Source organism: Camellia sinensis, chromosome 10 (assembly GCF_055761805.1).
Source record: "Camellia sinensis isolate YWXY chromosome 10, ASM5576180v1, whole genome shotgun sequence".
In the NCBI taxonomy this organism is placed as follows: Eukaryota; Viridiplantae; Streptophyta; class Magnoliopsida; order Ericales; family Theaceae; genus Camellia; species Camellia sinensis.
The window spans coordinates 159,807,752-159,951,930 of NC_138970.1; the positions used below are offsets into that span (position 1 = coordinate 159,807,752).

The 144,179-nt window shown below is 37.4% G+C and overlaps 6 protein-coding genes, 3 long non-coding RNA genes and 1 pseudogene across 35 annotated transcripts in view; 3 read left to right on the forward strand and 7 right to left on the reverse strand.

Moving 5' to 3' along the window:
- Positions 1–457, reverse strand: part of LOC114298949 (uncharacterized) — a 1,003-nt gene extending 546 nt beyond the window's left edge. Inside the window, exon 1 of the mRNA XM_082890556.1 lies at positions 1–457. This exon is cut by the window's left edge and continues 284 nt beyond it. Coding sequence (XP_082746682.1) covers positions 1–457 — 457 coding nt within the window.
- Positions 458–565: 108 nt separating this feature from the next.
- Positions 566–1,392, reverse strand: LOC145800812 (uncharacterized). Its single transcript, XM_082890557.1, has 2 exons — positions 1,016–1,392; positions 566–935 (listed from the first exon to the last, which is right to left on the reverse strand). Exons 1-2 carry the CDS (start codon positions 1,390–1,392, stop codon positions 566–568), a joined length of 747 nt encoding a protein of 248 aa, XP_082746683.1.
- A 9-nt stretch (positions 1,393–1,401) lies between these two features.
- On the reverse strand, positions 1,402–2,088 carry LOC145800813 (PKS-NRPS hybrid synthetase cheA-like). The gene has a single exon (XM_082890558.1). The coding sequence runs from the start codon at positions 2,086–2,088 to the stop codon at positions 1,402–1,404; it is 687 nt and encodes a 228-aa protein (XP_082746684.1).
- Positions 2,089–28,209: 26,121 nt separating this feature from the next.
- LOC145801767 (uncharacterized) lies at positions 28,210–31,377 on the forward strand. The gene is made up of 3 exons (XR_014343420.1): positions 28,210–30,174; positions 30,804–30,906; positions 31,064–31,377. It is a non-coding gene; the product is annotated as an uncharacterized LOC145801767 (long non-coding RNA).
- A 14,868-nt stretch (positions 31,378–46,245) lies between these two features.
- LOC145801399 (uncharacterized) lies at positions 46,246–48,845 on the reverse strand. Its single transcript, XR_014342812.1, has 3 exons — positions 48,414–48,845; positions 47,378–48,291; positions 46,246–47,213 (listed from the first exon to the last, which is right to left on the reverse strand). It is a non-coding gene; the product is annotated as an uncharacterized LOC145801399 (long non-coding RNA).
- A 6,140-nt stretch (positions 48,846–54,985) lies between these two features.
- Positions 54,986–118,997, reverse strand: LOC114258151 (ARM repeat superfamily protein). 25 transcript variants are annotated; one of them, XM_082892693.1, is made up of 36 exons: positions 118,760–118,988; positions 117,198–117,257; positions 116,897–117,046; positions 98,167–98,227; positions 98,011–98,072; positions 97,727–97,819; positions 95,802–95,973; positions 94,533–94,648; positions 88,154–88,240; positions 87,937–88,053; positions 87,772–87,835; positions 87,505–87,647; positions 83,386–83,433; positions 83,234–83,302; positions 81,004–81,079; positions 79,716–79,846; positions 79,572–79,631; positions 79,309–79,378; positions 79,172–79,236; positions 79,026–79,087; positions 78,823–78,946; positions 78,689–78,746; positions 78,435–78,547; positions 61,207–61,284; positions 61,051–61,113; positions 60,831–60,926; positions 60,587–60,696; positions 59,022–59,211; positions 58,526–58,640; positions 57,112–57,224; positions 56,961–57,038; positions 56,024–56,089; positions 55,809–55,937; positions 55,633–55,689; positions 55,473–55,553; positions 54,986–55,382 (listed from the first exon to the last, which is right to left on the reverse strand). In XM_082892693.1, exons 3-36 carry the CDS (start codon positions 116,978–116,980, stop codon positions 55,332–55,334), a joined length of 3,102 nt encoding a protein of 1,033 aa, XP_082748819.1. In that variant the 5' UTR covers positions 116,981–117,046; positions 117,198–117,257; positions 118,760–118,988; the 3' UTR covers positions 54,986–55,331. The 25 variants fall into 25 exon arrangements, 20 of the variants coding, with proteins under 20 accessions (XP_082748819.1, XP_082748823.1, XP_082748818.1 ...); XM_082892697.1 differs by lacking the exon at positions 98,167–98,227 and adding an exon at positions 105,422–105,563 and having other exon boundaries at positions 79,172–79,260; positions 116,897–117,007; positions 118,760–118,979; XM_082892692.1 differs by having other exon boundaries at positions 79,172–79,260; positions 118,760–118,979.
- On the forward strand, positions 63,690–65,170 carry LOC114274983 (xyloglucan endotransglucosylase protein 1 pseudogene; annotated as a pseudogene). Its single transcript, XR_014342819.1, has one exon. The product of XR_014342819.1 is annotated as a xyloglucan endotransglucosylase protein 1 pseudogene (transcript).
- Positions 75,067–75,387, reverse strand: LOC145801401 (uncharacterized). Its single transcript, XR_014342820.1, has 2 exons — positions 75,248–75,387; positions 75,067–75,205 (listed from the first exon to the last, which is right to left on the reverse strand). It is a non-coding gene; the product is annotated as an uncharacterized LOC145801401 (long non-coding RNA).
- Positions 106,840–109,718, reverse strand: LOC145801400 (uncharacterized). Of its 2 annotated transcripts, none has more exons than XR_014342818.1 (4): positions 108,727–109,353; positions 107,804–108,616; positions 107,587–107,705; positions 106,840–107,494 (listed from the first exon to the last, which is right to left on the reverse strand). XR_014342818.1 is itself a non-coding variant. In XM_082892706.1 (4 exons), the coding sequence occupies exons 2-4, from the start codon at positions 107,877–107,879 to the stop codon at positions 107,030–107,032; spliced, it is 660 nt and encodes a 219-aa protein (XP_082748832.1). In that variant the 5' UTR covers positions 107,880–108,616; positions 108,727–109,718; the 3' UTR covers positions 106,840–107,029. The 2 variants fall into 2 exon arrangements, 1 of the variants encoding a protein (XP_082748832.1); XM_082892706.1 differs by having other exon boundaries at positions 108,727–109,718.
- A 3,699-nt stretch (positions 118,998–122,696) lies between the features above and the next one.
- On the forward strand, positions 122,697–123,524 carry LOC145800814 (uncharacterized). The gene is made up of 3 exons (XM_082890559.1): positions 122,697–122,761; positions 122,987–123,048; positions 123,199–123,524. The coding sequence occupies exons 1-3, from the start codon at positions 122,697–122,699 to the stop codon at positions 123,522–123,524; spliced, it is 453 nt and encodes a 150-aa protein (XP_082746685.1).
- The last annotated feature ends 20,655 nt before the right edge of the window (positions 123,525–144,179 follow it).

Consider the following 144,179-nt stretch of genomic DNA (forward strand, 5'->3'; position numbering starts at 1 on the left):
CACCCAATAGGTCACGCCTAACTTGAGCCCAATCATCTTCTGTATGACCAATTGAAGCAGCTATAGCCCTGAAACCACAATTCCCATCTGCAGCTACATCCTTGACAAACTTAATGTATGGTTTCAACCCAGCAGGGAAAGCATCAACATATGCACCAGGTTTCACTGTTCTAGTAATGTATGCCTTCCCTTTCGGATTCACCTTCTCCTTCCCCTTAACAGGTCGCTTCTTCTTGGTTTGCAGAGTAGAAGCTAATGTAGTGATTTCAGTGTCCCTAGGTGAGAAGGAATCATGTCCAGATTGCACTAACTCAAATGCACACGGGTCACGACGGGTAGAAACATTGATCTTCTTATGATCCCGAGGACGTGTTTTGGGCTTCACCTCCGGCTCAACAAGAAAAGTGCTTCCCGGATAGACAATCTCTTTCAACTTCTTCAAAAGCTCCAACCGCATGGTTCTATCACTTTCATTAAACTTGTTCACAAACAACTCTACTTCTGCATGACAAGTCACCTCCGTTTCCTCTTCTTTCTTACATATGGAGATATGAAGTTGCCTCCACTATGAGTGTATGGTAGCAAGTGGTATAGGACGATCTTGTCTGATGTAGTCAGCAATCTCATGGGCGCAAGGTAAACCATGAGTGTGGCGAAGGACGCATCCACAAGCTTCAACATCAATACCAATGGAATTGGCTCTCTTACTCTCGACATGCAAATACTCCAATGCAGAGATAGACACATTATCCTGTAGCTCCCTGAATTGAGAAGGTTTAAATTGATGTTGCACAATAGTTAGACTTTTCTCAAATGAAGCCTTAATATCAGTGTGTTGCAACTCAAGCAGACTGTATATTTTCTCAAATGATGCTTGAAATGAGACTTGACATGAACCCAATTGTCTTTTAAGTTTTGCATGTGCACTCTCAGCCCTGTTCAATTCAATGTAAGTCAAAGTTAAAATCAAGTACATGGCACTTATTAATAACATATTGAAGAAAAGTAGTCTTACCGGTTCATTGTAACATTGCCACAATGCATACACGTGTCTGTCCATGCCGCCACAAATTTGTCCTTGTAGGGAACCAACCAAGTATCCATGACGTATTTGACTGCATCAGGATAACTACTGAATTCCTTAAGTAATGATTTAAGACGCTCCTCGTATTGAATTTCAGAAGATGAATACACTACAGAGTTCCACTCATGGTTGAACTTCTCCCATTTTTGCTGTGTCTCAAACATTTTCTTGCATTTGGTCAACACATTCTTACTGATATGCCAACGACATAATAAATGTCTGGCACTCGGGAATATCTTTTGTGTGGCATTCATCAAGGCTAGCTCTCTGTCAGTAACAATAACTGTTGGCACAACAAACCCATCCATGACATCACGCTATGTAGCTAACACCCACGTATAGGTATCGACCCTCTCATACTGTAAGTATGCAAAAGCTATAGAGAATGTCATTTCAGTTGATGTCACTCCTACAATTTCAAGAAGAGGAAGCCGATATCTGTTGGTTTTATATGTGCAATCCATAATTAATATACGTGGGAAAGACCGAAATAAGTCCAAACTGATAGGATGTGCCCAAAACAAGTCTGTCACAGTCATCGTGGACTCTTCAGACCGATGGCGCTCAATGTAATTATACTTGGCCAATTCACCCAATAAGTGTTGCATCTGTGATCTTCCAGCTCTCTGTACCACCCTGTTTCGATGGCGTACAATGTAAATGGTTTTAAGTGTGCTTACATTGAAGGCATCTCGCTGTTTCAAGGTTACTAGGATTTCTTTTGGCCTAACCATGCTCTTTGACATATCCATTAACAATGCTTTCTCATCCTTTGATAGCCTCCCCGCATAAGAATGTCCCTCGAGGTGCTCCGCAGGTGGATGATTATGCAATCCGCATACTATGGTCAATGTCCATTCATCATGTGTGGTAAACCTGTGAGCCCTCATATCAAAAGGACAACCACACTTCTTCGTACCGGTTATTCTTGCTGTATTGTTGCCATCATGTTTTAACTTCTTTGTTGCTCTATATTGGCCACTCCTGTCACAAGAAAAATACATCCTGGGTCTTTTTTTCCCTCCACCATAGTCTGATATTTTGATTACAATGACCAAACCATTTCTCTTTCCAACTTCACGTACCCAGTTGAGCAATTCATCCTTACTTTTGAATACCTACAAAGTTAAATAAATATTATCAAACATTTACATTTGGTGAGCAATTCGAAACATAATCGTTATAATTTCGTAGACTAAATCTGTTCAGTTGTGAATTGAGTGGTGTAATCTAACACAAAATCCGCGCAAACCTAACTTCCTTGAGTTGACACATATTCCTGCATGTTTTGTATAACATTACAAATTTTTAATGGCATTATAAAGATTAATTTGCAATTTGAAACTGTAAATTTGGTATGCAGTTTGCAAATTTGGAATATAAAATGGAAAAAAAAAATTACTTCATTCGGAAGTAGTTGTCCGATTTTTTTTTAAAATTTCGGAAGTTGAATGTTGTAAAAGTTACCTTTGTTCGGATAACAACTTCCGAATTTAAATATGTTGTTCGGACAACAACTTCCGAAATTTATTACTTTGTTCGGACATCAACTTCCGAAAATACATAATTATTTCGGTAGTAGATTTCCGAACCAAATAACACAATTCAGCTCTGGTTATCCGAACGACACTGGGAAAAAAAAAATTTTAACTCACATTTCCTTCGCTCTGCTTCACATGAACACTTATTTGTTGATTTTCAGAAGGCAAATCCTCCATAACAATGATGTTTTCCCTACGAATGACGAAGGTTGATGAACTTGGAAATGCCAAAGCCCTTTGGTTTCACTTCTACCTCAATGAACATCATATACAGAAATTGATGGAAGAAGCTATGAATGAGCATCCACAAGCTACACACACGATGCAACAGATGTGAACTCTGAGGTGTGCATTGAGATGTTTTCAATTAACAATGGTGTCTAAAATAGTAATTTCACTTAGGGATAAAATTGTAATAAAATTAAATATCATTAAGTGTGTGTATTGAGGGGATTAGGTGTGTGTATATAGAAGCTCCCATTAGGGATGCTGCTGCACGTCTGCTGCGAGATTAAATGACATCATTTTCTACTGCACTTCTTTCAATTTTATTTCTCAACTCTTTCTACTGAACCTCTCAGTTAGACTAAATAAAGTATAAGTGTAATGTTTAAAAAAAAAAAAATTGTTATATTTTTTATATAATTACATTGACAATTTTTAAGATTTTAATTTACATAACATTTAAGTTATTTTTCATCAATAATTCTTTAATTGTACGAATGAAAAAAAAAATGTTATCATCTCTTATCTACTCAAATATATATTTACTTTTATTCATTTCAATATGTAGACACCATCTATTAAAATATAAAAATTGAGGAAATTTATGTTAGAAGAAATAATATTTCAGTGGGACAATCACAAAGTAATTGTACATGATTTTTTAAATTTTTTGGTGCAAGTTTGGCACATAAAAAATAATTGCACCAAAATATTTAGGGTAAATTACACTAACACCCCCTGAGGTTATTTTTATTACGGTTCCTCTTCTCACATTTGGAAAAATTACACTGACCCCCTTGTCAGTGTAATTATTTGACGGTATTAACTTTTAAGTTAAAATGACATGTTTAACCTTTACATATACTTTAAAGGGTAAATTACATTGACACCTCCTGAGGATTCAATTTAATACAGATCCTCCTCTGATATTTAAAAAAACTAATTTAATAAAAATAAATATAAAGAAATATATTTAATTTGTAAAAAATTATTTCTAACCACTCGAAAGATAAAAGTTATATAAAAATGATAATTATTTTTTATATTTTATTTCTTAACCAAATTAATTTTTAATTTAAAAAAAAATTCTAAAAATCAAACTATATATAGCCTAAAAATCTTTTAATAAGTTATTTCTTACGTTGGTAACTTATTTAATTATTTGTTAATTTTACGACATTTTTACTATCTGAGGCCTGTTTGATAATTATTTCATTTTTCAGTTTTCAATTTATATTTACAAAAATTTTAAAAACTGTCATACAAACTTGTTTGATAATTTTTTGGTTTGTAAATGGTTGTCTCAGTTTGTAAATTTGAGGAAAAAACGTAAATTTAAAAAATAAGTTTGCATTGATTTTTAAATAGAAATTTAAAAATTTGACTAACAATTTTTTTTTCAAATAATTTTTTTCCAATTAATTTTTTTTTGAATTAATTTTTTTTTCAACTAATACTAACCGATGGGGCAAAATGCTACTTTAAACCTTGGGGAGGGGATTGTAATTTCTAAAATATGAGAGCTGTCAATGTAATTTACTTAGTGAGGGTAAAATTGGTATTTAAAAAAATTAAATTGCTGACATTAGCAAAAACTGTTAGTTGACTTAACAGTCAACTAATTGAAGGAGTAATCTGTAATGAAACTTTAAACCTCATGAAGGGAAATGTAATTTCCAAAAGGTGCATGTGATAACCCTGTTCCGTATTATGCTAATTGGTCCCTATTATGAATATGATTATGTGTTTGATATGTTTATGTGTACCATTTATGTGAAAATATGTGGTTTTGAATTTCTATCTGTTCACCGTAGGAATATTTGTTTGATTATCTGCTTTGGGAATTAAATTGAAGGCCCTATCGGTCACGAAACCCGAAATTGACTACGCCATTGTGATTAACGTAATTTTTAGAGCCTACGGTGAAATTTAATTGGAAATTGATTCGGATCAGAATAATTAAATTCAGAACGATTAATTAAGTACCCAATTATTTAATATTGATATTTTTGATTAGTGGGACTTACCTTAAGGGCACTATACATTCAATATCTCTCTTTTATTTCATTTGACTGATTTTGGGCTCCTTAGGGAGTGAGAGAACCGAATTAGAGAGGGAAAGTGTAGGAGATTGAAGATTTCTCAAGAAGCTTGAAGATTTTGGAGTGTAACTCAAGAATTAAGCATAAGTTTGGAAGATTAAAGCTCCTAGGTGAGTAATCAACCCTTAATTCATGAGTTTAATGTTGTGATTTTGTGAATTCAAGTTGGTTGGTGATCAAGAAATGGAATTGTGTTGTATTTGATGAATTTGAAGTCCATGTATGCATGCATGTAGAGAATTGCTATGAAATTACATAATCTAGCATGTAATATGTGAATCGTGAAGAATTGAGCATTGGAGCATACATGCAAGCATGGTTTTGTTAATTTTCATGTTTATGAGCGTCATTGGTGCTATTTGAAATGGAAATGAGGTAAAAAATGGACATGCATGTTGATTTATGGAAGATATGAAGCCTATGTAAAGTTTGAATGCATGAACCTTGAGTTTACATAGAAATGTTGATTAATTTGGAAGAATTGGGCCATGATTTTGAGCAATTGACCTCACCTTGCTTATATACTCATGTTATATAATGTGTTTGCATGCTTTGGAACCAAATTTTTGGGTTTTGAACCTTGGAAGGTCGAAATTGTGCTCAAGAACAATTCTGGGTTTTCCCAGAATTTATGATGTCCGCTCGAGCGTGGCAATCTTCGCTCGAGCGGGGAATACGTGCTCCCAGAACTTTCTGCAGACATGGCATCCGCTCGAGCGAGAGAGTTCATGCTCGAGCGGGGAGCTATGCAGGATAACCTTCCGCTCGAGCGTCCGAGTTCGCGCTCGAGCGTAGAATTGATGTAACCAGGACTTTTTCAGACCTATTGGGTCCGCTCGAGCGGGGAAGTCCACGCTTGAGCGGGGACCCTATTTTCTGAAATTTTGAAAGTGCATTCTATGTTTCGTTTTCCGTTCCCTTTCACTTCTAAGTACTCTTAGGCATGCGCTAAACTTTGTAAATGAGATAAGAAGATAAGAATGAACCTTAAAGAGGAATATGTGAATTAAATAACGGATTGAATCGGTTGTGACCCATATGTGTTATGTGATGTGTAGGGTCAAACTCCAGGGCAAATCAACCAGCCGATCAATGTGAGTAATATCGATATTTGGAAGCTTGTCATTTGTCCAATTACTTATTTTCTTATAAGCCTTATGCCTTATGATTTGCTAGTTTGAATTGTGGACAAATGTCTGATAAGAATGAATGGGCCCGAGGCTGTTTTGACAAGAAAGAATGGATGGACCAAAGGCCGTTTTGACATGAATGGATGGGCCAAAGGCCGTTTTGACAAGAATGAATGAATGGGCCAGAGGCCGTTTTGACATGAATGAATGGGCCAAAGGCCGTTTTGACAAGAATGAATGAATGGGCCAGAGGTCGTTTTGACACGAATGAATGAATGGGCCAGAGGCCGTTTCGACATGAATAAATGAATGGGCCAAAGGCTAGTTTGATACGAATAAATAAATGGGCCAAAGGCCAGTATGTTTGAAACCACAGTCACTTGACTTAAATTGTGTATATAAATGTTAAATAAAAAATGTGAATTGGGGTCCAAGGCCGTTCGGAGTATGTTGTTCTACATAGCTTTTGTATCTTCTTATTTGATATTATTCACTGGGCTATCGCTCACGCTCATTCATGTGTTTGTAGGTGAGCCAAAAGAGGTCCAGACCCAGCCGCAGTGAAGTCTGTGTGGAACAACCGAGTTTTGGAGAGTCAGCCCTAGTGTCTCACGCACGAGACTCGTCTTCGCCTTTCTGCTATGCTATGTTATTTTTGTCATGTTGGCGAGGACTTTGCATATGTTTGTATATAGTTTTCATGGGTTGACTTAGACTTATATGATCCTGTATGTACCGAACCTCGTGTGGTACATATTTTGTTGTGAGTTATTAATATACATATATATGGTTTGTTATGATGTGCCATGTAAGCACAGCTCTATGGACAAAGTTTTAAATTGCTTCCGTTTGGCCCCCATTAACTCTGTTAAAATACGTTGGTTTGGTTCGAGGTAGTAGGTAATCTCATGATTACTGGTCGGTTATGTCCTTAAACCACGGGGGCAGGTTCGGGTCATGACAGAGTGATATCAAAGCACGAGTTCATAACTCACACACTTGTCCAAAAGAGCAACAAGCGTCTAGAAAAGATCTAGGATGCATTCATGTGATAAGTATGAATCTGAAAGCATCAAGAATACGCTTAAATGTTTAATGTGAACGATCATGTGTTATAAGTTTGTGATTCGCTTGCATTACAAATTATTTGAATACGTATGCTCTTTAGTATATACATACCTGTGAATCTTTGTATAAAGTATAATGCAAGCTTAATCAGATGGTGAGAACATGCGATTATATAAGATATGAATTGTTGCACTAATGTGTACAATAAGTTTGTTTTGTTATAATGCACATACATGAACATAGGAATCATGAAAAGTTACATATGTGCATTCGATTTGGAAATGAGTGTTTATGTGGAATATGATTTGAGTATATAAATACTGAGTAAACGTTCAGTATGCGATATCTGATAATTATGCAATCATCTGTTACGTATGTGATTAATTATGCCTGGATGATACGTAAAATGAGAATATAACGACGTGTCTATGTGCGAATGCACCTATGTGTATTTGTGTTTAATTCTGTATTGGGCATTCCTTATTTGGCATGGCTTAATAAGAATTTGTGTAGATCATGGATAAGGTAAGGGCATACGAGTTAGCAGACTCTTCCACAGCCTGACTTGATAGACTGGAAAGAACAGTACAAGAAATGGCAAAGATCTTAAGACAGCAGTATCAGTTGCCGCTACGGCAAGAACCTTTGCCACCACCAGTGCAAGGGCACCAAGTGAATGTGTTGGAAGTCACAAAATATGTTGAGGTGCTAGACCGAACACTAACGACCAAAGCTAATATGAACCGATCTTCTGAGTGGAAAAGCAAGAGACAAGGCTTTTTCTCAAAGAAGAGGTCATTTAAAAAGCAAAATACGGGATCATCGCACACTTCAAACTCTGCAAGGAATACAGCACCGACATGTAATGAATGTGGTAAGAAACTCTAAGGAGTTTGTTATCGAATTTCTGGAGCTTGTTATAGGTGTGGTAAAATGGACCATATGGTAAGGAACTGTCCCCGAACTGAACAAAATGTGGATAAATCTTCTGCCTCAGCTAGATTCGTACCAATGATAGGAATTGCTAACCAGGATAGAGTAATCACACTCATCCCAAAAAGCGCTCAGAATATTGTGACCATTATTCCAGGTATTTATACTTTCTATAAACGAATACTTATGTGTTGATTGATTCTGAATTGGTACATGCGTACATCCTTGCTTGGGATATTATTTGATTCGGGTCGGCACATTCTTTCATATCTGCTACATGTGTGTCTAGATTGGTTAGACCCACAAGATCGAGACCGTATTCATTGAAGGTATATGCTCCATTTGGGAAAATTGTGAAATACGTATGGGGATATTGATTGACTCTGTACATGCACATGTACATCTAAACCTATGCTTAGGGTGATTTGTTATATTATTGCCTTCAAATGAATAAACCACTGGAATTATGACTCTGTGATTGTGTGACTGAGTTGAGCACCCCAAATGATGAACTCTATAATTGTGAGACCATGTATTTTGATTGGCAGAAAATTGACTGGGCTATGTGACTATATTGGGCTTAACTCGTAAACCTGTGGTTTGTGACTAATTTGGAACTTTTGCGTAACAGACCCTATCTGATGTGCAACCAAGGAACTTTCTTTAATGTGTTACTGTGTACCATGTGCTTGCATCTAAGACTTATTTGAGAACTGCTATATTGATTATGATACATACCTCTTGATATGAACAACCACATACATATGCAACTACACCTGAACTTATGTGGGCAATGCCATATTGTGCATGATTTGAAATACTTTGATATGAACGGATGTGATGAATGACTCCGATATGAGGACTGATGAACTTAGAACAGTTGTGAAACTATCAACCATGTACCTAAGCAAACGAAGTATGCCTTACAGAACCAAATGTACTCTATTTGAGAAAATTTCTATCTGATTTGATTCGATAAAACCTTTGCCTGATTTGGCCTGGTAGAACCCTCATTGGATATAATTTGATGGGACCTTCGTTTGACTTAATTTAGCAAGACCTTTGCTTGGATTGATCGATAAAACCCTCTATCTAATCTGATTTTGTAAAAAAGGGATTAAGAATCGTGTATAAATAAATGGCCAGATTATTCTTGGCGGAAAAACTAATCGACCCAAAACTTGAATCCGTTTGGAGTATTTGACTTATTTGAAAGACCTTTGTGGGCTATCAACAAATCGATCTAATCATGAACACTATGAAGAACCGACCTATAGTTGTTGGAGGCATACGTGTTACAAGTGAATGGGATTGAGCAAATCCAGTGATTGGGAGTTTTATGGAACAATGCTTGTGTATTGTCGCATTCTTGTTTGTTTGACGCTATGGGAACCGATGGCGGCAGATTGATTTGACTATAAGCAGTACTGAACATTTATCCTTGACTGATCAGAATATGTCTTGTATGGGAAAGTAGTTGCTTCAGTGTTATCGGATTTTGGGAAATCAGGTTATGGTGAGTGGTATTATGTTTGTTTTGATGACATTCTTGGGGCGTCCTTTCATGCTAGGGGACGTTAAGCCTATGTAGCACCTTTGTTGAGATATCTCTTTTGCCACCGACGGTTTTGTACGGGTGGGTTTGTTTAATCGATCTCGAGTCGGCCACCAACGGTCGTGCACAGGTGTGTTTTGATTTCGAGATGATTCCTTTGTTTTTTCCGGGATGTCATCCTTTGGTATTATGTGGATGTTATTAGCATCAAAGGAGCTTTGAAAAACGCTCTGTGTGAATAACTTCTCAGTGCCATTATATTCTGTAATTGGGGCTCTGGGGATGTGTAAATTGCGCTTAATATGTGATTGACTCCTTTGATATTGTCCTTGACATCATGGGGATTTGTATATGCATTGCCTTATGCTTTTGACGATTATCAGATAATATGGAAAGACTCGATAAAACAGGGGATTGAATGTGGATTGAATTGTAAACCGTAAACTGTTGAATGAATTGAGGACACGTGTATTGTGTTAGAAATTGATTGCTTCGATGCTACATTTGTTGATTCGGGAATCAGTATCTAGATCCACTTCATATTCCTGAAGACTTTTGGTTAACCTTGGATAACTGTGATGAGTCACTAAACTAAGTACTGAATTGGGTTGTGAATTGCGGAATTATTGAGGAATGAATTGAACTTCTGTGACAAAGAAATGGACCAAACTTCTATGGTAAGGTTAGTTGGCATTTGAAACAAATAAGTTGGCGACCTATTGTGAAGAAGGAAATTGTTGAATTTATGTCTGAATGTTTTTGGTGCCAACGAGTCAAAGTTGAATAACAGATATTGGCAGAATTGCTGCAATTTCTCTCTATTTCGAAATGGAAATAGAAATATGTGACTACACAATAACCCAAACGGGACTCATACCTTGGGCGTCCGAGGTAGTCCCACAATGATTTTGGTGCCAACGAGTCAAAGTTGAATAACAGATATTGGTGGAACTGTTGCAATTTCTCTCTATTTCGGAATGGAAATAGAAATATGTGACTACGAATTTCATTGTGGGACTACCTCGGACGCCCAACGTATGAGTCCCGTTTGGGTTATTATGTATGAAGAATTACTAAGTTTGCCCATTTCCTCCCTGTAAAATTTTCGTATGATGTATGCAGACTAGCCACTGTTTACATCAATAAGATAGCTCGTTTGTGTGGGGTCCCAGTATCTATTGTTTTAGACAGGAATCCTAAAATGCGTTTGAATTCTGACAAGCCTTCGAAAGGCAATGGGAACTGAATTGTGAGTCAGCGCTACTTTCCATCTGCAAATTAATGTATAATCAAAAAGAACTTTTGGGAGAAATGCTCCAAATATATGCAGTAGATTTTTTTCAGGAAATTTGGAAGATCTATCCATTGTTGGCAGACCTTGCTTACGACCACAGCTTACACTCTAGTTTTGGTGCGACACCAAACAAGCCTTATATGGAGGAAAAGGTAAGTTTGTGGTTGATTAAGAACAGAGTGTTGCTTTGTTTTGAAACTAAGTAAACGACTATCAAGCAGGATTGGAACCGTTGAATGAAAAATGTTCCGAATTGTGTTCGGCTAAAGGTGAAATAAGTTTGGAGGACCAAACTTCCTAAATGGGGGAAGACTGTGATAACCATGTTCCGTATTATACTAATTGGTCCCTATTACGAATATGATTATGTGTTTGATATGTTTATGTGTATCATTTATGTGAAAATATGTGGTTTTGAATTTCTATCTGTTCACCGTAGGAATATTTATTTGATTATCTACTTTGGGAATTAAATTGAAGGCCTTATCGGCTACGAAACTCGAAATTGACTACGACATTGTGATTAGTGTAATTTTTAGAGCCTACGATGAAATTTAATTGAAAATTGATTCGGATCAGAATAATTAGATTCAGAACGACTAATTAAGTGCCCAATTATTTAATATTGATATTTTTGATTAGTGGGACTTACCTTAAGGGCACTATACACTCAATATCTCTCTTTTATTTCATTTGACTGATTTTGGGCTCCTTAGGGAGTGAGAGAACCGAATTAGAGAGGGAGAGTGTAGGAGATTGAAGATTTCTCAAGAAGCTTGAAGATTTTGGAGTGTAACTCAAGAATTAAGCATAAGTTTGGAAGATTAAAGCTCCTAGGTGAGTAATCAACCCTTAATTCATGAGTTTAATGTTGTGATTTTGTGAATTCAAGTTGGTTGGTGATCAAGAAATGGAATTGTGTTGTATTTGATGAATTTGAAGTCCATGTATGCATGCATGTAGAGAATTGCTATGAAATTACATAATCTAGCATGTAATATGTGAATCGTGAAGAATTGAGCATTGGAGCATACATGCAAGCATGGTTTTGTTAATTTTCATGTTTATGAGCGTCATTGGTGCTATTTGAAATGGAAATGAGGTAAAAAATGGACATGCATGTTGATTTATGGAAGATATGAAGCCTATGTAAAGTTTGAATGCATGAACCTTGAGTTTACATAGAAATGTTGATTAATTTGGAAGAATTGGGCCATGATTTTGAGCAACTGACCTCACCTTGCTTATATACTCATGTTATATAATGTGTTTGCATGCTTTGGAACCAAACTTTTGGGTTTTGAACCTTGGAAGGTCGAAATTGTGCTCAAGAACAATTTTGGGTTTTTCCAGAATTTATGATGTCCGCTCGAGCGTGGGAATCTTCGCTCGAGCGAGGAATACGTGCTCCCAGAACTTTCCGCAGACATGGCGTCCACTCGAGTGGGAGAGTTTACGCTCGAGCGGGGAGCTATGTAGGATGACCTTTCGCTCGAGCGTCTGAGTTCGCGCTCGAGCATAGAATTGATATAACCAGGACTTTTTCAGACCTATTGGGTCCGCTCGAGCGTGGACCCTGTTTTCTGAAATTTTAAAATTACATTCTGTGTTTCGTTTTCCGTTCCCTTTCACTTCTAAGTACTCTTAGGCATGCGTTAAAATTTGTAAATGAGATAAGAAGATAAGAATGAAGTCTAAAGAGGAATATGTGAATTAAAGAACGGATTGAATCGGTTGTGACCCATATATGTTATGTGATGTGCAGGGTTAAACTCCAGGACAAATCAACCAGCCGATCACTGTGAGTAATATCGATATTTGGAAGCTTGTCATTTGTCCAATTACTTATTTTCTTATAAGCCTTATGCCTTATGATTTGCTAGTTTGAATTGTGGACAAATGTCTAATAAGAATGAATGGGCTCGAGGCCGTTTTGACAAGAAAGAATGGATGGGCCAAAGACCGTTTTGACATGAATGGATGGGCCAAAGGCCGTTTTGACAAGAATGAATGAATGGGCCAAAGGCCGTTTTGACAAGAATGAATGAATGGGCCAGAGGCCGTTTTGACACGAATGAATGACTGGGCCAGAGGCCGTTTCGACACGAATGAATGAATGGGCCAGAGGCCGTTTCGACATAAATAAATGAATGGGCCAAAGGCCAATTTGATACGAATAAATAAATAGACCAAAGGCCAGTATGTTTGAAACCACAGTAACTTGACTTAAATTGTGTATGTAAATGTTAAATAAAAAATGTGAATTGGGCCCAAGGCCGTTCGAAGTATGTTGTTCTACATAACGTTTGTATCTTCTTATTTGATATTATTCACTGGGTTATCGCTCACGCTCATTCATGTGTTTGTAGGTGAGCCAAGAAAGGTCCAGACCTAGCCCCAGTGAAGTCTGTGTGGAACAACCGAGTTTTGGAGAGTCAGCCCAGTGTCTCACGCACGAGACTCGTCATCGCCTTTCTGCTATGCTGTGTTATTTTTGTCATGTTGGCGAGGACTTTGCATATGTTTGTATATAGTTTTTATGGGTTGACTTAGACTTATATGATCCTGTATGTACCGAACCTTGTGTGGTACATATTTTGCTGTGAGTTATTAATATGCATATATATGGTTTGTTATGATGTGCCATGTAAGCACAGTTCTATGAACAAAGTTTTAAATTGCTTCCGTTTGGCCCCCATTAACTCTGTTAAAATACGTTGGTTTGGTTCGAGGCCGTAGGTAATCTTATGATTACTGGCCGGTTATGTCCTTAACCCACGGGGGTGGGTTCGGGTCATGACAGTGAAGGAGAAATTGTAATAAATATAAATCTCATGAGGTGTCAATATAATTTATCCAAATATTTATAAAAAAAAAAAAATTACACCGTACACGTAGGACTTGCATCCTGTAAAAATGATGAGATTATTTTTCTGTTGTGCAACTAAAATGAAAATGTTCCTTTATGTTATGCATTTTTAAAAAGACATTTTGTACTGTTAATTATGTCACCTTATAATAAAAGTTATGCCGGAGTGAATTTGAAGTGTGCACGTGAATTGAAAGTTACGAACCATTGTTTTCGTGTTATGAATTGTGTAGCCTACATTTTAGGAAGGGTAAATTACACTGACACCCAGCGATTTATATTTATTATAATTTCTTTTTTATTTTTTAAAAATTACATCTCTCTCTTGAGGTTTAAAGTTTTATTACAGATTTTCTTTTTCAATAATTTAATTTTTTTTAAATACCAATTTTTTTCTCATTGAGTAAATTACATTGACACTCCTCACATTTTAGAAATTACAATCCCCTCCCTAAGATTTAAAGTAACATTACCAATTGTCCCCTTGGTTAGTATTAGTTGGAAAAAAATTCATTAAAAAAAAAAATTGGAAAAATTTTTTTTTGAAAAAAAAAATCAATTGAAAAAAAAAATATTTGAAAAAAAAATTAAGTGAAAAAAAAAATTGTTAGTAAAATTTTTAAATTTTTGTTTAAAAACCAGTGTAAACTCATTTTTTGAATTTACGTTTTTTCCTCAAATTTACAAATTAAGACAACCATTTATTACCTAAAAAAATTATCAAATACGTTTTTATGACAGTTTTTAAAATTTTTATAAATATAAATTGAAAACTGAAAATGAAATGGTTACCAAATAGACCTCAGATGGTAAAAATGTCGTAAAATTAACAAATAATTAAATAAGTTACCAATGTAAAAAATGACTTATCAAAAGATTCTTAGGCTATGTATGGTTCGATTTTAAATTTTTTTTTTAAAATTAAAAATTAATTTGGGTAAGAAATAAAAAATAAAAAATAATTATCATTTAAGGATAAAAAACAACTATCATTTTAACTTTTGGACTGGTTATATACATACATATGGTTGTTTTAATTTAATTTGTAAAAAATTATTTCTAACCACTCAAAAGATAAAAATTATATAAAAATGATAATTATTATTTATTTTTTATTTCTTAACCAGATTAATTTTTAATTTTTTTTAAAAAAAATTCTAAAATCAAACCATACATAGCCTAAGAATCTTTTGATAAGTCATTTTTTACGTTGGTAACTTATTTAATTATTTGTTAATTTTACGACATTTTTACCACCTCAAACCTGTTTGGTAAACATTTCGTTTTCAGTTTTCAATTTATATTTATAAAAATTTTAAAAACTGTCATAAAAACTTGTTTGATAATTTTTTTGGTTTATAAATGGTCGTCTCAGTTTATAAATTTGAGAAAAAAACGTAAATTTAAAAAATGAGCTTATGTTGGTTTTTAAACAGAAATTTAAAAATTTTACTAACAAATTTTTTTTTCAATTTATTTTTTTTTTCAATGAATTTTTTTTTTCCAAATAATACTAACCGAGGGGGCAATTGGTAATGCTACTTTAAACCTTAGGGAGGGAGTTGTAATTTCTAAAATGCGAGAGGTGTCAATGTAATTTACCCGTTGAGGGTAAAATTGGTATTTAAAAAAATTAAATTGCTGAGGGAGAATCCGTAATGAAACTTTAAACCTCAGAGGGAGAGATGTAATTTTCAAAAGGTGAGGGGGGAAATGTAATAAATATAAACCTCAGGAAGTGTCAGTGTAATTTACCCTTTTAGAAATAACATAAGAAATTAAAAATTTCAAAAAAAAAAAAACCATGTGAAATATTTGAGAATCATTTTGGCGAAAATATAGTTGATCACATATTTTTGACATAATTAAATTAACATTCATTTTAGTAAGATTAGTGCGACTAAAACTAATGTAAATGATGTGTAAGCATTAAAATAAATAAAAATAAATATATATTTTAGAATAAAAGAGACAACAATATCATTTCATTTAGGGAAAATTATGTAAATAGTCTATGTACTTTACATGATGTGTCAATTTGATCCTTATAATTTCAATTTGCTTGATTTTGCCCCTTAATTTAACGGATGTGTCATTTTAGTCCAATAAATAACAGTTGTCAAGTTAATTTAACGGAAAGTCAAACAATGTGTCAATTTGGTCTCTGTATTTTTCACAATATGTCAATTTAGTCCCTGTCAAAATCGAGAAAATTGAAACTACAGGGACCAAATTGATACATCGTGTAAAGTACAAGGACCAAATTGACACATTATTTAACCTTTCGCTAAATTAATTTAACAACCGTTATTTATTAAACTAAAATGATACAATCTGTTAAATTCAGGGGCAATTTCGAGCAAATTGAAACTATAAGGACTAAATTGACACATCATGTAAAGTACAGGGGCTATTTGCATAATTTACCGTTTCTTTTACTAATAAATTATTGTTTAAAAATATCTTAACTATTATATAAGTTAAAATTTCAAAAGAAATCAATATAATTACTTTAAAAATGTAAAATTAATGACATTTTTTAAAATTTTAAAGGAGGTAAGTATAATTTACCATATTTTCTTTAGTCTAGCAAAGAGAGTTGAGAAAGTTGGGAGATTTTGACAAAGAAAGTAGTAATATGTAAGGTAAGAATATATTGCTCAAAACAACCAAAACGACATCATTTAATCACACAGCAGTTGTTGCTACGCATGGAGCTTAGCAATATCGTCGTATCCCTTTTGAAGTACCACTTCATAAATTCGTTTGCATTGCTTTATTGACTTGCACAATCTAACTAAAGTCATAAAACTTAAGTCAAAATAACAGACACTATAAGAAAAATAGGATACTATCACATTTTTTTCTGGCAGTTTTCAAAAACGTTGTGAAATCTCCTATGATTTTTCACCTTCTAAGCAAATTTAATTATCCCATCTCGTTTTGTACGCCGTTATTAGAAAACAGTGAAATAACATTTATTTGTGATTGAAGAGGCATGACTTTTCTAATCAAAAGAAGAGGCGTGACTTTGGAGAATAGAGACGTGACTTTTGAGAGAAAAAGAGGCAGAGAGAGAAATCGAGCCTTGGATCTTCGATCTCCATCGATTCTTTAGTTATATGATCTGGAAATTCTTGTTCTACACTTGATTTGAGCATATGTCTGTAATATCGTTTGGATCCCTCTTATCTAAGTCGATCTAGGACTCAAGGTTAGAGTTTTCTGATATGGATTTGCTACATTCACACAAGATCTGTAAACTTTCATGGCTTAAACTAACGATTTATAGTTGATTTCCAGTTTTTTTTTCCTTCTATTTTGTATTTTCTCTTTCGAATCGATTTATCTAGGTTTTGAGTGTCATGTTAATGTCTCTAATCACGTACAAGATAAGGAAGCAGCGTTGGATCTGGATCGATGGCAACAGTGAGTAGAAGCAAGCTCTACGATGTAGAGATGTAGATCTTATTCTCATATCTGCTCTCTCTCTCCGATCAGATCTGCTCTCTCTCTCTCTGATCTACTATTATGGTAATATCAAATCTGCTCTCTCAATCTCTCCGATCGAATTTCACGTATTCTCTTCATTGCTCCATGAGATTTGGACCCCTCTCTTTGTTTTTGATTGAATCTCATTATCTTTGTCACTCTATCACATTTTCCTTATAGAAAATGTCAAAATAGTTTCTAAAATTGGTGCTGGTAACTACCTCGTTGGTGCTCTCCTGTGCATATTAATGATGACCGATTTGTAGTTAAGGCTAATATTCCCTGATGCTGTGATTCTTATCCTACTGACATACATTTTTTTTATGGATTTTTTTGTTGGAATAGCTTGTTGATATTGTGATTCTTATTATACCATTTTTCTTGCATGTCAAATGTTCAATAAAATGTGTTAATGGAAAACTTTCGTTATTTTTATTTTATCTTTTAATTTTTAGCCAAACACCGGAAAATAAAAATGATGAAGAAACTTTTACTGTAAAATGGTTTTACATATTTTTCAAAGTAAAACATTTAACGTCGAAACAAACAGAATCATAGAAGCAAATCACTTTCTTTGTAAACCCCTTTTTTTTTCTCTCTTTCTTTTGGCCCTAGTTTTAGTGTATATTATATGCATCATTACACTTTCTGATTATCTATATGTTGTTTCCCTTGGATTCATGATAATCTATGTGACAAATTATAGAGGCTATGTTTCATCTACTAGGCAAGTTTTAATTTTTATATGTTGTGCTTAGTGTCTGAAATCATTGTCTTTGTCAAATACCACAAGAGTACGAATTGCTTTAGTTTATATAGAGACCATTCATGTTTTTTAACTGGAACACATTTGAGATGGCAAAAGATCAACAAGGTTTTATATAATTTTGAACTTCTTAGTTTTTTTTTTTTTTTTTTAATCAGCAAAAGAAAAGATTTATTGATGATAAAAACAAAACATGCAAAATTAAATCAACAAATTAGGGAAGTGCACAAAGTATCATAGCTATCCTCCACAATGCCAGCTAGGTTGGCACCGCAAAGGGAGCACAATCATCTACTAGCACTTGATCCAAGATTGGTGAGACACCAATCAAAAGGAACCAAAAGCAGAAAAAACAAAAGCACAAAGCAAGGAAGAAATATTTGCTTAGCCAACATCCTTGAAGCCTCTCAGCAACAACAGGGCACACCAAAGCAAAACGCACTCTAGAATCAACCACAACAGCAGAGTAAAACTAATCACAGAACAAAACAAATGCATACTTTAACCTGCAGTAGATTAACTACAAGCAGTGATGAGTCCATAATGCCTACTTTAACCTGCTGCAGATTATACACCATGCCATTAACTGAGTAACTAGAAGGAATTCCCCTAAATCTGCATTAACTTCAGATTTAATTCCATAATGAATTCCATTATGCATACTCCATAATAAATTTTGTGGGGATATATTTTCTGAGTACCAACACGTGGCAAGGTGACGCCGACGTGTCAGCCGAGGTGCCACGTGTCCTGATCTTAACGCCGAGGTGATCTCGACAAGGCCGAGGTTATCTCCGAAGATATCGGAATCCGAGATAAAGCGAATAAAGGACAAGAGTCCTAAGACGAAGAGGGGACTTAACCAAGATAAGGATAAAGCTCTTAGGGAGTTCATCTTTATCTCTTAAAGAGTCCAAAGAAAGCACTAAATTGGGGTTCATAGAAGTCATACTTCTAGTAGGACTTGGATTGAGTATATTATAAAAGAGAGGCACCCCCGTGGGTCTATGGTATGCAATTTATGTTTTGAGTATTAAGTTTTGCACTTGATTATCTTTGAGAGATATACTGACTTGATCGTCGGAGTGCCCCCGGGTGGAAGAACCACCGCCGGAGCCTTTTCTTTCTGTTTCAGGTTGCTGAAGCCATCTATTCTGCCTGTGCTCTCCAGTTGATCACTAAGCAGGCAGTGTGGTCAGATTTTCACCCACACAATTTGGCGCCGTCTATGGGAACGAAGGAAGAATAGATGGCCAGTAACGGACAACAGGAAAATATTGGGGATGACGCTCCCGCTGGGAGTGGCAGACCAATTGACCTTGACATTGAAGGAGACAACCACAATACAGAAGCCCGTGACCAGGGTCACAGAGAGAAAGACGACATCCAAGAGGGCGACACGTCAAAAAGGACAGACCAAGGAAAGTACTACAATGAAGATAACCTCCAGGTATGGAGGGACGGATGCCTACGGAGGGATGAGGAAGTAAAAGAATTGGCGAACAAGTTGGCAGACCTTCAGTCAGTCGTCAACTTCATGATGCAGAATAATGTTATGCAGCCACCATACCCGCTGCAAGATACGCCGATGCCAGCAACCAACGCCCAGAAGGGCGGAAGAAAAACAATCCCCGACGTCCCTCAGCATACCAGGAGTGGAAGGCATTCTCACCGGCCTTCCAGGGAAGTCGGACGAGAAGAGCCGAGGCAAGAGGAGTCCCGAAGGACGCACCACATGAAGAATCCAGAGCCCAAAGAACATCGGCATGTTCAGAGGCAAGCACTCTGCTTTGACACAACCCATGGAGAAAGATCCAAACGGGCCCACCATGAGGCCGAAAGCAGCGTACCAAAAAGACTAAAATCCATAGACAGCCGAGCTCTAGGGAGGAGTAAAGAAGACCTGAGGGACTACCTAAAAAGGAGGCAGCAGAATGTTGAAGCCGAGGTAAACTCCCCAGTAAAACTGAAGACAGCCTTCTCGGTGGAACTGGACAAATTCGAACCACCAAAGAGATTCAGTATGCTGAGGTTTCAAATTTATGATGGTAAGTTAGACCCAAACTTTCATGTTGGACTATACCTGAATTCAATGGCGTTATATAGCGGGAACGAGCCGTTGCTCTGCAAAGTATTCCCCTCATCCTTTGGGGAAATTGCATTTGATTGGTTCCATAAATTACCAAAGGGAAGCATAAAGACATGGGAAGGCCTGGCCGAGATGTTTGTGGCCAGGTTCGTGACCAACAAGCTGCAACCCCTGAGGGTTGATGCTTTGATGGCTCTAAGAATCACCAAGGAAGAAGGCCTTAGGGCCTATGCGAAAAGGTACTACGAGGTGTTCAACCGAATACCCGAATGCAACCAAGAGGTAGCGGTCGTGTCTTTCAAGAACGGCCTGAAAAATGACTGCCCGCTACGGAAGTCTCTGGCAAAAACATTGCCAAAAAACATGGAAGAACTCATGGCAAGAATTGAGAAGTATGCCAGAGCCAAAGAAGATACATCGGGAAACAAAGAGATAAAGCAAGAAAAGGGAAACGGCTCGCCGAAGCGAAGCCGAGGCAACAATGGGCCGACCAAACAAGAAACAGAGCTGAGAAATAAACAGGCGGTAACGACGGTATTCCGGATCCCAATCCATAAAGTCTTAGATCAGATTCGAAATCAACCTTATTTCAGGGCTCCGGCAAGAACACCAGGGGAATTCATGGGAAGGAACGTTGGTAGACGTTGTGCCTACCACAATGAAGAAGGGCACCCAACTCAAGGTTACAGAGCCTTGAAAGCACACTTGGAGGACCTGGTAAGACAAGGCCTTCTGAGGGACCTGGTCGATGAGGCCAGGACAAGGGAAGAACAGGCAAGGTTGCCTCAAGCACCAGCAGCACCACCTCCCCCAGCACAACTACCACAAGCAGGAGGACCAAGGGTAGTTAATGTGATCCACTCAAGGGTCAACGAAAACGAAGTCAGAGGAGAGACCCAGAGGGTAAGACATTTACAACATATCCACCAAGTCGGGGAGAAGAGACATCGGCCAGAAGAATGCCAAGGGCCGATGATAGCCTTTACTGAAGCCGACCTGGAATTGGTCCAACATCCGCATAATGATGCCTTGGTAGTATCCCTCCAGGTCGGGGAGTGCCAAGTGAAACGCATCCTAATAGATCAAGGCAGCTCCTGTGACATCATGTATGTCAGATGTTACAAGGAGCTGGGCCTTCACCCTGATGACTTAGAACAATCCAGCGGCCCGATGGTCGGCTTTAATGGAACGCCGACATGGCCACTGGGCGCAACAAGCTTGGAGGTACAAGCCGGCACTAAGAAGATCCAGACGGAATTTCTGGTAATTGACACGCCCTCACCATACAACATTATCTTGGAAAGGCCGTGGTTGCATGCAATGGGGGCAGTTCCCTCAACGTTGCATCAACTATTGCGGTTCCCAACAGAGCATGGGATTGAAGAAGTCAGAGGGGATCAACTGCAAGCAAAAAATTGCTCCATGACAGCAATGAAATCCACCTGTAGTATACGGGAGCCAAGGAAAGCAGAAGTTGAAGATGAGGACGTGGAGGTCCTAGAAGACGTCGGGAAGGAACCAACCGAAAAGAGCGAAGAAGCGCTAAAAAAAGTTTTCGTCCAAGAGGACGACGAAGAGCGTTTCTTTCTTCTCGGCTCAGGCTTAGCTAAAGAAGAAGAGAAAGAACTGGAAGATTTTTTAAGGGCAAACATAGAGGTGTTCGCCTGGACACCTTATGAAATGCCAGGCATTGACCCCGAGGTCACTTGCCACAAACTGAATGTCGACAGATCGGCAAAACCTGTGATTCAACGAGCCAGAAGACTGACGTTGATGCACGTCGAAGCAGTAGAAGAAGAGGTAGATAGACTCCTGGAGGCCAGGGCCATCCAAGAAGTTCAGTACCCAACATGGCTGTCCAACACAGTAGTAGTAAAAAAGAAGAATGGCAAATGGAGGGTTTGTGTAGACTTTACCAGCCTCAACAAAGCTTGCCCCAAAGACAGCTTTCCTCTGCCCAAAATCGACCAACTGGTAGACGCCACTTCAGGACATGAAAGGATGAGTTTTTTGGATGCATACAGAGGGTACTACCAGATTGCCATGTACCCTCCAGACGAGGAGAAGACCGCGTTCATCACCCCTAAAGACCTGTACTGTTACAAGGTAATGCCTTTTGGGTTGAAAAACGCAGGAGCAACCTATCAGAGGTTAGTAACAAAGATGTTTAAATACCTGATTGGCAAAACAGTAGAAGTCTACATCAACGATATGGTCGTGAAGACAAGGGAATCAAAGGGTCATCTTGCCGACCTAAAAGAGGTCTTTGACATACTCAAAAGATATCGGCTCCGACTCAACGCCTCAAAGTGCACCTTTGGAGTTGGATCAGGTAAATTTTTAGGATATCTGGTAACAAGAAAGGGCATTGAGGCCAGCCCAGACCAAATCAAGGCCATCCTGGACTTACAGAGCCCGACATCGGCAAAGCAAGTTCAAGTGCTTACTGGAAGGGCCGCAGCCCTAAACAGATTCATCAGCAGAAGCTCAGATAAGTGCAGACCCTTCTTCAACCTGGTGAAAAAAGCCACGGACTTCCTATGGACAGAAGAATGTGAAGCCGCCTTAACCGACCTAAAAAAGTACTTGACCACAACTCCGGTTCTTTCCAACCCAGTACCAGGGGAGGAACTGTTTTTATACTTAGCAGTCTCAGAACACGCAGTCAGTGCAGTACTAATCCGAGAGGAAAAAGGAGAACAAAAGGTTGTTTATTATGTAAGTAAAACTTTAGCCGACGCAGAAACAAGATACCTACCACTGGAAAAATTAATGCTGGCCTTAATAATGGCTTCAAAGAAGTTGAGCCATTACTTTCAGGCACACAAGATTGTAGTCCTAACACAGCACCCACTGAAGTCCTTGTTGCAATAAGGAGACTTAACAGGAAGGATAGCAAAATGGGCAATAACCCTGGGCCAGTTTGACCTGGAGTTTAGGCCGAGAACAGTAATAAAGGGCCAAGTTTTAGCCGACTTCGTCGCAGAACTCACACCTGAAGCCATCACACATCGGGTTCCGTCGAGCCAAGATGACCATTATCCCAACAAGCAAAAAAAATCCCAGCCAAAGACAAAAAAGCAAGAGAAAGAGAAGCTCAGACCCTGCAGCATTTACATCGGCGATTCATTCAGACTATTCGTCGATGGAAGTTCAAACCGCCAGGGAGCAGGGGCAGGAGTACTGTTGATATCTCCAGATGGAGAAATAGTAGAACAGTCCATCCGTTTGGGGTTCAAAGCCTCCAACAATGAAGCAGAATATGAAGCATTAATTGCAGGGCTAAAACTGGCAGCAGCAGCAGAGGCAGACGAGGTAATTGTTTTTTGTGATTCACAACTCATTGTTAACCAGGCAACAGGAGAATTTGCAGCCAGAGACAAAAAAATGTCGGCATATGCAAAGGAAGTCATCAGACTGGCAACCCTATTTCAGAACTGCAGATTACTCCAAGTTAGCCGAGATGACAACACCCACGCCGACGCGTTGGCTAACCTGGCCAGTTCAATTCAAATTGGAAGAACAAGGACAATTATGATCGACTACATGTTGGCCTCGAGCATAGATAAACAGAGCACCGAACAAGAAGCAATGTGCGTAGACTTGGGACCAAGCTGGATGGATGCAATCATTGCATTCCTAAAAGAGGGGAAGCTGCCAGAAAACCATAAGGAAGCACATAAAATCAGACTGAAGTCGGCCAGATTCAGTCTAACAGCAGAAGGCCATCTCTACAGAAGGTCCTTCACTGGGCCGCTTTTAAGGTGCGTACACCCTTTACAGGTTGAAGATTTTCTTTACGAAATTCATGAAGGAATTTGTGGAAGCCATGCTGGGGGCAGATCATTAGCCCACAGGGCCATTACCCAGGGGTATTGGTGGCCCTACATGCAAAAGGATGCCGAAGCCTATGTGAAGAAGAGTGAACAATGCCAAAGGTTTGCACCTTTGATACATCAGCCAGCTGCTAACCTGAACCCAGTATCCAGCCCTTGGCCGTTTGCCCAATGGGGAATGGATCTGGTTGGACAACTTCCCCAGGTAACTGGACAGAGAAAATACTTGCTAGTAGCAACAGACTACTTTACAAAATGGATAGAGGCAGAATCTCTTGCCAAAATCTGAGATGTGGACGTCAAGAATTTCATATGGAGAAACATCATCACCAGATTTGGGATTCCAAGAGAAATAATTGCCGACAACGGAACACAGTTTGACAGCAAACTCATCAAGAACTTTTGTGCAAAATTCAAAATCAAGAATTATTTCTCAACACCAAGTTTTCCTCAAAGCAATGGGCAAGCAGAGGCATCCAACAAAATAATACTGGATGGAATAAAGAAGAGGCTGCAGGCAGCAAAAGGAAAGTGGGTAGACGAGTTGCCCAACGTACTTTGGGCATATCGGACTACGCCGAGAAGATCAACAGGAGAATCCCCCTTTGCCATGGCTTATAGCACAAAAGCAGTCATCCCATTAGAGATCGGCATCCCAGGGATCAGAACCCAGGGAGTAGAGAATGGCACCAATGACGTACTCTTAGCCCGAGATCTGGATTTGTTGGAAGAACGAAGAGAGAAAGCTGCAATTCAGCTTGCAGTATACCAGCAACAGCTTGCCAGAGCTTACAACAAGAAGGTCAATCTAAGAGATTTTCAAGTCGGCGACCTAGTCCTGAGAAAAGTCGTCGGGAACAAGAAGGATCCCAGGGAAGGCAAGCTTGGCCCAAACTGGGAAGGACCCTATAGAATCACTTCAGTATTAGGCAATGGAGCTTATCGGCTTGAGGACAATGAGGGCAAAGCCTTACCCAGACCTTGGAATACTTGTAATTTGAAATTTTTCTATCATTAGATGTACATCATATTTTGGCCGATATCATCAATAAAGTCTTTTAAGAATTCTTTCAACACATATGAAAGTTATGCATGTTTATTGAAGACATAATTAATGTGAACCCAAGTCAAACTCAGGTTCACATTAGGGACAAAGAAAAGGCAGAGATTATTCCTTAATTCACTTGTTGAAATTTGTAGCAATTTACAAGTTGGAATTAAGCTGATTCCTTATCTTCACTTGTTGAAATTTGTAGCAATTTACAAGTTGAAGTTAAGCCGAGATTATTCCTTAATTCACTTGTTGAAATTTGTAGCAATTTACAAGTTGGAATTAAGCTGATTCCTTATCTTCACTTGTTGAAATTTGTAGCAATTTACAAGTTGAAGTTAAGCCAAGATTATTCCTTAATTCACTTGTTGAAATTTGTAGCAATTTACAAATTGGAATTAAGCTGATTGCTTATCTTCATTTGTTGAAATTTGTAGCAATTTACAAGTTGAAGTTAAGCCGAGATTATTCCTTAATTCACTTGTTGAAATTTGTAGCAATTTACAAGTTGGAATTAAGCTGATTCTTTATCTTCATTTGTTGAAATTTGTAGCAATTTACAAGTTGAAGTTAAGCCGAGGTTATTGCTTAAGTTCTCATTGCAATATATGGGTTGTTTAAACCCTAAGGAAGATGCTTAACACTTGTTGAAATTTGTAGCAATTTACAAGTTTATATTATGCCGACATATGGTCACCAGCTGAGGTATACAGAAACTTACAAGTTGAAGTAAAGGCTAAGTATATTGTTTAAACACTTGTTGAAATTTATTTAACACTTAGAAAAGTTTACAGCATATGTTAACACTTGTTGAAATTTGTAACAATTTACAAGTAAGTCAGACCGAAGTCCCTACTTAATACTTGTTGAAACTTGAGAAGAAGCCTGCAAAGTTTACATTGAGTTGTATATGTTTTATACTTGTTAAAATTTATGCAAGGTTTGCAGGTCAGTATCTTGCCGAAGTAAAAGTTTTGCAGTTATACCCGAGGTATGTAACCCCGAGAAGATTGCACAAAGGAAAATTTCTAAGTATAGAACCATGACAGAAACAATCAACAGAACATCACAAGATTAAAAACATCTGTAAAAAGAACAGTTGCAGTTACATATTGAAAAGGCTACGTCGGCCATAAGAAGGAGTTTTACATTGTCTAGAAATTAAAAGAAAGTACAAAGTACAAAGTGCAGAAAAAGAAGAAAAAAGTACAAAAAACGTTATCAAGACTCTTCAGTACTAGCAGCTGCAGGGATTGGGACCTCGGACGATTCTGGAAGAACCTCCTCGGCCACTTTTTCCGCTTGTATCTCGGCATCAATCTCTGCTAATGTTTTCTCAACACTTTTTTCTACCAAAAGAAGATCGGACGATTGCGGCTCAACAACAATTTCCTTGGCTGCCTCCTCAACCTCATCACCCTCCTCATCCAAGGTTAAGTCCGTAACTTGTTCGGGTGGAGGAGGGGACTTGGCTTCGACGGCATCCTTGGATTTTCTCACCAAGGCTTCTTCATTGATCTCCTTATCTTCATCCTCGGCATCAGCCTCAGACTCTGATTCGCCTTCAGGTGGAGGTGGAGGAAATGGTAAAGGAATAGGTATTTACCCTATGCCTCCACATACCCATTACGTCGGTCTAAACAAAAGGAGTGTGTTTCGGAAGATGGGCGTTTTAGAAGGTTTGCAAAAACCTCGCCAAAGGCCTAGGAAAGGACTGATAAGGCTTGTTTTGGTTTTTCCTAAAAATTTGAAGGTTCTACGCACAAATCCCAAACCTAAGAACTATAAAGATCAAGATCGAAGGCACAGATCTGGGACATATACAAAAAAGAGAAAACAAAGACGAAGTTTCAGATTCAAGAACAAAGATGGACTATCAGAAACACGAAGAATACAAAGGGATAAAGGTCAAGAATTATGGCAAGAAAAATGTTGAAACAGTGCAAATGTTCAAAATATGGGAAAAATCGAGCAACAAAGCAGTAATGGTAAAAGCACATAAAGAGAATTAAGAATGAAAGGGAAAAATCTTACCAGAACAAATGAAGCCGGGGCAATAGTCGCCGAGCTCAGAAATCGGTGGTGACGGCAGAGAAAGCTTCGCAAAAATGGAAGATTAAAGACAGTTGCAAAAGAAAGATTGAAGCAATGGCAGATTCAAAGAAAAAAGGGCTTTCGGAGAAAGAAAGAGTAAAAAGTCAGGATGAAAAAGTGAAAAAGGAGAGGGGCAAAAAAAAAAGTTTTTGTCAAAAACTTAAAACGGCGGCAAAACAGGGCATTTATTACGCCTAGAGCAACGCACGCGTCAGACGGCGCAGACTGATGAAAAGACAGCCTTAGGGCGCGTCGCAGGAACGGACCAATAAAAACAAAGCACGTGAAAAGAACGGTTAGATATGCATGATAGCTCATGCGCGTGGAAGAGTACGTTCGAAACCTTGTTCTCCGAAGAGAACACATCGGCTGGAAGCGGATTATCTCGGCTAAAATAGTTTCTTGGCCACAATGCAGAAAGAAATATCAATATAGGTTCCATCACCTCAGAATGCCGAGGTAATAGAACCTAGGGGGCAGTTGTGAGGATATATTTTCTGAGTACCAACACGTGGCAAGGTGACGCCGACGTGTCAGCCGAGGTGCCACGTGTCCTGATCTTAACGCCGAGGTGATCTCGACAAGGCCGAGGTTATCTCCGAAGATATCGGAATCCGAGATAAAGCGAATAAAGGACAAGAGTCCTAAGACGAAGAGGGGACTTAACCAAGATAAGGATAAAGCTCTTAGGGAGTTCATCTTTATCTCTTAAAGAGTCCAAAGAAAGCACTAAATTGGGGTTCATAGAAGTCATACTACTAGTAGGACTTGGATTGAGTATATTATAAAAGAGAGGCACCCCCGTGGGTCTAAGGTATGCAATTTATGTTTTGAGTATTAAGTTTTGCACTTGATTATCTTTGAGAGATATACTGACTTGATCGTCGGAGTGCCCCCGGGTGGAAGAACCACCGCCGGAGCCTTTTCTTTCTGTTTCAGGTTGCTGAAGCCATCTATTCTGCCTGTGCTCTCCAGTTGATCACTAAGCAGGCAGTGTGGTCAGATTTTCACCCACACAAATTCCATCTTAATTTATCTAACAGACCTTCTAGAGCAAGAGACAGAAAACAGTCACCAACTTCCTCTCACCTGCTTGCAGCCAACTTCTTTCCAAACCACAAAACAGCATAGCAGCAAAAATCACCAAGACTAAGCAGACACAAAACTATAATTGAACATAGCAACAAAGCAACATAGCCAAAAACTCAACCACCAAGACTATGCAGCCACAAACTCAACCACTATTCCAGAAACACAAGATCAGCAGGCCTCACTTCCTAATGTAAACCAGAACCCTCTACAACAGAGGACTATTAGCAACAGACCAGAACCCTCTACAGCAACCATAGACCAGAGACACACCTCACCAGCCATGAACACCACCTCACCAGCACTTTCCAACAGTAAACAAATAGACAATCAAACAGACAGCTGTTGCAGGACACCTGACATAATCCAAATCATTCAACCTCCATTTTTGATACAAAACTGCACCTGTTGCAAATTAAATACCAGGTCATATATAGAGTACTCCACCTGAAGTGATGAAGCTCTGAGACACATAGCTACTCTAACCTTCACTAATTCACACAAATCTTCCAAATTGGGGTGAGAGCCATTGAAAACACACTTGTTTCGATGCTTCCATGTAGACCAGAGAATAGCCAAAGGTAAAACCTTCCAAATTTTCTTCTCCAGCTTTATCATTTTACAACCAGACCACCAGTGCAGCAAACCATTCACTGAACTTGTTAACACCCACTGCATACCCCACCATCGAATAATTTTGGAACAAAGCAACCAAACACAGAATGTGATCCACAATTTCGACCTTAGCGTGACAGAACACACAATCAAGGTTTGCGCTCCCTGCAAGTATTCCAATTCTATGGAGGAAACTAGAGGTTTTTATCTTACCAAGCCAAGCTAGCCACCCAAAGAATTGCACTTTAGGATAAGCAAAATTGTTCCAAATTAAGGTAGTCACTGGAACTATAGGACCCAGAAGTGATTCACACCAATCATAGGCAGATGAAACAGTAAAAATAGTAGATGGGGCTGCATCCCACTTGAGCTCATCAGATCTGGTAGTACACACTAGTAGGGCATTGTTCAGCAGATTTAAAAGTCTAGTAACTTCTTCCTTCTCCCAGACCAGCAAAGGTCTTCTGAAGCCCAAATTCCAGCCACCATCCGTTGCCCTTCTTTCAAAGAATGCACTCACAACACCATGTTTATCAGTAGATAAGGAAAAGAGCCTTGGGAATTACTGTTTAAACTTCTTAGTATTTACTGTTTATGTCATCTACTCTTTAAAAGAAACATCAATCTGATTGAAAGTAGCTTTTATACTAATTTACTGAATTCTATTCATTGCAATGGACATTATTTTCTTGGAAATGTGTTCAATACAATAGTGTCCACAATTACTTTACTAATTTTCTGACCTACCTGTTTTCTTCTTCTTATCTTCTTGGCTTGCCAAAATACTAATTTTTTATTGCTTACAATGGGAATCTTGTAAAGTTGTCATGGATAGTTAGAAAATTTCAATTTCATGTTTTTTTATTTATTTATTTGGTAGGTAGATAATTTTGTGACGTTGTATTGCAATTTATTTTTTAATGCATTTTCAGATGTTAACTACTTCTCCTTATCTAAATTCTTCAGACTTTCCAAAATTTTTAGATCACAACGAAGGGAGCCTTTGAATCTTTGAGTTATAAAATCCCATTTTATTCTCAACTTCTATCCTTGAAACCTTATCTAACAAACCCATTTCTATGCATATCTAACAAACCAAATGATTTTAAAATGTGATATGCATACTAGATTTATGATTTTATTATTTTTGTGCCATGGAACTCTAATGATGGTCCTTATCAGTTAGTATTGATCTTTTATCCTTTTCTTGTTCCAATCATCAACTTCAAGTAGTTTGAGAAGACATGTTGCAATGTCATTGATTCAAACCATCTCCCAGTTGAAAGAAATGACCATGCACTACAGCTCGTGTGGCCTACAAGTTATAGTAGCTCAATGGAGGTAATACGCTATTCATTTTTGTAAATAATCTCATATCTTTTCTAATAAAACGCATCGTTTTTAATGAAACATATCTATTTTAAAAATCTATCATTAATAACTATATGAATTATTGGCTGCTCAAGGATCTCTTGCTTGCCCTCTAATTCCATTCCTTTTATATGTTGCAAAATGCTGAGAATTTATTTTATTAGTTTGCTAAATACATTATCAGGCTTTTCTAATTATATAGTTGCATTGTTAGTGCCTCTGAAAGAATGTTGATCAACTTAGGACAACGTTTTGAAAATAGTCTTAAGATATAGGTTGAACACGCTGGTTTAAAGATGAATTGATCAAGCTTTACATAACCAAAACTATCTCTCTTTCCAACGCATCAAATCCCCTTTAGACCATTTCAATTCCCTTTTTCAATAGAAAATTAATTTTTTACTCTTTAATTTATTTGAATCAAAATTGCAAATTAAACAAGGTTTAGTTATGGATAAGAAGGCTGGAATTGATCTTCACAAGTAATAATGAATAGTTTGTCGGTAGTGAAATAACTACTTTATTTTATTATTTATTGTTTCTACATAATTAATGTGTTCTTGCATTAATAACATTTTTTTACCTTTTAACAAGTTCAGGTGGTGCTTTCCATACTCGAGCTGTCAGTAATCTCTCTTATGAGTATATATTTATGTGATGAACGTGAAGTTTTTTGAATGTGGGTGCTTGCAGGTGGTGAAGGTGAGAGTTTTGAACCTGGATTGCGATTGATGTACTAACTTTTTACTAACTTTATTATTGGCAATGATTATAATTTGCTAACTTTTTATTTCTATTTTTTTTTTTTTTGGTTGGTTTCTCTATTTTTTTATAACTAATTACAGTGTTTTTTTTGTAGGAGCATTGGCTAGCTTGTTCCTTGAAATAAGCATTGGCCCATAAATGAGTTATCCAATATTTTGATGGTTTTATTAACATTTTTTTTGGGGGGAGGGGGGGAGGGGGGGGATTTGTATGGTTTAAACAAGTAGGAAATGTTACAATTTTTCTTCTATTGTTTGTCAAATGTAAAATTGTAGCTATCTGGAAGAGGAATTAAACTTGTTTGGTTTATTTTTGGCTTATGTGCTTTTTGTATAGAATCCTTGGCTTTCATATTTGACCTTATTTAGCTAATAGTGCAATTTGACAATTGAATCCTTATTTTGTTCATTTTTTTTTTTAGAAGCATTATTTTGCAGATTTAGTGCAAATGAAAGTTATTTATATTTTTTCTTTCTATAAATAGCGGTGCTATTTTTTTTTTTTTTAAAAAAAAGGCAGAAAAAAATGTCGTCATATGACATCAGCATTTAATTGTGACGATTTTCACATAACGGATGTATGAGAATCTACGGTGTTTTAAAAAGCGCCGGGTAAAGTCATTAGTGACGTTTTATAAGCGTCGTGTACCTAAGATGACAGCCCTATCTGCGATGAAAGTTATAAACGTGACTTTAGCCTTTTAACAGAGTTTTTAAGGCTTATAGTGGCGTTTTTTAAACATCACTAATTCCGAAAATTCCTGCAGTGAGATCAGTAGAAGTTTTAAAAATAAACTATAAATTAATAAAAAAATATTAATAATAATAATAATTAAATTTTTTTTTTATATATTTGTAATATTTTTTTGAAAGTATGATTGGATGATAATTCCCTCTAGAATTTGTTAGATGTTCTTAAAGTAATCTGTTAAATTATTTATATGTACGTATTTTTATTCTTTACCTTCCAACTTTTTGATGATGTCCTCAAATTTTTTACTACTTCATTAGTTTAAACCATCACATGAACTATTTATATAAACAAAAATTTTATTATATTTTTGGATAAATTACCCTCACCTATTTTAAAGTCTAAAGAAAATATAATCCGACATGGGAAGGCCCACAAAGGCTATAGTCCACTATGAACAACCCAAGCCTACTACTTATGGCCCAATACATAATTCAATTAATGAAGCCCAGCACTGCTGAAGCCCCACACAGCAATAAGAGCCAATGGCATCAAGACACATGGCAAGAAAAGGGCAAGCCACATCAGTAGACAAAGATTTGCAAATTGCCACGGCACATCCCCAGTAATGAGGCCCCTTACAGCATTTATTGCAATAACCCCTCTCCGTTGGGACGGCACGCCCTCACCCTGAACAAGGTAAGCTACAGCATAGACTTTCGGCCAAGGTGACAGGTCAAAAGGGACAACGAAATGATTACCAGAGGATATAAGCAGACGTCGAAGACAGAAAGAAGGTTAAGCTTTTCTATCTCTACTCCATCTCTACACTCTATTTCTCTCTCTCTAACTTGCTCGTCGGAGGGTTCGCTGGGAGACTCCCCGTTTCCCGTTGAACTCTTGTGCAGGTCGTCAGGTGGGCTTGGTCATTCAGACATAGGCTTAAGGAGCGTGGATCAGTCCGACCCATTCTACTGTCATGAACTGTATTATCAGTTAAACTGTATCATCAGTTGGCGCTGTCTGGGAACAGCTCTTCTACTTTGCGTTTAAACATCTTCCAGCCGCTGTCCCAGTACTCAGCCATCTCGTGCTTGTAGAAGTCGACCGCTGGAAGCTCTAGATCACTTCATCTTCACTCCTGCCCCCAACGATCGCTCCCGACGGGCCAGCCCCCCCCAGCCCCCTCTCTCGCCAAGTTGCTGGCGACCGCGACATCGATTGAGATTTGGAAGTCAGCAGACCTCTTGAACTGCTCCACTGCTGCGACGTACAGGTCGGGGTATGCTGCCCTTTCAGAGGCTACTTTGGTTTTTTCTTCCTCCAACTCCTTCTCCAACCTCGCCTTCTCCTCTACTACTCGTAAGAGGCGATCTGCAGCGGCCCTGGCCTCTACTCCTACTCCTCCCAGCACCCCAGACATGGCTGGGACATGGTATAAAGCGGTCTTCAACCTAGCCTCCTCTCCCTCTCCTTGGGGCACCTCAGGGCCAGCTGACCCACTCTCTACTTGCATCTTGGGGCCTATGGCAATCATGTGCTTTTCTCCCTCTTGGGCCCCTCCACCTTTGTCCCCCTGAACCTCTAGGACAACCACTCCTTCTGGAGTCGCCCCCACTCCCCTTTCCTCTGCCTCCTTCGCTATGGGGGTCTCCTCTGTCGTCACCTCCTTCCTCCTCTTCAAGGCAGGCTCCTCCTCATTTCTCCTCACTCTCTTTTTCTTCACCACACCCCCATCTCCTTGTAGGTCCTCTCCTTCAAGGGATCAATTGGGGGCGGTCATGGCTCAAATCTACCCAAGTCCTTCTCCCCCAGAGGTTTGGGGCGTGGTCGGATCCTCTCTCTCTCGCACTCGGTTTTAGCGGTCGGTCTGCCTGTGACTCTTTGAATTTACTGGCCTTGGCAAGAATGGTCCTATCCTCCGCCTCTTGTGCCTCCTTTCTCGCCTTTAATTCCGCCGGTTCGAGGTCTCTACCGATCAGCTGAGGACCCAATCCTGCAACAAACAAGGCCAACGGTTGAACGAGCTCGTCCCATCTAGCGCCCTCATTCTCCCTCTATTCTTTCACTTTCTTCACTCTCTCCTCAGCTGTTACCCCCAATTTTGGCTCCACAGACTTAGTGGGCACTTTCAATACTATGCGCACTCCAACCCCTCTGTTGGCTGACACATAGAACCACCGCGGCCTCTACTCCTTTATCGATGACGGCAACCCCACCACCAGCTCTTTCCCTGCCACCGCCTGCAAAGTGACCCAAGTCGCTTGCTGCCCCGACCCCTTGTAGCACGCAAAAAACTCGTCCACCGTCATGGCCGCCCCCTCGTTCTCCCTTGGCCACGCGCTCGCACAAGCCAGTACAATCTTTCACGCGTTGGGCATTAGTTGACCCGGCGCCACTTCCAACCGGTTTAGGACACCCACTACTACCTTCGGAATCGACAACCTCAACCCTCCCTTCAACGCCTCCTCGTAGAGGGCAAACTCCTCCGGTCGGGCGTCGAATAACCTCTCCTTCGTGGACGGCAGCTTCAACTCTGTTTCTGCAGGAATCTGGTACCTCTCGCGTATACTCACCAACTCCTTTGCGGTGACAGTCGACTTGTCGGCTTTCGTATGCCAGTGATCTGGCTCAACCTGGCTGATTGGCTGTACAGCCACTATCACCATGGACGAACGAGGTCGACCAACCGGCTCCCCCTCGCTTCCCACTTGCCGCTCCGTCCGGTATTGTTCTGCTAAATCCACAGCATCGTCGTCTCCTAATGGATCAACCCTCGCGGCTGTTCCTTCTTCTTGGGCCATCCCTCTTGTATGCCGGCGAGTAGCTTCAGATGCTGGTGTGAGATAGTCTACAAAATGTTGCAAGGGTTTATCACTAGCAACGAAGGAGTTAACACTTTGAACGTTTTGATTTTTTGCAAAAAGGTAGGTAAAACGGATAATACCAAAAACCCAAGGCTTACCCGTATTCCAAGGGTCACAATTAATTTCTGCCAGTTTGAAAAATTTTCAACAATCCGCCAAAACTGTCTTTTTAACACCCTAAAATGCCCTATCGTTTCACTTATTACCTAACGCCTAACCTCCCTCACTACGAGATTCTGCCACGTGTACGACCACGATACACTGCTCCCTTCCCATTCCCCTTCCCTGTTTATTCCGCTTCACTTCAACACGTACCACGCCGCCTCTTGAGCCCCGCGCCGCTTCACCACCTTCGCGGTCGGCCCTCTTCATGGTCGGTCCCTCCATTCGGCCACCCTTCGCCGTCGGCCCTCCTCATGGTCGGTCCCTCCACACGACCACCCTTCATGGTCGGTCACTCCACTCGGCCACCCTTCGCGATCGGCCCTCCTCATGGTCGGTCCCTCCACTCGGCCACCCTTCGCGGACGGTCCTCCTCATGGTCGGTCCCTCCACTCAGCCACCCTTTGAGGTCGACCCTTCTTATGGCCGGTCCTTCCACTTGGCCGCCTTGCGCGGTCAGCCCTCCTCATGGTTGGTCACCCCTCTTACAACCCTCATTTTCTTCATTATTCCCTTCGTTGGATTAAAGCTGCACTTGGGAATGGGGGACTACTGACATAGGTAGGCCCACAAAGGCTATAGCCCACTATGAACAACCCAAGCCTACCACTTAGGGCCCAATACATAATTCGATTAATGAAGCCCAGCACTGCTGAAGCCCCACACAACAATAAGAGCCAATGGCATCAAGACACATGGCAAGAGAAGGTCAAGCCACATCAGCAGACAAAAATCTGCAAAGTTATTGCCACGGCACATCGCCATTAATGAGGCCCCTTATAGCATTTATTGCAATAACCCCTTTCCGTTGGGACGGCACGCCCTCACCCTGAACAAGGTAAGCTATAGCATAGACTTTCGGCCAAGGTGACAGGTCGAAAGGAACAATGAAATGATTACCAAAGGATATAAGCAGACGTCGAAGACAGGAAGAAGATTAAGCTTTTCTATCTCTACTCCATCTCTACACTCCACTTCTCTCTCTCTAACTTGCTCGTCAGAGGGTTCGCTGGGAGACTCCCCATTCCCCGTTGAACTCTTGTGCAGATCGTCAGGTGGGCTTGGTCATTCGGACATAGGCTTGAGGAACATGGATCAGTCCGACCCGTTCTACCATCACGAACTGTATCATCAGTTAAACTGTATCATCATAATCAGTTCCACATTTTTAACATAACTCTTTCTCATACGTTTTTAATTCACATAATATTAGGTCTTTTTATCACAAATTTATTAGTTATTTGAATAAAAAATGATATTATCATTTATTTTTAATTAAAATATATATTTATCAATAATTATTTCACTATTTACCTACCATCAACTTTAGTTTTAGTCACTTTATCTATACAGGAGTTAATGTAATAACGTAAAAAGCGAAAGAATAAATATACTTTTTCCAAACTTCACGGAACGTGATCGTAATATTATTTTTATTTTTTTACATAAAATTACAAAAAGACCCTCAAAATTTGGCCATTGTAACAAAATAAATTCAAAATTTTTAGTTTTGTCAATTTAAATTCTAATCTTGTAATTAGTTTTTAATCTAAACCATCAACATAATTCTGTTAAGTAAAATCGACCAAAAAGTATATTCTAGTCACTAAACTCAATGTATGTATACATAAAATGTCTAAAAAATTTTATTAAATTTAATCAGTGGCGTAGCCAGGAATTCAATGGAGAAATGGCACAGATTAATGACAACATTATTTTTTTTTTCCATAATAAACAACAATGAGATATTACTAAACTTAAATATTAAGAGTTCATTTGGATAAATGTAAATTTTAAATTAAAAGATTTGAGATTAAATTTTATAGGTGGATTGGAAATTAAAAAAGAAAATAAGTTGAGATAAAAATAATATATTTTAGTAGAGAAATTCTATAAAACACACCGCAAAAAAAAAATGTTTATCATATGTTGCAATTATAATCTTCGTGGTCTTTAGTTATAACATATTATAGTGTTAGATATAATTTAGTTATAACTTTTTGCGATTATTATTTTGGTTATGACTATATATCAAGTAATAGTTAGTTATGACTCATTCTGATATTAATTATGACCAATTGTAGTTTTTTTTTTTTTTATAATTGAAAATGTGTTACTTGATTATAATTTATATAGTAGTTATTTTAGTTATGAATGAAAAGAAGCACATAGAAGATAAACTCCATATGAAATATAAACTCCACATGTCAAATGTAACTAACAATCTAATAAATTTCATATCTTCACTGAAATTAATTATGCTTGCATGTCAATAATGATAGACACTACTATTATACTGAAATTTTCATAAATAATAATATGACTTATCATAGTCTCTTTATTTTCAATCAAAATAATCATTATTTTTCTCATAATTTTAAAATATCATTGACATTTCACTTTAAATAATATTTTATAAATTTTTTTATTTAAAATATTTTCTTTATGTTTAAAAAAAAAAATTCCAAAACCCAAGGTGTGCACGTGACCCCTCGGGCCTAATGTGCCTCTGCCATTGAGTTTAATGAGTAAAATATCCTTCTTTCCATTAGTTTATTTAGCAAAAAATAGACAAATGGCTTAAATTAAAAAAAAAAATCAAAAGGTTAGAATTTAAATTAACAAAATTAAAAACTTAGGATTTATTATTTTGTTACAATGGTCAAACCTTGATTTTTCTTTATTTATTTACTTTTTTTTTGTAATATCTCATTTTTTTTATTACTAGAAATAAAGAAAGTAGAGTTTACATTAATATATACTCCAAAAAATTTAATAATAATAATAATAATAAAGATTTATTTATAAATCTCATTTAGAGGACTTATAGCACAATAACTCCACAGAGTATTCATGTGTTCCACTTAGTCCCATACATTTGGACTATTTTACCTTTATAAACTTATATTATAATATATATATATATATATATATATATATATATATTATACCATATATCTAAGTGAGAGAGAAATCATTTATTAGATATATTTCAATGGTAAAATCTTGACCTAATAACCTTAAGGTTATGAGTTCAAATTTCAGGACAACCACTTTGTGGATTATGTCAAAGATCAAGTATATACCCAATTTGTTCCCTCCTAGGCACATACTAATGTGATACTAATTGAACGTTGTTTTTTATATATATAAAATATTGTATATAAATGTAGAAAATAGATTGACTTGAACAAAAATCTTCCTTCACCATTTTACAATAATTTTCTTAGAATTCTCTTATTGATTGTTGAGAGTTTCATCGTTTTAGGTTAGTTTAACTAGATATCTGTATATATTCATATTCAAATTATTAGTTATTAAATTTGATATTTTAAATTGAAGCAGGTCATAATTTATAGATGAAAATGGGTTAGAGAGAGATGAAAATTGATGAACCATTATGAGATATAGAGAGGTTAGTTTCCAATTGCTAAATCAATTGGTGAAAATTGATGAAAATTGTTGAACCATTTTTCAAGATGAACCTGTTTTTTAGAAAAAGAAATAGAGAGATAGAGCTTTAATTTCTATGTTGTTTAATTTGTATATAAATATTTACTACCATACAACATAACATGCCACGTATAGGACACAAAACAATATACATCCTATCAACCATAATTCGATAGGAATTTAATGTAATATTCACTTAGTTTGTTATCCTTTCTATTGTTATGTTTTTCTTAACGTGGATACTGATACATATTTAGGAATGTCGGATTAAGTGTAATATTAGTTTTGATATGGACTACGAGATTTATAATGTCATAAAAAAAAAAGAATTTTTTTTTATCATATTTTGTCATGCCCATCAGTTTTGGCATGGACTACCGAATTTTTTTCTGCATGTGGGATATTTTTTTCCCCACATGTGGATAGGGTATGGCTTCTGTCTAGTTCGAGATCGAACTGGACTGTGCTATTGGGCTCGTGGGGGCCCACCACCGGTCCCGTTTTGATAATCTGAACCGTTCAATGTGTAGAACTCGTCAAGTACTATATGCCTGTAAAAAATAACGTTGATCGGATATCGATAGCTATATGATCAAATCAGTTTCATATTAAAAAAATTGGACGGTGAACAAATTAACGGTTGGCAAAAAACTGTTTTGATCACATAGCTATCGATATCCGATCAACGTGATTTTTTACAGACATATAGTACTTGATGATTTCTACATATTGACGGTTCAGATTATCAAAACGAGACCCGTGGTGGGCCCCCACGGGCCCAACAACACAGTCCAATCCGATCCCAGACTGGACAGAAGCCATACCCATGTGGATAAGTGGATACTGACCCAAGAGCACAACAAGATGAATGATTTGATATTCATGGATTTTCTTTGTTATGTTTCATTTTTTTTATTGATTTAAATGCATTCGTAATTTCTAAAGAAGAGGCAAATTTTGCTTCTGAATTAATTTGTGTTTTCATTTTTCAGGTCAGAAATTATTTGGAGAGATGCAAAATATGGTCAAAGAATTTAAGACTTTTGTGGTTCAAGTTTTTTCATTTTTTTAATATATGTAATCACAGTTAATTTTTTTTATTAATTCCTTTGTATATACTTTTGAACATTCAACTTTCATTTATAAAATATATGACGTTATTTCATTCAATAAATAGTTGTAATTCAAAGGATAGTATATATATTATGTACTACATTCTTCAAATGCATACCAGAAATAATATTGATTATTTTTCCATATGTCAAACCCCTTTTTTTATTACACACATTAACTGTGATGAGAAATGCATATAATGTGTGATCATATTTTATTATTAATCACATGTTTTATTAGTTATACATCACACATAAAAAGTGTGATTTAAATGTTTATTATCACACGTAAAAAATGTGATCTAAATATTTATTATCACATGCATAACGTGTAACGGAATCATCTTTTAATGACGCTTAAAATGTGTGATTAAAAATGACCATTTTTAATCACACTCTCAAAAATCACAATTTGACAAAATTTAAAACGTGTGATTAAATAACATATATCACACATAAAAAGTGTAGTATATTTATGATTTTGTAGTAGTGATTTATTAGCTTCCATAATTTTAAAAGAGTAAAATTTTAAATAAGATATTTATTAACTTCCATTATTTTCTCCTAATGTATAGTATCTAATTCAAATGAGGTATGTATTCAAATTAGATTAATTCAAATGAGGTATCTAATTAGTTTCTATTTTTTGTGCTAAATCTAAAGTTGAGATTTTTGGTCTTTTAGATAGTTGTAGGGCTAAATGAGTTGTAACTTAGACTAATTTGTATGTAACTATTAGAAATAGGATTTTTGAAAAAAGAAAAAAAAAAAAGAAAAGAAAAGAAACAGCGCCTTTTATGCAGTGCCAAGAAACAGCGCCAAGAAAATATTAATGAAACAGCGCCAAGAAAACTAAATTAGGAAGGATACTTATTAATTAAAATTTTATTTTATTTTATTTTATTTATAACTAATAATAAGAAGATAATAGTAATTTTTAAATTAATATTAAGTATAAAAATTTAAATAAATTATTACAAAAGTATTTTATATAAAATTTTATAATTAATTTCGAATAAAATCGAAAAGAAAATATTGCGTGTAACAAGTGTATCATGGACAATATAAAAAATTCATATATTTAAGTCTTAAAATAAATTATTTAATGGTAAGATAAATCAAATTTTTATAAAATTTGAGTAAAAAATTCATATAATAGTGATATCACGTCATTATTGATATATGATATCACCAACTAATAGTAAAACAACATATGAATGATGAATTTCATATACAAATATAACTAATAATCTAGTAATCTTGAGTTATGTTAGGGACCCCAAATAAATTATCAAACCTCTCACATGAGTGTGGGACCTACACACATGTAATTTTGTATGGGTCTCACACCCATGTGAGAGATTTGGTAAAAGTAATTTTTACATATATATATATATATATATATATTGTGAGATTAATTATATTTACATATCAATAATAATTGATATTACCTTTATATTGAGATTTCTTTACAAAATTTTCATATATAAAAATATAATTTATTGTAATCACTTCATTTTTAATAAAACAATTACTATTGTTTTCAAAAATTTAAAAATACTTTTATATTTTATTCTAAATATTATTTTTATTTAAAATTTTGTTTATATATATATATATAAAATCGTGGGGGCACGGATCACCACGTGGCTCCGCCACGGCTTATATGTATGACAATTGGGAGCTAGCCTCCTCAATGCAATCTCTTCTCTCAACCCACTTTCTCTTCCTCCTACTTGTCTATATCTTCATTCATCACCTTCTACTTCCCAAATTCAACCACACCATGTTTATTAACTTTGCTTTAACCATCACCAACTTGAATAATTCAGCTTGGAATTTCTTGTTTCATCACTCAAAATATCAGAATCTCAAGAGCCATGTGCCGGAGAATGAAAAGGGGCTCAGAATCCGGCGATACGAGCATGAACCGGTGTCTGAAGGAGGAGCACCTGAATGTGTAGTGTGTCTGAGCAAGATTGAAGAAGGAGATGAGATAAAAGAGCTGAGGTGTGATCACCTCTTTCATAGGGTGTGTTTGGATAGATGGATTGTTGGGTATAAGCATGAACATGTCCTCTGTGTCGAGGTTCTCTAGCTCCACATAAAAGGGTTACAGAGCTTGGAGAGGAAGTGTTGTTTTTCAAGTATTGCCTTTTCAATTCAAGTTCAAGTCACCGGAGTTCATGGTGGTTGCGCTAAGACACCAAAAATTCTATTAAAATTTTTATTAAATGTCTACACAATGTGGGTTCCATGTGGATCCTATACTCATATACTCATGTGAGACATTTGATAGAATTTTTGATAAAATTTTTAAAATTTCTAGTATTTTTGAAAAAAAAAATTAAAAAAATTGTAAATCAATCCGATCCAAATTAAACCGCACGGTTTGTTCTGGTTTGATTTTCTTATAATATGCCAACTGTATTTTATGATTCAGGAAGTGATTTTATAGTTATGATTTTGATTTATAATAACCAAACTATACCACTGAGTGTATATATATTGTTATTTATTATAAACACTTGAGTACTATGAATTGTTAAACATCTACTCTTGTAAATGTACTCGTATAATTGTAGATCTAATTTTAAACAATCATTCAAACAATTCTTATTTATAATATGTTGATATATGTGAGGGGTAGTTTTGCAATACTCCTCCGTCCTAAACTAGTCCTTGAGAGATTGTCGCTTCGATAACTGAAACAGGAAAAATATTTCGGTCGGTGGTGTCGGAATTAACACTCTAACAAGTAAGTTAGTTCCTTAAAGAAAGGGACAGGAATTTTTATTTATCAAAGTGTGGGTGCATTCTCTTACCTTCCTTCTTCCCCTTCCCCTTCTTTTATAGCCATCCTCATAGACATTTTCTTATGGTAGCCTTTCATCATTGTTTTTCGTAGCCCATACTTCTACTGCATTTCTAGAATGGTACAGCTTCAGCCCATTCATTATGCCGATTTTTCTCCATCCCCCGGCTTTGCCTCATGTCCTGGTTTTCTATTCGGCATATGCCCTTGGTTCATCCTGACCTACTAGCGCTATATTCCAACCCAATGGGCCTTTTGCGAATTTGGCCCATTTTAGATGGGCTTGGATATGCTCCGTTTGTCATTTACTTCATATGTTTTGATGTTCAGAAAGTCTACAGACCTAAACTTCGGGTCCCAAATTTGCATCAAGAATGATAATATGCGGTACAGATTGAAAGTGTATACTATAAGATAAATTGATAGAGAGAGATACAGAGAGAATGAATTATGAATATTGATTTATGTATTGAATGTGTATTATGTATATTACAAGGATTCCTATTATATAGGAGAGGATTTGGGAGTAGGTGAGGAGTAGGTGTAGGTGGTAGTGGAGGTGGTAGGTGGAGTGGGTGGTAGTGGAGGTGGTAGGTGGAGTGAGTGGTAGTGGTAATTTACATTTACATAATTTACATTAACAGCCCCCCTCAAACTCAAGGAGGATAGGCACTAGCCAACTTGAGTTTGGAGAGAGTCACAAAACAGAAAAATAAACTGATAAATAAAACAGGATAGGAGACACAGTATGGTCGTGTCAGACCGTTGTAGGAGACACAGTGAGGTCATGTCGGACCGGTGTAGCAAACAGTTTACGGGGTCATGTCGGACCGTTGTAGCAGACACTGTGTGGTCGTGTCAGACCGTTGTAGAAGACAGTTTATGGGGTCATGTCGGACCGATGTAGCAGGACAGTTTACGAGGTCATGTCGGACCGATGTAGCAGGACACTGTGTGGTCGTGTCGGACCGATGTAGAAGACAGTTTATGGGGTCATGTTAGACCGATGTAGCAGCTGACCGGAATCAATGTCGGGACAGTTTACGGGGTCATGTCGGACCGTTGTGGTGGTGCACCAAGGGGGCGACTTAGGGAGTGCGCCATGAGCGACTTATACATGATACTGTGTATAACCCCCCCTCAAACTCAAATAGGTGTGAAGATAGAAACCTATTTGAGGTTAAAACAAAGGGATTGATAAAGCTGACCGGTGTAGAAGACACTATATGAGTGTGTATATAGGCTGCCCAAAAGATATACATGGATATAGATATCGAGCCCTCAAAAGTCGTGCCCTCAAAAGGTGTGCCCAATCTTTCAAAAGGCGTGCCATCAAAAGGCGTGCCCAATCTATAAAAAGGTGTGCCGGACATGATGGCGAGGCACGTGAGCGCCTTGGCTTGCGCGCCCGTTTTGTCGTCTGTCGGCAAGTGGCGCGCGATGCGCGGATCGGCCCTGGCTATTTAAACCAAAGTGGAGGCGGAGGCTGTGCATACCAGTCTGAAACCTCTGAAACCAACCCTTCTCTGAAAAACTCTTCCTTTGCTGAGAGAGAAACTCTGTAATACGCTGTAACACTCTGTGGCCCAGAAAATGGCTTCGTCTTCCCGTGGGCTGCTCACTCTCTTTCCCGACCTCAATGAGTCAACAAGAGAGAGAACTGGTGCGGTGGCCAGTGAACCTCAACCAAACACCTCTGTGTTTGCTCCGTTGAACTTTCCGATGCGGTCGGTGGAGCAAAAAATGGCGGTGCAAACTGATATTGAGGCCAATCAGTATACTCTGAAGTCATGTGTGGAAACCATGACTGCGGTCACAAACTTGTCGCACCGGCTGCAGAGCAGGACAAATGAGGTGCAGCAGTTAAACTCCCAGCTGGCTCTGCTCCAACGCATGTATAAGGATGCGCGAGCAGAGATAAGTGTGCTAAAGGCAGAAAATAAGGAGCTGAAGCGGAAGGCCACCGTGATGTTCCGATTTGGAGGTCCACCATATGCTGTAGTGGAGGAGCAGGGAGGAGTGAATGTGCTCAGTGGCGTGGGAAACACGGAGGCAACACCGGCAAGGGCCGTCCAGGACGGAGGCAAGAAGAAGAGACCTGCAGCAGAGTAGAGAAGAAAAATCCCACTGTGGATGTGGTTGTGTTGGTTTTTTTTTTTTTTTTTGTGTAAAAATGTGATCGGGGTTGATCCCTGAGATGAATAAAATGAGGTTGGTGTGCAGTTCGTCTTCGTCTTCCGCTTTTTTTTTTTTTTTTGCAAAGAAATAGAATAACAAAAAAAGGTTTCGTGGCCCACGGTGTTGTGAAAACCTGCAATGGGTTTGGGATTTTTTTTTTTTTTTTTAATAATAATAATAATAAGAATAGATTAATAATAAAAAACAGGTGTCTCGGGAGATTGGAAAGTAAAAAGGGGGTACATGATGAGGGGTTAAAGCTGGTGGATGAAAACATGTGAGAGGCATTGGGTTTAAAGAAAAGAAGAGTGGGTGGACAATAATAAAATAAAAGAAAGGAAAAGAGGGGGACAAAAGTTGGTGGACAGTTGGATGAAGAGAAAGGGAAAATCCCAGATCAGTTCATGGATTAAAATGAGGTCCAGTGGAATTGCAGCCGTGGGTGGTATCACCGAGGGAGTGAGAGGGGCCGCGGATGGAGAGAGTTGTATTCTCTCCGGATTTCCCTTATATCTTTCTTGGATCGCTTTGAGCTTTGGTTGAAGGTTTTGCATTGCCAGTGTTGATTCAACTTGTTTCTTTGTCAGGGGATAAGTTGCAATTTTAACGAGAACCGTGAGCAAAATAATTGCAAATCCGTAGGCATAAGGTACATGCACTGCTGTGGAGATGGAAGCGGAGCTGTGGAGATGGAACTGGAGATTACGGTGGCACACTGGTGGCAGCGGCGCGGTGCTTCTGCGGCTGCTCTTGTGGTGGTTATTGGCGGTGATCGGAGTGAGTTTGGTCACCGGTGAGGAGTCAGCATGAAACTGCCCTTCACTAATGATACCAAGGACCAGAATCAACATAAGGCTGTGAAGTTCAACTTGCCTGAAGATGATGATCTGATGAGTGATGATGAATTTGAGGATGAGTTTGATGATGATTTTGATGACGAAGACGTTGATGATGATGATGATTTGGATGATGAGATGATGGATGGTGCACCCCATCATCCTCTTAACAAGATGAAACCACAACCCATGATGATGGCTAATGGTCAGCAGATGCCTAACATGATGATGATGATGAATGGCCAGCAGCATCCACAGCTTATGAATGCGCTGGCTCAGGCCAAGGGTGGTGGCGGTGGAAATATACCTGCTCAGGTGAATGATGGAAAGAGTGGACTAGGTTGAGATCCGGCGGGCGGCCAAGGCGAGGTTGCCGCCCGCCGGTGAAGCGAGAAATACTAAGGTCTTAACCTTGCTCTGATACCATATAAGATAAATTGATAGAGAGAGATACAGAGAGAATGAATTATGAATATTGATTTATGTATTGAATGTGTATTATGTATATTACAAGGATTCCTATTATATAGGAGAGGATTTGGGAGTAGGTGAGGAGTAGGTGTAGGTGGTAGTGGAGGTGGTAGGTGGAGTGGGTGGTAGTGGAGGTGGTAGGTGGAGTGAGTGGTAGTGGTAATTTCCATTTACACAATTTACATTAACATATACTATGACTGAAAATTAAAGTATAACGGTATTTCTAATGACATGGTATCACCAACACACAATAGAGTTACATAATGTGAAAGGTAAATTCCATTTTTTAAGTACAATTACCTTGCCTCATATACACGAAAAGTAAAATATAAGAAATAATTAGATGGTGATATCAATCACATGGCATCACCATTGTAGTCAAATTTTTTTAACATATTATGGGGTCCTTGTATACAATGATTTGAACCACATATTGATGTTTCTAGATAGATAATTTTTGAATAAAATTTTTGGGTTCATACTATTATTGTTTGATATTTGAGCATGTTGTGTTCATATTATGAACAATAATAAGATTTTTAAAAACCGTAATTCTAAATTGAACTGAACCATATTTTCATAATTTGAATTGATTTTATTATTTTCAAAGTTCAATTTGTTTCAATTTAGTCTTAATTTACTCAAAAATCAAACCAAACGAAGCGATACTCAAAGTACTCGGTCACAACTACTGCTCTATCATAAAATTGACCCAACTAGGAAACATATGTTCATGGACAACTTTCTTCTTTTTTGTATTTTATTTTACATATATCAAATTAGACAATTAAAATTTAACAACGCATATTTAGAAATCCACAATCATCGCAAAGAACAGTACATAATCGGTAGAAAAAATAAAAATCATTATTAATTGGTATTATTAACCGGACGTCTCTACTCATGAATGCCAAGTGATTTTTTTTTTTTTTTTTTTTTTACATATTTGCCTCTCATTTTAATAATGAGAAAATTTTAAAAATTTTTAAATATAAGTTTTGTATTTGTAGAATGATCATTTGATGATAATAATAATACTAAATAATTATCAAATTAATTAATAAATGATTGGAGTATTTTAGTTTTTATTTATTTATTTTTAATTTATTTGTGTTAGTTTATATGAAATTATGTGGGAAGTGTAGTTGAATTTTATTTATTAAAATATTTTTATAGTGATAAATTTAGAAAAAAAAACTTGTTGAAAAGTCTAGTACTCCCTCCGTTCTTTTGTTATTTTGGAAAACATTTTATTTTTAATTTTACCCTTTAATCTATCTGTTGAATTTTTTTGACTGTTGGTTTAATTTTTTAACTATTTGCTCAAACATTTCTTTATTTGTTCAATTTTTTAATCTTATTTGTTCCAATGTTTTTTTTATTTGTTTAATTTTTTTGACTTTTTCAATTTTTTTTACTTATCTGTCCAAATTTTTACTATCTCTTAAAAAAAATTTCTTATCTTTCCAAACTAACACCTATCTGTTCAATTTTTTGAACAAATCTGAGCTTTTTGGGACTGATTTGTTTACTTACCCAAGCCCAAGCCTCGATCTCCACTCCCCACCCACACCCAGGCCCTCCATTGTCATGCAAACAAGCATACACATACAAATACATATATGATGCTACAACTGCCGAAATTCCAACGAGTGAACTGCATAGCAAAGAAAAAGGGGATCAAATTGAAGCAAATCAAATTTCCATTCCACAAAAAAAAAAAAAAACAAAAGCTCCATTCAAATCAAGCACTGATTTTAGCACAGTGGCTAGGGTTTGAATGGAAAAAGGCTGGGGTGTTAGAAGATCTGTCAACATTACCTTGGGAAATTTGAAGAAAAATGAACCTTGATTCAATAATCTTCAAAAATCGAAAGAACTATACAAGATCAGGAATGAACCTGTTGATAGAAGAAGATGGAGATTGAGGATGAAGATATATATATATATATAGAGAGAGAGAGAGAGAGAGAGAGAGAAATGATGACGATGACGATGATGATGATGGTGGTAAAAAAAAAAGATATAAGAATGTATCTGGATGAGGCCTTTGGTCAAACAGTTTGGATGCATCATTGAGAGCGTATGGAAAGTGTACTTCGAACGCATTCATCTTCGATCTGTAAAGGGAGATGGGTAGAGACAGTGGGTTTCTTTATTAAGCCGAAGAAGAAATCCCAAAAAATACACAGTTTGCAATATCAAACAAATCCACCACAAAAAAAAAAAAAAAAAAAGTCAAATGAGGACGTATACAATCGCAGGACAACGAACATTGACAACCGATGGATGAGCTTACAATTCCTCAAAAAAAAAACGCTATCAACATATTCTCACTCTCTCTCTCACTCTCTTTCTACTAATCAACAGGGTTTCATTCTCTCTCTCTCTCTCTCTCCCTCCCTATAGAAACCCTAAGTTAATGGCGGCGGTTCATCCTCACTCTCCTCTCTCATATCCTCAGCCCAGATGCATCATCAGCGCAATGGTGTTTCTCTGTCTAGATTTGTAAAGAGACTTGAGTCAGGTTAATAGACAAATCCACCTCCGCCGTCGCCGAACACCTCGTGGCTTTCCACGTCTACTCCTTCAACTCATTCCTCTTCTCCAGCCTCGTCGCCTCCACCCTCAAACTAACCATCAAGACCGAGGACGATGAGCCACCACATCAGCCCCCGTAGAGACGACGAGTCCGCCTATTCTAGTGGTCAGATTCAACATTCGAGTTATGCATTCTACAAATCAAAGTCGTGTATGAATATGTATGTATATCTATATCTCAGCAAAATTATATCGATAGATCTAGAGAGAAACCTAGAAGGGGAGAGAGAGAGAGAGAGAGGAGGAAGAGAGTTACCAGTCTATCTTTGTCGGAGATTGAGTGCCATGGTTGAGTGCTGTAGAAAACTTCGTTGGAGAAACAAGAAGACAACTGTGGCATTGTTGTTTATGGTAAGGCTCTGATTGGACGCCATCGCTAGCAATGCCACGAATGATTGAATCGAAGGGAAAAAAAAAAGAAGGTTGAGGATCGTGAAGAGGCAAGACAAGACCCTAGGTCTCACATAGAGAGTGAGAGTGGGAAAACAGAGAGAGAAATAGGTTTGATCTGTCAACTTATTGGAGAGACAGAGAGAGAAAAATGGAGAGAGGGAGAGTGGATTTGATTTCAACAGATAAGAAAAATGGACACAAACACACGGGAATCTAATGAAGAGAGTTTGACGAGAGGGGGTTAGTTTGGTCATTTCATGGAAGTTTGTCTTTCTGGACTTGACATTTTACTGCATAGGCCTTAGATAAATAAAATTTAAATTTGGATTTATTGCTCGAGCGCCCATTGAAAAAATTATTGAAAAGTCTAACTTAAGAATAGTTTAAAGTATGGGTGATTATTCAGTATTTCCGGAGTATGGACACATTGTACTCCATAAGGTTTTGATTGATAGAGAGTGATAGGGGCCCGTGATTTATGTTGGGGATGGGGGAACAACATGAGAGTTAAGTAATTGGTGATTGGCTTGAAGTATAGCCACGTGGTGTTCTGGGATTATTAAATAATTTCCCTTAAGGCATCAAGTCCAATGGATATGTTTTTGTCGGTAAGAGATCCACCATTTGTGAAATAGTTTGATAAGAAGCCTTTTTGTTTGTTTTGAAGGATATTTTGTTTTCAATTTTATCCTTTAATTTATCTATGGACTTTTTTGACTATTTATTTAATTTCTTTAACTATCTGTACAAATTTATATTTATCTATTCAATTTTAATCTATCTGTTCAAAATTTTTGACTATCTATTTAAATTTATATCTATCTGTTCAAATTTTTTTCTATCTATTGAAATTATTTTAATGTATATGTTTTAATTTTTTTTATCTATGCAAGTAAGAGAGGAAAGTGAAGATTATCCATTTAACCAAACTATCTGTTCAAATACAAAACTATTTGTTCAACCAAACTTTGTTTTTGTTGAAATACAAAGCTATCTATTAAAATACCAAGCCAATTTTTCTTATCTGTTTATTTATTATTTGTTCAAATTACATACATTCATACAAACATACATATCTATATATTTCCCTTATTTGTGTAAATTACATATATACATATCCATATCCATATCACTGAGAAATTGAGATTGGATAAAATAAATAAATAAATAACACAAACATAGATTGATCTGTTCCAATATAACAAATCAATACAAATCTTTGTGATTTGTTGTCCTTGATGAACTGATGATCAATATATATCAAATCTAGGGTTTTTGAAACCCTAATTCGCGAGAGAAAAGATAGTTGAAATGAAAGTTTGAAACCCTAGAGAGAGAAATTCAAGAGAGAGAGAGAGAGAGAGACAAATGTGTAAATCTACGAATATGTGCTTGGCTGACAAATAATGAAGGAGAAAAGTAAAAACACAGTATAGCTTTGTATGTGTATGTGTCCGTACTTACAAAGTGGCATTAAATCCATCACTGTCAGCTGGTGGCATCTCTACCTTTGAGCGACGACATTTGCCGTAGATTGAAGTCAGCGGTGGCGATGGAAGCGGTGGTGTTGGCAACAACAGAGGTAGAGAAGAAAGAAGAGAGACGATTTGGGTTAAGGTTTTCAATCATTTGGTTGTTGCCGACAACGTAATAGAGGTTAGAAAATGAGGTGGCGAAAGTAGTGGTGGTAAAGCGGCAGAAGGTGAAGGGAAGTGGTGGTGAGAAAAGAGAGAAGGCTCTTGAATGATGACATAAGATAGTGGTAGATCCGAGATCATAGAGGTTTCTAGAGACGGAAAGGGTGTCATCGGTGATGATGACGGTGTCATCGCTGATGGGCGACGACGAACAATGAAGGAAAGAGAGAGAGAGAGAGAGAGAGAGAGAGGGGAGGGAGAGTGAGATTCTAAGGGTTTAAGATGAGTTTATACTATAGGTGTATATATATATGTGTGTGTGTGTGTGTGTGTGTGTGTGGGTGGGTGTTCAAGCAACCGAATCATCTGACTAATCCGACCCGAACCGACTGACCCGAATGCATGACGGACGGTTTCAAGCTTAGTTTAGGTCGAAGGCGGGCCTGGTTTCAAAATTAATTTTGATTTTCAGTCGGATTTCGGTTCTACATAATAAAAAATAATTAAAACCGAACCGACCGTATATTATTAATAAATTAATGATACAGAATTCTGATGATGGTTCTATAACTTCTATATATTTCTCTAATTGATTTGACAAATCACATGCACAACTTCCAACACCCTTATCGACATCTCTCTCTATCTCAAAGAAATCAAAAGACAGGCCATGATCACAATCTCACCAACCCCCTTTTCCCCTCTCTCTGTCTCTCTTTGTTTCACAGTGATAGATTTCAAACCATTATCTTGTATCTCAAAAAATCAAACGGCAGATGATGATGGTCTCTCTCCTCACACAGTCACAAATTTCAAATCATATTGTATCTCAAAAAACTCAAACAGCAGGTGGATGATGATGAGCACCCACCTACCCTTTCCTCTCTCTCTCTCTCTATATATATATATATATATATATCCCTCTCAAGCTCTCACTTTCTTCAGAAATTTCCCAAGTTCTCTCTCTCTTTCACGAATTCTCTCCCTATTTCTCTTTGAAACCCTAATGCATCCATAGTTTCTCTAATGGTCTCATCCATAAATCTGAACCAAATCTTTAATTTCAAACCCTAAATACTCTATATATTAAAGATCAACTATGAAAACCCTCTTTGATTCAAGGCTATTGATGAAGAAAACCCTGTAACTTCGAAGTATTGAAGTTTCAAAGTTCTCTACTCAACGATCAACCAAACCCCAGGTACAATTTTAGAAAATTTTGTAATTTTTTTTTGTTAATGGTTCATCATTGTTTTAATAATGTTTACTCAAACCTTTCAACCCATTCACAAATTATTCTCTCTCTCTCTCTCTCTCTCAAAAGTAAAAACACACATGTATTACATACATACACCTACGCACTCTCTGTTTTTGTCTTCTCATTGTCTCGTTGCATGAACTCGGATTTTCAATTCAGATTTTCAGCCCTGGAAACAGAAAGATTTTTCAAATAGGTACTTTTTTTCATTATTTTTTTTTCTCGAGATTTTGGTTTTTTTTTAGTGCTCAAATATGGTAGATATCATATACGTATTTTATTATCATTTCATGAGAACTGAATATGATGGTTCTAAATTTTTCAGTTTCCATTAACAATTTATTTGAACTATTTCTGTTCATTATTTTTCAATTTAAAATGTTTATTAATTGTTCTGTTGTTTAACATGAAAGAAAAATATGTTCACTGTTTTAATAATGTATATTGATTGTTCTGTTGTTTAACATGCTCTTTATTCAAATTAATAATCCTTGAGTGTTTCAAAGGTTTAATGTGTTCATATTGATTATTAAAGGTTTACTGTATTCTGTTTGAAAATATGTATTCATATTGATTATTAAAGGTTTAATGTGTTCTAGGGCTATTTGTAAATATTGTCAAAAGGAGTATTTGGCTGATTCGAAGGGGCATCGGACAAGCAACTTGTTGAGTCACTTGACTTCTTGTCGAAAATATCCTCACAGAGATGTGGATAATAATGGACAACAAACTTTGTCTTTTCAATCCAAAAAAGATGGAGACGAGGGTGTTAATCTTGTGGCAATGAGCTTTAGTGTAGAAGCTGCAAGAAGAGCTCTTGCTGAGATGATAGTGCTTGATGAATTACCTTTTAGGTTTGTAGAAGGTGAAGGGTTTAAGAGATTTTGCGCCGTTTTGCAACCAAAGTTTAAGAACATTCCATCTCGTGTTACCATTGCTAGGACGGGTAAAGGATTGTTTGTCTCGTTTGTACGAGCATTATGCTTCTCATGATTTGGTAACTGTCGAAATGTCTAATGTGTGTGAAGGATCAGCGATGAAGGTTAATGATGACTGTGATGATCCACATCTATTAATTGCGTCTCAATTTAATACGTATTTGGAAGCAGAATGCTCTAGTCTGTGTAAATCTAAGGTTAATAGGTACTTGGCAGACAGGTGTGAAGCTTCCAATGAAGAAAAGTTTGATATATTGGGATGGTGGAAGGTCAATTCTTCAAAGTATAGAGTGTTGTCCCAAGTTGCACGTGATGTCTTGGCAATACCCGTCTGTACAGTAGCTTCTGAATCAACCTTTAGTACAGGAGGACGCATTTTAGACCCATTTCGTAGTTCATTATCTCCAATGATGGTGGAGGCTCTGATATGTACACAAAATTGGCTGCAAAGCATAGTTCCTATTTCTCTTCGGAAGGCAATGGATGATGTGGAGGAACTTGAACAATATGACCCTGCAGGTAATATTTTGATTTATTTGTATTTTTATATTTATGTTTTGTACTAAATACAACATAACATTGTTTTAAATTTGAATTAATTGGTCTACTGCTTGTAACTCTTTCTGAATTGGCATCAACCTCAAACCCAAGTCCAAATATTATCACACTCTAGTGTGGCTTGGTAAAGTTACTCAATCCTATATCTTTAATTTTTATTTCTTACTTAATTAATAAAATCTATTTGCAACATGTTCTCATCTTCTATGTTTTTTGTATTTGCAGGCTTCGATCTTTTTGGTTTCATGGGGAGTTAACTGACTTTCTTGACTTTTGGTTTTATACAATTAAAATAGATCAGTACTCTTCTTTTTGACTTTATGAACAAATATTTTTGCACATGGATAGTGATTGGGATAACTATACTTGTGAATGTTTTGATGGATTACTGTCTGTAACTATGATAGACTGAAAATGGATGGTGACAAACTAAGTAGTTAGCTTATTTTGTTAGTTTTAATGTGGATGGTGGCAGTAGGTGGAATTTTTTTGGCAATACTGCTTATTGCATTTGATGTATTTTGGACAGATTCTATTATAGCATTTGATGTATTGTGGACAGATTCTATTTCTTTCTACTGCTTCAGATTATTTGATGCATTTGAAGTATTTTGGACAGATCTATTCCTAGTGATTCAGATTATTCATTTAGTATTTATTATGTTAGTGCTTCAAATTATTCATTTGGACAGATTCTGTTCCTAGTGCTTCAGATTATTCATTTAGTATTTATTTAGTTAACTTACTTTGATGTATTTTTTTGGCAGCAGGTTGTTTGTTTTGGATTGATTTTACATAGGTTATTCATTTAGTATGCTAAACTATTTTTTTATTTTTGGATGAATGAAATATTTTAGTTTGGGTTGTTTATGCTTGGATTTACTTTACTAGTTATTTATTTTATTCATAATGGGCTGTTTGGACTGATTCTAAATAAATTATTAAGTTTTTTTTTTTTTAAATGGGTTTATCTGTAGAAAGGGCTGTTTGGGTCATTTTCCAAAGCAAAACATAACTAAATTATAAAATTGGATTGTTTGAATGTTAAATGGGTTAAAAATAATAGTTATTCATAAAGGCCCAAAATTAAAGTCCCAACCCGCCCAACCGATCCGAACCCGACCGTTAAATCGAAAATCATCTACGGGCGGTTTCGCCAACAAATCCGGTCAGAATCGGTTGATTTTTCACCCACCCGCACTATTCAGGTTCAGTAGTGGATAGAGGTTTAACCCGACCCGACCCGACCCGTGTACACCCCTATGTGTGTGTGTGTGTGTGTATTTTAGTCATTTTATGAGAACTTGTCCTTATGAACAAAACATTTTAAAGCGTAAACATTTGGAAAAAGAAAATTCAAAATTAGATTTTTGGACGGAGTGTCCAAAAACTTTTTTTTTTCCAATTGGTAGGAATTAATCACAATTATGAAAAGAACTACAACAAATTGACAATTATTATAATTCAACAATATATAGCTAGGAACACAACACCACCACAAAAAACAGCCCATAGTAAGAAAAATAAACTACTCAATACAACAAAAACCTCCGTATGTAGAACTCTATATTCATTTTCATTATTAATGCAGTGTATATTTTCTCAAAAGAAGGGGGGAGGGGGGAATTCCCGAAAGAAAGGAGAAATAATTGATCCTTTGACAATAATTGACCCCTTGATCTCACGAATAAGAGTGTACAAAAATAACCAATGGAACTATCCTTACTAATTAGAACACTAAGTACGAAGAATTCTAAGTAACAAACTTCACAATTTAACTCCAAATCATTGTAACAATTTAATATTAAAATTCATATCTAAAACTATAAATTGAACTACTCTTCTCATATGAATAGTGCCTAATCCTCTCATTTTAAATCCATAAAATCAAATCAAAATCACTACTTTCTCATCAATGCAACACCAGAATTTCTTTGCATAACTAGGCAGTTTACCATAAATTTGCAGCCTTAAAATCTGCAAAAAAATTTTGCACATCTGTTCCACTTGATCTATGCTCGGAAGTGAAATTTCTTCAGAATTGTTTCTGGAAAAATATAAACCATTTGTCAATGAATAAATATTAGAGAGAGATGTCTAAGAACCCACTCAATTTCTTTTACAACATACATCATTTTTTTTTTTTTTTTTGATTTACACATGAATAACCAATCATTTGGATATCAAGCTACTTGATTGTAAACAGTAACTGAAAGCTCCTACTAACAAAACTAAAACAAAGACAACCAAACAAAAGCAATGATCGACAACTCAGCTTTACAAACTCAAATAGGAGTAGATTCGGCAAGAAAAACAAGGTCACTTTTTTAGTCAAATCAGCCAAAATTTTGCACGCTGACAAACAACACTCAGAACAGCAATCAAAATCTTCACCGATTTAGCACCATTAGAACAGCATTTTGCTGAGGCTTTGTCAAACTCTGCAAATTACAAATGGAATAAGGGATTTTCAAACTATGGTAATGCAATCAATTAAGAAACAAGGTCACTAAAAAGCGGTTCAAGCAGACCTGACAAAGATGATCAAACAATGGTTTGTCGCTTTGAGAAAACTTCACAAAAAAATCAAATAGATAATTCGCCAAATTAATCTGCCAGGAGTTAGTGTGAAAGTTTAGATTAATAAAATAATAGTTACATGAAAAATTAAATAAATAAAAGAATAGATACCTCGTTAAGGGGGTCAGCATCACTTAGTAATTCATCTTCATCACCGTCATCTTTGTCCTTAAAATTTGTAAGTAAAACAAATGAACAAAGTTCATTAGAAAGTACCACACACACACACGCAAAGATATTCATAACAAGCATGTAATAGACAAAAGAAATATAATCTTTTCACACACCTCATTGAGAGCTTTTGCCATTGCATCCAGATATTCATAAGACGGTCTCGTATATGATGTAGCAGCTGCTGAATGTAGCAAATCTTGATCTGCTTCTAAATCTCCTTGAACTTCCTCCCATTCACTATCCTGCCACACACATTGGTCCAAAGTTTAATATTTACAATACTAGTTTGCAATGCGGATATTACAAGAAGTTAAAAGGCCAAAACTACCTCATCATCACCACCCAATACTTGTTCTTGAATCTCAATCAACACATCCGCCAATAGAGCCAATATCTGTCAGTTCACAATAAAAGTGGGGTTGCGAGGCCATTCAATCCACTAGTCTAAGTGCATGCACATATATACATGTGTGTGTGTGTGTGTGTGTGTGTGTGTTACATGGACTCAAGTACATGCGTCCGGTGTGGTGCATGTCTAGGGATTAAATGTATCAAACCTCTAATTGTAGGATATGTTTATTCGGCAAGAAATGAGAATATTATTTACATTTTTAATCTATTTTGTGGTATAAAATAGTGTTATGTAACAAAATGTCAAAAAAGGCAATTCACTCAATTTTATAGAATTTATCCAACGAAAAATAAATATGATGACAGTGTTAAATACAATTACATTTTAAAAAAACAATAAAAAATAAAAAATTGAATTCATGGATATACATGCCAAGTGCTTATTTCATGAGAAATATCGGACACATATTTCATACCTTATCCGTGTGTCAAGTGTCCGACATAAGTATTTGGTTTATTTTGAAAAGTCCATGTAACATATATACATTAATTGCTACAATGTTAACAAAACTTTTACATAGTTTCCTTTCTTTCATTATAATTATGGAGGTGTTTGGAGAAAGCTTTGACAATATTATATGTATAACTGAGAAACAGAGGTATAATGCATAACTTGAATGTATGAGAGTTAATATCATGTTAACCCCTCTTCAACACAAAATTTTACTAAAATGATACAACGAAAGTTTTCCTCCACAAGGTGATCACTTGTGGGGATTTCATTTATGACAAATAATGAAACAACAATGTGTTCAGTATGGATTAGGAAACTCTCTATCCCAATATGATCCACATTCTGTTTGATTGTAACCTTGTTCATCAAAAAGACATCTTTGGCAGACTAGTCGAAGTACCTTTGCAGGAAGCAACATTGATGACCATTGATCTGGAGCTAATTTAGCCTTTGAGCGAGTGGTTATCCCTGTAGTGGACTTCACATGAAACTAAATAAGTTCTTGAACAAATATGACCCGTACAAGCTGAAATTATGAATATATGAACAACCTTAATTAGATGGCCTTGCACATTGATTTTCCACAGTTCGATATGCCTCGTTGATAGCAATAAAGCCAATGCAGTTGTTGTGACTTTAATTTCGTATGACCCCTGAATCTCCCCTGTACTCAGTTACCGTTTGGGAAGAAATATCATTTTAGTTTCACAATTCATTTTCAGCCAAGTGGCTTGATCAAACAAACGCCAAGTCTAACAAGTTTCTGTTAATCAATAACAACAGTGTCTCTGTCTCTGAAATAGCAATGAAATGTCCATCTCCATGAGATATGAATCAATGGTGCTTAAATTTTAAATTGAACAATGTTTTTTTTAATCGGCAGCCAAAGAAAATTTTATAAACACAAGAAAATGAGTACAAAGGGAGGACAAGATGTCCTCTACATCATCTACCAAAAATTAAGAGAAAATTTAACTATCGCAAATTGCTTTCCAATCTCTAGAAGAAAAGAAAAAAAAAAAAAAAAATCTTTTTTAACAGAGTCAAAACGGAAGCTCAAAACAATGCCAAATGACAAACTCTACCACAGAAAGATGCCAGATCTTCAAACTTGTCTTAAATTGAACAAAGTTTTTTAAAAGATTCTTACAAGATAACAAAGGCCAAACGGCAATTAATTGTTCCTTCATATTCTGTGATACTAATGACCAAGGAAACATCAAATTCCGATCAATTTCAAAGATATTTTGACTTTATCTTCAGAAATAACTTTTTATTAAAAAAAGAGAAAAGAAATTCAGATTAGACGAAGAAAATCATTCAGATTTGAAACTAAACCGAACAAACAAAAGAGAGACAAAGTTTGATACAATATGCACTTTGAGTTTAGATATGCTAGTGATATTGACCTTCAAGTAGACCACATTATGCGTGTTATCTGATAGTCATATGATGCATCTATGGCTAAGTTAAATGATGCAATTAATGAACAAAACGGATTAAGACAAATTAACCTCAACCAATTTACTAGGAACTTTTTGGGGTTCAAATCATGGGATTTAAGAATATTGGTCTTCTCTTTAATGCCAGTTAGTGTAATTGCACAGCAATCATACATAAAGTATTCATGAAGATATCAAATCTATGACTAACAAGAATCAGAAGAAGTTTGGCTTCTTGTCATGATAAACCAGATCATCAGTCTTAAAAAGAGGTAAAAGAGTGGGATGTAAAATCTCATTTGCAAAGGGCATTTTTTGTACTTATTAACAGATAGAGATTATGATGCAACCAACATTAGCCTATAGTTGAGAAGGAACATACATTTGGTGAACTGCATGTGAGAATCATAAATAAAACGACCAATCTACAGAAGTTAAGCTTCTAGAAAGTTATTGATGAAGCATGATAATATTATTCACCACACAGACTGCATAAATAACAGCTCCAATGAAAGTGACCCACCTTGCTGCTTGGTCCATTCTGACATCACATAAACAAAAGAATTGCTATGGCCTTCAGCAGGGACTGAGATCAGCAAGTCAATATATTGTTCTACATGTGGCGCACTCATGTGGACCTACATTAAAAAGGAAAACTAAGTTTAAAAGGGTAGGGCAGTTTCTGTGAAAGCCCGTCAGGCCTCTGCTTCAAAAAGATAATGAGAACAATTTGAGAATTCAGATACGTGTCCTTTGTGGCACAACTTTAACAGTAGCTAAATATTACTTGTTTCCCAATTCACAAATATATATAGCAGTATGAAAGCATGATCATGCATTCGTTCATAAATGCCCTAGGCCTTGCCAACTAATACTAGTAAAATAAGTGCTGTCATTGAAGTGGAGATAAAATCAGTATTTTTTTTACAACAATTAAAGAAAGTCACACTAGAGGAAGTTACAGAAGTTGGATTTTGAAAGAAATCTAGTTCCATTAAAAAAGTGTTGAAGTAATATACCAATCTAGCAAAAATAAGTATCAATGAGCTTCGCAATCCTGCAATTTTAGAAGATTGCATGCGCCTGACAAGAGCAGCAACCAGGACTCTGATATGTGGTGCCATCTGTGAGGGCAGATGCAAAATAAGTTGGAGAATGTAGCTTCCAACAAAAAGTGATCCAGAGCTTTCCAAATCAGGGTCTAGAAGCCTGCACTCAGACTGCCCAACATTAAGCTCAGAACCCAAAAACCAGAAACAACAATGGATAATTTGAACACCCAAAAAAATTACAAAGATAGAGAGGAGAAACGCCCGGGGGGGGTGGTTGGAGAGTAAAGAACGAAAAGAAAATTTTGAAGTAGCTGAATCTAGACTTCATACTTTCAGTTATGTGCCAGCAAACATGCACCCTATTTGTCATTTCTAGATGGAGCATTAATCTCATGATCTGATTGAACACCAACATACAAACAACTCAGCCACAAAAATCTATGGATTACTTCATTCCATAGTGTTTCAGTTCAAATCAGCAGTACTGTACCCGTTAACATGAAAGCAAAAAACAATCAACTTTAAAACCCAACCTCTTAGGTAGTGTTTGGTAGAGTTTTAGAATTATGATTTGAAAATAGAATTGTATTTTGAGTTTGCGAGTGTTGGAATTATGATTTGAAAAGAGAAAATTTGTTTGGTTATGAGTTTTAAAAAGAGCTTTGAATTTTTGATGTGACATATGGATTGAGAAAAGTTGTTTGGTTATGAATTTTGAAAAAAGTTTTCAAAACTTAATTGAAAAATTTATAACTCAACAAAACACACAACTCAAAACTCTATTGAAAATTTTATTCAACACTCATAACCAAACTCCTTTTAAAATTCAATTCAAAAAAATAATTTATCATTTTGGTCTAAAAAAATAATTTCTATATTTAAAAAATATTAAAAACAAATATAATTTTTTTTTTTTTTTTTCCAAATAGCAGGTGACGATTGGCAATTGAAAAAAAAAAAAAGAGCACTGTGCCGGTCAACTGGCCAGCCGGACATCCGGGAGGATGTTCGGGCAGATGACCGGATAGACCAAAAATTCAAAAATTGCTTGCTTTACCAAACACGTTTTCAAAATGTATTTTGAAATTGATTTGAAAACTCAAACCAAACATAGCATTAGAATGTAAAGGTGGAATTAATTTTAGAAAACTCTACCAAACACAGCCTTAGTTTTTCAGGAAACTGCATTCAGGCTAAATACTATTCAAAGAACCTTAGAATGCATCTCTGGAATCCGTAGTGACTTAGATCAGCATCAACAAAATAATTGGAAAAAAGCAAGTGAAAGACAAATAACACTCCTTAGCAATAACAGAGCCACCCAAAATGATCTGTGCCAACGAAACTTCTAACAATAGAATATGTGACAGGAAACAGTTGAATTCCCACCACGCTCAAAAACATCATCCAACTATTTTTGCTAGAACCTATAATTGGTCAATCAGGATATCCCTGAATTAATATAAAAAACTAGCAGCAAATTCTCATGGTTCACAGAAGGTTGAAACAAGATAAAAGAATGAGCAAACCACCTTGAAGCCACATCTAGCAAACTTTTCATCGTAAATCCAGGATTACCACCCCAAGCAAGCACTTCTTTTTTTCCAACCGATAAAAGAGAAGCTAAGCACTCTGTTGCATTCTGGTCAAAGTAGTCAAAACAAATAACTCATTTCTACAATTCAGGTGCAACTAGCACATTGACTACTGAAAAAGAGGGGAAAATAGCTTGGGAAACATGAGAAGAATAATGTAAATTTAGTAAAAGAAGAAAACCTGCATTTCGCTATGATCATCTGTTTGAAGGACTATCCTGATAACCGAGTCAAAACAAGTCTCATATACAGCTTTCACCACATCACTAGGCGAATTCTGAACAATGTAGACACATAATATCATCAGAAAAATATCAAACACACTGAAGATGCACTCCAATTATATATAACTGATTAGACAAATAAATAAATAATTAAGTATAATGCCAAGTGTGACTCACCTTCAGTAACATTGTCAAAAGATCCAATGCACCAGCAACTAAACCATCAGGTTGCCGTTGGGGCTGATGGATGTCAACAGGATACATTAGAAACAGATAAAACTAGGATATAACTATTTCTCCACCCTGAATGTGACTTATCTAAGATATACATACTTTATTTAGGATTGGTCCAATATAAGGTAGAATTCGAGAAACAAGGGGTTGAATACAACCAGGAGCATTTTTTATTGCCTGGAAAAAGATGAACAAAAAAATTATTAATGTGAATCCGTAAGGTTAAAACTCAACAGCATAAACAATGCATAATCTCCATTTAAGAGTGTTTCCTGATATTGTTTGCCTTAGCAATTTATCAGAATATAACGATTCACAATTTTATTTAATTTAAGCCTTCTTCAATCCACATACACAGGTTGAACTTGAATCTTACATTGTAATGAAACTCAATGAATCCATGTGAATCGTAAGAGAATCATATCATTAATGATTCAAAGACTATGAAGCACGGACACGGACACTGACACAGACACGGTGACTTCAAAAAAATAGGGACATGGACATGGACATGGCAGGGGACACGGCAACTTTTTTTTATTTTTTATTTATACATATTTGCTATGTAAATTAATATTATGTTACCAAACAATCAAAATTAATAAAAACTAACATTAATTCAATATACATATAAATCACTATATTATATTTATAAAAGTAAAAATAAATAAATAGAGAAATTAAAAAATATATATTAGAATAATCACAATTTAAAATTTAAAAAAAAAAGATATAAACTTATAAAGGAAAAAAAATTAAATATAAAATATATAAATATAAATATCTATATATATATATAGAGAGAGAGAGAGAGAGATAGGTGTATAAATCAGAGGAAAAAAAAAAGCAAGAGAGAAGAGAGAGACACGAGCGAGAGGAGAGACAACAACCCAGAGAGAGAACTGAGAGGTGAGAGAGAAGAGAGATGAGAGCGAGAGCGAGAGAAGAGAGGCGACGAGGCGAGACTACTTACCCGATCGAGAGGCGAGAGCTTCTTCTTCTTCTTCTCCTCCTCCTCCTCTTTTTGTTCTGATTCTGGCCTAGTTTTAGACACACGTCTCCGGCATATCCCTTACAACAAAAATAATAAAATTAAAGGGACATGCCAAATGCCGCGTCCCATACATGTCCCCTACATATCCCTGTGTTTCTAGCGTGTCCCTATGTCCGACACCACTACGGCACCTATTCCGACATGTTCGTGCTTCATAGTTCAAAGATGATTCATCAAATTCTGTAGCTTGTCAATTTCAACAACCAAAAAAAATCCCATAAATTTTTTCCTCCTCCGAAATACACCTTTTAAACACATAAGCTCTTTAGGATTGAAATATTGTGCTCTTTGCTTCTCTTCCCTTTTTATGCTACTGGAGATATCTAATTAATCAACAGTACCCAGAAAATTCTATTGAATTGTTAGTGCTTTTGAAGATGTTAGAGCATTCTTAGGGGACAATGACGCCTTGTTTGGGATGCAAGTTTTTGGCTAAAATAGCCAATAAAGACAACAAAAAAAAAATGCTAAAATAGCCAATAAGACAAACTATCACATCCAAACCATAATCATTTCATTTTCTCTCTCACAACCATCAAATCAACTAAAATAAATTAAAAAAAAATCTAAAATTCATCTCAGACACAACTTTTTTAGCCAGGCTAAAATAAGCCAAAAACACTAGGCTAGTCCATCCCAAACGGAGGCTGACTAATAGTCAAATTAATAGCAAAAGAAATGAGCAAAATAATTTTTAATGTTTAAAAACACGTTCTCTTACTTTCTTTTGGGGGTTTTCTAAGTAAGTTAGTAATGCAAGAATCAATTTCTAGTATAACTATTTTTATAGAGGAAGGCCTAGGAGAACTTGGGTTGAGGTGATAAGAAAGAACATGAACATCTTAAACTTAAATGAAGATATGACTATGGATAGAACCAATTGGAGAAAACAGATCCATGTAGCTAATTGCAGCAAATGTAATTTGGGTTGAGTTGAGCAAGTGGATTGACTCATGGTGACAATACATAACCTTTTAAACAATATTAAAATAATATTCATATAGTGACCCAACAAACAGTTCTCCCTATAAGAATAATATCACTCATGGTGACAATACATAACCTTTTAAACAATATTAAAATAATATTCATATAGTGACCCAACAAACAGTTCCCCCTATGAGAATAATATTAGTTTAGGTTTATTCTTGTGAATATTGTTTCCTATTTAGGATTAGTATAGGTTTATTCTTGGTTTTCTATTTAGGATTAAGTCTAGAATTGTTATATATATCAGATGTACATGTTAAAATCCACCTACTCTCCACCTACTTCACCCACTTAAACCTACTCCACTAAACCTAACCCACTACACCACTACCACCTCACCTACTCCACTAAACCTAACCCACTAGACCACTACCACCTCCACTTCACCTACTCCTTACCTACTACACACTCACCCTCTTCTATATATAGGAATCATGAATCATTGTAATAGATATCAATATAAATCAATCAATAATATATCAATTTTTACATGGTATCAGAGCTATAGGTTAAGCTCTTGGTGCTCTTCGCCTTCTGGCGGGCGGCAACTTTGCCTTAACCGCCCGCCAGACCTCAACCAATTGAAACCTCCAACACATACCTCCTCTCCAACCACCTTTACTCAATTCAAAAATCTCTCTTACCTTCTAAAATGGCCCTTCCATTTAAACTCTTGTTGGGTAGTCTAATAGTGATGAGCTCTTTGATGGTTAGCTATGGTGGAAACTTCTACCAAGACTTTGACATACCATGGGGTGATCAAAGGGCAAAGATATTCAGTGGAGGTCAGCTTCTGTCTCTGTCTCTAGACAAGACCTCTGGCTCTGGATTTATCTCAAAGAAAGAGTATCTGTTTGGGAGAATTGATATGCAGCTCAACCTTGTTGCAGGCAACTTTGCTGGCACTGTTACTGCCTACTACTTGTTTTCTCAAGGGCCAACACATGATGAGATTGACTTTGAGTTTTTGGGAAACCTTAGTGGTGACCCTTACATTGTTCATACTAATGTAATGTGTTCACTCAAGGGAAAGGAAATAGAGAGCAACAGTTCTATCTCTGGTTTGACCCTACCAGAAATTTTCACACCTACTCCATTGTCTGGACCTCCCAGCAAATCATTTTCTTGGTGGATAACACTCCCATAAGGGTATTCAAGAATGGTGAATCAATTGGTGTCCCTTTCCCTAAAAACCAACCCATGAAGATCTACTCTAGCCTCTGGAATGCTGATGACTGGGCCACGAGAGGCGGGCTAGTGAAAGCTGACTGTACAAAAGCACCATTCACAGCATACTACTGGGGCTTCAATGTCCAAACCTGTACTGGTTCTTGCACTCCTTGCCTTTGTGATTGTCCTCCTCCTCTCTCCCTTCTCAAGATTGCTCCTGGCTTGGCAAATCTTTCTGTTACAGACTGTGGAGGAGATGACCCAGATCTCAAAGAGGAGACGGAAAAGCAGTTTGTGGATCTGTTGACAGAGGAGATGAAACTGCAAGAGACAGTGAATGAAGAGCATGCTCACCATATGAACATTACCTTTGCAGAAGCAAGAAGGGTAGCTTCCCAGTATCAGAGGGAGGCAGAAAAATGCAATGCTGCCACAGAGACTTGTGCCCAAGTTTGTCATCTTGTTAAAGCAAATAAATTCACTCTCTCTCTCTCTCATCTTTTCACTTTCAAACCCACAATCCTTTTTTTAATCAACTCACTCCCTCACTTTCTTTAAACCCCTCTTTCCCTCACATGGGCTTGTCCCCTCTCTCTCCTCCGTTTGATTTCAAAATCCATTATTTTTATTTATTTTCTCCAAACCACTTTCCTTATTTCCCCATCTTTCATTTTGATTTCAAATATATTTTTATTATTTCTTTCTTTATTTTTCTTTCACATTATTTTTAATCTTTTTCAAATTCCATTCATACCATATAGCTTTGCACACCAAACCATAATTTATTCATCTCAGGGATCAACCCCGATCACAATTTTACACACACAAAAAAAAAAAAAAAAAAAAAAAAAAAAACAACAACAACAACAACAACAAACCAAAACACAACACCAAAAGATTTGTTTTTCTTTTCTGCAGACGGCCACCCACCGACCTCACTTCTTCGCCTATTCCGCCGGTCTTTTCTTCTTGCCACCGTCCTGGGCAGTCCTTGCCGGTGCTGCCTCCGTGTTTCCCACTCCACTGGGCACGATCACTACTCCCTGCTCCTCCACTGCAGCATATGGCGGCCCTCCAAATCGGAACATCACGGAGGCCTTCCGCTTCAGCTCCTTGTTTTCCGCCTTTAGCACACTTATCTCTGCTCGCGCATCCTTATACATGCGTTGGAGCAAAGCCAGTTGGGCGTTTAACTGCTGCACCTCATTTGTCCTACTCTGCAGACGGTGCGACAAGTTTGTGACCGCAGTCATGGTTTCCACACATGACTTCAATGTATACTGATTGGCCTCCACATCCGACTGCACTGCCATTCTTTGCTCCACAGACCGCATAGGAAAGTTCAACGGAGCAAACTCCGGGGCGCTTGGTTGAGGTTCCAGTGCCACCGCACCAGTTATCTCTCTTGTTGACTCGTTAAGGTCGGGAAAGAGAGTGAGTAGACCACGGGACGAAGAGGCCATATTCTAGGTAGCTAAACGGGAAGACGAGGCCATGTTATGGGTTGCTGAGTGTTTCAGAGAAGGGTTGGTTACAGAATTTTTAACAGAGTGTTACAGAGTATCTCTCTCAGCAAAACGAAGAGTTTTTTCAGAGGTTTTTCGCAGGTCTTTGTCTCTGCCTCAGCCTCAGCCTCCGTCTTGGTTAAATAGCCGAGGCAGCCACGCGTATCGCGCGCCCCTTGACGCCAGACGACAAACGGGCGCGCCAGCCAAGGCACTCACGTGCCTCGCCATCATATCTGGCACGCCTTTTTATGGATTGGGCACGCCTTTTGATAGATTGGGCACACCTTTTGAGGGTGCGACTTTTTAGGGGTCCGACAAGACTCTGTAAACTGTCCCGACATTGATTCCGGTTAGCTCCTTTATGGGTCCGACAAGACTCTGTAAACTGTCCCGACATTAATTCCGGTTAGCTCCTTCATGGGTCCGACAAGACTCTGTAAACTGTCCCGACATTGATTCCGGTTAGCTCCTTTATGGGTCCGACAAGACTCTGTAAACTGTCCCGACATTGATTCCGGTTAGTTTCTACAAGGGTCCAGCAAGACTCTGTAAACTGTCACAACAACTGTCACAACATTGTCTGCTACAACGGTCCGACATGACCCCATAAACTGTCTTCTACACCGTTATGACACCACCATACAGTGTCCTCTACAAACGTTATGACACCCCCATACAGTGTCCTCTACAACGTTATGACACCCCCATACAGTGTCCTCTACAACGTTATGACACCACCATCCAGTGTCTTCACCAATGGTCTGACACGACCATACAGTGTCTCCTATCCTCTTTTATTTTTATGTATTTTCTTGTTTTGTTACTCTCTCCAAACTCAAGTTGGTTCGTTCCTATCCCCCTTGAGTTTGCGGGGGGCTGTTAAAATCCACCTACTCTCCACCTACTTCACCCACTTAAACCTACTCCACTAAACCTAACCCACTACACCACTACCACCTCCACTTCACCTACTCCTTACCTACTACACACTCACCCTCTTCTATATATAGGAATCATGAATCATTGTAATAGATATCAATATAAATCAATCAATAATATATCAATTTTTACAGTACACGTATTGAAATACAATTGAATATACGAGTTTATTCAGAAATTCTTACATGGTATCAAAGCTGTCTCTGAACCCAAACCCTAGACACCGTCTTTGAATCGTCTTCCTCATCAGATTCTCACTAAGTCGTGATCATAGGTCATCTCCTTCGTCGCGATTATCTCTCGAAAAACAGCCCTCTGGTTTCATCTCTCTGAGTCGCAAGTCATAACTCCCTCTGCCTTCATTTGGTTTGATCGAAGGTCACGAGTGTCTTGCGTGACTTAACTAATTCCTCATCTGCTTCGGAAAGACGACTTCGTGCTCCGTCTTCACTGTTTGAAGGAGTGTCAGGTTGGCCTTCTCTCTCTAGGTCGAGTTCGATGTGACCCTTCTTTGGATTTCTCTGGTTCGTGATCATCAGACCTCTCTCTCTGGTCTATGCCTCTGTTTTTGTTTTAGTCGAAGAAGTAGGTTGCCCTAGGAACCAGGTCGTTGGTTGTTGCATCATCTCTCTCTCACTGTCGTTGCTGTTCGGAGCCTTAGGAATCTCCGTCGTTGATCTCTGTCTCTGCTTTAGTCTCTCTCTCTCTCTCTCTCTCTCTCTGATTCTACTTGGGATACTTGTGGGTCAGGGTTTCCTGTTCTATCTATCTGACTGGGAATATTTGTGGGTTGGGTCAATATTTTGGTTATTATAAAGTGACCCACCTAGTCATTATATATTTCATTCAAGACCTTGTTAACTTGTGGGTTTGTTGGATAACTTTTTTGCTTATTACAGTTTGATCCCTCTAGTTCTGATTTTGGATTCTTACACTTGAACACCTTAGCTTTCTGGTTATTATGATGTCTCTAGCTTTGAATGAGTATGCCTTCTGCCATCAGAGAGGCCATTAGAAGTATCACTGTCCCAAGAAAGGATGTCCGTCTGACTCGTATTCTCAGCAATCCCGGACCCAATTTTGCTTTTCTTCTCCGAGTAATTTTTAGGCTCCCACCGGTTCTACTACATCTGCTCCAGTTCCTGATCTTAACTTGGCTTCCTTGAGTGCTCAGATTAGTAAGCTTCAGCATACACTGTCCACCTCCCAGCCATCCCTGTTTGCCTCCATTGTTTCCTCTATTCATTTAGGTTTGCTAAGGTCTTCTTCAGGTATCTCTTCGTCTATCTGGATTTTTGACTGTGGTGCCTCTCATCATGACTCCCCATCTCTTTTTACTTCAAAATTGTACTCCCCCTCCTTTTCCTATTACTGTTAATGCTACTAATAGGTCTAGTATGTCTGTTATATCTGTTGGGTCTGTCTTACCGTCTGCTATGTTTGTTGTCTCCATTCCATCTGCCCTTTATTTTACTAAGTTATCTGTCAGTTTATTATCTATCAGTCAGCTTGATGCCTCCGATTTTAATGTTATCTTTTCTTCTTTTATCTATTCTGTGCAGGATCGGATGTCCAAGCAGCAGATTCAGACTCACTGTAGAGTTGGAGACCTCTATGTGGTGGATAGCTTGCATCTACCTATGACAACTTCTCCAACTACTTTTTCCTCTTTTCTGTTAAATTTTCTATCAAATCCTTTCTACTTGTGGCATTCTAGATTAGGGCATTTGTCTACTGACCGCTTACGGTCTTTAACTCAGTCAGGTATATTGAGTAAAATTTCTCCTAGTGAACTTACTAAATGTCGAGAGTGTAAACTTGCCAAAATGACAACCTTACATTTTCGTAAAAATACTTCTATATCTGATACACTGTGGGGAAATGGTTAGGAAATACTCTTTTGATCCACTGGGACGCTCGAGATTCTCAGCTAGTAACCTGAAAAGGAATGAACACTCCGGTCGGGGGTGTCGGAATTAGCACTCCGACGGTTAAGTTAGTGTATGCTCTCTTAGTTACTTGTATCTTAAGTTAAGCATAATAGTTCTCACATACCTCTCTTTGGTTGTTCCTATTCTATTTATATATGCCCCTGGTCCTCAGGATAGGGCCCACTATTAATCCGTCGTGTGATTGTTCACTCGGCTTCTTCCGTCATAAATCACTTCCCATTCGGCTCCCCACTCAACTAGTTCTGCGGCCGATTAGGGGATTCGACTTTCGGATGATGCAAGATGGGGTCGAATAGGGATGTTCATATAATAAGCCTCCAGTCGTCGAAACTCGGCTCCCACATACACCATTTTCTTTAGTTCATTATGATGTTTGGGACCCTTCTCCTATTCTCACCAAATGGGGTTGTGCATACTATGTGTCATTTGTTGATGACTGCACCCGTTACACTTTGGTTTATCTTATGACTCATAAGTCCTATTTCTATCAGATATACCGTACCTTTCAGCTTATGATTACTACTCAGTTTGGGTCTACAATTAAAGTGCTACAGTCTGACTTGTGTAGGGAATATTTTAAAAATAAGTTATGTGAATATTTGGCCAATTTAGGTACCATTCACCAAACTTGCTGCACAGATACACCTGTCCAAAATGGTCGAGCCAAGCGTAAACACCATCATCTCCTTGAGATAGGTAGGTCTCTTCTTCTCTCTGCCTCAGTTTCGGCTCTATTCTAAGGGGAGGCAGTTCTTAGTGCTGCTTTTCTTCTCAACCGCATGCCTACTCCCCTTCTTTCTGGTCAGTCTCCTTATGAGGCTTTATTCTCCTAGATTCCTAACTACTCCCTCATTTGTGTGTTTGGATCTGCCTGTTCTGTCTTTCTTCCCCGCAAAGATAGGACCAAACTTAGTGCCCGATCTGTCCTCTGTGTCTTTTTGGGTTATAGTCTTGCTCGGAAAGGCTATCAGTATTATGACCCTGTTTCCTATCGTCTTTATGTCTCCCGTTATGTTTTTTTTTTCTCAAACGTCTACTTTATTTTCAGCTTCCTCCTCTCATTGCCCCAGTTTCCGAAGAGGATTTGGTTCATATTGATCTGTTTCCTTCTGAAGTCCCATCTGATGAGTACATCTCCACAACTCTTCCTGAGCTTGTTTCATCTTCTCCTCCTGCTTCACCTCTGGCTACTTCTCTTCCTTCTGTTTCTTCTCCTCCTTCGTTGTTAGTTTATTTTGGTCAAGAGGCTCCTCATCCACCGGTTGTCTCTGCCCCTGCTACTGATCCTCTTGCTTCTGACGACACTGATCCTACTGCACACCGATATCCTACTCGAGCGCGCCATCCTCCAAACAGGTTGGGTTGGTCTAATACATGTTTTTCTCCTTCCTATCGTACTTTTTTATTTGTTATTCACTCTTTTTCGGAACCTCAGTCTTACAAGGAGGTCTGTCAAGATCCTCATTAGGTTCAAGCTATGGAGGATGAGTTGTCTGCTTTACAGAAAACTAGTACTTGGGAGTTGGTTCCTTTGCCTACTGGTAAGAATCTGGTTGGTTGCAAATGGATCTACAAAGTCAAGACTCATTCTGATTGTTCTCTTGAGTGTTACAAAGCTCGTCTGGTTACCAAAGGTTTCTCACAGGGGTATGATATTGATTATGATGAGACCTTTGCTCCTGTTGCCAAGATTACTATTGTCTGTACTTTGATCTTTGTCGCTGTTGTTCGTTATTGACCTCTTTATCAGATGGATGTTAAGAATGTTTTTCTTAATGGCCATCTCACTGAGGAGGTTTACATGCGTCCTCCCCTGGCCTTCACCATTCCTTTGGACAAGTTGGTCGCCTTCGGTGTGCTCTGTATGGTTTGAAGCAATCTCCTTGTGCTTGGTATGATCGCTTTCAGACTATTGTTACTGAGCTTGGGTTTCATCCTTGTGCCCAAGACTCTGTTTTATTTCTTCTTCACACCTCTGCTAGATTTGTTACGTTATTACTGTACATGGATGATATGATCATCACTGGTTCTGACTCTTCTGTTATATCTAAGGTCAAACAGTATCTTTTCCGCACCTTTAAAATGAAGGATCTGGGCCCATTGCAGTATTTTCTTGGTATTGAGGTAAATTCTTCTCCCAAGGGCTACTTTCTCTCTCAGGTCAAGTATGCCAATGAGGTTATTCATCATGCCAATCTTACTGACACTAAGATTTCTGATACCCCTATTGAGCTTAATGTAAAGCTCAACACTACTAATGGTGCTCTTCTGGATTATCCTACTTTATATCGAGAGCTCGTGGGTTACTTAGTCTATTTGACAGTTACTCATCCTGATCTTGCCTATATTGTTCATGTGGTTAGCCAGTTTGTCTCTGCTCCTCGCTCCACACATTGGCCTGCCTTGGTTCGGATTCTTTGCTATCTCCGAAGTACTATCTTTCAGAGTTTACTATTGTCCTTTACTTCCTCTCTAGATTTGGTGGTAATTGGGCTGGTGATGTTATTGATCGCAAGTCTATGTCTAGTTTTTGTATGTTTCCTGGCGATTCCTTGATCACTTGGAAAAGCAAGAAACAAACTGTCGTTGCTCACTCTTCTGCCGAAACTTAGTATCATGCTATTACTGAAATTGTCTGGCTTCGTTGTCTTCTCTCTGACTTAGGCGTCCCTCAGTCTTCTCCGACCTCCCTCTATTGTGACAACCGCAGTGCTATTCAGGTTGCACATAACACTGTCTTCCATAAGCGGACCAAGCACATTGAGATTGATTGTCACATTATTTGTCAGCATCTGCAGTCTGGTTCTATCTTGCTTCCTTTCGTCTTTTCAGCTCTGCAACTTGCTGACTTCTTTACCAAGACTCACACCACTACTCGGTTTCAGTTTCTTCTTGGCAAACTCTCAGTGTTTTCTGCATAAACACCTTGAGTTTGAAAGGGGGTGTGAGAATAATATTAGTTAAGGTTTATTCTTGTGAATAGTGTTTCCTATTTAAGATTAGTGTAGGTTTATTCTTGGTTTCCTATTTAGAATTAAGTCTAGAATTGCTATATATAGCAGATGTACTATCACGACCGGGTCCTTATTTTCCTTCTTTTCTTTCCTTTTCACTTCGTCCTCTTTTGCTTTCATTGAGTTTATAACGTCCGGAAATAATTCTTGAAAATTTAAGTCCTTATTCTTGTTGTGTTCGATGTTGAGTATCATTTGTTCCAGGAGGTGCAGGGTCAAGTCCGGAGTGCCCGGGAGCGAAGCAAAAAATTTCTGGGCTACTGGGCCAGGGCCGCACGTGCGGGGTGGGGCCGCACGTGCGGTGAGGGTTGAACGTGCGGGGTGGGGCCGCACGTGCGGTGAGGGTTGAGTTTCAGTGGGTTGCATTCTGCTTAAAAAGCACGAGCAGAGAGTGGTGCGGGAGAGCCACCGCACGTGCAGGGGTGAGGGCCGCACGTGCGGGGATGGGCGTCGCACGTGCGGCAACCTGGGCAGTCCAAAACTCTATTTTTTTTCCTTTTTGATCCGAATGTGTATCTCATTTTTGACATTTCTCTCACTCTAAACCCTATTTTTCTCCTCCTTCTCTCTAGAAAACCTCCTCAAACACCAAAATACTTTGATCCTTGCAAATCTTGAGTCAAGATCATCATCATCTTCCTCTAATCTTGAAGATCAAACTAGGGCTCCTCTTGGTATAGTGAGCGTTGAAAAAATCCTCCATTAAGCTAGGGTTTCTTCTTCTCCATCATCAAGACCTTGAGGTAGGGACATTCTTGAGTTACATATACATGTTTTGCTATATTGTTGATGATTTAAAGGTTTTTTTGAAATTTTGTGTTAATTTTACATTTTGGTTCGAAAGGTAGAGTTTTAAATAGGGGTTTCCAAAACTCAATCCTTGTTACTCCTTGATGGTTATTCATTAATAAAGCCTAAGGAATGTGATTTTAGTGGGGTTTTGGAAAAATAGAAAATATGCTTTGAAATTCTTAATTTCTTGTGTCAAGAGGATGAATAAGAGTAAGTTTCATCAAATGTGTAGCAAAATAGCAATATACTTGATAGATTAGAAATGAGATGTTATTTTAACATTGTTGCTAGCACTTGAACTTGTAATGTTGTGAGATAACAATTGTTGAGCACCATGAATTTTGAGAACTGAAATCTTGGAAGTTGATGTTCGAAAATTTCATATAGTCTTGGAATGGCTAGAATGTTGAGAAATGTTCATGGTGAGAGGTTTTTGCTATGTGTTGATAGCATCGTTTGAGCATGTAGTTATTTTGTGAGATGGCATTGGAAGAAGGAAAAATGAAGAAATGTTATGGAATGTTAAATTGTTGTATCATACTCTCATTTAAATTCTTGTTATTATTGTCCCTCTTGACATGAGGTAGAAAACATTCACATTGAGAAAAGTTATATTGAAATGAAATCTACGGAAATGTTAAAGGGGTAAATACGTTGGTAAGTCCGGTTAGGCGGTGTAGAAGATTGATAAGTTGGCCTGAGTGTCCGGGGTGAAAGACCGAAAACACGCGCGGAGGAGGTATCACTTCCCTTCCGGTTAGCAACTGGTAAAGTGGGGTATTGGTAGAGCTCGTAGAGCCTACTTGCAGACACCAACCTAGAGATTACCAGTGTCGTATTTACCGCCCCTATTGATTTAAATATTAGAAGTTTTGAAATTGATGAGATTGAAAGATATTATTGAGAACTTGGTAATTTTCAAATGGTGCACTGGAATGAAATTCCTCTTTATTATTGGCATTTGCATGGCGTTACCTTTGCATTTTTAATTGTTGAGGGAATTTGCATAACTGTATATACTTTGTGGGAATTCTCTACTGGGCTTTATGCTCAACCTTATGGGATTTGGTGCAAGTAAAGATGTGGCGATCCTGCCAAATTGAGGGTGCGGATATGTTCGTGTGAAGAGTAGATTACTCTTTATTTTGTTGTGAATTTTGGTAAAGCCGAGGGCTATTTTTGTATCATATGGGTCCGAGAGACCACTTTTGTGTAACCGGGCTTAAGCCTCAAAAGTTGTAGCCCGTGAGGGCATTTTATTTATCTTTAGACTTGACGCTCTACATGTTATAGATTCATGTTTTTTTTTTTTTTTTTAAATCATTGAATGTATAATTTACATGTGGAACCCTTGTATTGTATAAAACTTGGAGATTTTGATCTAAAGGTTCGTGAATGATGTATCTATTTAATGAATGAGTTTTGACGTATTAAATATGTTGGATCATTTCGGGGCGTTACATGTACACATTGTATTGAAATACAATTGAATATACGAGCTTATTCAGAAATTTGTACACCCCCAACATCAAAGGTGTTTCCAACAAAAAATGCTTCGGTCTTCTGTACATAAAAACACTAGAGGATCACATCTATGTACCAACCAGCCTAATGTATACACTGAAGTGAGAGTTTGTGGAAGGTTAAAGGTTTTCTTGAAGGTATTTTAGGTGCTGAAGTGTTATGCACAATTTACATCATTGTGTAAGGTACAAAGTAATACTCTTACTAAAATATTTAGCGACTGCAAAGTTGAAAACTTCTAATTGGTGTTACACTTGAAGTGTGCAGTAACAAGACACATATAAGGAATGCCAGCAAATCAATAATCAAGATCATTAAACTACGAAGCATGGTCATGGGCATGGGCATGCAACACGACACAGGCACGTTGAAACAACAATTTTCAAAAAATGCACGACACAACACATGGGGGACATGCATAAAATATATAATTAGTAAAGAAATGCATTATATAACACTAATTTATATCGCTTTTCTTTTATTATTTTATCTTTAGTTATTTTGTTCAAATTTATAATTAGTTTCATGCATCTAATCGATAGACACGTGTTTAAGTGACGAGCAAGGGTGTCCTCCAAGTGTCTAGGACTAAATTTAAAAATAAAAAAAAAAAATCAGACATGTTTTTGACAAGTGTCAGACACATGTCAGGAAGTGTCCAACACGGACACAACACGACACGGACATGCCACCATCTTATAGAAGTGTTTGTACTTCGTAGTCTAATTTAATAAAATATCCACTTCAGTTAGCAATGCATATAAAGTATAAACATCTCATTGTGAGAACACATGTCACTGCCAAGTCCTTGCAATTAGATCGACTTTAAAAATATAAATTTTAAATTTTAAAAATCCCTGAAAACAAGGTTTACCTTTCAAAAACCAGCTAACAGCTTTCAAACAGAATTATTTAGTATTCATTTTATCAGACTTTCCATCCTATTTGGATTGCTGCTAATCACTAATTTAAGAATAATAATAAATAATAATAATAACAAATAAAAAAATCACACATAACAAAGCAAGTACAATTTCTTTACGAAACAAAATATAGCAAATGCAAGTTGACAGGATAGTCATGCAATCCAACATAAGTTCAACAAGACTTGGTGTTAAAATCCACCTACTCTCCACCTACTTCACCCACTTAAACCTACTCCACTAAACCTAACCCACTACACCACTACCACCTCACCTACTCCACTAAACCTAACCCACTACACCACTACCACCTCCACTTCACCTACTCCTTACCTACTACACACTCACCCTCTTCTATATATAGGAATCATGAATCATTGTAATAGATATCAATATAAATCAATCAATAATACAATTCTCTATTTCTCTTTATACATTAAATTTCTACATGGTATCAGAGCAAGGTTAAGCACTTAGTATTTTTCGTTTCACCGGCGGGCGGCAACCTCGCCTTGGCCGCCCGCCAGACCTCAACCTATTCCGCTTATTTTCTACACATACCTTCCCATCACTGCCTAAATCCTCTCTCTTGAGGCCAATGTGAATTCCTCTTCTTCATAATCTGCACTAACTGTGGCATCTTTTCCTGGGGCAAACTCTGCAACCCAACACTCAATCTATGCGTCTCCTCCATGCTCATTTGCCTCTTGTTAGGATCCTTCGCCTTCGGCTTTGGTTTGGGCTTCGCCACAGCCTTGAGCTTCACGGCAGCCCTCGGTTTCACAGCAGCTTTTGGCTTCGCAGCTGGCTTGGGCTTCACAGCGGCTTTAGCTTTTGGCGCATCAGCTTTTGTCTTAGCCGGAGCCTTCTTTTCCTTTTTCGCTTTTACAGCCTTCGACTTTGCAGCAGCCTTCGGCTTTGCTTCCCTCTGGTGGCTCCCCAGGTTCCACCTGAGCTGCATGATTCATTTATAACTGCAATTGATAAGGGAAGTATTAGAACAATGCCCAATAGAAGTATGCCAGCTGCTCCTTACCCTACTCCTGGAGCACTATTAATAGGTGATGCTTTCAACATGCGTCATCCTTTAACTGGTGGAGGAATGACTGGAGCCCTGTATAAGGTGTTTTGTGCATCTCCTGATCAAGCAAGGAAGGAAATGCGTGAAGCATGTTTTGATTATTTGAGCCTTGGAGGTGTGTGTTCAACAGGACCAGTGGCTTTACTCTCTGGTCTAAATCCTAGCCCATTGAGCTTGATACTCCATTTCTTTGCTATAGCCATATATGGTGTTGGCGGTCTCTTGCTACCATTTCCTTCCCCTAAGCGCCTGTGGATAGCAGCTAGATTATTTTTGGGTGCATCGGCTATCATTTTTCCCCTCTTTCTCTCACATGAGCTTGTCCCCTCTCTCTCCTCCGTTTGATTTCAAAATCCATTATTTTTATTTATTTTTTCCAAACCACTTTCCTTATTTCCCCCATCTTTCATTTTGATTTCAAATATATTTTTATTATTTCTTTCTTTATTTTTCTTTCACATTATTTTTTAATCTTTTTCAAATTCCATTCATACCATATAGCTTTGCACACCAAACCATCTTTTATTCATCTCAGGGATCAACCCCGATCACAATTTTAAAAAAAAAAAAAAAAAAAAAAAAAAAAAAAAAACACCACAACAACACAAACCACAACACCACAAGATTTGTTTTCTTTTCTGCAGACGGCCACCCACCGACCTCACTTTTTCGCCTATTCCGCCGGTCTTTTCTTCTTGCCTCCGTCCTGGGCGGCCCTTGACGGTGTTGCCTCCGTGTTTCCCACTCCACTGGGCACGATCACTCCACCCTGCTCCTCCACTACAGCATATGGCGGACCTCCAAATCGGAACATAACGGTGGCCTTCCGCTTCAGCTCCTTATTTTCCGCCTTTAGCACACTTATCTCTGCTCGCGCATCCTTATACATGCGTTGGAGCAGAGCCAGTTGGGCGTTTAACTGCTGCACCTCATTTGTCCTACTCTGCAGCCGGTGCGACAAGTTTGTGACCGCAGTCATAGTTTCAACACAGGACTTCAATGTATACTGATTAGCTTCAATATCCGTTTGCACTGCCATTTTTTGCTCCACCGACCGCATCGGAAAGTTCAACGGAGCAAAACCAGAGGTGTTTGGTTGAGGTTCACAGGCCACCGCACCAGTTATCTCTCTTGTTGACTCGTTGAGGTCGGGAAAGAGAGTGAGCAGACCACGGGAAGAAGAGGCTATGTTCTGGGTAGCTGAACGGGAAGAAGAAGCCATGTTTTTGGGTTGCTGAGTGTTTCAGAGAAGGGTTGGTTACAGAATGTTACAGAGAACGAAGAGGTTTCAACTGGTTTGTTATGCTTCCAAGCCTCAGACTTCGCTTTGGTTTATAAAGACAGAGACGACGAGGCCGACACGCGCTCTGTCAATCACGTGCATCGCCGCGTGTCAGGCGCCCCTTTTGATGGCTCGACGCTTTCTGTCGGGCACGTCTTTTGATGAAGTGGGCGCGCCTTTTGCCTTTTTATGGATTGGGCACACCTTTTGATGGCACGCCTTTTGAGGGTGCGACTTTTTAAGGGTCCGACAAGACTCTGTAAACTGTTCCGACATTGATTCCGGTTAGCTCCTTCATGGGTCCGACAAGACTCTGTAAACTGTCCCGACATTGATTCCGGTTAGCTCCTTCATGGGTCCGACAAGACTCTGTAAACTGTCCCAACATTGATTCCGGTTAGCTCCTTCATGGGTCCGACAAGACTCTGTAAACTGTCCCGACATTGATTCCGGTTAGTTTCTACAAGGGTCCAGCAAGACTCCGTTAGTTTCTACAAGGGTCCAGCAAGACTCCGTAAACTGTCACCACAACTGTCACAACATTGTCTGCTACAACGGTCCGACATGACCCCATAAACTGTCTTCTACATCGGTCTGACACCGCCATCCAGTGTCCTCTACACCGTTATGACACCACCATACAGTGTCCTCTACATGGTTATGACACCCCCATACAGTGTCCTCTACAACGTTATGACACCACCACCCAGTGTCTTCACCAATGGTCTGACACGACCATACAGTGTCTCTTATCCTCTTTTATTTTTATGTATTTTCTTGTTTTGTTACTCTCTCCAAACTCAAGTTGGTTAGTTCCTATCCCCCTTGAATTTGCGGGGGGCTGTTAAAATCCACCTACTCTCCACCTACTTCACCCACTTAAACCTACTCCACTAAACCTAACCCACTACACCACTACCACCTCACCTACTCCACTAAACCTAACCCACTACCACCTCCACTTCACCTACTCCTTACCTACTACACACTCACCCTCTTCTATATATAGGAATCATGAATCATTGTAATAGATATCAATATAAATCAATCAATAATACAATTCTCTATTTTTCTTTATACATTAAATTGTATGATTACCTCCAGAACCTCAACAGCATCAATGCTAATGAAAGGGTCTGAAACATGTGATGCCCACAAGTTAAGAATGATTGGAGAGATAACTGGCTCTATAGATGTTGGTGCTTCATCATCTACAATAAGCAAAACACAAAACAAAGAGAATGACACTCAGCAAAAGGAACATGAACAGCAAAGCCAACATCCAAAATCACTAGATGTCCAATGAATTTGGAAGACAATTGATTCTAGATTTAAACTGCTTTGATGCCGACCTGCCTTTATTGCTGCTTGTAGTGTTTCAAGTACCAGATGCATGGTTTCATCAGATGCCTACAAAGCAGTATAACATTTAAGTATTAGATGCATAACTTCAACAGTAGAAGGAACTATTGTATCAGTGCATTACTTGATTAAGAAGATCTGCAAGTGACGAAAATAAACCCATTATATGAGGCTGCAGCATTCCCTTGTTTGCATCAGGTAAGAGCTGAGAAAGTGCACGACAGGCACCAACTTTCACTGGTGGGGGCCTGTAGACAGCAAATTATCACCAATAGTGTCATTATCTTATCAATAATTAAATAGCAACATACAGATACAAGCACTTACACATCCATGCCAATTGCCTTAATAGCAGCATAAAGAAAATGCTCAACAACCCCACGACTGATCTGTACAAAACAATATAAATTCAGTGTGAGAAGATTATGCTAGAGATAATCATAATAACAATAAGGACTTTTTGTGATAGTTACCACAGAGGAGAACTTAGCGACTGATGAAAACACGCGTGCAAACAGAAAGGGATATTCATGAACCCCTGCGCAATAGGCAATACAACCAACTTTATTAATGGCTAACAATATGAATGCAATTTTGAAAAACGATTTACCTGTTCCCGCATCTTCGGCAATTATTTGCTCAAAAAGGTTTCCTAAATTGGTCCTAGTATGTTCAGACACCTGTAAACCAAATTATATTAATTAAATATACCGAATAGAGTTTCCTGTGAGAAATGCAACTATAATTCTGACAAAGTGAATGATCGAGTTTGACATCCTGCTCATTATTCTTACAATTATCCTAGAATCTTGCACATTAGCACTATACAAGTACTTTGCTCAATTATAAAGAGGCAATAAATTTATAACAGACCTCTGCTTCAAGCAACTGATCTGATAGAGAAGCCAAACCATAAAGTGTAGCCTCCCTCATCTGCCAAAATTTACAATCCGAAATTGAGATAGGAAGTTCAATTATCATCAATACAAATATAATTGAGACGGCCAAATAACTCACTCTCCACCAGGCAGCAGAACCAGCAACTTTTGCTTGTTGAGACTCAGCGAATCGATTTTTTGCAGCATCAATTATAGCATCAATAGCCTCTATACCACAAGAGTTAATAACCTCTTCCAGTAAAAGAGCACCTGCAAGAAACAATAAATAGGCAAGAGTGCTATAAATTTCAAGAAACTGTCAGAAAAATTCAAACTAAAATATAAATGAAAAGAAATAAAGGCAAAATACAAAATGAACATAAAAAGAAGAGATTCCACATTTTCATCGTTGAAAGTTTTCATACATTAACCAAACATAATAATCCAGAACAATGAAATACCATACCACAATTTAAACACATACACAGGCAGAGAGAGAAGGCCATTTAATGTAATGACTATATACGTCATTAACAAGCTAATAATTGTGATGATGGAAACGTATAGATGACAACAATAAAACACAAACTACATAAAGTTCAGCAACCAGGCTGCAAGAGCTTAAAACAACACTTCAACAAGACTATGATTCAAATTATTGTTTCTGCAAACCAAGCTACTAATACACGTACAAATCTTGAAACAAATTGATGGCCTCAACAAGAGTGAAATTACAAATAATTAACAATCCCCAAAGCCATGAAAGAGGTGATAAGAATAAAAATATCAAATCAGTCTTGCAGAAAAACACTAATTCCCATGCACAAAAAATAGAAAGAAAATCTCAGTGTAAGGCATTTTCATGATAGATGTATCAAGTTGGTTGATATAGTAATGCCAAAGTCCTGCTCCGATGTAATCCTGACTGAAGCTAGTTTTGTACTTGGGTCTGAGAAAGGTTTCTAGCCAAAGAATTACGTTTATCAGAAAACCTTTTCAAGTTTCTTCTCTTTGCACTGTCCATCTCCTGTCGCGTCACAACACTTCACATGCATCAAATCCCAAGTATCAAAAGAGTTTCTAGATCAAAAGGAGCCAATAAGTTGCCACGAAGAACTCAGAACCTTAGTGACATCAGAGTCCATACTCTGAAGCCAGTATCTTAATGATAACACCACCTGGTCATCATTCTCATTATAACTTACACACGACATTGGTAGGAGGGTAAACTGGAAGGAACCTGCAGACGGGGGGGGGGACTCAGAACCCATGGAGACATTTTGCTGTCTGTTTGGACAGAAAAAAAGAAAGGAAAGCTTCAGGGAAATAAATCCCTACGGACCTAACCAAATCAACCACCCAAGCCAGAACACAGGATGAAGAGGAAATACCTCAAGAAATATCTAAATACCTCAGAAACAACTTACCAGAAATACGACAACTATAAGTATTGTCATCTTCATCAGCCACATATTGGTTAGCATCCAGCGACCAAGTATGAACCTAGACACACGTCAGATACGATGAAAAGAAGTAAATAGTAGAAATGGGGATTTAAGGGAAAAAAAGTAGCAAATTTAAAGATTTAGATTCAAATAGAAACCAGAAAAAACTATCTACACAAAAAAATAAATAAATAAATCAAAAGAAAAAGAAAGAAAGAAAAGTAAAAGAGATTAATCATTTCTCGCAATTGTTAAAAACTGTAAACATTAGTAAATAAGAAGATAGGATAAGTGAGAAAATCAAGAGAAAGGTTTTTAATTCAAAAGTTTTCATTCTACTCAGAACTGCATTGCAATCTGCTTCTCCTGATTTCTACGATTTTCCAATGAATTTAAAAATCATGGAATTTAAATGTCTTGTAGTAATTTTTCCCTGATATCACCAAGAGAGCCAAATTCACCAAATTTCTGAAAAATCAGCCAAACTTCTATTCGGATAAATAAACAGTATTTACATTACTAGATTCTGAAATTGAACTTTGCAAAATTTAGCCAAATATCCATTCAACAGCTTTTCAGCTGAGCTCTTTATTAACTTGAATTTGACTGCATTCCTAGAATTGAAATTTCACCTAATGTAAATTTTTTCACAACAAATTTAAAGCCATATGATCAAGAGGAAAAAACATCAATGTTTGGATGATTTTCATTTGAACTCACAAGTATAAAGCCCAGCACCTTCTAATTGGGCAAATAGGTCATCTATATCTATTTGCTACATGGGAAAGCACAGGTCTTCAAGCATGAATCAAGTCACCGTTCACAAAAAGGAAAGCGTCAGCTCCTCTCCATTCTTTTGATTTCTAATAATTCAATTGTTTGTAATGAACAAAGAGATCTGATGGAACCACTTGATTTATTTTCTGCTGGAGCTTAGTTCTCAAATGGTAGGGTTATAAAACCTTACACCAGTCATTTATTTTATGAACCACTTCACTATTGTCTCAATCGTCCTACTAATTGCATGTTCCATTGTTTAATCTCACAAAAAAACATGTCTATTAATTTCTTTAATGAAAAGAAGTATATGCCTATCAGCCATTATAACAACAAAATTGGTCCAAAGCATTATGGCCAGAAGCAACTATACCGCAGCATCCCAAGTAGCATAGAACAGACACTCGACATGACACAAACAAGCCGACAAACCAATTTTCCAAAAATGCATGACATGATAAGCCTACAACACGTTAAAATTTTAATTTCTTTAAATTTATTATATGTCAAATATATGAATAGTTCATTCAAAGGTAATGAAAAAGAAGCAACACTAACTAAAATTAAAAAGTATTCCATAAGTTAAACATCAAAATATCGTTCATGTAACAACTGCATTCTACAAAATACAAAACAATCATATAACTTGGAAATATATATGATATAGTCATCTAATAAATGTTTCATAAGATATTTAGAGCGCATAGGTTGCATTTCGAAAAATGCAAAACACTGTTATTGTGAAGAGATTCATCACATAGGTCGAGGATTCAAGAATCGTCGTGGAAGTGTCTGAAAAGTGTCTTCAAAATGTTTGACACTATGAAGTTAAATTTGTAATTAAGACACATTAAAAGAAGAGTTGGACACGCTTTTAAGAGTGTCCGTAGAGTGTTGTGTCAGATGACATGCCTCTTCCGTAGAAATATTTGTGCTTCTTAGGCATCATCTTGCTTTGCAGCCACCATAAAACCATTGCATGCCCATCATCACATGAACCCTATAAGAGGGTTCAAAAGCCCCTTCTTTATTATCCACATTTCTTGTGTTCCAAATGTGTAAATTTCTAGAGAAAAATCTAAAAATTCAAGGAAAAGTACAAATCAAAGAAACAAAAAGTGTTACATCGCTTAGATGTCCCAACTGCATGCAAGATCAATTAGGTGGTTATGATCAATCAACGCTTTCATGAGGATAAGTATTCAAAATCTTTCTGATTGCTTAAATAGAGAAAAATCAGGTATATTTTTTGTTATGCTCTACACAGTGACTATTTATTTAAATTGATAAATTAGCAGAAGTAAATAACAAACACAACTATATAAGTTGACATCTAAAAATAACAACTCAAATGTTGATGAAGTAGAAAATCAATCACATAGCATGGCTTGTATGAAGTATGAACCAAACTAAGATAAGCCAATTACAAGATTACCTGTTGTTCTGTCATCTGCAGAAAAGCAATAGTATAATATGCCAGCTCTTTAATATTATTGGCAACAACCTACATAATTCACCATGTCATACAATATGCAAAGAGACAAAGCAACCAAAAGAAACTTCAAGATTAAGGATTTTGGAACACACCTTTACAAGTTTTGCGCTACCCACAATGATCAATAGAAACTCAAAAAGCTGCAGATTCAGATTTATTTAAGAAATTAATTGACCACAAGGCCAAAATTGAAAGGACTTAACTGGCAATCACATACACGTCCATACTCGCAATAATAATAATAATAATAATAACAACAACAACAACAACAATAGGAAGTTGTTTGAGATGGTTTTTCCATGTGCAATGTAGACAAACCAACACATCAGCTTGGAGCATAGTTATCAAATCGAGAAATCATATCATGAATTGAAACTCCAATTTTGTGAATCGTGAATCATAAGATTCAACATAAACTATAAAAAATGACACGAAAAAAAATTAATTCATTTTGGCACATACTATAATTCTTTTATAAGAACATGATGATAGTGAGCTAAAATGGTGGTGATGATTGGTTTAGAAACCCGAAGTAATGTGATTAATGGAGAAGAGCAAGAAGGTGGTGGTGGTGGTGGTAGGTCCATGTGGGTGGTAGTTATTGTGGACTAAAGGCAGTAATTATTGTGAAAATATTGATGCGTGTCGTAGTTATTGGGAAAATGTTGATGTGGTCCAAACATACAATAAAATTGTTTGAGAGCGCTTTAAAATGATAGGAAAATTGTGATCGAATCATAGTTGTCAAATCAGGATACAAATTGTGTATCGGATTTCTTCTTCTCCTCCTTTTTTTAATTGCATATTGTATTGTATCATGTATCCTAAGATTTTTTAACATCTTTAAAAAATAGGTAGAAAACTAAATAATGTTATACAAAACACAAATATCTTGCGAGTATAATCCTTAAAATTGCAAAGTCTTTGAAATAATTATATGCATGCATCAATACTTCATGGATATAAAATGCAGACAAAAGACAAAACACTTCACTACATTAGTATATCCTCAAATCAAATTTGCACTCAAAAGTTTTCTCATTCTTAGTAATTGAATAATATGTTTTTCATATTGTCATCACTCACCATTTAGGTTTTAATTTAATTTACAACTTTTAAGTTCTCAAATAGCTTGCCCATGGTAGAAAACTTTAAACTTTAATAGGTGTACGTAGGCATAAATCAATAACACAACATACTTAGTATCAGCCAAGTAGATATTTGTCAAAAAGGTAGAGAAAAAAAATTACCCTTCTCATCTCAAAAATATTCTTCTATTTTTTTAATAACTAACTCAATAACAATTTCTAACAATATTAATTCACATAAAAATTGTTCAATTATTATTTTTCAAAATTGCTTAAGAAATTTAAGTATTCATATTGTGTACCATATTTAGCGTCCTCTATTGTATATCTATCATTTTGTAAAATACATTTAATTTACAATGAGTATTGGTTATACATATCGATTTACCTCTAAAGATATTGAATCATAAAATATGTATCATGAATTGGAAGATACTAACAACACTTCTAGGGCACTTGTTAAGAAGTAATTAATTATTTTTATTGCATTTAAATTGTTAAATAATTATTTTTATATATTAAAAGGTGAAATATTAACTATAAGGTAGTTGTATACAAATTCAAAAGTCATTGAAACATTCAATAATGAATGCAGTCAATTAATGAGTAGCTAAAAATAGAAACTTATTAATTTAATGAGTAGTTAAAATTATAAACTTATCAAAATCAAGGCAAGTTAATACAGCATTAAATACACCTCAACTAGTGCCCCATGCCACTTGTTAGCATTAGCCATAAATAAATCGATAAAAGGTCTTTTATTCACTTCCAAAAGAAAAAATGAAACCCTGCACATTTATTTTCACGAAGGGATCGTGAAAATTTTACTGTGTCAAATCAGTCCACTATTTAATGGATCAAAGATGCACTTTGTGTGCCTTGATGTTGGGATTTACGCTCTCAAACCAATTGGATTCCTGCATTTATTTATCCAGTGAAATAAATATTATTCTGAAATGTTTTCATACATAATAGACAAGACATGATTTATGAGAAAAATGGTTTAACCCTTTAGTGACATTGGATGTGATTTATGTAGATGAAAAAGTTTCACTAACAAGATAAATAAATCACAAGTTTTATAACTTCGAAATTTTGCAATTGCTAATACACCCGGAGACTATTAGGATAAGTGCAACATTATTAACCCCTGTGCAAGAGGATGGTGTATCTCAACCATTGAAGTGAAAATCTCCGGGTGAATATGTTGGTTTATTTGAAATACACTGAAGGACTACAATAAGAGTTACACCAAGCAAAACTTTGATGTAAATTTTATAGTACCCAATGCAATAGACTATTAATCCTAAGAGATGTTATGAACTCAAGTTCCTTGTCAAGATCACTTTGATTAGTAATGATGAGGTTTTATTACTTAGCCAACACCTCACTGTATTGGGTGATTAAGGTGAGTTGTGGGAATAATTTTTTCAAGATGGAATCCACCCTTTGTGTAAAAACAAAGTAAATTTGAGTTAGTTCACTTGTTTAGTCATTTGAATCCAAGACTGGTCATTCTTATGATTTGTTCATTAGAATACAAGTGGTGACTATGGTGTGTGAACTAGTACTCAATGTAAATGAGTAAATTTTGATTAGATGAAAAATTTATATCTACTTCATTGCTAATTATGGACATGGCTATGGTGGAGGGGTTGCATTATGGTATTGAAGCACATAGATTATTATTATTATTATTATTATTATTATTATTATTATTATTATAATGAACTCTTTGAAGACGAGTGCAATTTCAATTATATAGTGGAGTTAATTACAATTAATTGGTAATTCATATCCTTATGAGATAAGGTGTAGAATCCAACTAGAGCAAGAATTTAGAGAGGCCATTGAAGTCCCAATCCAAGCCTCCCTGGGAAAATATCATAATACCTATATGTGGCACATGCGATGCATGTGCATTATTTTAATACTAGCTTGCGTGCAATTTAGATAAGTACAAATAAAAACAAACAATAAAGAAATTAATATCATAATATGTATGTTGCCTAAGTGATAAGAGTGTTCTTAATAAAACCTAAGGTCTAGGGTTCAAAGCTTGCTCACGCCTTTGAATTATAATTTTTTATTTTAGGCTAGATAAAACTGCCACGCGACATGACGTGAACGCTTGGACACCAAGTCCAACCTTCATTTAATAATAGTATATGGAAGATACATAAAATAGGTTTGTTGGGCCCACTAAAGAATTGTGTCACCATTCCACGAAGCCACCATCCCACTAACCTCAATAATGCATTACCTTCAGACATCTTCCATTATAATATTATATACACATAATATTTTCATATTAAAATACTCCACACCAACAAAAATTTTTTAGGTACTATGTTTACTAATCTTATTATTATTGTAATATTATAGGAACCAATATTTGATTCTTAAACATGGCATTGACTTTTATGTTATTGTGTATTTTTAATTACCTTCTAATGATTTTTTATTTTTATTTTAGACATATAATAAATAAACATAATTATATCTATTAAGCATGTCCCCAATGTATCGTGTCCCCTTTTTTTTAAAAATTTGCGTGTCCGCGTATCCGTGTCATGTCCCATGTCCATATCCGTGCATCGTAGGAGGTCCCTACCTATTATTGAAACACAAGGCAGTTGAGTGCCACTGCCACATTACAAGACTTTGGGGGAGATCAATGAGATAATCCTTAAAATAATACCTCTTTCCCTTTAGGATTATTTATCCAAAAAAAAAAATTACCTCCTCTTTAGGATTGCAAGCCATTAATTTAATTTTATTTTTTTACATATGAATTTATTTAATTTAACTAAGCGTCTAGCCCTTTATAGAGCATAATAGGAAAAAAGGATTCATATAGCCGATTACACTTGCTTGGGACACAACACAATGCTTAGTTTGGTTTGGTTTGGTTTGGTTTGATAAAGGCAAATATAGGCATCAAATTGAAACTACATAAATTCACGACCTGTATTTGATTAAAAATAGTTACTAAGCTGAAAAGCCACTAAGTAGAAAAAAATGTGAATGCAATCATGGGACGTCTATTGTCACAAACCTTCAATCAGATGTTTTTTCTACTAAAAAAAAATTAAATCAAATTTGCAAAAATGGACCATTTACCTGGATAACAAAGGACTCAAGACTTTGCTCTGCACCATCAGAATCGTATCTCCCTTCATAGGAATCTTCTGTACCCTCAATTGCTGATCGCTCATATACTCTAAGAGATGATACAAATGTCTGCCACAACGGACCCATAACAACTGAAATAACAAAGCACCACTGAGAGACAGATTGAATGAAGGAGAGGAAGAATCAAGGAGCAATACTCGAAGGCATCTGGAATATATGGTTCATCCACTGAGAAAGATGAAATGACAAACATACCCATGAATTGCATTTCTGTGAGGCTCGGGAAATTCTGAACAAATTGATTCAAGCACTTCAAAACCTGATGTTGAACAATGTAAAAAAAAATATTATGAACTAACTGTTCATTCTAATTTACATACATGATGATGGTAGATTTTGACATCAAAACACAAACCCAACCTCCATTCTGATGCTCCAGTCATCAGGATCTTCAGATTGAACTGGAGGTTCCATGATAATAGAGAACTGATCCATCCATGTTGCAACCATTGGCGATATTAGTGCACTGGTTTCTGTCTAAACATAGAGAATTACTAGATCAGTCATTTAATAACAAAGACAAATTTTATGCAATGTCTAACTATAGACATTGTAAAAATCAGTACTAAGAAAATACCTTATACACACCACTCATTGCCCCCAGCATAGCAGTGCAAGAATAAACTATTGAAAGAGCCTTTGCTCGCAAAGTTTTGTCATAGATCTGCACAAAAAGTTCCACAATCAAATGGAGCTGCAAGGATGCTTATCTACATAATGGCCAAGAGGAAACAAGAATCCTCAGGAAGGTTCGTTTAAGAAGAAATTATCTTTTTAACTCTCAACAATTCTCAGGAAGTTATGCTTATTATCAATTCCTGGCATCCCATCCATTCTCTTGCAAACCACACCTACTTTTAATCACCTGACATAAAACAAAGTTTTCCTTTTCCAGATATGTCTACAAACCCTTAATAACAAGGGCTTTATTCTGACAGACTACACTGCCAAAGCCCAATCTCTCACTAATGCTTAACTAAACGCTAAACAAAAGAAAATTACTTTTAAGCCCTTCTAGGTCAATAGCAAAAGCAGCAGGGATTTGAAACCAAGAAAAAGACAAAACCACGAAGCGGGTTTTTTTTCTGTTTCTGTTTTTTTTTTTTTTTTTTTTTTGGAATACCAACAAAAGATCCTGAAATAGTATAGGCATTAATAATACTGTTAGAATAGGATATATTAGAATAGGAAATAATAATTGTATTCTTATTTATCTTATTTATTCCTTTTTGGTTGCTCAGAATTATGCCTGTAATTCCTCAGAATTATCAATATAAAAGGGGAATGAAATCTAACTCATTCCCTAACTTTTTCTCTTCTCTAAAACTACATGGTACCAGAGTCTAAACCCTAACCCATACCTTCTTCCTGTCTGCTGGCAGCTCTATTTTCCCCAGGAGCCCAGTCGACCGCAGTAGCCTCTCACCCAGGCCATCGTCTGTTATCCCACAGTCCATCCAGGCCATCGTCAGTCTCCTAGGGGGTCTATCGGCACTCTAGGGCCTCACCCAGGCCATCGTCAATCCACTAGGGGGTCTGTCGGCAGCTTCTCTGGCATCCTAGGGCTTGTCAACAGCCCTTTGGCTCCCTTAGCTTCTGTCGGCATCTCCTAGGCTGCCGTCGACTCTCTCCCAGTGTCGACTCTCTCTCTCTCTCAGTATTCTTCTCTCTTTTCTTGTAATGGTTCATTAGTTATATTAAAAAAAAAACAAAAAAAAAAATTATGAGTTTCTAGTTACTATTGTGCTTGTTCCTCCACTCTCATCTTCCGGGTTTGTGATTGGCATTGTGGTTAAGGAATAAGTTAGTAGCGTCCCCATGGCAGATTTGACTAGTGAATCTACTACCTCTCAGCCCTCTCAGGGCAAGAGTTCTGTCATCCCTTCTACTATGACCGATACCCTCCACCCTAGCCTTAGAATCACCGCCTCTCTATTCCATGGTCAGAATTAGCTCGCATGGTCGCAGAGTCTAACTATTTTCTTAAAGAGCAAGGGAAAGATTGGATATGTTGATGGGCGGGTTCAAGCACCCAATATCACCGACCCTCATTATGACTAGTGGGAGATCACCAATTCTCTGATTATGGGTTAGTTAATCCATTCTATAGTTTCGGAGATTGGAGAGAGCTACTTGTCTATAGACATTGCCTAGGATATTTGACAGGCCATATCCACTACTTACTCCAGGCAAGGGAACTTCTAACAGGCTTTCGAGTTACGTCGATTCATTGAAAGGTCGGTACAAGGTAAGCAGACTATCCTCCAGTATTTTACCTTCCTTAGCAATGGGTGGAAGCGGCTTGATCACCTTCAGGATTACAAGCCTGTCTGTCCCACTGATTCTGCTGATTACCGAAAGTTTGTGGTGCAAAAGCAAGTCTTCAAGTTCTTGGAAGGCCTAAATGTGGAGTATGATCCGGTTCGGAGCAGAACACTTGGAATGGATGTACTTCCTTCTCTCCAGGAAGCCTTTGCTTTTGTGTAGAATGAGGAGAGTCGCCATTCTGCGATGCTTCCTTCTGCTACTATTGATCGCTCAGCGTTGGTTTCTGCACCATCTTGCGTTGGCGACCGTGTGACTCGTGGTTCTTGTCCTTCCTCTGAGAAGGATAACCTTTACTGTGACTACTATTGTCGACCTCACCACACACGAGAGACTTGTTAGAAACTGCATGGAACTCCCTCTGGTAGCCGAGCGCGATTGTCCCGGTACTCGAGGGGGTTGGTTTGGTACTAGAGGCTATGGGGCCAATGCACGAGCCCATCTTTCAGACACTATTGAGCCACCATCTTCATCTCCAGTTGTCTCCTCCATTGCGAATGTTTCAAGGTTATCTGCCTCGAATTTTGAGATTGCTCTTCGCCACTTGCTATCCACTTATGCTACAGGTGCACCCTCTTCTTCCTTTACCAATTCAGGTAACTTGGTTTTCTCCCCATATGCATTGCTATCTCATACGATAGTACCATGGATTATTGATTCCGGTGCTTCCAACCATATGTCTGGCTTCTCTAATTTATTTTCAGAGTATAACCCTTCCTCAAGTCAAGAAAAAGTGCGTATTGCAGAGGGTACCATTTCGGCTGTGTCAGGGAAAGGTTTAATTCATGCCACCTCTTCCGTTCCTCTGTCTTCTGTCCTCCATGTTCCCAATTTCAGTGTTAATCTTTTATCTTTGAGTCGTATCACCTGTGACTTAAATTGTAGCGCGACATTTTTTCCTGATTATTGTCTTTTTCAGGATCTTATCACAAGGAAAAGGATTGGCAGTGGTAGAACATGGGCTCTACATTCTAGATCAGACCGACAAGCTGGCTCATTCATCTATTCAGTTACCATCCACCAAGGAAGACATTTGGTTGAGGCACCGTCGCTTAGGACATCCCTCTTTTTTATTATTTAAGCATTTATTTCCCTCTGCTTTTAAGAAAAATAATGTGTTAGATTTTTTATGTGAATCTTGTCAACTTGAAAAACAACACCGAGCCTCTTTTGCTCCTTCTATTAATAAAAGTTTAGTTCCATTTTTTTTAATTCATTCTAATGTATGGGGTCCATCCCGTTTTGTGTCTTTAACCGGTCATAAATGGTTTGTTACCTTCATAGATGATTGTTCCAGGGCCACTTGGGTTTATTTGATGAAAAATAAAAGTGAGGTTTTTTCTGTGTTTCAAAACTACCATAAAATTGGTTTGTACTCAGTTTGCGGCGGTTGTCAAAATTCTACATTCTGATGATGGAGGGGAATATATTGACTCTGGTCTTGCCACTTACTTCGCCACACATAGCATTATTCACCAGACTTCATGCACTAATATCCCTCAACAAAATGGTATTGCAAAATGCAAAAATTGCCATCTCCTTAATGTCACCCATTGTCTATCACTTGAGATGCGGGTTCCTCGTTCCTATTGGGGGGAAGCGGTTCTCACTACCGCTTATTTGATTAATCTTCTTCCTACCCAAGTCCTTCAAAAACAAACACCTCTTCAGGTTTTGTTCGGGTCTACCTCTTCTGGGTTCTCCATTTCTCCTAAGACCTATAATTGTGTTTGCTTTGTCCAAAATCATTCTCCCACTCGTGGTAAATTGGATCCTAGGTCACTTAAGTGTGTTTTTCTGGGTTATTTTGCCACCTAAAAGGGTTATAAGTGTTATCACCCTCCCACTCGCAAATGGTTTGTCTCCATGGATGTCGCATTCTTTGAGTCTCAGCCTTACTTTCTACCTTCCCTGGTATCCCCGTCATCTCTTCAAGGGGAGTATTGGTGTGAAGAGATTCCAATTCTACCTGTTTCTCTTCTGTCAATGGTTGAACAGATAGAGGATAACGGACCAGCAGTTGTTGAGGACAAGAAAGAAGACAAAGTTTATATCAGGGACAAGGACAGACAGCAAGTCACTTGGATGTAAGAGCCTACTCTCCCTCCACTACTACCAACTTCTTCTCCGGATAAGTGTCCAGGGTCAACCTCATCTCTTACGAGTCCAATTAATTCTACCTCTAGTACTCCTATTCCTGATGTTTCAAATCTTGATGTTCCCATTGCTAATAGGAAGAGAGTTAGGTCATGTACTCAACATCCTATTACTAGTCATGTCTCTTATTCCAATCTGTCTTCCTCATATAAAGCCTTTCTGTCTAAAGTGTCTTCTGTGAGTCTACCTACCACTTTTCAGGATGCTCTCTCCCTTCCTGAATGGAAACATGAGATAATGGAAGAGATGAGAGCTCTCAACAAGAATGGCACTTGGGAGTTAGTGGAGTTATCTAGAGAAAAAAATCAGTCGGGTGTAAGTGGGTGTACACGGTAAAACATAAAGCAGATGGTTCCATAGAACGGTACAAAGCAAGATTGGTTGCTAAGGGCTTCACTTAGACTTATGGGGTAGATTACCAAGAGACATTTGCACCAGTTGCTAAGATGAACTCTGTGAGAATCATACTCTCTCTTGCTGCAAATTTAGATTGGCCACTTCATCAGTTTGATGTGAAGAATGCCTTCCTTCATGGAGACTTAGCAGAAGAGGTCTATATGAAAATTCCTCCTGGTTTTGCGAATGCCAAATCCAAAGGTAAAGTATGTAAGCTCCGAAAGTCGCTTTACGGACTAAAGCAGTCCCCTAGGACTTGGTTTGAAAAGTTTGCTCAAGCTACGCCAAAATATGGATTCAAGCAAAGTCAAGCTAATCACACCTTGTTTGTAAAACACTCCACACATGGTAAGACCACAGCTCTCATTGTTTATGTTGATGATATTATTCTGACAGGGGATGACGTTGAGGAGATCCCTCGGTTAAAGGAATACTTAGCCAAGGAGTTTGAAATCAAAAACTTGGGTTGTTTGAAATATTTCTTGGGTATTGAAGTAGCTAAGAGTAAGGATGGCATCTTTGTATGTCAAAAAAAGTATGTGCTTGACTTGCTAAAGGAAATTGAACTGCTTGGAGGTAGACCATGTGATACACCTCTAGAACCAAGCCAGAAACTTAGTGAGGATCAAGACGGAGAGCCAGTGGACAAGGAGAGATACCAGAGACTAGTGGGCAAGCTCATATATTTATCCCACTCACGTCCAGACATTGCCATTGCCATTGCCGTGAACATGGTAAGCCAGTTTATGCATGCTCCTAGAACTTCCCACTTAGAGGCAGTTATGAGAATCCTGCGATACCTGAAGTCTGCTCCTGGAAACGGTCTCTACTTCTCAAAAAATAGCCATTTCAGTGTGGAAGCATTTACTGATGCAAATTGGGCAGGATCAGTCACTGACAGACGATCAACTTATGAATACTGCACATTTGTTGGTGGCAACCTAGTCACGTGGCGAAGTAAGAAACAGAATGTGGTTGCTTGATTTAGTGCTGAGGCAGAAATCAGGGCTATGGCTTAGGGGATATGCAAGTTACTATGGATTAAATTATTATTGGGAGACTTAGGAATTCATCAGACTGACTCCATGCGACTATACTATGACAACAAGGCCGCAATCAACATAACTCATAATCCAATTCAACATGATAGAACTAAGCATATGGTGATTGATAGGCACTTCATCAAGGAAAAACTCGCTAGTGGCACTATGTGTTCCGTTTGTGAAGATTAGGGACCAATTAGCTGATGTTCTCACCAATGGACTAGGGAGCAAATCCTTTCATGGCATTCTCAACAAGCTGAGTATGAGAGATATCTTCGCACCAGCTTGAGGGGGGTGTTAGAATAGGGAATTGTTAGAATAGGAAATATTAGAATAGGAAATAATAATTGTATTCTTATTTATCTTATTTATTCCTTTTTGGTTGCTCAGAATTATGTCTGTAATTCCTCGAAATTATCAATATAAAAGGGAATGAAGCCTAAGTCATTCCCTAACTTTTTCTCTTCTCTAAAACCGCAAACACTTCTCTAACAACCACTTCAACATCTCAGGAATCTGAAGGTAAGAAATTTCCTTCAGCATTATATTAAGTGTGGATTATCACAAACACTAATAGGCAATGTATCCCACCATAAATTATGAGAAGGGAATGAAAAAAAACTGGAAAAATAATCATGTAGGTTCTGACATAATTCTCCTAAATGGGGTAGCAACCAATATCAGCATCAAAACAAAAGGACAAAATATATGAACCAATATCAGCATCAAAACAAAAGTTCTAACATGATTCTCCTAAATTACACTCCCAAAAAAATGAAAAAAAGTAAAACAAAGCTAAACATAACAAGAGATTCAATATCAGCATCTCCCATGCACCCTCTGTCTTCAGAAATATAAACCTATGAGAACCTTGCCCATATAGCATGCATTTGAATCCAACAATTATATAAAACAGGCCTAATAACAACAGAAAAACAGAAGCAGGAGGGCAGGGAGAAACAGAAAGAAAAAGACCGAAGCAAAACATATCACTAAAGAAAATAACAACATGAATGCAAGATTACAACAAATAACCTGAGGTGATGACACAATAGTATGTAAGCATGGGAATAAAACAGGCACTAGTGTTGGCACCACCGTATCATCCAAGTCCCCTGAGAGAAGAGCCAAGCATCTTAAAGCCCCGTGCACTGCACAATTTGAGAACAAAAATTACAGATCTGCAGCAAAACTTGTCAAAGACCCCTCCAATGACCAAAGGCTCATGACAAACAATTTGTAACAGCCAAACAAGATAATATATTCATTGCGAACATGCACAAATTATTAGGGAAAAAGCATATTTCATGAGCATATTGTTTGTCTTCTTCAAGGAGGAAATTAGATAGAGATGCAATGGCCCTAAGGACTTAATTGTACAATGTGTTAAAATATATACCTTGAGCAAATAGAATCTATCCGTTGTTTAGCTCTTTTTCAAAGTTATAGAGTTGGAGTTGATAATATATTAAGCATTTTGATGGACTACTACCTAATAGTGTAATCAAAAAGTGCAGCAGCACATCAGTCCCTATTGCTGCCAAACAAATGTTGCACATGTTAGCCGTTTTGATGGAAACAAAACGAAATTTTGTTTCTTGCAAGGAGATAAGTACATATTCAAGATATGATCGACATGTGTGCTGAAACCACTTGTATTGTCGGAATCAGGATTCCTTATGGCTGCGTCCATTGAATTTCCATATATAAGGTGAAAATTTTACCGAGGTACTGGATGTAAGTTCTTCTTGGGTGTTGTATTAATATCATTGAATAGTGGTTTATCTTGCTCAGCTAGGTGCCCACGTTTTACCCTCTTAAGAGGATTTCCATCTAAAAATATGTGTTTACTTGTGTAACTGCACACAGAATTTAAATTGGTTGAAATGTTGTCAAAATCTACTTGCATCCACCTAGGGAAAAAAATACAAGGTTTTTTTATTAGTTGAAAATAAAAAATAAAAAATAAAAATAAATAAAAGAAGCATTGCACAACCATTTCTAGAATAAATAGATGCAATTAAACAAAAAGGATCCAGACAACGCACACTAAAAGAACCGGCGGTCATGGAAACTCAAAAAGAATGGGTAAAGAAAGGACCATAGGCAATCATACGAAATTTAGATCACAATACACAAACTAAAACTAATAAGACGTAGAAGAAGTCACAGCAGAATAGACTGAACAAAAATATCCCGAGAAAGATCAGGACATAGTATATGTTACCAGAGATTATGAAGCATCCATGCATAAAAGAAGTTTACACTGGGCTAAGTGAAACAAAAATGCACCAAAGGACTTACCTCCATTAATATTAGTTTGATCACTTATCAACTTTAGGAGGAGTGGCATTAAGTCAGGCCAATCCTCGGGCCAATCATAATGCGCAATGGATGCCACAGCCATACTAACTGCCGTACAAATTTTTCTTTGAGAGTCATCCAACAACAATAATAGAATTCTACGTATGGCTGCCTGATAACAAGACCTCAAACTTAGAGAGCCATGCATAAAGAAGGCAAAAACAGGAAGAGAGAATTGGGGGCAAGGGGAGTTTAATGTTAAACAAGCAATAAATTAAGAAGGCAAAAAGATCTACGAATTCACTTAATGTTGAAACAATTAAAACAATGTTATCCATGTATAGCACACACCATGAAACCTTTTCTTAAATAATTTGACCAGATCACAATTCATCAATGAAGTACAATTAAGAAGGAACGGGTATAAACTGCAGCATCATATGACTTCATATTAACATATCAAGGTACCCTTGCAGCAATAACCCCCATGAGGATATTAAGTCCAAAATAACACGTAAATCTGGAGTTAAACGTCAATAAAATCCAAAATTTGCAACATTGAACAACTGATTGCCAACTAGGCAACATAAAGTAGACCAGAATCCTTTTTTCAAACATGGAAAGAAAGTGAGAGTGATCGAGCAATAGAGGAATATTGAACCATGTTTGTTTAGTTAATTTTTTATTATGGGAATAAAGAAAGAGAAGTATGAAACAGAAGAGGAAGAAAAAGGTCAAGAGATAAAACCATTAGTGTCAAGGGAGTAAAGTTAACAGGAGCTGCCTTGCTGTAACTTGTATTGTAGTGAATGGTTTTCTGGATTCTTTCAAAAGAAAAACTGTCACAACTAACAAAATTCTCTAACTGCTAAAGTTTAATTAGTGCATTGGGCACTGATCTAGATTCTGCCTAAAAACAGCAATATCTTTAGACTTTAACCAAATTCCTTCCCATGCATATATAAAATCCAAAGGCAGTCTTTTATCAACAACAAAAAAAAAAAAAAAATCCAAAGGCAGTCAGTCTGCCATGAATTATAATTTTAGTTCATCAAAAGCACTATATAAAATGAGAGAAAAGCCAACTTGGCATGTCTCTTGTGTGTCCCTTGCGTGTCCCCTGAAAATAAATTAATTAAGAGGAAAAGCTAAGTGGTGTGCCCCATACGTGTCCCCGCCATGTCCGCGTGTCCCCAAAGTGTCCGAGTCTCTGACACAAATACGGCACTTGTTTTGAAGTGTCAGTGTTTCATAGGATTAAAGGAATTCTGGTGAATTCTACATCTAAAATCTTGCTGACCCAATTTGGGATCCCAAGTCAAACCTTCCTCGGGAACAATAAATTAATTCATAGCAATAGCAACCAACTGCATCATCCCTCAAATGCCAAAAATTCTTCTCATCAGCAAAGGAGACAAAATTGAGATCCTACACAAATACCTCACCAAAAGGACATTTCATCATACTGACCATAGACACAACAGGCATAACCTCATTCCTCAACTAACTTATCAAACAAGTAAATGATTTTATTCTTCAACTGCCTGCAGTATGAAAACTTTTTTGCCTCAAGAAGTACAAAAACGTAAACATACTGTTATTGGCCTCAGAGTCCAACAATATATATGTTCACATAGCACATGGCTGCCTCTTTCTGGGCACTCCACACCAGAGAAATTATTAGCCCTCAAAGATCCACTCCTTTTGCCCACTAATCCAAAGACAAGAGTTTCAGTATAATTGATTATCAAATGTCTGTTAACACAGTGATCTGAAAAAAATCTTATTTCAAAAACCAAAACAAACAAATATACAAACAAACAAACAAAAAAGAAAGACACCATTTTAAAGTGAATCTCATAGCTTACGGATAATCCAAATAAATAAACAAATGACACAATTCAAAATATAAAAATTAAAAACACCTTTTCTTCACTTGAAACAACAGGATGTTCAAATGTCTCCTCATCCTCCTGCCAGTGTTTCTTAATGAACTGCTTTAGAAGGACAGCTGCTAGGTAAAAGCATGTTAAATCTCACAAAGTAATAATTATGATTTTAATTAAAATAAATAAATAAATAAACATTACATATTTCTTTCATGGAAGGTTAGAAGAATGCAGCTGTGGATACATTAATATTTTCCTTCTGTGAAAAGAGAAAAAAGAAGGAATAGCTACAAATTATGTCAATTGTGACAAAAGGATATCTGGCGCAATCCCAATGGAAGTTCCCTGTTTGCAGCAACCTTGGCTAACGCACTTCCAAAACCTTCAAAAGAAGTAGACAAACATCAGTCAGTCGTAATTGTGACGCACCACTATGCAAATACTTTAAGACACCAGAAAAAAGCATGTAAACATACATGCAACTCCTTGAAACATCAAGCAAGCAAAGTGCTCCAACAGAGGCATGTAAATCATTGACTGGAGATGCCATTAGATATGAGAAGTAAATAGTGTAAGTGGAATACAAATAATTCGATGTACATAAATGATAAAATCAAATAAAATAAGCACACATACGACATACACATCAATAAAACAAATTTTCCACTAGGGTTAATTGTGAGTTTTGAGAAAAGAAAAGTTAAGGTATGAGTGGAATCTCAAACCCTTTTATATTATATCATATAATTATAGGAGTGAGTTACGGCCTAAATAAAGGCCCATTACAGCAAATAAAGATACTGAATAAGAATAAAATAGAAAATATCCTAACACATTCTAACACTTCCCCTCAAGCTGGTGCGAAGATATCTCTCATGCCTAACTTGTTGAGAATGTCACGGAATGGTTTAGTCCCTAATCCTTTGGTGAGAACATTAGCCCGTTGATCGCCAGACCGCACGAATGGCGTACATATAGCATCACTAGTAAGCTTTTCCTTGATAAAATGCTGATCAATCTCCACATGCTTGGTCCTATCATGTTGAACCAGATTGTGGGCTATATTGATGGCGGCCTTATTGTTACAGTATAGCCTCATACAATCTGTCTAATGAATCCCCAAATCCCATAAGAATAATCTAATCCATAAAAGCTCACACACACCTTGAGTCATAACTCTGAATTCGGCCTCTGCACTAGATCTCACAACAACATTTTGTTTCTTGCTTCTCCAAGTAACTAGATTTCCTCCGACAAAGATACAATAGCCAGAGATGGATCTTCGATCAGTTACAAATCCAACCCAATCAGCATCTGTATATGCCTCCACACTAACATGACCATGCTTTGAGAAATAGAGACCCTTTCCCGGAGAAGATTTCAAATACTTCAGAATCCGCATAACCGCCTCCAAGTGAGTTACACGTGGAGCATGCATAAACTGACTAACCATACTCACTGCAATAGCAATATCAGGACGCGAATGAGATAAGTAAATAAGCTTACCCATTAATCTCTGGTATCTCCCCCTGTCTACAGGCTCGCTTCCTTGATCCTCGCTAAGCTTTAGTCCAGGCTTTAGTGGAATCTCACAAGCTTTACTTCCACGCATTCCTATTTCTTTTAACAAATCAAACACATACTTTCATTGACATATGAAGATGCCATCTTTGGACCAAGCAACCTCAATGCCTAGAAAGTACTTCAAGCTACCTACGTCTTTAATTTCAAACTCATTAGCCAAATACTCATTTAACCGAGGAACCTCCTCAACTCATCCCCAGTGAGTACAATATCATTCACATAGACAACAAGAGTTGTCGTCTTACCATGTGAGGAGTGTTTCACAAACAAAGTATGATCAGCTTGACTTTGTTTAAAACCATATCTCACCATGGCCTAAGTAAACCTCTCAAACCAAGACCTAGGAGACTACTTAAGGCCATAGAGTGACTTGCGTAATCGGCACACCTTTCCTTTGGTTTTAACATCCTCACAGCTTGGGGGAATGTCCATGTACATTTCTTCTTCCAAATCTCCATGGAGGAAAGCATTTTTCACATCAAATTGATGGAAAGGCCAGTCAAGATTAGAGGTAAGGGAGAGAAGGACTCTGACAGAGTTCATCTTAACAACAGGTGCAAATGTTTCCTGGTAGTCTACTCCATAAGTCTGAATAAAGCCTTTGGCCACCAATCTAGCCTCGTTACGTTCAATTAAACCATCAGCTTTGTGCTTCACAGTGTACACCCACTTACATTTAACAGGTCATTTGCCCTTAGGTACCGCAACCAATTCCCAAGTGCCATTTTTAGCAAGAGCTCTCATCTCCTCCATCATGGCATGTGTAGACACCCCATTTTTGACCGCCCTTAAGACTTGGGCGCTACTGATGGTTTGCTCGATGATGAAAGGTGTGCAGGGCAAATGTTCAGTTTCTTCGGAAATGAGAGAGGCAAATCCTTCAAAACACTTTGTTCAGGGGTTTGGAGTTGAAGAAGAGAGGAAAGGAGAGGAGAAAACTAGTTTGGGAGAAGTTCGGCATGAATCCGGGTAGAAGCGAGTCGAGCAGCCCTCGCTGAATCGGGCTTATCTGTCTGTACACTTGGAGTTTAGCTATGGGGCCACCACCGTCGGAAAGCTTACTTCCGGGGCTTCATTTTGCACTCAAGAATCTCTTAAAGCCAAGCCCGGGTGGGGGAGATATGATCAGTTGAAGTTGGACATCATCCCGGTTGGATCGAATCTGCGCTGCTTCACCAAAAAGGGCATAACTTTTTGCACAGGACGAATTTTAATGCAAGGTTTGCGCCATTGGAAAGCTAACTTTCGGGGCTTCAATCTAGACACCCACCGGCCTTTTTTTTGACCTTGGAAGCACCTATCGGCAATCTATTTATCCGACCGGCAATTTATTGTGCCGACCGGCAATTTATTGTGCAGACCGGCAATTTTTGCTGGCCGACGACCTTCCGGAGTTTTCTACAAATTGAGTGGATGCCAGCTGTGCCAGTTGGAGGGCACAGAATGGATCCTCCATACACGTGTATGGAGGATCTTTGCTCTTAGTTTGAAGCTTCTAAGAGAAGTCTTACTCCCTTGGCTCTATAAAGGAAGCTCTCCTCTTCCTTATACTAGGTTGAAAAAACCAGCTGAGGCACCATTATACATACAACCCTATATCTATACATTCAACCCTCTCTTCCAAGCTCCAAAGTTCATTATCCTTGGCCATTTACACACCAAGCCATAGCACAATACCTCCAACGCCCATTCCAGCAGCTTGAGGCTGTCCTCCAGAGGTTAAAAGCTCCCAAACTCGGTCCAAAGGTTGCTAAAGATTGGTTCTACAAGGGTGAGTCCCATTTTCCCTCTTTTGTGCATTTTTTTGGCCTATATCTTAGCTCCTTGTGCTTACATCTTTGGGCTCCGACCCTAACTGAAGTTAAGCTCATTTTGAGCCATTTTTCATGTTTCATTAAGGGCTCAACACTGTTTGAGCCCCCCCTCTTGCACTTGCTTCATTGTCCTTCTTAAATGCCATAATTTTGCATGTATTTTTTGGCCTGTGTATGATCTGTTTTAGAGCCTGATGTAAACTGAAAATAGGCTTATTTTGAGCCCCTCTTCAACATTGAAGAAGGGCTCAACATTGTTTGGGACCTCCATGTTATACTTGCCTTTATATTCTCTTTTTGGTCCCATTTTTGCATGCCTTGGCAGCCCCTGATGTTGCTGTTTTTGGACTTTGGTCCGAACTAAAAACAGCCATATTTTGACCCCCTTGTCATGTTTCATTAAGGGTCTTTGGCTGTTTGATGAATGTTTTGTATACTTGTTTCTTTGGCCACCTTTTGGCCCATTTCTTGCATAAGAGCTTAGCCATACCTATGTTTGTTTTGGGGGTTTTTACAGTTCTGTAAATGTGCATATTTTGGGCCCCTCTTCAATGTTGTTGAAGGGCCCTAACCTGTTTGGAGTCAGCAGCTGTGAGTTGCTTCATAATCTCATATTTAGGGCCATTTTTGCATACTAGTTTTGCCCTATTTATGTTTGCTGTTTGGCCATGCTTTGAACTGGAAAAATGCTTATTTTGGGGCTGCCTTGCTACTGTCTATTCATTGCATGTCCATATTGTGCATGTTTGGTATAGCTATAGGCCATTTCGGGTGCCAAAATTCATGTTTAGGGACTATTCCATGCATCAGGTGTACTTTCGCCTCATTTCGGGGCTGTTTTCCCCCACATTTCAGTGCTGAAATTCCATTAGCATGTTTGCATATCATTTTCCATGCCATTGCATTGCATATGCCATTGCCTCGGTTTGCGTGCCCGTGTGCACGCATTTTGAGGCACTTCATTTTCATCCATCGGCCTCTTATGTGAGTGTGGCTGAGGCTCTCTCATGTTAGTATAAGTCCATGTTGCATTCTATATGCCATTTTAGCCATTGCATTGCATATGTCATTGCCTCGGTTTGCGTGCCCGTGTGCACGTATTTCGAGGCACGTCATTTTCATCTTATGGCCTCCTATGTGAGTGTGGCTGAGGTCCACTTGTATTGGTGTAAGCCCATCTTGCATTGTGTATGCCATGTTTCAAAGCGTTGCGCATGTTATGTTGTTAGCACTGTGTACGCCATGTAGTTGCATAGCATGCTTGTATTCTTGCTTGCATACCTAGGTTGCATTGCATTGGCATGCATGCCTTGCCTCTTGATCATGTGATAGAGGTTGGGCTTTATGTGTTTGTTTGGTTTGCATGACATTTGAAATCAAAGCGCATACTTGGTTTCTTGGACCATCACGCATCGAAATACGCAATTGGTGGTCCGAGAATCAAGGAACACCCCCCTTTGAGTCAAAAGCATGATAAGGGATGTGTTGGTGCACACATTTGCTTGGAATTTCATGCCATACACTGTCTGTCCTTTGTTGCTGTCAAAACTGTCTTCTGCAGGAAGTTTCTGCCGACCGGCAACATTCAGTGCCGACCGGCCATTTATTCAATGCCAATAGCTTTATCTCCAGCCGATGGATATTGTACACGGTCGGTGGTCATCCCTCCCAGCCGATGATGTTCTGCAATGCTCATAGAAGGTTCTCTGGGACTTTGACAAGTTTTCAGAGAAGAAAAGGCAGTGAAAACAGAGGCAGTAGTGCTATGGCAGCGAGTTTCCGGGCGATATGGGTCAAGCATGCATCATTCGCGCATCCCGAGGCGGGGGTCGTGGCCACCTTCCCTTTGCATTTAATTTATTGATTAATTAGAAATTCTGTAATAATTTTATTTGCTTATTATTTGGGACTGTAATATTTATTTGTATCCTCTGAGTGAGGGCAATTGTGTAATAAGTGTGTGTGAGTGTGTGTATGCCTTCAAACCCCACGTCTTCCCTCCCTTTTATTTACCCGCTTATGATGGTAGACTAGGGCATATTTAATTTAGCATACCTTATGCTATGCATGCGTGCATCCATGCATTTGTATTGCATGCATTGGGCTCGGTACATCATGCTAACTGCATTTGTATTTCAGTTCCAAATTGAATACGTGCATCAAATTGATCGCATTTCATATGCCATGCTTAGGTTAGCCGAGTCTATCTAATTGCATCCTGTATGTGTTGCATTAGGCAATTTAACATGAACTAGGACATGCATGTTTGCAAACTAGTTTATTGTTTTGGCACGGAGTACAATGTAAGTATTTTAGCTTTAGCATCCTGCATGCGTGTGAGTGTTGCCATGACAGTATGCTTGCCATGTGGCTAAATGCTTATCTGATAAACTGATTGAATGCCTGTGGGTGAAGGTTGGATTGTTTGAGTTGGAAGAACTCATTGAAATCCGTGTTTTAGTCTACTTGCGAGTAGCAAATTCCAAAGCACTTTTCAAAACAAACGGATATGCAATGCTTATTTTCAAATTAGGCAATCTAGTCTATACTTGTTTGTTGCGCGCATAACATAGTAATTCTAGGCTAATAAATGGATTAAGAACACATAATGTTTTCAAAAACAGATATCATAGTTAGTAGAGGCCGGTCTTCGGACCGGGCGAAAGGGGGTGCTCATAGCTGACCTTCCCCGATCGTACCCAAGCTCCCGAGCCGAGACAACTCCGGTGATGACGGACATGTGGCCTTCGGCACCGAGTCAGGGTTTCCTAAATTTCCCCATTAAAAAATATTTAGGTGGCGACTCTGTATCTGGCAAAGCAGTCCATGTTTGGCACTACTTTTTTCAAAAAAATCTGTTTCTCAAAACGATTTGCCAGATTTGGACTCTTTGGTTCAGATTAAGAACAGCGACAACAAAATCGAGAGTCCGAACTGTTGTAGCGAAGCCCCCCACGCAGGCGCGTCTACAGCATGCTTCCACTCAGGAGTAGAAAGAGCATCTTGAAAATTAGAAGGAAGACTCACAGAAGAAACTTTAGATAAAAAAAACTTCATAGGAAGAAGACAAATTAGTGTAGGAGACAAAATGTGAAATAGGATGTTGAGTACAAAACATAACCCCCTTCCTTTAGCAATGGAAACATCTAGATCAGAAAATTCAAAAAGGATTGAGTTACCTGGAAGTTCATCAGAAGGAGAGGATTCTGGACACTCATCAGAAGTAGAAGATAGAAGTGGAGAATCCGAATTGGTCTCTTGTACCCAAGTAACTTTCTGTCTATCATTGTCCCTAACATACACTTTGTTGTCTTTCACTGCGGATTGAGAGGCAACATTCTCAAGTTGGGTCACCAATAATAATAGTCTCAACATTCTCAATGGCTGATGGTACTAATACAGAAGTCTCAATAGCTGGTAGTGATACAGGAGTCGCTTAAGGCTCTCCTTGAGAGATGACTGGGACACCGGGGGGACAAGAAGTAGGACTGAGATTCAAAGAAAGACACATCCATAGAGACGAACCATTTCCGAGAGGGAGGATGATAACACTTGTAACCCTTTTAGGTGGCGGAGTAACCTAAGAAAACACACCAAAGAGACCGAGGATCCAACTTACCACAGGTAGGAGAATGGTTATGAACAAAGCACACACACCCAAAGGTTTTGGGAGGAATGGAGAACACAGAAGATTGGAACCCGAACAAAACCTGAAGAGGAGTTTGTTTGCAAAGAACCTGGGTAAGAAGACAATTGATGAGGAAGGCGGCAATGAGAGCCGCTTCCCCCCAATATGATAGAGGAGGAACTAGCATTTCAAAGGACAAACAATGCGCAATATCAAGAAGATGCTGGTTTTTACGCTCAACAACACCATTCTGTTGAAGGGTATTGGTACAAGAAGTTTGATGAATAATACCATAAGTGGCAAAATAGCAGGCAAGGCCAAAGTCAATGTATTCCCCCCCCCCCCCAATTATTAGAACGCAAAATTTTGACAATTGCCCCAAACTGAGTGCAAATCATTTTATGAAAATTTTGAAATATAGAAAAAACCTCACATTTGTCCTTCATAAGATACACCCAAGTGGTCCTAAAACAATCATCAATAAAGGTAACAAACCATCTTTGACCCTTTAAAGACACAAAACAAGAGGGACCCCATACATCAGAATGAATCAAAGAAAAAAAAACTAAACTTTTATTAATAAAAGGAGCAAATGAAGCTCTGTGTTGTTTGCTAAGTTGACACGACTCACAGTGAAACTCAAAAACATTATTTTTCAAAAAAACAGAGGGAAAAATATGCTTAAGTAACAAAAAAGATGGATGCCTAAGACAACGGTGCCACAGCCAGATGTCTTCTTTGGTAGATGAGAACTGAATGGATGAATGAGCCAACTTGTCTGCTTGATCCAGGATATAGAGACCATTCTCGTTTCTACCACTGCCAATCATCTTCCTCGTATAAGGTCCTGAAACAGACAATGATTAAGCAAAAAGGTCACACTACAATTTAAGTCCAAAGTAATACGACTCAAAGATAAAAGATTAACACTAAAATTGGGAACATATAGGACAGAAGACAAAGGAAGAGAAGCAGTGGCATGAATTAAACCTTTCCCAGACACAGAAAAAATGGTACCATCAGCAATTCTAACTTTATCCTGTCCTGAAGAAGGGGTATATGTAGAGAACAAATTAGAAGACCTAGACATGTGGTCGAAAGCACCAGAATCAATAATCCAAGGCAACGTTGGATAAGAGAGGAAAGCACTTGTAGAAGAAGCTAAGTTACCTGAAGATGAACTAGATGCCCGACAGTCTAGCAAGTGGCAAAGAGCAACCTCCAACTCAGAAGTAGAAAACCTAGAGATATCAGCAGATAGAACAACTAGAGCTGTGAACCGTGGCTCAACTGTATTAGAAAGATGGGCTCGGGCATTTGGCCCTTGGCCTCGAGACTGACCGGACCGACCCCCTCGAGAACCAGAACGGTCTCCACAACCCCCAGATGGCTACTCATGCAACTTCCAACAAGTCTCAGGGGTATGGCGAGGGCGACGACAAAAATCACAGAATAGGGTATCCTTCTCAGAAGGAGGACGGAAAGCACGATCCCCATCTCTAGAGGGGTAGGGGTGTAAATCTGGCCCGGCCAGGCCCATGTCGGGCCTCGCGGGCTCCCGCCAAAATTCAGGCAAGGCAGGGCCGGCTCATGGGCCAAAAAATTAAGCTCAGGCCCAGGGGTATTCAGGCCTTAGGCGGGCCAGTGGACCTAGGCTTGGGCCTGGCCTCGGGTTTGGGCGAGTCTGCCTATTTTTTTTTGTTTTTTAAAATTTTTTCTACCAAAATTTTATTATTTTCTATTGAAAAATACACTGGGCCTCGGGTCGAGCCCTAAGTGGGCCTTAAGCGGGCTGATGGGTCGGGCCCACGAGCCAAAAATAGCTTCAAAACGATGGCCCAGGCCCTAACCTAGGGGCTCAAGCCTGGGCCCAAGCGAGCCTAAACGGGCCAGGCCCATCTCGGGCCGCCCACAGCAGTGTTTTTAAAGGCTCAAGGCGCACTAAGGCGCCTAAGGTCTCTTGGAGCCTAGGCGCAAGGCGCAAGGTGAGGCGCGGGCTTTATTGAAGTAAGGCGCACAGTATTCGTAAAAAATAGAAAAATTAATATAGACTAATCATTCATAGTACTATTACAATTTTTTAAAAAATAAAAAGTAATCAAGATTCAAGACAAAATATAGAATAATTCTCAAAGCCATGAAAGTGCATATTACATAACATTTCAATTTTCAAAGATCAAATAATCCACATTCAATAAAATAAAAACATAAACACTAAACATCTAAAACATAAATATCCAACAAATACTAATATATGTCTTAACACTTAAAAACATCAATATCAAAAGAAAGGGTAGGTTAGGTCGGTGTCAGTCAATCATCATCCTCAACATCAATGGCAAGCAAACTATCATCTTCTTCTCCATCAGTTGATTTGTATCCCTCAACATCTTCCTCCTCTGTGTCATCTGAGCCCGCTTCCTCTTCATCTATTAATTGAAGTGGAGTCAATGTTGATGATTTAGATATCCTCGGTTGTGCCTTTGAGCGTGAACTTGTTGCTCTACTTGCATGGCTACTTTCTTCTACTCCAGAAGCTCTAGCAACAGTGGCCCACGTCAAGCCATCATCATCATCAAACACAGGCTCATTATCTTCATCTGATTCTCCATCCATCCTCCCAAGCAACCACTCATTGCTTTCATCAATATTTTGCAAAGATATGGAATCAAGAGTGTTGCGCATGTCATACCTAAATCTCAATGTTCTATTGTATTTGACATACACTAAATCATTGAGACGTTGTTGTTCCAATCTATTTCTTTTCTTGCTACGAAGCTGCAATTATTAAAAAGATATTAAATTCTATTTAATGAGAATAAAAAATATTTGAATTGAACAAAAAATTAGTTAGAATGTTAAATACTCACATGTTCGAATACACTCCAATTTCGTTCACAACCCGATGAACTACATGTTAGGCTAAGGACTTTTATGGCAAAAGTTTGCAAGTTTGGAGTATAAGAACCATATGATGCCCACCAATCAGCTGCGATAATCCACTAGTTAGAAATAATTGTTACCAAGTATTGAGTTTTACTAAAAGTATTACTAAAAATAAACTCTTATGAGTCTATAATATATTACCTGGTGCTCTTGTATTTCTTTGCCTAATCGCAACAGATTTGCCAAAAAGACTCTCAGCCTTCATATAAATACTCATCTCATTAGTGATCAAATCTTGAACAGTGATATCCGAGACCAACCTTTACATGCATTCATAAAACCCATTCATCACTTCATGATCTCTTTGCACCTCTAACGCTTTTGGGTAAAAGAATTCTGGGTTAAGAAAATGTGCAGCTGCATGTAAAGGTCGATGCAATTGAACATCCCATCTTTTGTCAATGATTTCGAAAATTTCATTATACTTCTCTTCTTTATGATCAAATGAACTTGCAATGCATTCTTTTGCCCTATCCATTGCCTCATAAATGTATCCCATGGGAGGTTTCTTCTCGGTATCAACCAATCTAAGCACTTTGACAAGAGGACCCGAGACCTTAAGGGCAAACACAACAGTATTCCAAAATGAAGGCATCAACAAAGTTTGTGCCATTCTTTTACCTTGTGGCTCCTTTGCCCATTTGCTTGAGGTCCAGTCTTCGGAGGTGACCATCTTTCTCAAATTGTTTTTTTGTTGATGCATCCTAGACAAAGTCAAAAAGGCAGTTGCAAATCTAGTTTTTGCAGGCTTGATCAAATTCTTCAAATTTGTAAAGCGCCTCATCATGTTTAGCAACGTAGGCCGATTGTAAATGTAGCCATGTACTGCAATACCCCTTTCAAATGTCTTTTTTAGTCTAGGTATCTTGAAAATGTCTTCTAACATCAAGTCCAAACAATGAGCAGCACATGGTGTCCAATACAAGTGTTCATACTTAGCTTCCAAAAACCTCCCTATAATGTAACAATAATGAAGAATTATTATTTTCAAGTTTTTAAATTTTAAATACAAAACAAACTATGAGTAAACAATTTTGATGTAAGGAATGAGGAAATATTCTTACCCGCCAATACATTAGCTGCAGCACTATCAGTGATAACTTGCACCACATTCTCTTTTCCAACTTTCTCCACAAACTTGTCTAGTAATTCAAATAGCTTTTGCCCATCCTTTGAATAGCTAGAAGCATCAACCGACTCAACAAACATGGTTCCTCTTGGACAATTAACTAAAAAGTTAATCAATGTCCTTCCTCTCTTATCAGTCCAACCATCTGCCATTATGGAACACCCGTATTTTGCACAATCCTCTTTATGATACTTCATCAAATCTTCAGTATGTTGCACTTCTTTTTTGAGTTGGGTAACCCGCACTTCATGGTATGTCGGTGGCTTCATACCAGGACCATATTGGCCAATGGCTTCAATCATTGGTCCAAAACTCTCATAATTTACTGCATTAAAAGGGATGCCAGCATCATACATCCACCTTGCAAATCTTTGTAGTGCCCGAGCTCTCATTTCTTTTTTTATAAGGGTCATTTGCATCAATTTTGGTTTGTTTCCCTTTTGCTTGGTCTTTTCGATTTTTCACCACTGATTCAGGATTGGGTGTGAAGTAAACATCCATAGGCCCTTTTCTCTTTGGCGTTTTTTATTTGGATTTGGGTTTGGATGAACCTTGGCTACTACTTGTCAACTTGCGGTGTTGATTGACATTGATCTCAACGACATCATCATCTTCATCTTCATCTTCATCTTCCATGTCCATGTCATCGAAATCAGGCAACATTTTCATTTCTTCTTTTTGTGTCTTTTTTTTGGACATGAACTCTCTAATCTCTTCTCTTACATGAGAAGGACACTTCGGGCAAGCAGTGACATTCCTATAACCTCCCGCAAGGTGTTGTTTCACCCGATAAACACCTCCATTTGATACTTTACCACAAAAATTACACTCAAACTTGTTTAAATTATTCTCCTCCACCAAATGGGCATATTGCCACGCCGGATCTTTTCTATTACTTTCCGATGTCATTTTTTACTTAGTACTTGCTACACAACACAAAAAATAAATAACAAAAAAATAATTTCAGTATAATGAATGTAATGCATGTTATGTGATGAATTAATTAATGTATGTATTATGTAATGTATGAATCAATTTTCTATTTTTTTAATTAATGATGAATTAATTAATTAATGTACATTACATTCCATTACATTCATTCTTATGTTACATTTAATTTTCTTATAATGTATGTAATGTATGAATTAATTAATGTTATGAATCAATTTTCTATTTTTTTAATTAAAGGTGAATTAATTAATTTCAGTATAATGATGAATCAATTTCAGTATAATCATAATGAATGTAATATATCTATTTTTTTATTTATGTATTTATGTATGAATTTATTAATTTATTTATTTGTTTATGTAATAAACAGGGTTATGAAAGTCAAATAATTGAAAAAAAAAATTATTTATTTATTTATCATAATCAATTAATTAATTAATTAATTTATGAATTAATTAATTTATCATAATCAATTAATTAATTTATTTATTTATGAATTAATTTATTTATTTATTTATTTATCATAATCAATTTTAGGCTTCTTATTTTTTTTCAGACTCAACTCAAATAATTGAAAAAAAAAATAAAAAAATAAAAAATTAAAGCAAAACAGTTGAAAAAAAAATAAAAGAAAAAAAATAAATAAATAAAAGCAAAACAATTGAAAAAAAAATAAAAGAAAAAAAATAAATAAATAAAAGCAAAACAGTTCAAAAAAAAAATAAAAGAAAAAAAAAATTAAATCAGAGAGAAGTCCAGATCGAAGACGAAGAAGGGGGGGAAGGGGAGAGAGTCGAACCTGCGAATCACAGAGCTGAAGTCGATCTGCGAAGTTGATCGAAGTAGGACCTGCGAATTGAACCTGCGAACCCTAATCGAGCGTGCGAAGTTGATCGAAGTTGATCGTAGTCGCAGAGGAAGAGGAAGACAGGAAGAGGCGACTTCGATTAGGGTTGTCTGAGCCCTATTTGGCTCATATGGTCAATGAGTCGTAATCGTCTATGATTACGAGGCCTTCGATTAGGTCGATTAGGTTCATCTGAGTCGTTAGATGGGATCAACGACTTGAACACTCAGTCGCGCATAGGCAATCGCCTTGCGCCTCTCGCGCCTTGATCCAGTCGCGTCTAAGGCGCTCGCCTGGATGAAGTCGCCTCGCCTGGTACCTCGACAGGCGCAGATGATGCGCCTCGACTCGCCCTGCGCCTAGGCGCGCGCCTAGGCGCGCCTTTGACAACACTGGCCCACAGGCCGCGGGCCATTTTTACACCCCTATAGAGGGGGCAGAAACCAAGGCAGATCGATCAAAAAAGGCAGCCGAAAGCATAGCAGAACGACAACTCTCATTCTGCTCATAAGCAAACGCTTCTTGGAGAGAATGAAGCGCATCCATATCAATCAAGCGCACGACTCCGAACAGGATCAAACTCCATATTCAAACCTTTCAAAAACTTGAAGATCTGCACTTGTTCAACAAATTTCCGGTAACCAGCAAAATCAGTGGGACAGACAGGCTTGTAGTCCTAAAGATGATAAAGTCTCTTTCACCCATTGCTAAGGAAAGTAAAATACTGGAGGATAGTCATCTCAACCTGAATGGACCGGTCAATGGAGCGTCGCAACTCAAAAGTCTGTGAGAAATTGCCTTTGCGGGAATACGTAGCGGCCACAACCTTCCAAATATCCTGTGCTGTGTCCATAGGCAAGTATCCCTCACCAATCTCCGGAACCATGGAGTGTATTAACCAACCTATGATAAGAGAATTGATAATCTCCCACTAATCATAACCGACATCGATGATACTAGGAGCCTAAACGCGCCCATCAACATACCCCATCTTCTCTATGTTCTTCAAAAATATAGTCAAACTCTGCGACCACACTAGATAGTTCTGACTATTAAAGAGAAAGGTGATGATTTTCTGGCCAGAGTTGAGAGAATCGGTCATGGTAGTAGTCATAACAGGACTCTCGTTGTATTACAAAAATAGACAAAAAGGGATTAAGAAGAAAGAGTTACATGAAGATGTATTACAAAGACAGAGAGATAAAGAAGAAAGAGTTACATGAAGATGTTAACGAAGACAGACGGGGATTACGTCAGTGCATACCCTGGGTCTCCAAGCCAGCTAACAGACCAAGGCTGGAGAAGGAAGGCTCTGACGAACCCTAGGGTGCTGTTCAAGCCCTAGGGGCTGCGCCTGGGACTGTCGGAGCCCCAAGTGGCTTCGATTGGGGCTATCAGAACCCTAGGAGGGGGCGCCTGGTGTTGGCGGGGCCCTAAGGAGGGCTGTGGCTAGGGTGGTTGTGCGGCGGTAGTGTTGTGGTGGTGCAGTGGTGGTACTGTAGGCTTATGGCTAGGGTTTTTTTTTTTCTTTATTTCTAGAGTGGCTCTGATACCATGTGAGTTTTGAGAAGAGAAAAGTTAAGGTATGAGTGGTATCTCATACCCTTTTATATTAAATCATAAACATAATTATAGGACTGAGTTACGGCCTAAATAAAGGCCCATTGCAGCAAATAAAGATATTAAATAAGAATAAAATAGGAAATATCCTAACACATCCTAACATTAATTACACTTTTAGTAAGCAATTTGCGTTAGATTCCCAATGTTTAAATTGCGTCAACTTAGTCCCCAATGTATAAAATAACGTTTTAGTTTGGTTCCCCAACCCAACTCCATTTATAGATGCCACTAAAACTAGGGGTAAATGTGGAAACCCCATTAAAAAAATTACACTTTTAGTCCCAAAATATGCAATTTGTGCTATTTTGGTTTCCAATGTTTAAATTGTGTCAATTTAGTCCCCAATGTATAAAAAGTGTTTCAATTTGGTCCCCTAACCTAATTCTATCTCTTTCCATTTGAACTAGGGGTAAAACATGGAAACCGCAAATATACATCAACAAAAAAAATGAAAAAAAGAACCAACATCTTGGGAGGGAAATATTCCCCCCATCCAACATTTATACACAAGTTGCTTATATGTCAAAACATATTGAATGGCACACTACAAGAACCAGCTCCTTTTTTTTCTGAAAAAAATAGTCGCCAAAAAAATCATTGACGTAAAAAATTAGCGATGAGGATCTCATTTCATCACATAAAAGGAGCTTCGGATGACATTTTTTTTCTTTTTTTTTTTTTGGGAGGAGAGGGGGGGGGCAATTCGAAAAGTTGTCACAAAAATTACATTTTCTTACAATGTCAAGAATATTTTCCTCCGAAGATGTTAACTCTTTTTTTTCCATTTTCTGATAGATGTGTATTTATAGTTTTCAAGCTTTACCCCCAGATCGAACACACGCATGCGCACGCACGCACACACAAAGAGAGAAAGAGTGAGATAGAATTAGGTTAGGGACCACATTGAAACTCTTTTTAAAAAGGGTTTATTACACTTTCTACCCCTGAACTATCATCAAATTGTCTACTTAGTCTATGAACTATCGATTGAGTCTATTAAGTCCCTAAAGTATATGAATCAAAATTTATTTAGTCCCTAAATTATCGATTGAATCTATTAAGTCCCTAAAATATTTAATTCAAACCTATTTAGTCCCTGAAAGAATTATAAAATTAAAGTATATGTGCGTAAGTATTATAAATTAATAAAAGACCCTAACTAATTAAAATTTTAATACAAAAAAATCTAAAATTTTTAGTTTGTTTTTAAAAAGTGTTTTATTTCATTGTGTGTTTAAATTATGTGATTATTAGACAAACTTAAAAAGTAGAATTAGATTTTTTAAATAATAACATTTTGCTACAAGTAATAATAGAAAAATAATATATTAATTAAATTATATAAAAAAACTTAGCGAAAAACTAAAAAACAATCAATTAGAAATTATTTCTGACATATAATACTAGATAAAGATAAGCACACGTAGCCATTTTAAAATATAAGTAAGAAAATAGGACAAATTATACTAATAATCCCTGTATTTTAACTCGTGTTTTGGTCCCTGTATTTTCAATTTGCTCGATTTTGACCCTTGATTTTTAATTGTGTCATTTTAGTCCAATTGTTAACACCGGTTAAAATTATTGCCGGAAAACAAACACGTGAGATGCACATGACCTTTTTTCAAGAGCAATATGGACGTTGCACTACCCTTTCCTTGTTTCACCATCTTTTTCCTCTTGGACTCTCTGCCATACAATCACCTACCACCGTTGCTTTCCTCCACCACCAAAATCATCCATAGCCAATCCCAACATCAGCACCATCCACCTCCACCACATCAAACCTGGTACCATTCGCTATCCAGATTACCAATCTGTTGAATAGATCGTCCTCGTTCAGCTCCTAGTTTTTTTTGTATCTCCTTAGTCCACCCATTTGAACAGAGGAAGAGAGAGAGAGAAGGAAGAGGCATAGAAGGGTTGTTGCTGATGCTACTGTTGAGGAACGAATCAGAGAGCTTGCTAGGGGTGGAGGAAGGTGCACAGATCTAGCAACAAAGAAACCCACACCCTACATTACACAGCCTCGGGTGCGAGTATTGAGTGCCGGTGCATATCTAAGGGTCAGACATCTCAAAACTAAAAATGAAGGATACGTGGATACGGATTCAAATTTGGACACGAATACAGGGTACGTCAAATAATTATTTCTTAAATATATATTTTTTATAAACATGAGTTAAAAAATTGACCCAATAATTTTTTTATATATAATTTATGGACCAAACATATAAATTAGCTACATAACAACCCATGGTATTAAAAGATTTGTCAACCAAAATTTTAATAAGCCCAAAGTTTAGTAGGCCCAAAATTTTACTTATTTAGTTCAACCCAATTTTTTTTTAAAAAAAAAAAATTATAAAAAGAATAAAATAATAAATAAAGAATAAGAGAAAGAGAGAGAGAGAGATAGATCAAAAGGCAGATCTGGAATAGAAGAGAGAGAGCGAGAGAGAGAGGCAGACATGACAGAGAAAGAGAGGGGCTTCCAGTCATGCTCGTCGAAGACGAGGTCGAAGTCAGAGGGCGCTAGACGAAGTTGAAGCCCACGAAGACAAAGTCGAAGGACGCGAGCAGGGGGATCGAAGTCAGCGACAGGGGGATCGAAGTCGGCGACAGAGGGATCGATGTCTTGCCCTTTCGAAGTCAGCAACAAGTTCTCTCCTTACTCTCTTCTCTTTCGTTTCTTCTCCCATATCCATTTTTACAAAGCTATATCCCGACCGTATCCCACACCTGTACCCGTGTCGTGACGTGTCGTGTCGACACGGGTACCTCCCAAAAAACGAAGAGTCCGTATAACGTAGCCCACACCATGTGAGCAACAGAGTCGGATTAAACACGTGGGGTCCTCTTCTGATTGTTGTTGTGCCATGCCCATGCCTCCCTCACTCTCCATGAATTTATAGCCATTGATGGCAATGGCCACTTCTTCGCTGTCATCTCTTCATCTCCCACCCACATTGCCTACTCTTTCCCTCCATTCTTCTACCTCATTTGTCTCACTCTCTTCTCCATTCTCTTTACTCTTTTTTGTTTTTGGGTTTTCTTGATTTGGGTCCAGTAATGGCATATGGTGATTGGGTTATGGTGGGGAGACCTAGAATGAAGGACTTGTGGGAACCCAGCTTGGTTGAAGAGGAAGCTTCGAGGCCTCTAGAAGTTAGGTTTGGTGGCTCAGCCAAGCACTGGCCTGATGCTATCCCCGTTGGAAATGATCGACTCGGTGCTATCCCCATTGGAAGGAGAAGGTGCACAGATCTAGCAACGGAGAAACCCACAACGTGTGAGCTCTGTAGATTGAGATTGCGATTGCGATCGTGATCGCAATCATCCAAGAACGACAAACGGAAAAACATCGAAATCAACGACATCGAACTGCAAAACCCTCACCTTTGTTCTTTTTGTTTTGATTTTCACTTTGATTTTGATGTGATTGGTGGTGTTGTTTGGTGGCAGATGGTGGTGGTGGTGTTTAGCAATGGTGGTGGTGGTGGTGGAGTGGGGTTGATGATAGACGGTAGAGGAGGAGGAGGGGCACAGGTGTGGTAGGTGTTGCAGGTATGGAATGGGGAAGGGTTAGGATTGAAATGTCTGTTTTGCCTCTGAAAATTGGTCACATGTTGTGCACATGGTTATTTTCTGTTAAATTTTTTAACAAAAGTTATTGCTAGACCAAAATGAAACGAAATTAAAAATGAAAGGCTAAAATCGAGCAAATTAAAAATACAAGGACCAAAATGACATGAGGTAAAATACAGAGACTATTAGTGTAATTTGCCCAAGAAAATACTATGGATAATTACTTTTACCCTTATAAAGGAAATTCACCATAAGAGCTAACGCCTACTTTTTAAAGACAGAATAAAAATTAAAGGTTTTTTGAAATAAAATTTTAACTAGATAGGATCTTTTACTAATTTATAATACTTATTGGCTTATATTTTATTTTTGTAACATTTTCAGGCACTAAATAGGTTTGATTTAAATACTTTAGGGACTTAATAGACTCAATCGATAGTTTAGGGACTAAGGCCTCGTTTGGGAACAGGCTAATTTAGTAACTTTTTGGCTATTTGGCTAAAATATGAGCTAAAAAAAACTAGTATGTTTGGGATGAGTTTTTAATTTTTTACGAAAAGATGTGCAAAAAGTAAAGAGAAAAGAGAATCTTTGACTTTTTTGTATGGGTTGTTGGCTTTTTGGCTTTTTTAATAACTTTTTGGCTTTTTGGCTAAACTCGCCTGTTGCCAAACGAGGCCTAAGTAGACAAATTGGCGATAGTTGAGGGGTATAAAGTGTAATAAAACCTTCTATAAATTAAGAACTATACAATTTAAACATTAGGGACAAAAACAATATAGACCACATATTTTGTGGCTAAAACATTTTTTTTTTTAATTGAGTTTCTGCATTTACCCCTTAGTTTTATTGTAGCTACAAATGGAATTAGGTTTGGACCAAATTGAAACACTTTTTATACATTGGGGACTAAATTGACACAATTCAAACATTAAGAACCAAAATGACACAAATCGCATGCTTTGGGGACTAAAAGTAATCAACCCTTTTCACTATTAAGACCTTTAAATTAAGGTAGCACACGATGTAACCACTGCTGAGCAATTATGATAGATAACACTTATCATTAACTGGCACTCTGAAAAACATAACATACCATGGTATCAACAATAAGTGTTAGTTTGATGACTATTAGCACAATAACTGAAGCAATTTTAGTAGTCCCGTGGTAGGTGCACATTATCACATTGATGCATATCACTTGACTCTGCCCATAGCAGCACAAATATCACACTTATTTATCAACCTAAAAAAATAAAATAAAATAAAAAATAAAATAAAATAAAATTTTTGAAAAATAAAAGAAGAATTGAGTACAAGAAAGGTCAAGTAGAACAAACAGCAAACCACCAAAAAGAAAAGTAGAAAAGCGAAATAACAAATAACATATAACATACCATATCACCTTCTAATCTCTAGATATCATAAACGAAGGAATCCCCATAATGAAGATGACACTGAAGCCCAAAAAAATAAAAAAGATAAATAACAAATCTAATCCATAAATCATCATACTTTCACTCCAATGTTCTTGTATCTCTCCAACCAAATGACCCAAAGCACTACATAAAATGATAAAATTACAAAGACCATAAGCCTTCTTATTAGAACCATCTATAACCAATAAGTAGTAGTTATACAAATGAAACTAAAACCACACAATCAACCTCCAGCAATTGAAACAATCCATACCCTAGCATCATAGCCACAAGCAATGCAAAAACAAATGCTCAATACTCTCCTCACTCCTACACATGATGTGCCACTGTGGAAGTAAAGTGCAACAAGGTATCTTTCTTTAAAACATGACATTGGTAGTACTATTAAGTTGTCTATGAACCAAAGACCTTGCAAATCTTTTTAATTTAAGAGGCAGACATGCATTTCAGATGAACTTACAAGGAAAAGGAATATCTGAATCGTCAATAATCTCTTCAGAAAATGAATTGCAAGACAATAAATCAGGAGAAGAAAAAATGCTTTCTTTCTTTCCATTTCCCACAGCTTCTCGGTCACCAAACAGAGTAATGGACTGACAAAGTCAAAAACTAACAGTCCATTTGGATTGAGGGATTTTGAGAGAAAGGAAAAGACATTGATTTCTCTTGGTCCTAATCACTTGTATGGATTATTAAAGAGGTGGAGATAACTTGATTTATCTTAGACCATCTCCAACCCATACTCCAATCTTTCATCAAATTTAAATTTATTGAAAATTTGGTGAACATAGTGTTCCAACCGTTTAACCAAATTGGTATCAAATAAAAAGAGCCCATTTTTTTATTAAATCAAGAGAACATCTAACCTTTCATCAAATCTCACAAGGGACTGTTGGTAGACGACCGGATCAATGACCGGCCAGTCAACCGAGTGGACGACCGGATTGGAAAAAAATTGAAGAAAATTTATACTAGGTCGGTCGACCACCCAGACATCCTCCCGGTCGTCCTCCCGGTTGGTTGATTGTTTGATGAAAATTGAAAATTTAGCATTGGAACATTTGGTATTAAATGAAGCGTTTTACTCAAATTTGATGAAAAAAAAAAGAGTAAACGTTGGAGATGCTCTTGTAAACCACTTTTTGAATCTCTCCAAAATTTCGAGAGACTAGGAAAGAAAAAGAAATGTAATGATTACTAATTTTCTAAAATAACAAAACATAAAAGGCTATTTTGATAATATAACCTATAAAAATTTCTTTTCATTTCTTCCATGTAGTCTATCCAAACAAAATTGGAAAGAAATCACAACATTTTGTTTTCTTTTCTCTCTAGCTTAACCAAAGAAGGAGAGAAAATGCAATCTTTTCTTTTCTCTCTTAAATTTCCAAACAAAGTGTAAGGAAAAAAATGCAAATTCACAAAAATTCACACTGCATTTAAGCTAAAAAGTAGCAGTTTCGCATTCACAACAACAAGAACTTCAATTGAAGTGGATAGAGAGAGAGAGAGAGAGAGACCTGGTTGAAGGGAGGCTTGATTGAGAGAGGTTTCAGCAAAGGATCGAACTTGGTGATTAGTGTCGAGAGTAGCATTCAAGCAGTTGATTAGCCATTGCTGATCTTGATCGAGGACGTTCGCCATGGAATTCCCGATTCGGCCACTGCGAGAGAGAGAGACAACTCCGTTTGCTTTTCCCGCCCCTTAGAGAGAGAATTCTGCGGCAAAAGAGAGGGACTCACTCAGTTTTGTAACTGGGGAATATATATAGGCATTAGGGTTTTGTAGACACTTATGCGGTCCGACCGGGTTCGTTTTGAATCGGAGCTTTTGTCTTTCGAACCGTGGGACTCGCGGTTCAACCTCAGCATCGAGGACCGGATCCTCTGCACTTGGATAACCTACCGTCACGCCAGCTAATGTATCAGCCAGTCTCCATTTTTTTTTTTTTTTACGCTGGGTTTACTTGACGGATTTGGAAATGAATTTTTTTTGAAAAATGTAAATTATATATAGATATATTTTTTATTTTTTTAAAATTTTTTTTCAAATACCTCAATCAAACATAGCGTTAGACTTATTACTTGTTAGGTTATGATTTAAATTTTTATGTAGCATCAACGTTGTATTTGGTTGAAAGATTTGAGAATGAATTTAAAAAATATGTGTGAATAGTTCACACACATTTTCTCTTTCCTTTTCTAAACTCCTTCCCAAATCTCACAACTAAATATAACATAAGTTCTTAGTTGCCGATACTATTTTCATTGAATTTATTACTCATTAGACTTATTTCTTTCTCTTGATCATTTTTCCAGAACTCTTCTTCCCCATCCAGCTCTCTCATTCTCTCTCCTCATATCTCTCTCTCTTTCTCAAAAATACCACCACTGTCGTTCGTTACTAACCACCACCACCACCCTCAGTAGCCACTGCTACTACCATTGTTCACTAACCATCTCTAATATCCCTAATTTATACTTCACCATCTCTGATCCACTGCCATTATTTACTAACCACCTCTACTATCCCCAATCTACACTCCAACGTCCTAGATCTACACCGATCTCGTTGTTTCTACAGTGAAATCAACTTCAAACAACTACAAGCAACATTAATTCTCCAGATCTCGCCTATCTTTTCCTTCCTCCCTCCCTCCCTCTTTATTTCTCTCAATCCAAATCTGCTGCAAATAAGGGTTTAATATATTAGTGATAAATTTGTCACTGATATACATCTTTGAATCTTGTGTTGATTTGTGACAATGATAACGAGATTTTCTTTTTATAATTTTTTAACAAACAATCGGTGATAATTTTATCATTGAATGTGTCTATCAGTAATAAATTTATCATCGAATATGTCTTTGAATCTTATGCTGATTTGTGATGATGATGACAAGATTTTTTATTTATTTATTTTTCTGTAATTTTTAAAAAAGAGATAATGATATTTATCACTAAATGTGTCAATCATAAATTTTTTTATTGGATTTGTCTTTGATTCTTTGTGTTACTATGTGAATGTGTAGAATTATTTTTTGGTAAGAACTCAACATCCCTTTTCTTCATTTTCTTCATTCTTATTTTTTTCCTCTTATTGCCACCATATCTAAGTAGGTGGTGGTGGTGGTGGTGGTGGTATTGACATGGTGGAGATGGAAAACGGCCACACAAAAAAAATATTGTCAATGGTCGAAGATAGTTGTTAGAGTTCAGTAATGGCAATCGGCAATTAAATATGATCGCCAAAGGAGTCATCTAAGGTCAGTGGTGATCACCGGTAGTTAGAGACGGTGACCAGAGGTGATCTTCGGCGGTCATTAGTGGTCTTCGGTGGCCGGTTAAGAGAGAGAGAGAGAGAGAGAGAGTCGAACAGTTGTGAGAGAGAGAAAGTGGAACAGTTGAGTGATTTCTTCGTATGGGCTGAATGTCAAGGGTAAAATAGGAAGATGTGCTAAATTATTTTGGGTCAGTACCTCATGGGAAAGGACTGGCATGTAACTCCCCCAGAGACTATTCATCTAATTTTGAATTAATTACGCTTTTCACTTCTATAGTTTGATCTAAATTTCACTATAGTTTCTGTAATTTCAATTTGAACTATTTCGTCCATATACTTTAAGTTTAGTTTCAATTTGATTCTTCCATTTACATGTACACCTTAGAAAATTGACAAGTATCTCAAAATTATTAATTTTAACCTCAAATTTAAATAAAATGACCAAATTGAAACTAGAGTTAAAGTGATATTAGCGTTCAAAATTTGTTAATTTACCTTTAATTTAGATAGAATGACAAAATTAAAACTAAACTTAAAGTGTAAGAACCAAATTGTTCAAATTGAAACTATGGGTTCGTTTGAGATGTGAGCTGGCTTTTTGACTTTTTGACTATTTTAGTCTAGAACTAAAAAGTCTCGTTTGAGATAGGTTTTTTGGTTTTTTTGACTTTTGTAAGAGAAAAAATAAAATGATTTATAGTTTGGATGTGATATTTTATCTTATTGGGGTAAAAAGTCTATTTTGGGTTGGTTTGGGAAGTGGGTTGACTTTTTGATTTTTTGGCTTTTTGACTTTTTTGTAAGAGAATAGTATAATGATTATGGATTAGATGTGATGTTTTGTTTGTTGTGGCTAAAATAGCCTATTTTATCTTTTGTGGCTAAAATAACCAAAAAAGCTCACAAAACCACTTCCCAAAATTTATGTGGCTATTTTAGCCAAAAAAAACCTTGTTTAGCTTATGCCAAACGAGAGCTATAAGGACTAAAGGAGGAGAAATGTAAGTAACCCTTTAATTTTATTTTATATTTAATAGGACAATTAAAAAATAAAAATAAAAAATAAAAAAGGATTTGTGCCTTTTAACAAAAGAAATCGTGAGTTTTAATTTTGTCAATTTAAATGCTAAGTTTTTATTTATTTATTTTCAATTTAAACCATTGCCTATTTGAAGAGTAAAAGAAAAACATATATATATATATATATATGACTAAAATATTAGTAATGACAAACAAAAACCTATTTAAAAATAATTTCTGAAATTGTAACCAAATAAAGCCTGGTTGATGATGACAAGCAACAAATTTAGGGTTGTTTTGGATATATAGGAGGGTCAAGAGAGAAGAAAAAAAAGGAGATCTAAAGAGTTTTTCATGGAGATTCAATTGAAGATTTTGGATTGCTTTATCATGAGAAACTATATTCTGCATCTTAGGATTTGATGAAACTTCAATCAAGTAATTAGATTTTTGTATTTTCTTCATGGATTTGATTTATTATGATAATGATTATATAATATTTATAGATTTTCAGTACAAACCATGTTCTTTATTCAAATTTGTATTTATTTAATTTATGTGATTTTAAATACATATTATACAATGATATTTCTCTGCATATATTGAAATTATCGGATGAGTCATACCTAAGGAAGACAAGGCGCGCCTATAATTGTAGTTTAACGTAGACATTTTGTGTCAATCGATAATGATTCATGCATGTGATTTGAATGTATGAATATTCTTTATGATGTTATTGGGGTTTGTGGCCACAACACATCATTATCATCATAATAGTAATTTTTCATGAAGTGAATTATTAAACTTCAGTTAGGAGATTGGTGGTGAATTCAATAACCTTAATACCCTTACGTTCATATCTTAATTCAATTTTATTTTACATTGCTTTAGTTTACTTTTAGCTTTTAATTAATTTAGTTATCATCATATGAACCATTGTTTTCAAACTCGAACCAGACCGGCCGGTCGAACTGGTGACTGGACCTAGTTTCGGTCCGGATGACCCTCTAAACCCGGACTATACTTAAAACCGGCTTATAGAATTTGAAAACTGGAAGAATTACCAGTTCGAAAGAATCGCCGATTCGGTTGAACCGATAATGGGTCAACATAAGAACCGATTGGATTTAAAGAATTGAAGTTTCTTCCAAAAATATGTTGTGGAGAAGGCTTGAACATGGAACTAAGGCAGTATGGACTGTTGTCCACAATCAGCATTGGTATTTACAGATGATTGATGAAACTTGGAGGAATTGGTTGATCTCCAACACCAAAACAAAGGCCAAATTTGGTGCCAAATCTACATGGAGTATTGTCTTCTTGGTCACACTTTGGAAGATCTAGAAAAACAGGAACCTTAAAGTTTTTGAAAACAAATTGGTTACCCAGTTTGAGAGTTTGAAGTTTATTCTTGATTACTCCATTGAAATTGATCTTGCTTTTAGCTTATCTATTATTAATCCTAGACCCCCATTTAGACTCATTAAATGGTCTCTTCCTCCTGCAGGTACTCTAAAGCTGAATACAGATGGAATCAAATAAAGTAGGGGACCAAATGGATTTGGTGGTCTCATTCGGGATGAAAAGGGAGCTTGGATATGCGGCTACTATAGAAGGATGGAAAGTTGTACCAGTCTTGAAGCTGAATTATGAGCAGTGTATAAAGGTCTCACAATTATTCTCCAAAAAGGCTTCAACAAAGTGATTGTGGAAACCGATGCCCAAGAAGTTGTGAAGCTGCTAGTAGAAGGCCTTGGTGAGAAACACCCTTACAGAGGTCTGGTGGAAGACGCGAGGATCATCTTCAATGGCTGCCAATGCACTACTCAACATGTCTATCGTAAAGGCAACCTCTGTGCGGATGCTCTTGCCAAGTTGGGAGTTACACAATCAGAAGATATCTTAGTGGTCAATGACCCCCTTGCTGAGATTAGGGAGCTACTAGTTGCAGACATGCTAGGGATAGGAAGGGAGAGAGTTTAACTCTCTTGTTTTTGCTTTATTTCTGTTTCATCAAAAAAAAAAAAAAAAACAAAACAAAACAAAACATGGAACTAAGTACATAAAAAGCAAACACTTAAACCATTATGCCATCAACACAATTGTTTACAATGTAACAAGTGTATATACTATATATTCAATACTATCTTAATTATTTTTACTAAAAACCAATGTATAAAAAATGTAAAATAAATTTTAAGAAATATTTTTTTTGTAAATGTTTATTATTTATTAATTTTTGTAATTTTAATATCATATTTTTTTTATGCTTATAAATTTTAATATATTTATTGCATAATTATGACATCACGGTTCAACTCTAGTTCACCCGTGATTGAACCAGCGACCCATCCACCCGGTTACTTTTCCAATTCGCTCACCGGTCTGGTTTTCAAAATATTGATATGGACGATCTTTATTGAATTAATTTAGGAATTGATCTGAAAATAATGTACACTTAGTCTCTTTGTCTCCGTTGAAATGATATTTGGTCTTAACCGCTATTTTAAGGAATAATAGTTTTTACTTAGTTTTAATATTTATTTATTTTTGTAAAAAGAAACGATCCATCAGGTGACATTGTCTCTATTGAAATTGAGTTGTTACACAATGTCGACAAAAATAAAAATTGTAAAAATATTTTTAAATTTTAACGAAATTATTTCCAATTCCACAAAAAGATAAAATCACATAAAAATTATAATTTTTATACTTTAAATAATTTGTATTTTTTTGGATATTTTTTCCTGATTATATATATATATATATATTATATGATTTTGTAAATCTTCGTATGTATGAATATATATACATATATACATTTGCATTCATTGAAGTTTTAGAGACTTTTTTTTTTTTTTTTTGAAGACCCAATATGAAAAGATAGAAAAAACGGTTGATTTTGCTTAAATGACAAATTTCTCTCTCGGTCAAACCTTGCGTCGAATTTAACACAACGTATAACAAAGTCAAAATTAGTCAGCTTAGTCAGCTACAATAACAGTTGCATTGGAGCTATTGTTTTGTTCAAAATGCTATAAAATGACTATAGCAGGATGGATAATTCGTGCATGGTAGAAGCTCTAAAATATAATTTCTATGTTAATTTTATTAACGGTTTAAATTGAAAATAAATTAAATATTAGAATTTAAATTTAAAATAATTAAAAATGATTTTGTTACATGAAATTCTGTTTGTCCAGTCATAAAAAAAATTTAAAAAAAAGTCTGTATGGTGGACAAAAGTTAAAAATTCGACTCAAGCAGGGTTTCTTTTTTGTCATTTATTAGGGGTGTAATTCGGACCGGTTCAGGTGGGTTGAAAGATCGTCCAAACCCAGTTTGGGTTATGTTGAGAGTTGTCCAGGCTCGCCCAAGTCCGAATTATAATATGATGTTGTCTATCAAAATCCAACCCAAGTTAGACTTGAATTGCCCCAATTGCACATAAAATTTAGTTTTTTTTTTTTGTTTTTTTTTGGCAGCTATTAATTTGTTAAAATTCAACTCTATTTATGTTTTTTTTTTTTATTTTATAAAATCATGAATAACATAAAAATAAATAATTTATATAATTTGAGAGAGATAATAATTGAAGAACCGATGTGCTGTTACAACATTCTTTACAATTTCATAGTGATAAAAAAATATATAAAATTTTATGTTGTGTTACTCATATCTATAATATATATGATCAAACGATCTAAATTATTTTAACAATATCCAATAGTTGATAATTTATATGCATATTTAATATTTATATGTATATATATAATTCGGATTTTGAATTACTCGGATTGTTTAGTGTTTTTACTCAATCCCACTAAAATTTAATTCATACTTTTAATTTTTTGCCTAAATTCGTTTCAAATTGAAAAATATTTTATCTAAATCTTAAAAAATATTCATGCTAGACTGGAGTTGTTTGATTAAGTCCGCCCAAATTAAACCTACTTGTATTACTATAAATCATTGTTTACAAATTCAACGATTTTGGTGAAGAAAACTTGCAGATCATTTGTGAGATTTAACTTACTATGATATGCATAGCTGACACTTCTATTTTATTTTAGAGTAAATTGCAAAATATTGAGATTTACTTAATATTTATGTTAAGAGAGTAAAAATAGAAGAGAAAAGAGAAACTCTTGTATTCAATATATAATCTGAATGAATAGGTACACACTCCTTTATATAGGAGAGAAGACAAGTATATACAGAGAGTATACTCTATAACAGATATATACAAATATATTTAACGCCCCCCCTCAAGCTCAAGGTGGTAATGCAGATATTAAGTTGAGTTTGGAAAGTAAATCAGAAAATCGTCCTAGAGGATGAGCCTTGATGAAGATGTCAGCTATTTGACCGGCAGAGGTAACAAAGATAAGACGAATGTGTTGCCGGATGAAGTGACAATCAATATCAATATGGTTGGTGCGATCATGGAAGACATCATTAAGTGCAATCTGAATAGCACTCTGATTGTCACAATAGAGGTTAGTAGCAGTAGGATGGGGAATTCCCATTTCAGTAAAAAGCCAACGAAGCCACACAAGCTCTTAAGTAGTATCCGTAAGAGCACGATACTCAGCCTCAGTACTAGAACGAGTAACAAAAGTTTGCTTCTTGCTACGCCAGGCAATGACAGAATCACCCAAGGAGAAGCAGAACCCTGTAGTAGAGCGGCGGTCAGTAGGATCTTCTGCCCAATCTACATCAAAAAAAGCATAGAACTGTAGAGAAGAGTGTGCTGAGTAGTAAAGGCCATGGAACATAGTGCCCTTTAGATAGCACAAAATGCGAACTAGAGCATCATAGTGCGGAGAGCGAGGAGCAACCATGAACTGACTAACAATGTGAACAACATAGGCAATGTCTGGATGAGTAACTGTGAAATAGACAAGACTGCTATCTAATTGACGATATAAAGTAGCATCAGATAATAGGTGACCATCTAGAGGTGTGAGATGAGTCTGAGGATCCACTAGAGTAGTAGCAGTCTTGCAATTAGTAAGACCAGCACGAGTCAAGAGATTAGAGATATACTTGGCCTAGGTAAGAAAGTAGCCAGAAGGATCATGAGAAATTTCCAAGCCGAGGAAGTAGCTAAATAAACCCAAATCTTTCATCTCAAATTGGTGACTAAGGAGCCGTTTGAGACTAGAGATACCCACTGTGTCATCGCTAGTGATGATCATATCATCCACATAGAGAAGAAGAAGAATAATACCACGCTCTGTCTACCGTATAAATAAGGCAGAATCATAGGCACTGGAGGAGAAGCCAAAGGCATGAATGGTAGAACTGAACTTGGCAAACCAGGCATGAGGAGCTTATTTCAACTTTTACAAAGCACGACGAAGTTTGCAAACTTTGAAGGATGGAACAAAGGAACCAGACAGAGGTTGTATATAAACTTCCTCAGTGAGATCACCATTGAGAAAGGTATTCTTGACATCCATCTGATAAAGACTCCAGTGGCGAGCAGCAACAACGGCTAATAAGCTACGAACCGAAGTAAGACGAGCAACATAAGCAAGTGTTTCCTCATAATCAATCCCATACTCTTGAGTGAATCCCCGAGCAACAAGACGAGCTTTGTAACATTCAACAGAACCATCAGAATGAGTTTTGATCTTATAAACCCATTTACAACTAATAGCAGTCTTGCCAGGAGGAAGATCAACCACGTCTCAAGTATGAGTTTTATCCAAAGCCTGCAGTTCATTAGTTATAGCTTGCTGCCAAAGAGGGTTAGAATAAGCCTCACAATAAGAAGTAGGTTCATGAGAGAAAAAAGCAGTGAAACCAACAATATAATCACAGAGAAGAACAAAAGGTTGTTTTACCCAAGTCAAATGACGATCTGCTGGAGGAGATGGTGGTGGGGATAGAAAAAGCTCCACAGAAAAGGATTGAGGAGGCTCCACAAGAGGTAATAGAGGAGGCATAGGACCATCGTCAGACACAGAAACCTCGTGATTGACAGTAGGCATAGGCAGCTATAAAGGCGTGGGATTGGAATCTGCATCAAATTCAAAAGACATTAAGTCTATAGGAAGATCAGTAAAAAATTGAGAATGGGTGGACTTCAGTAGATGAAACTTAGACAAAGTAAAGAACATTTTGTGTTCCCAGAAAATCACATGACGAGAAATACGAAGGCGTTTGGAGACTGGATCCCAACAGCGATATCTTTTATGTTCCATACCATACCCCAAAAAACAGCAAATGAGAGAATGAGGTTCTAATTTAGTGTGTTTATGAGGCTGAAGGAGAACAAAACAAGCAGAGCTAAAAACTTTAAGGGTGATGTATGTAGGAGGAGAACCATATAGACGTTCATACGGAGAGAGATTAGCTATGAGAGGAGTAGGCACATGATTTATGGTATAGACAACAGTGAGAGCAGCTTCCCCACAAAACTTTTCTGGACAAGAAAAGGAGATGAGAAAGGCTCGAGTAGTGTCTAGAATATGACGATGTTTTCTTTCAGCGCGACCATTTTATTGGGACGTGCCTGCACAAGAACGATGAGATTGGGTACCAGGTGCTCGAAGAAAGAAAAGAAAATCAGAATCCAAGTATTCCATAGTGTTATCAGAATGAAAGATTTTAATAGTTTGAGAAAACTAAGTGTGGACCATGGCAGAGAAATTATAATAAATCTGTTTAATTTCAAACCAATTTTTAAGAAAAAATATCCAAGTATAATGAGAAAAATCATTAACACAAATCACAAAAAATCTAGACCCCCCCACGGTCGGGGTGGGGAAGTTATAGCGATCCCGATCTTTCGCCATTTGGTTGTTGTATCCGGACTTAGGTTCCGTGGAGCTTGTTGTTGTATATACTTTGACGTCATCCTTTGATTCCTTATTTTTGAGTTATAGGATGTGTTGGGCAGGTTGGTTACAGGTTGGGTGTGATTGGGAGCAAATAGTTGCTGTCCAGAATTTTGGTCCTTCGCTCGAGCGAGACTTTCGTCGCTCGAACAAGCTCTGTATTTTAGATCCTTCGCTCGAGCAAGAGTTGAGTTTTGTATCTGGTGGCTCGAACGAGAAGTCCTTCGTTCGAGCTTGCGCCTACGTCTGGTTCTGGACCTGAAGGTTGCAATTCTTCGCTCGAGCGAGATTTCCTTCGCTCGAGCAAGCGAGGTCTATGTTTTGGGTTTCTTTGCTCGAGCGAGCATTCTGTCGCTCGAGCGTGCTTCTGGGTTGCAAACCTAAAGCTTCGCATTTTTGGCTCGAGCAAGGCTTTCTACGCTCGAGCGAGAGTTTTTTGTGTCTGGTCGCTCGAGCGAGCCTGTGTTATATCAGTAGGCAACAGCGGGATTACACTTTACTTTTTTATCTCCTCTTTTGTCTAAACCCTAGATCCGACTCCTCCTCTCTCTACACTTACCTTCTCTCTAGGGATTGATCTAGTTCTTGAGTGTTTCTACCCTAAGTTCTTTGTAAGAAAGATAGAGGGTTGTGTGGGCTACATTTTAATCTGAAAAATCTCAGATTTGGAGCACTTCGGGTTTTGGTCATCTTCTCCATTTGAGCTCTTCATTTCAAGGTAGGGATACCCTACTCCATCCTATGAGTTTTCTCATAAATTTTGGGCATTTTGATATGTTGGGGTTGTTATGTAATTTTTGGAAAAGTTAGGGTTTGATTTGTAATTTATAAAAAGGGATTTTCAAAATGTTATATTTTATGGGTGTTTGAGACCAACAAAAATGGAATTAATGTTGTTGTATTGTTGAATTTGAGCCTTTGGGTTGAGATGTGATAAAGGGGGAAGAATGCCCTAATTATGAACTAAATTAATTTGTATAATTAATTTTGAAAAAATGTGGAAATATGGGATTGAGTTGAGAATAATGAAATTGGAAAATTATGGGATTGATTGATGTAGTTGAATAAATTAATCACCCCCCTATGGAGTAAGTTGATATTATATCTATTTAATGCATTTATTTTCAGTTTAGAAATAACTGCTTTGGGCTATCGGTGGAGGATAGTCTTGATTGTTGTAGACACTGTATGTTGATTAAGGAAAACTGAAACTAATCACATTGATTATGTCATTGAATATGACGGTTGGAATAATACATTAAATATGTGTATTGAGTGATCCATGTATATGAAAATTGTTTATATACTTGGAATATGTGTAATGTGTGGGAGGAGATATGGGATGTACTCCATGATTTGAGGGAAGATAGGGGATGGACTCTCAAACCTGTTTGGGAGGAGATAGGGGATGGACTCCATTAATACAGCAAATATGTGTATTAAATTGAAGTATTGATACAGCAAATATGTGTATCTATTGTGAAATATGGAAGTGCTAATATATGTGTTATAGTCTCATTGAATTGTTTGGCCCGGTTCTGAGCATGTATATGAAATGATTCGGATAAATAAAGGAAAATGGAATGCAACATGGACACAAGTGTCATGGAACTGTATTGTGATATAACTGATTTATAAGTGCTAACCATCTATCAAATGCTATTGTTTTAGTCATTGCTTACATTTGGTTTAGTATATCTCTGCTAGGCTGTGGCTCACCCTATATGGGACATCATTTTTAGGTCTAGGTGATATGCTACCTCCAAGGACATAACTTGGAAGGTTTAGTGAGTTGAAGACTCTTTTTGTTGTTTTGTTATCTTTTGTTGTATTACATGTAAATTCAGGCCAAGGGCTTAATATGATATGAGTTAGTACTCTCTTTTGTGTAACCAAGTGTTGGCTTGGAAAGTTGTAAGCCGTTGGGTATTTACTTTTGTTGTCAACATGTAATACATTTGTAAGGACTACTCTGATGAATGGAAAAGTGTTTATTTCTCTTATATCAATGCATGTCAAGAATGTGGGGTTTTATGTATTATTTTGAGGGCATTACAGAAAGGGTCCCCAAATATCTGAATGCACAAGAGCAAACGGGACCGTAGAAATAGAATTACTTTTATTAAAAGGTAATGCAGGCTGTCTAGCAATTTGACAAGGTAAACAATCAACATTTTCAAAACTAACACGACCTTACCAACCGCTAGAAACCAAAGTTTTTAAACGACTAAAAGAGACATGTCCTAAACGACAATGCCAAAAGTGAAAAGAAGACATAGAAGTAAAAGCAGCAGAAGAGGCAATAGAAGTAGTAGTGGATGATGTAGATAGAATGCGAAAATGTAGAAGCTCGAACAGAGGTCCATGCCTACGACTTATCCCAAGGATCTGTTTCGTCTAAGGGTCCTGCACCAAATAACCATTAGCAGAAAAGGTGATAATGAGACCAAGTTCACACAATTGACCAATTGAGATAAGGTTTAATTTAAGAGCAGGAATGTGATAAATATTAGAAAGAGATACAGTGGGAGTAGAAATTTGACCAATGTGACTAACAAACATATGAGAACCATCAGCAATATGTATAGGGAAAATAGAAGAGGATGATGAGATAGAAGAAAATATGGTAGAATCAGAGGTCATATGATTACAGCAGGCGGAATCAAAATACCATGAAGGATTACCTGATGTGATTGAAAGAGCAGGAGAATGAAGAGTACTAGATTTGGAAAGCACCTGCTGGATAATGAACTCAATATTATCCATAGAAAATGATGGAGCAGTAGGATTAGTAGAGTGGTGAGTGTAAGAACTCTGTGGTGCAGCAATAGTAGTAGCAGGATGAGAACTAAAAGCAGATTTGGACTGATGCCCAGAACGTGAAGACCCTTTCTTGGATGAAAAAATAAGTAGGGCTCGAGAACAATTGCTTTGGAGATGACCTAGAGCAATCTTGTGGCAAGTCAAGCATTCACGAACTTGGCACTGAAGTAAAGAATGATTGGCAGGTAGGCCACGATTGCGACAATAAATGCATGAGCTAGGAGGCTGTGAAGATGAAGAACCCCGTGATGTTGGCCTAGCAAGAATAAAATCCAAGTTTGGAGTTTTAAGCATCCCAAAACGAGTTTCTTCAGATAAGAGTTCAATAATGGCTTGCTCCAAAGTTGGTAAGGGCAAAGGATGGAGCAAAGAAGCACACACAGGTTCAAAAGTGCTATGAAGAGCCATAAGAAACTACAATAGCCGATGATGATTCCGATGAACAAAAAATAACTGTGCATCCTCAAAATGTGTCCAACTAGGTTTAGAAAGAGCCAACTGGTCCCAGACAAATGACATATGGGATAAAAAATCATTGATAGACTGACCAGACTCTTGGCGCATGTGATGAAGAGTTTGTAGGAGTTGATATTGGTGAGTATGTCCAGTAGTCTGATAGCGGTCTTTCAAGAAATCCCAAATTGTCTTGGCAGGAGAGACAATGGAATCATCATCCTGAAAAGCAGCACAACAAGGAGGATGATGTCACCACGCGCGGCGCACGTTAGCAGAGATATATGACGCACGATAGCAAGAGGAGTAGCAGTGGTGCACGGAACCAGAGCTAACGTCAGCTGACGTCAGAAATACGCGGCTCATATTAGTAGATGAGGTTGCGGTGCATGATAATGCGAGACGAGCAGGAGGTGCGCAGGGCGCGTGGGAAAACGGCACAACGTGTGGACAATATTCTGGCGGCGCTTGAAGGCAAGTAGACCATCGTATGGTGATGATTCTAGTGGCGTTGGCTTCATCTTAAAGAGATGAAGAAGCTGGTATAGTCCAATCATTGAAATAGGAAATGATCAAATATGCAGAAACCAACATGGGATGAAAGCAATCTGCCAAACAGAAGAAAAAAAAAAACGTGATAAAGAAGAAGAGGAGGCTAGGAAAAAACCCTAGGCTCTGATACCATGTTATGAGAGTAAAAATAGAAGAGAAAAGAGAAACGCTTGTATTCAATATATAATCTGAACGAATAGGTACACACTCTTGTATATAGAAGAGAAGATAAGTATATACAGAGAATATACTCCATAACAGATATATACAAATATATTATCAGATATATACAAATATATTTAACAATATAAATTGTCTCATGTGGTTTAAAAAATTACAAATATCCTTTGTCATAATTTTTTATTTAACATAATTAATTGAAAAAATAAAATTTTAAACTACTATCCTATACAATAATAAAATTGATTGAATTATTAAAATAAATTTCTAACATAATTAAAAACTGTTAATTGACTTAATGATTTATTAATGAAAAGGGTCGTTTGTTGTAAAATTAAAAACTTCAAAGGCAATATGTAATTTCTAAAACCAAATGGGGCAATTCGTATTTTAAGCAAATCTCAGAAGGTGTATTTCTGATTTGCCCATTATTTTATAGAAGTTTTAAAATTTTTTGTATATGTGTGTTTTGCTTGAATCTTAGTATGGTTGTATCGTAGATTGTATGTTCTTCCCATTTAAAATATATATATATATATACAACACACCTAAAGTCTAATACAATTAACAAAACGGGTTATGTGTTTTCGAACCAATCCACATAGGTATATCCTCATAATCAAGACACACCCAGGATTTTCATATAGGGAAACATATATATATTAACAAAAAAAAAAGAAAAAAAAAAGGGGAAAGAGGAAAAAAATGATACAATCAAAGGAAGGAAGGACGAGAAAGAGAGAGACAGAGGGGACTAGTGTGTAGACACCCCATTTTTGATCGTCCTCAAGACTTGGACGTCACCATTGGAACACTTGGTGATTACCCTTGTTTGTGTTCGTTTGGAGTTCCCGGAGGTCTCGGCTCGCGCGCCTTGCCTCAGGATCTCCGAACTCGACTGTTTAGTGTCTGGTTTTGCACCAAACACTTGTGTTTTGCCTTGGAGGGGCAGTGAATGCCTTGTGAGGCGTCCCCACACACCACCGGCCATGGCCAGAGGCCACCGGCTGGTTTTTGTTTCCATCGGCAATCTATTTTGCCGGTCGGCACCTTTTGTTGCCGGTCGGCACTCCTTTTTGCCAAAATGGCATCTTTAGCCGGCCGACTACTGTGCAGCTGCTTTTGCAGATATTTTATCACAGCTGTCTTGCATTTGGCTCCCCTCCATACACGTGTATGGAGGGATCTCTCTCTTTAGAAGCTTGTCTTGTAAGCTTTACAAGACAAAAGGCTCTATAAGAGAGAGTCTTCTCTCTTGGCCTTAGGGGTTAGACACTTTAGACATTTTAGAGAGTTTAGACATCCATTTTAGGGTTTTGAGTTCTAGGGTTAGGATCCATACATATCCTATCTCTATATCTCTCTCTTGTGGGTGTCTAGGTGCATTTGTGTCTTACTATTGCACACAAACACATGGTCTTTCACCTTCTCTTAGCTACTGAGGTTCTAAGAGGCTGGTTTTGGTGTTTTGGAGCCAGATTCAAGCCAAAGAGGGCTGTTGGAGCACCATTGTTGAAGGGATCATCAAGGGTAAGAAACTTGCCTTTATATTCCCCTTTTTTGCATTGCTTTTCTACCTATCTTAGAGCTGTTTTTGTGCTTGGTGTATAACACAAAAAAGTTCTGTTTTTTAGCCCTCTTAATTGTTTATTAAGAGTGTTTTGTGGTTTGGGTTTGTTTGACCCCTCCTAAACCTTGTAAGGCTCCTTTTTGTGCTATTTTGTGCAAGTTTCGAGACTTTGGTGTTTGGGCCTCTTCACTACTGAAATCTTGAGGGATTTCAGTGGTGGAGATGGTGCCTTGAAGTCTCCAAAAGGGGAGGGCCACCCCCTCCCCTTGTTGTCCTTGAAAGGGCCCCTTTTTGGCCTCTTGAGGGAGCATCATGTTAGAGTGTGTATTGATCATGTCTTGGTTGTTTTCCATGTTTATTATGCCATGATATAACCTTGTTGTGTGTTGGTTTTGGTACACCATGCATACTTAGCATACCTACCATGTAATGCCTTGTTATTGCCTTAATATGCCTTGGGTTGTTAGCCTTTGCTCTAGCATGTTTTAGGTCTAGTTTTGTGAAGCTTGTGTGCTTATTTTGCCATGTTTAAGGTCTGTCCTAGGTTGTTTGGGTCGGATTTGGCATGCTTAGTATAGCCCCTTTGCATTCCGGCTTGTTGGCCTTAAGTGTATGAATGTATAGCATGACATTCTTGCATTGATTTAGTGGTTTGAAATTATCCACCATGTCATTTCAGTCCCCTTTGCATGCCTATATGTTTGCCTTGGATGTCTCCTTGATGCCTTATGAGCTTATGTAGCATGTTCCATGTTTTGGCCATTGTATATGCTTTTGAATTTGAGTCACTTAGATGCCATCTAAGAGTCCCCTTTGCATGGTCTAGGTCTGTCTTGAACCAATTTTAAGTCCTCTTAGCCTTGTGAGGCTTGGTTGACTTGGTCATGGTTCAAGCCCTTTTGACTTGCTTCAAGTACTTAGGCCATTTGTTGCATGCTTAGTCTATTTTGTTTGCTTGGTTTGGCACCATCCTTACATGATTTTCAATGCTTACCTTGCATGCCTTATGTCCATGATTACCCTCTTTCAAATTTGCCTTAGAGTTACTTATTTAATGCCTAAGTGTTAGTCCAACTTACTTGCATGCGTGTATGTATGTTTGATCCCAATTCCTTGGTTTTTTGGCCACTGTTTTAGGCCTATTTAGAGTTGCCTAAATCATGTCTAAATCCACCTTTTCATCAGTTTGCATTGCCTCATGTTTGCTTGTATGCTTGCATAAGTGTCTTGCCATGCCATGTTGCATCTTTAACTTGCATGCCTAGGTTGCATTGCATCTTGCATGCATGCCTTGTTCCTTGACTTGGTGATAGGAATTGGGCCTTGGTTCATTTGTTTGGTTTGCATTTCATTTGACATGAAAGTTGCACACTTGATTCTTTGGGCCATCATGCATGGAAATGCGTGATTGGTGGTCCGAGAATCGAGACACATGCCCTTTTGAGTCGCAAACATGATAGGGGACATGATTGGTGCATACATTGCTTGAATTGTATTGCCATGCAAGTTCTGTCCTCTGCTGCTGTGAGTTGCAGGTTCTGCAGGCATTCTTTGCCGATCGGCATTGTACATTGCCGACCGGCAGTAAATCACCAGCCGATGGATTCATTTTATGCCGGTGACCACAATTCACTGCCGGTGGTAATTATACTCAGCCGGTGGTGATTCCCAGGATCCAGAGAAGCATACTTGAGACTTTGGCAGTCTTCAGAGAGGCAGAGTAGGGAAAATAGAGGCAGACTATGCATGGCCGTGCACTTCCGAGCAGGACCCGAGCATGCGTTGCATCTGGCTCTCCTCTCGAGGCGGTTTACTGCTTTTCCTAGTTTAGTTAGTTTGTTAGCTGATTAGGCAATTTGTAATATTTAATTAGCTTGTGCAGTTAATTAATTTGTATTATTTATTTGGTCCCTCCGGGCGAGGGCAAATCTGTAATAAGTGTGTGTGAGTGGTGTGTATGTCTTCCAATCCCCACTTCTTTCTTCCCTTTTATTTACCTACTTTGATGGTTAGTATTAGGGCATGTTTAAATTAGCATACCTTATGTTATGCATGCGTGCATCCATACATTTGTCCTGCATGCACCGGGCTCGGTACATCATTCTAACTGCATTTGTATTTCAATCCCAAATTGAATACGTGCATTAATTGGTTGCATTTCACATGCCATGTTTAGGTTAGCCGAGCCTACTCTAATTGCATCTTGCATGTGCTGCATTAGCCAACTTAACATGAACTAGGATCACGCATGTTTGCTAACTAGTTTATTGTTTTGGCACAGAGTACGATGTAAGTATTTATGCTTTAGCATCTTGCATGCGTGTGAATGTTAACCTGATAGCATGCTTACCATGTGGCTAGATGCTTATGTGTTATAAACTGTTTGAATGCCTGTGGGTGAAGGTTGGATTGTTTGAGTTGGAAAAACTCGTTGAAATCCGTATTTTAGCCTACTTGCGAGTAGCAAATCCCAAAACATTTTTCAAAATAAACGGATATGCGATGCTTATTTTCAAATTAGGTAATCTAGTCTATACTTGTTTGCTGTGCGCATAACATAGTAATTCTAGGCTAACAAATGGAATAAGAACACATAATGTTTTCAAAAACGGATATCACGGTTAGTAGAGGCCGATCTTCGGATCGGGCGAGAGGGGGTGCTCATAGCTGACCTTCCTCAATCGTACCCTAGCTCCCGAGCCGAGACAACTCCGGTGATGACGGACATGTGACCTTCGGCACCGAGTCAGGGTTTCCTAAATTCCCCCATAAAAAATATTTAGGTGGCGACTCTGTATCTGGCAAAGCAGTCCATGTTTGACACTTCTTTTCAAAATCTGTTTCTCAAAACGATTTGCCAGATTTAGACTCTTTGGTTCAGATTAAGAACCGCAACACAAATCGAGTCCGAACTGTAGTGACCCCCAAAATGAACAGAACGGGAATCACCCTCCCGGGGCGTTCGGGGACGTGCTACATAGTGATGTAGAGGTCATATATTATTGAGTTGTTCCATGGCTTCTTGAACATTCATGTGCAGAAGATGAATTTGGTCTAAAATCTCATGGAAGATTTGACACATATTATCATAGCCTTCTCAATGGTGCTTTGGCTTGAATGAGCAAGCTATTAGCAGAATTCAGTTTCTCTTCAATTTTGTTAGGGGTGATATGATGTTTATGATTGAGGATTGCACTCAACATGTCTGATTCTCCAAGACTTGATCAGGTTTTCCTTTGAGGATCTTGATGTGCTTTGTGGCATCGAAAGCCCCAACCTGTTTCTCTTTCTCATTAATAAGCCAGTTTTTTAGGGTGAATGGGTTGTAGAAAAATCATTTTTCTTCCACCTTCGGCAGCTCAGTGATGTACACTTCTTCAGCAGTGGTGTACCACCACCCTCCATGTGATGTGATGCTTGATTGAAAACTTCGATTTCAAAAACTCTATGTGGCTTTCTCTCTCTAGTTCTCTCTCTTGCAAAACTGGTTTCTAGAGACGTTTGATTTGAATGTTAAAGTGACGTTTGGTTTGGTGAATATATATACACACATTACTTAAGCGGTTACAAATTATTATCATTATTATTATTTGTGACAACTTAGCCCCTTAGTTCTTTATGGAGAAATTACCACATGGTACTCCTAAAATAAATAAATAAATAAATAAAATAAAAACTAAGGGACTTATAGCGGTCCCGGGTTTACCCTTGTTGTACAGTGATCCGGACATGTGTCCGTGGATGTTGGTAGTTGGTTATTATCGTGTTTACATTCCTTTTTCTTCATATTTGAGTTATAGGATGTGTTAGGCAGGTTTGTTACAGGTTGGTTGTGTTCGGGAGCCTAGTGTTGCTGCCCAGAATTTTGGACCTTCGCTCGAGCGAGGAGTTGGTCACTCGAGCGAGAGTGGGGTTCGTGTTGGTGGGTCGAGCCAGAGTGGCTCGCTCGAGCGAGCGGTTGCACCTGGTTCTGGACCTAAGAGCTGTCTTTCTTGGCTCGAGCAAGCTTCCTTCGCTCGAGCGGTCTGGGTTTTTCTTCGCTCGATCGAGAACTTCTTGGCTCGAGCGAGAGATTTCTGTGTCTGGTCGCTCGAGAGCGACCAAGTCTTCGCTCGAGCGAGCGTGTTTTATATCAGCGTACAGCAGCGTCTTAAACATCACTTTTTTCACTTCTTTTCTTTGATCTAACCCTTGATCCGAGTCTCTCTCTCTCTAAACTTACATTCTCTCTAAGGTTTGATCTCCCTAGGGTGTGAATCTAGCCTAGGGCCTGTGTTAAAAAGATAGAGGGTGTTGAGAGCTTCGATTTAATCTGAAAAAGTTTGGATTTGGAGCACGTTGATCTTCGAGTCTTCATCTCATTTTTGGCTAAAACTTCAAGGTAGGGATATCCTACTCCTCTCTATGGATTTTGTCTTTAAATTTTGGTATTTTGAGATGTTGGGGTTGGTTTGGTAATTTTGTAAAAGTTTGGGGCTTTTGTGTAATTTTACAAAAGTTGGGGTTTTTATTCATAATAAACCTAGATGCATGTTTGGCATAGAGAAATTGAATGGATGTTAAATCATTGATGAGAATGAGACCTAAGGGTTGAAATGGTAATTATGGAAAATGGCCTAATTACATTGTTTAATTAATTGGGATAATTAATTGGGAGAAATGAGAAAATGAAATGTTGATTGAATATCCATTTGTGCATTTATTTTCTGTCTAGAAATATCTGCTTTGGGCTATCGGTGGAGGATAGTCGTGATTGTTGTAGACAATGCATGATGATTAGGCAAACTGAAACTAATCAATGAAATGTGTCATGGAACTTGACAGTTGATAGAATACATTAACTGTATGTATTGGGTGATTGTATATAGAACCATTGTGTTTGTATACGTTATGTGTAGAGGAGGAGATAGGGGATGTACTCCGCGGTTTAGGGGAAGATAGGGGATGTACCTCTAAACCGGATAGTGATGGGAGAAGATAGGGGATGAACTCCGTAGATACAGCTCATATGCTTGTCTAAAGAAGTGAGGATAGAGCTTATATGCTTATCTTTGTGATGTGTGGATATAGCTTTTATGCTTATCTGTGGATATTGTTGTTATACATATCTGTTGTAGAATGTGGATATAGCTTATTTGCTTATCTGAGAATGTGGATATTGTTGTTATACATATCTGTTGAGCATGTGAGTAGTGCTTATATGCCTATCTGTTGAAAAAGGGGAAAAGAAAAGTAATTGGGACTTGTAAGTCGTTTGACATAAATATATGATTTATGTGATTGTATCAGTGTTGGCCATCTATCAATTGCTAATCTTTTAGTCATTGTTCATGGTTGGTTTAGTATATTTCTACTGGGCTGTGGCTCACCTATATGGGAATATCATTTTCAGGTGCAGGAAGCATGCCACCTCCAAGGACATAGCTGGAGGCTAGAAGCGGACATACTTTTGTCGCTTAACTTTTGATGTATTACATGTAACTTCAAGCCAAGGGCTTTATGTGTAAACGAGTTAGTACTCTTTTGTTGTAACCAAGTGTTAACTTGGAAAGCTGTAAGCCCGTAGGGCATTTTGTTATGATGTTAACATGTAATACTTATGTAATGGAACTCTAATGAATAAAGGAATGTGGTTAGTTATATGTAAATGCATGTCTTATCTGATGGGTTTAATGTTGTTATTTTGAGGACGTTACAGGACTACCATAAAGAATTAGAGAACTAGGTTGTCACAACAAAAAATAGTAATAATTTGTAACAGCCTAAGTAATGTGCATATATATATATATATATTCACCAAATCAAATGTAACTTTAACATTCAAATCAAATGTCTCTATAAACCAGTTTTGCAAGAGAGAGAACCAAAAAGAGAAGAGACATATATAGAGTTTTTGAAATCAAGTTGTCAATCTTGCATCACATAAAGGGTAGTGGTACACCACCGTTCAAGAAGAAGACAATGCCAATAAAGCAACAGAGTTGACTATTCTGTGAAAGAGAAACAAGTTGGGGCTTTGGATACCACAAAGCACATCAAGATACTGAAAGGAACACGATCAAGTGTTGCAGATTGTTCACCATTTCTTGGTCGGAGAGGTGCAAGAATCAAATGTATTGAGAGAAATTCTTAGTCATGAACATCATATCAACCCTAACAAAATTGAAAAGAAATTGAATTTTGCCAAGAGTTTTACAGGGATGGCCTATGGTGATCTGTGTGAAATGTTTTCAATGTTAACAATCCTATTCGGGAGATTGTACATAAAGTTAATTATATATAGATATTGCTTCTCCTCATCTTCCTCTTCTTTCACTTTTTTGGACTTTGATGAAATGGGGTGCCTAGTAGCCCACAACCTCACCCTGAAGCAAACCATCAATTTGGGTCTCACAATTATTACCTCAGACTCAAAAGAGCAGCAACAACCTGAAGAAGATGGGGTGGAAGTGTGTGTCAATCTATCTTTGTTTTGTCAAACACTTCATTCCTTTTTTATATTACATTACATTACATCATCTTCTTTCCTTTTTTTTTTTGTTTTTTGTTTATCTCTTTAAATTCTCTATTGCTCTCTTTTTATAGCTTTTGTTTTTTTTTTAACCCAATCAACTCTTGTAATTTGCAACCTTCAGAACACTAAAAGCTATATATGATATTTTGGAGTATTTATTAAAAGAAAATAAATCAATGACAAAAAAAAAAAATATAGAGTTAGAAAATCATTACTATGAGAAAACTAAAAACTTTTTATTCCCTTAGGTAATCAATGAGGCTTTACAATTCTTTTATATACATATAGCAGTAACTAACTCATGCATACATACAGATATATCTATACATATAGTCTAACCACTTCTCTCTAACTAACTTCCATATCTGTTGCACAGTTATAGATCCTAGAGTTGCTATTGTCACTTGGCTTTGGCTATGATACACTAGCATTCAACAACTGTCAACCTTGAGTCTTGAATTCAGTTGGCATGAGCTCAGGTTCAGTCACCAACTAAGCTGATAAAGTAACAGTCTTATCATCCCACCTTAAAAGTTTGGGTCAAGGAAGCATCATGAGCTTGGATTTAAGGAAATGAAATCAAGGAGAGGGCAAAGCTTTAGTAAACAAATTAGCAGTTTGATCTTTAGTAGAAATGAACTTCAAATCAAGTTGTTTGGCCACTACCTTTTCTCGAACAAAATGGCAGTCTATTTCAATATGCTTAAACCTTGAGTGAAAGACAGGATTGGAAGCCAAGGCCATAGCTGAGATGTTATCACACCAAAGAATAAGAAGAGAAGAGGGAACAAACAAGTCAGTAAGCAATTGCTGAAGCCAACACAGCTCTGCTACAGTGTGAGCAGGAGACCTATATTCAACCTCAGTGGAGGATTGAGACATAGTGTTCTGTTTCTTAGCAGACCAAGAGATCAAGTTGGAACCGAGAAAAACACAAAACCTAGAGGTAGACTGCGATCAGTAGTGTCCCCAACCCAGTTAATATCAGAAAAGGCTTGAAGAACCAAAGGCCCAGAGGTAAAATGAAGACCATAAGTGAGAGTGCCTTTAATATATCGAAGCAATCTCTTAATAGCTTGAAAATGACCATTAGTAGGAGATTGCATAGATTGACAAGCCTGATTGACAGCAAGAGCAATACTAGGTCTAGTAATTGTAAGATATTACAGACCCCTAACCAAACTTCTGTACAAAGAGGGATTGGCAAAAGACAAACAATCAGAACTAGAAGAAGAGGGCTTAAGAGACAAAGGAGTAGCATATGACTTACAATCAAGCATACCAGCCTTAGAATGTAACTCAGTAGCATACTTGTGCTGAGACAAATAAAAACCATAAGACTGAGCAGTCACAGAAATACCCAAAAAATATGAAATGTCACCAAATTCCTTCACAGAAAAAACCTTATGCATTTGGGCAAGCAACTGAGAAAGAAAAGCAGAATCACTCCCAGTGAGGACGATGTCATCAACATAGATCAGAAGAATCGTAATGCTAGAAGAAGACTTCTTGACAAAGAGAGAAGGATCTGAGTGACTGTTGCTGAAGCCTTGAGACAGCAGAAAAGAAGAAAGGGTAGAGTACCAAGCTCTAAGAGCCTATTTAAGCCCATAGAAAGCGTTCTTTAATTTACAAACATGAGTAGGGGAGGAAGAGGACACAAAGCCAGGAGGTTGAACCATAAACACCCCCTCTTCAAGCTTCCCATGGAGAAAAGCATTAGATATGTCTAATTGCTTAAGCGGCCATTGAAAATGTAGGACCAAGGATAGTAAAATTCTGATAGTGGGCTGCTTAGCCACAGGGCTAAAAGTCTCCAAATAATCTATGTCTTCTTTTTAAAGATACCCCTTAGCTACTAATTGAGCTTTATATCTAGCAATACTTCCATCAGAGTTCCGTTTGATCCTGTATACCCATTTACAACCAATAACATGCTTGTGAAGTGGAAGAGGAAGAAGATCCCAGGTGCATTGTTGGTGAAAAGCATCAAATTCTTCTTGCATAGCCTTTACCCAAACAAGAGAAGTCAAGGCTTCTTTGACAGTGTGAGGTTCAGTGGTAAGCAATGTAGCATTAAGACACAGAGAGACTTGTTTAGATTTTGATCTGGTAAGCATATGATGATGATTGGGAATAGTGAAAGTGGAAAATGGAGGTGGTAGCAGAGGAAGCTCAACATAAAGAGAATCAATAGGAATAGGAGAAGGAATAGGAGAAGAAGAATGAGAGGTCGAATGAGGAGAGATATTGGAAGAAATATGTGGAGAGATAGTTGAAGTCGTAGGAGCAGAAATAGGACAAGAAGACTGAGAATGAAAAACTGGAGAAGAAGAAACTGAAGAAATTGGAGGACAAGGAGAACCCCAGAAAAAAGAACTTAAGTTAGAGGAAGAAATATGAGAAGCATGAGGAAGAGTGAAGAAAGGAAAACAAGACTCATTAAAAAGAACATGCCTAGATATATGAATTTTACTAGTAAAAGGATCTAGACAGCGATAACCCTTCATGTAAGAATGGTATCCTAAGAAGACACAACAGGTGGACTTAGGTTGAAGCTTGTTGTTAGTATAAGGTCTGAGCCAGAGAAAGCATTGACATTCAAAGACTCTAAAAATGGAATAATCTGGAAGATGATAAAACAAAACTTCATAAGGAGATTTATTATGCAAAATAGCACTAGGCATTCTATTAATATGAAACACTGAAGTAGCCACAACATTAAACCAGAAAGAGAAAGGCAAATTTGACTAATGAATGAGAGCAATGGCAGTTTTTTGAGATGTGCCTATGTTTTCTCTCAGCTACCCCATTCTAGGCCTGAGTATAAGGGCAACTGAGCTAGTGAATAATGCCATGGGAAGTAAGATATTTATCAAACCTGTGATTAACAAACTCAGAACCACCATATGTTCTAAAAATTTGAAGTTTAGTATGAAATTGTGTTTCAGCATAAGCTTTAAAATCTAAGACTTTGGAGAACACTTCACTTTTATAATGGAGAGGATAAATCCATGAGAATCTACTATGAAATCATCCACAAACAACACATAATACTTGAAAACATTAAAGGATGAATTAAAAGGCCTCTAAACATCACTATGAACTAAAGAAAAAGGAGCATTAATAGAGGTACTTGAAAGTTTAAAATGCAGCCTATGAATTTTGGCAACAACACAATTATTATAGAAATCAAGCGTATTACAAGTACCAATGGTACAAGAAGACTGAGAATATTGAATTTTAGGAATATGCTTGATAATATGTTGAAACTTCAAAGGGGAAGGATGTCCGAATCTTTGATGCCAAATGAATGTAGTGACAGATGGTGTAGAATGAAAAAAATAAGCCTGTGGTGAAAATGAAGATACAGGTGAAAACTAATACAATCCATTCACAACATAGCCTTTATGAAGAATTTTGTTCGTAAGCTTGTCCTGAATGAGGAAAGAATTAGCATCAAAAGAAATAACACAGTTATGATCTTGAGTGAATTTCTGAACAGATAACAAATTTGATAAAATGGAAGGCACATGCAACAGATTAGTAAGAGAAAAAGAACAAGTTGGAGTAAGTAAGAGACCTATGCCAATGTGATGAATAGGTAATAAAGAACCAATACCAACAGTAACCTGATCGTGGCCTTGATATGGCTGAGAGAGCTGAAAATTTGCCAAATCATTAGTGATCTGATTTGT

Coding starts and splice junctions, on each gene's coding strand:
- LOC114258151 (XM_028198024.2), bottom strand. CDS start 118,834: ATGCTACTCTCGACACTAATCACCAAGTTCGATCCTTTGCTGAAACCT. Junction 83,303..83,385: donor GTAGCGCAAAACTTGTAAAG/GTGTGTTCCAAA, acceptor TGAATTATGTAG/GTTGTTGCCAATAATATTAA. Junction 78,548..78,688: donor ACAAGCAGCAATAAAGGCAG/GTCGGCATCAAA, acceptor TGCTTATTGTAG/ATGATGAAGCACCAACATCT.
- LOC145800814 (XM_082890559.1), top strand. CDS start 122,697: ATGTTGTGGAGAAGGCTTGAACATGGAACTAAGGCAGTATGGACTGTT. Junction 122,762..122,986: donor GTTGTCCACAATCAGCATTG/GTATTTACAGAT, acceptor TCTTGCTTTTAG/CTTATCTATTATTAATCCTA. Junction 123,049..123,198: donor ATGGTCTCTTCCTCCTGCAG/GTACTCTAAAGC, acceptor AATTATGAGCAG/TGTATAAAGGTCTCACAATT.
- LOC145800813 (XM_082890558.1), bottom strand. CDS start 2,088: ATGTATTTTTCTTGTGACAGGAGTGGCCAATATAGAGCAACAAAGAAG.
- LOC145800812 (XM_082890557.1), bottom strand. CDS start 1,392: ATGGATGGGTTTGTTGTGCCAACAGTTATTGTTACTGACAGAGAGCTA. Junction 936..1,015: donor GGCAATGTTACAATGAACCG/GTAAGACTACTT, acceptor TGAATTGAACAG/GGCTGAGAGTGCACATGCAA.
- LOC145801400 (XM_082892706.1), bottom strand. CDS start 107,879: ATGAGTATTTATATGAAGGCTGAGAGTCTTTTTGGCAAATCTGTTGCG. Junction 107,706..107,803: donor AAGAAATACAAGAGCACCAG/GTAATATATTAT, acceptor GGATTATCGCAG/CTGATTGGTGGGCATCATAT. Junction 107,495..107,586: donor ATTGGAGTGTATTCGAACAT/GTGAGTATTTAA, acceptor TAATAATTGCAG/CTTCGTAGCAAGAAAAGAAA.